The sequence below is a fragment of the Drosophila miranda genome, chromosome XR (assembly GCF_003369915.1).
Source record: "Drosophila miranda strain MSH22 chromosome XR, D.miranda_PacBio2.1, whole genome shotgun sequence".
In the NCBI taxonomy this organism is placed as follows: domain Eukaryota; kingdom Metazoa; phylum Arthropoda; class Insecta; order Diptera; family Drosophilidae; genus Drosophila; species Drosophila miranda.
Window position 1 is genome coordinate 29,333,696 of NC_046674.1, and position 140,895 is coordinate 29,474,590.

Sequence of the window (140,895 nt, forward strand, 5' to 3'; positions counted from 1 at the left end):
ATTTTGTTTGAAACCTGGCTCAATTCAAACTTTTTCGACAACGAATACTTCGATCCTAACCTTTTCCAGGTGTTTCGTAAGGACAGAGATTGTGCCAAGACGAAGCGCTGCAGAGAAGGTGGGGTCATTGTGGCCGTCAGACACACCCTACTGGATGGTGGCTCTGTTCTGGATCAGATTGGTGTGGCGGTGGCTGGCCAGTCGGAGACGCTATTAGCGCATCGTACATTCCACCGAATAGCTGTCACACACTCAAAACATTGCTAAAATGTATGTTATGGTATTCTGCGAGACCGTCAGCACCTCTGCGTTGCTGGCGACTTCAATTTGGGTTCGTTGATATGGTCCGGCGATCCGCAGTCGTCGGCTATGATACCAAGCAATGTACATTTGCCGCACGAGATTCTCTTGCTAGATGATTTTTTTAGTATGGGCTTAACCAAAGTAAATAGTTTTTCTTAGTTTGGATATAGATTGCCATGTTACATCTTGCGAACTGCCTTGGACGGCTACGTGTCCGACGAGAGCGACCTAGCCAAGGGTCTTAGCCACATCGATGTCGGGGAGGAGCTGGAGTCCCCCGACAGCGACCTGGAAACAACAATGGTGGAGGTGAGCCTCAGGAATGTCACTGACGCTCCTGCAGATAAACCTCCACCATTGTAAGGCAGCATCCGCTGCTCTACTGCTCCATCTAGCCAAGGGTGGAGCCTAAAAAGTCATCATTTAGGATCCTCGGAAACAGGGTCTTCGGTCTGAGGACTCCAAACTATAAGCTATACGTAGCTGAAACCGCAGGTTAAATTCGTACCTGCATTCTTGCAAAAAGAGAGTGGCACTTATTTTTGCTCCCAAATTTCAGCAATGAAGACCACACCGAAGTGAGCCTCGAAGGCTAGGAGCGCTCACTGAGGATCTGCTCCGTATACATGGGTCATAACCAACCTGACCCAACCACTGCCAGTGGTTAAGCACTGACGCAAACGAAGGGGGTGAGTACCTCTTTTTAATTACTTACTGACCACTCAGATGTTCTTATTAAACCGGAAGTTATCCCACCTCTATTATTAAAAACCACAAGGAGGTCCTGGACCACACGCTTGCCTCTCATGAGATACAGAGGAACATTGTAACCTGGAGGGTCCTGGAAAAACACTCCTTCTCGGACCACAGTAACATGGAAACTGTATTCTCCTTTTCATTACCGAAACCAGTTCAATTCCGGACCCGCAGGCGGACAAATTGGACTCGGTACTCTGACTGCCTTTGTCGTGTTCTCCCTGAGTCCCCACCTGAGGAGGAGAGCTTCACTGACGCCTGCATTAAAGCGCTCGATAAATCCTGCCCCTCTGGCAACAACAGAGGCCGGAAGAAACCTGAATGGTAGACTCCGAAACTGGGCGAACTCCGGAAAGCCTCCCGGAGACTCTTCAATAAAGCTAAGGCTGAAAACGTTGAGCAAAACTGGGCCGATTACAAGGCCAGTCTGTCAACCTACAACAAAGAACTTAGGAAAGCCAAACGCGCCTCTTGGCGTAAATTCTTTCGAAGACTACACCCACCCTACTTGAAGAATGTCGACCAGTCTTGGACCACGTCCAGCGATGAGTCGCTAAATCTGCTACTTAATACTCACTACCCTGGCTATGATAAAAACAGACCCATATACTGTCGGCTCAAATGCCATCCTGAACCTGCTAAGCGAGGAGAACATTTTCTGGGCGATCAAAAGCTTCAAACCATACAAGTCTGCGGGGACAGATGGCATTATCCCTGCCCAACTGATTCACGTGGGACCAAAAACCATTAATTGGCTAAAAATTAACGAGGGAGTATTCTCCCACGGGTGCATCCTGGCATGCCTTTCGGAAGAAAGATCCACCAAAACGGCCCTAGACTCGATAATCGAAGCGCCCCTTAACTTTATGGAGTACACCCTGTTAGCCTTCCTCGACATAGAAGGCCCCTTTAATAACATCCTTCCGACCTCCATCACGGGCGCACTGGCAGCCCTGGGGGTTGACTCCTGGACGGTGATCGTCCATCCTAATCGATCAGATGCTACAAAGCAAGACTGTTGAGGCATCACTGAGGACGTCAACAACTACCAGATTTGTCAGCAGGTGAAGACCACAGAGCGGAGTCCTCTCGCCCCTCTTATGGAACGTGGCAGTGAACGAACTGTGAGTGCATGACAAGTAATCGCACGACGATGTCGAGATGGGCAGACAAATGCAGGCCGTCAAATGTCAACCCATCTAAAACGGATAGAGGATAGAGTAAAGAATGCACAGTGCACAGTGGACCTCTATACATGCAGGAAAGCAATCGGACTACAATGGGGAATGGCCCCGTATATAGTTCGGAATCTTTACACCGCCATCATACGACCAATCATGCTCTATGGAATGGTAGTATGGTGGCCAGCCCTAGACAAAAGAACTTGTCTCAACAGACTCAGTATAGTTCAACGCATGGCAGAGCTATGCATAACTGGCGGGCTACGCACTACTCCAGGGAAAGCCCTGGATACCGTGCTGGACCTACTGTAACGAGCTGTTTTTATCCCCCCTCCCCGGCTACCGCCTTAACCTAACATAAAAAATATTTTGGGCAGTCTTTACTACTGGTAGCACTAGTAGCGCACTGTATGCGAGAGCAAGGGGTTGTGTCATGGGGAGGAAGGCCACTCGAGTCGCATATTGTTTTACCTTTACAGTATTTTGCAGTATGACCAATATTTTTGAAATTTTTGCATCTCGTAGGGTAATGGATACATTATTTGACACAAGCGGTGTGCCATGTAATCTGAATTTTTCCTGGTAAGTTATAGAGGTAAACGAGGGGGAACGTTGTGAGTTGCTGCGGACACCGCAACTGTACAGTTATACCCGATACTTAGTCAGTATGGCTCTCCTCCGGCAGACGCCGCTAATATTGAACGACACGACAAAGAGTGCGTGCGAGAGAGACAGAAAATCAGTCTGAGCGTGACGTCGCAAATTGATTTCTTGCTTTTGGCTACAAAAATGATCCGATCTGATCCAGGTTCAGCAATCTGATAGATGTGGTCGTTATCTATGATTCTGCGTTTTTAGTTTTCTCGAATCTGCAATATTGTGGATGAAACAGATTTTCGTTCTTTGTGGGGGCGGAAGGAGGGGGGGCGAAATTCTGAGATATACGTTTTATAGTGAGATCTAACAGAAGTGCGGATAACAAATTTGGTTACTCTAGCCTTAATAGTCTCTGAGATTTGTGGATGCCCCAGATTTTCGTCCTTTGGGGGGCGGAAGGGGGTGTGGCGAAATTTGGACACGAAACGGTCAAGGTCCGATATCACAGGAGTGTGGATACCAAATTTGGTTGCTCTGGCTCTTATAGGTTCTGAGATCCTTGAACTCATATTTTGCAATTGACAAAACCGACCATGAAACCTGTGTGTTAGAGAGAGACAGAGCGAGAAAGAATTAAATTGTTTTCTTGCTTCTGGCTATAATCATTATACGATCTGGTTCAGATTTTGCAGTCTAGAAGATATAGTCATTCTCTACGATTCTGCATTTTCTGTTTTCTCGTATCTTTGAATTTGTGGATGCCACAGATTTTCGCTCTTTGTGGGGGCGGAAGTGGGCGGGGCGACGTTTTGAAATATTTTTGTAGCAGTGACATATCACAGAAGTCTGGATCCAAAACATCGTTGCTCTAGATCTTATAGTCTTTGAGCACTAGGCGCTGAAGGGGACGGTCAGACGGACGGACGGACGGACGGACGGACGGACGGACGGACGGACGGACGGACGGACGGACGGACGGACAGACGGACAGACGGACAGACAGACAGGCCTCAATCGACTCGGCTATTGATGCTGATCAAGAATATATATACTTTATGGGTTCGGAAACGATTTCTTCTGGACGTTACACATATCCACTTTTACCACAAATCTAATATACCCCAATACTCATTTTGAGTATCGGGTATAAAAATAAGCTGGATTTCTCCAGTGGGTGTAGCTTTGCCATCGACTTGGCCAGTGTATTTGAAAATCTCGACTGCTCTTTGGGCTTAAAGTTCTTTTAGAATCTCGTCGTTTGAAATATAATTGTGTGATGGACCTATGTCCGGCTGAGGTAAGCTCAGTTACGTCCAAGGTCAATCCACAAGAATTTTATAGATGGATGGAACCATAACGGAGGCGTTGTGGTTGGCCTGTGGCAGAGAGGATGGAGCGGAGCCTGTTCGAGAGTCACTTGTGGTGTGCGTCGAACTGTGCTTAGGGACGTAGAGTGGAATAGTGCCAGAGCCTCGACCCTTTGTAATGACCTACGCTGTTCATATTATTTAAATACTTGGTTTGGCTTTTATTCGTTTCTTCGTTTCTTATTATGTTTTTGGTGAGTCCGAGTTACTCTGCGGGGTAACGTCTAGACTCGGAGCCGGGCTCGCATTTCGCCAATTTGGCAGTTGTGGGTTGACCTGGCTTATTCCTCTCCGACTTGGGGTCCGTATTTTGGCAACTCGGCGGGTTTGCCATTGGTGCTCGTCGTGGTCTTCCTTGGTGTGTCATCGTTTTCGCGGTTGATGAACCTGGAAGACTGCACCTGATCGGTTGCTCGGACCGAAGTGGAGTATCCGCGTGACCGGGTATGATTAGTCGTCACTTTATGGGGTATTCTCTTGGCGGCGAGTGAAAAAGTGGATGAGGTGTCTTAAATGTTGTTAGTCGGAATTCGCGTTGGGGTCGGTGTTGTAGACCCGTTTAGGTTCGTTACAATTGAGGTTTGGAGCATAAACAGAAGATACGAGAAAACTAACTAGCCAGAATAATCTGGAAGTCTGGATCAAATCGGATAATGATTATTATAACGCCGGAATGAAAATATTAATTTTCAATGGCTACGCAACGCCGTTCACGCGCTTACTCATTTTCATTATCTCTCTCTATCTATCTCACTCTCACACACACTCTTCATCGTGCAGTATGCACTGACTTATTGTAGGGCATGATGAAATTATACACGGCGGTCTCGTCAAAAGCCGAAGCTCGTTCGTGTTGTCCCTTATCGTCAGTGCATGCTTGCTTGTTGATGCGGATAGTGTTGGGTAAACATTACTCATGAGCAACACAACACTATTCACGGACGAATTTTTTGATATGTGCTTAACCCTTTTGTTCCAACCTCAAAAAAATGACATATTGCATATTAGATTACATAAATAGCATATACAAAAAAACTCAAAGAATTATAAGTAATATTTATATATTATGTAAAAGAACATTTTAATATTCCTAAAAATTTTGAAGCAAAATTATTAATGGCTGCACAAAATTTAAATATTACTGTATCAGTAAAATCATTTTATTTTAAAATTTTAAACCCCACGAGCCTGTTGAGGGTTAATCAACATCAACATATGTCGTCTCACTCACACTTACTATACTATGTGTTTTTCAGTCGCACTAATTGCTAGGGTATAAATTTAAAATCGCGGCCGTAGCTGCGACTCACAACGTTCCTTTTCGTAAAAGGCACTAAACTTTGCTTTTCACTGCGCTTTATTTACCGACTGACAATTGTACTACAAAGTCGCATTTTATTAAAAATCGATAGATATCGAATAAATTCACAAATCCCAATGATAGGTCAAAAGTTATCGTTACTCAGCAAAAACTGCAAGCACTGTCAAAAAAACGGCAGCATATTACATTACAAAGAAAAAGAATTCAATTGGAATTGCACAAACACAGTCGGCCTTCATAAAAGTGTACATAGCAACTGGGCTAATACATCAGAGAATATTCCTGAAAGGAGCTCGTCCAGATCCAGTTAACGAAACAGAATTCACGCAAATCCAAGCAGTTGACAATGCATCCTTTTACTTATGCCATATCCGTGAACTTCGTGGTCACCTGCTGGGAAAATCAACCGGCTCAACAATTTAGATTGTCGGAGATAATTGAGTTCCCAGCCATTTTGGTCAATCTGAAAACGGGTATGGTCGAGGCGGAGTTTCACAAGTACGTGATGCCCGTGGAGTCGCCGCAACTGAGCGAATACTGTACCAGTCTGACGGGCATTCAGCAGAAGACTGTGGAGGCGGGAGTGCCACTGCAGACGGCACTCAATTCCTTTATCGAGTGGCTGAAGAAGGAATTGAGCGCCCGCAACCTGGTGCTACCAAAGATGAGTATGACCAATCCACAGGGAAACTGTTTCTTCGTCACCTGGGCGAACTGGGACTTTGGAATCTGTCTTGCCAAGGAGTGCGCACGCAAGAATATACGTAAACCAACCTGCTTCAATCAGTGGATAGACGCGAGGGCCATCTACAAGAAGTGGTACAAGTATCGTCCCTTCAGCTTCGACAATGCCCTGGCCCATGTGAGGCTGACCTTCCAGGGACGTGCTCACTCCGGCATCGATGATGCCAAGAATCTGGGCAATCTCATTTGCAAGATGTCTCGTGATGGAGCCCCCTTTTCGATCACCAAGGATCTGACACCACATAAGGAGCTCAACGAGAACCGTGGCTTCTGAGCTTAAGCGGTCAGCCATCAGCCATCAGCCATTAGCCATCCCAGCCAGAGCCAGAGCCCCCCAGCCAGAGCATAATAATCCATTTGTTTGTTGGATTATGTTTAATATTCAACGCCACAGTAACCCAAGGACACTAATGCTGACTAAAAGATGGGCCCAATTTAAACACAAATGTAAACGCCAAATAAGATTATTGTTTTTTTATTATCTACATAATTTCTTTTGACAGAAATAACGACTTGACATTTGAAGTGCGTCGCCATCGCAGCAAAGCCCCAGCACCTGCATCTGGATATCAAAAGCCAGCAAGAAAACCACAACACTAAAAATCCACTCATTTATCCTATTGGGTGTAGAGAATGATTATGAGTTTTGCATAATCTGAACACAAATGTAATAGCAAAATAATTATCTTGTTTTCTTTTTATATTTTATCTAACATAAATTAAATTGATGTGCATCGCAATGACAGCCGATCGCCTGCCAGAAGCCATTAGCCATCCCACCAAAGCAGAATGAGCCAGAACACAAAAAAAGCCATTTATTTATTTGATTATATTTAATACACTTAATACGCTGCGTAGCCACTGCAAATTGATTTGTTCGGTTATAATAATGATCCGATCCGATTCAGATTCGGCAATCTGGTAGATATGGTTATTCTCCATGATTGTTCAAAATTGTGGATGCCACAGATCTTCGTCCTTTGTGATGGCGAAAGAGGGTGGGGTGAAATTTTGAAATACATATCACTAGGCGCTCATAGGGACGGACAAACGGACGGGCGGACAGACAGACATGGCTCTATCGACCCTCGACTATAGATGCTGATCAAGAATATACATACATATATACTTTATAGGTTCCTTATGAAAGGGGGGGTATACAAATTGTTCTTTTTTTTTTTGTTATGTATTTTATCTAATTTCTTTTGACAGCAATTGATATGAATTTAAATTTGATGTGCATCGCAATCGCAGCTACCACATCTACAATCTAAACACCTACGTACGAGTACATCTAATCATAGCAATAAATATGGCCTTATAGCAAACACATTTTGCTACTATTCATACTTACTTGGTAATGATTAGCCATAGTCTTCAATATGGACTTATTTTTTCATCGATTTTCATCGCCTACACTAGGTGATACGGTATAAAAATAAGATTAAAACATCCAGGAACAGGAGGTTGGGAAGATCCTACCGCCCAACGTTTTGGCACAATGTTTGTATATTTGCTGATCACTTTCCTCTGGGACCCCTCCAAGCACTCAAGTAGTCGAATTCCCAAATGGGAAAGCAAGAATAGCTCGATATTTTGTCGAAACTAAATTAGAGAAATTAAGAAAAACGAGACATCCAAATTGTCATAGAATTGGAGTTTAGATATAGCCCAATGCGAATATTGAATATATGTACATATATCTCAGTAGGATAATATTAGTGGAGTTTTTAGTGGGAACAATTGAGAGACTTGACTTATCTCCTTCGAAATGTTCTGTGCCGCAATTTCCAGTCTGGCCTTGAATCTAATCCCCTATTCAAGTCGGAGCATCTACAGAAGAATGCGGATTCAAGATGGAATTTGCTTGCATCCCTTAGCCAAGTTGTGAAGTGTCACTTAGAGGAAGTGTTGGAAACAGACAGACTTGCTCCATACCCTGGGCCATACCATGTGGCCTCTGTTCGGTTTGTGACCGACTCCTGCGGTTCCTGTAGGCTTCTACGAGTATTCATATTCCAAAGAATCCGAAGTGCCTGAAAAGAAAAAGAATTTTTCGGTGGTAAATGGTAAAGATGATGAGAAGAATGCCTGTAATGACCTAGTGACCGCCGCAAAAGTTCTGTCGGCTGTACAGGACTCAATAGGCTCGTTGGAACCCAACGTACACTATGTTGAGCAAGCAGCAACCATTTGAAGACTCTTGCGAAGGGTGCCTCAAAAGATACATGAAATTAAGTGCAGCTGAGTGGGGTGATTTGAATAGGCTTGTTACTACCCTGGAACCGATGTACCTTGCCACAGAAAAGTTGCAATTGTTCACCAATTGACTTCTATAAGCTATGGCTGGAGGTCAATAAGTCTAATGCATTTGCAGCTATTTCATTTAAATGAGCCCTTTAGTATTTATTGTAGTGTATTGACACTCAGACTTAAGCACGCGTTGTCTTCAAGATTCTCTTTTTTTCTATCTCCCTTGGATGGTGTGACCGTATATAGATATTAATATAATACCTAACACGCCTCTCCTTAGATGTTTAATATACATGTCATTTACAAATCTATTTTCTTATAACAATTTGATTTGTGTACTTAATCTAATTAGCGTATATAAAATGTATGTGATTTCGTATTTTTCTTTCTTCTTAATCTGTTTAGTATTTGTTTCAGTGTTTAATTTGTACATAATTTGATTTCATAATTCCTTTCTTTATATTATTTTATTGTTAAATACGCTTTACTACCTTCCCTGCCTCACGTGGTCTCAACTCTCTCCTGGTGGGTGTTGGTTGAGAAACTATTTGTTCATTGTTGGTTTTGGAATTGTCATCTACTGAACAATTGCTTTCGACATCAGGTGTTTTCGCATTAGGCGATGTATGATTGTTAGTGCTTTGGTTTCTAATTTGATCCAGGTGACGTTTTATTTCTCTGTTATTGTTCGCCAAAATACAACAATACGAACGCGGGCCCAGTTGTTGTTTTACAGTTGCCTGAGTCCAGCTTGCTTTGTTAGGATTTTTGTAGTCCCTAACCATAACTTTTTGACCCTTTAAAAATTCTGTGCTTCGTCTACCTTTGTGATTTACAACACACTCAGTCTGTTTTTTATTTATTATGCTTTCGACCGTAGGTGGTTTTAACAACGAAAATCTTGTTTTTAGTGTACGACCAAAAAATAATTTAGCAGGAGATTCGCCCGTAGTACAATGAATCGTATTTCGGTAATCGATCAAAAATCTATTTAAAATTGTATTAAAATCTTGTCTTTCATTAGCCTTTATGTTTGCATATAGTGATTTCTTAACAGTCTTTACAAAATTTTCTGCTTGACCATTAGTCGCTGGATGTCCTGGAGCAGTAAAAATGTGATTAACACCATTGTTTTTCATAAACGTTTTAAAATCATCAGAAGTAAACTGTCGTCCATTGTCACTAACTAACACGTCTGGTAAACCATATCGACAAAATACTTCTCTAAGCTTGTTGATAGTAAACAATGAAGTTATTTCCTTCGTTTTGAATACTTCTGCCCATTTTGTATAAGAATCTATAATAACCAATAAATGAAAACCTCTAATTGGTCCTGCAAAGTCTATGTGTACTCGACTCCAAGCCTTTCCTGTGGATTTCCACGGTATTAACAGACTCTTTTCTGGACTTGATTGTAGTTCCTGACAAGGAATACAATCTCGAATTAATTTCTCAATTTCAGAATCCATGCAAGGCCACCACACTTAAGAACGTGCTAACATTTTGGTTTTTACTATTCCCAAATGCGATGCATGAAATTCTGCTAAAATAGCTTGTCTCAGTTTGGTTGGAATTACTACTCTGTGTCCCCATAAGATACAATCATATTCCACTGAAAGTTCATTTGTTTTAGAGATGTAGGCAGAAAACTCGCTGCCTTTTAATCTTGTCTTCGAACCAGTGTTAATTGCCTCACAAACTTTTGATAATATTGGGTCACGTCGTGTTTCACGAGCTATTTCTTTGAAGCTAATTTTGAACACCTTTCCGGACTGTATAAAATGTATGTAATTATAGTCTTCGTTTGGTACAGCCGTTTCCCATTGAGGCATTCTTGAGAGTCCATCTGCTATATTTAAGGTCCCCTTTATGTGTTCAACTGTATATTGAAAACCTGACAAAGTCAGTGCCCATCTTTGCATTCGTGCAGAGGCCATCAATGGAAGTCCTTTCAGGTCTCCAAATATGCTTAGTAATGGTTTGTGATCTGTTCGAAGGATGAACTTGTTTCCTAAAAGATACTGTCTTAATTTACTCACACAGAACACTATAGCCAGGGCCTCTTTCTCGATTGTACTGTAATTATGCTCGCTTTTGGATAATGCTCTTGATACAAATGCTATTGGTTTGATATCTTCATTGCATTTATGTGATAAAACACCTGAAACTGCATGACTGCTAGCATCAGTCGTTAATACTAACGGTTGATCTGGGTTGTAGTGAACTAAAACTTGTTCAGAAGTTACTTCTTTCTTTACCTCTTCATATGCACTCTGACATTCGCGTGTCCAATTAAATTTTGTATTTTTCTTTAATAATGCATATAAAGGACTCATTATCTGAGCGAAATTATTGATAAACTTTGAATAATAATTTACCATGCCTATGAAAGCTCTAAGCTGTGATACGTTTTCCGGAGCCGGTGCAAACAATACACTCGCAACTCTATCATTGTTTTTGCTCAGTCCTATCCTGTCAATTGAAAATCCTAGGTAACAAATTTTGGATTTAAAGAACTCACATTTCTTGTCATTTAATTTAAGTCCAACTGATTTCAGTTTTCTGAGTACAGCTTTTAGGTTTGAAATATGTTCTTGAAGATCTCGTCCTGTAACTGTTATGTCATCTTGATAAACCACAACTCCTCGCATACCCTGAAACAACCCTTCCATTGTTTTTTGAAAAATAGCTGCTGCAGTTTTTATACCAAATGGTAAGCGTTTAACTTTCAATAGTCCAATATGTGTGCTCCAAGTACACAAATTTTGAGATTGCTCATCTAAATTTAGCTGATTGTAAGCATTTGACAGGTCAAGTTTTGAATACAGTGTACCCCCTTCAAGCGCTGCAAAAATGTCGTCTATTCGAGGTAGTGGATACTTTACGTCGACTAAAGACCGGTTTAATGTAACCTTATAGTCACCACAAATTCGTATGTCACCGTTTGGTTTTAAAATCGGTACCAAAGGTGTTGCCCATTCAGAACTAACAACTTGCTCTAAAATTCCATCATCTATGAATTTTCGTAACTGCACTTCAATCTTTTCTTTCCATGCTAATGGTACTGACCTAGGCTTGAAAAATATTGGTTTTGCATCTTCTTTTAATAGTAACGATATCGTATTCGTAGTATATGAACCTAAACGAGGCTCAAAAACTTCAGCAAACTCCGATTTAATCTGTTCTGTAATTACAGAATTTGGTTCATTTACGTACACATTGTTCACCTGCATTAACTCAAAATTAAAAGCTCTCAAAAATGTTCTACCTAGCAAAGGTGGACTCACTGCATTGGTTACAACAACAACAATTTGTTTTTTTAGACCTCGATATTCGATCGTTGCATCGTACTCACCAATAACTTTGATTGAATCTCCATTGTAATCTACATATGGAACTAGACATTTTCTAAGTGGTCTGCTGGTATTTAAGCTTTCGTAAAATGTTTTTGGAACCAATGTGCACGGTGCACCAGTGTCGCAAGCAATTTTCGTTATGTTTCCATCAATTTTTACAGGTAAATAATATACTCCATTAGTTGAGGTTGTATCAACGCTATAGATAGAAAAGTTATAATTATCATTATCAAAATTATTATCAGAATAGGTGTCATGTTTTGTTTGAGATACATAATTTACGGATTTTTTTGATTTATTTTTACAAATGCTCGCCAAGTGACCTATTTTTCCACAGCTGTGACATTTGCATGCCTTATACTTGCAATTGTTTGAGTTATGATTTCGCCAGCCACAGTGTGTGCATGGCTGCTGCTTCTTTTCTCTGCCAGCGTCGCAGTCGTTTTCGCCGTCGCCGTCACCGTCGCTTCTGCCGCCTCTGTAACTCACGTTTCGGTTGCCCTTGAAATGACTTCTGCCGTTGCTCTTTGCTTGATCTCTGTTCTCGCCTCTTTGCCTCTGCCATTGACTAGTCCCGTTCCTTTGATGCATGTAGTTGACGTTGTGTTCTGTCTTCCTTGTGCTGATCTTCGTCTCCATGATCATCGCCTTCTTGAGTGCATCAGCCAGAGTTAGATTTTCGTCTTCTTCACATATTCTTTCATATATAGGGTTGGGAAGGCTCATCACAAATTGGTTTAATACAAACGCTTCCAGATTTGAGCCAAATTTGCATTCCAATGCCAATTGTTTAACTCGAGCATACCACTCCGCTACAGTCTCATCTTCACTTTTTGTGGACATGTGAAATTTTTTTCTTTCTCTGAATATGAGTGTAGGTGGTGTGTAGTGTGTTTTTAAAATTTCACATAATTCTTTGTATGCTTTTGATACGGGTGATACCGGATTGCACAAACTATGTAGTACAGTGTAAGCCGCTGTACCGATCGACTTCAACAAAGCTGCCTTTTTTGTGTTTTCCTCTTTCACATTCAATTCGCACAAATGTATGTCGAATTTTTCCTTCCAAATGCAGAACGTTTCTTGGTGTGGCGAAAACTCAGCCATTTGATAGAATGTTGGTGCTTCATTTTTCGTCATGTTGCTATTCATATATTATATGCACTTTTAACATGTGTATGTATATTAATACGTTTTATTTTATGCTCGTCGCCAATTATGTAGTGTATTGACACTCAGACTTAAGCACGCGTTGTCTTCAAGATTCTCTTTTTTTCTATCTCCCTTGGATGGTGTGACCGTATATAGATATTAATATAATACCTAACATTTATCATTATAGATATATGTAAGCGACGCATACTTAACCATAAGCATAAGCATAGCCCTCATACACGCCCTATCACTGCGGCCAGATCGACGATTGATTCCGTTGGTAGAGTGGTGGAATAGCCAGCACTAGATGGAAACGTGGCGGTAAGGAGCACTGCATAATGGTCACGCTGGACATTAAGAACGTGTTTAACACGGCGATGTGGAGCTGCATCCTAAGGGCGCTAGAGACTTTCGACACACCCAGGTACCGAGGCCGGCACGGAGCAATAGGAGGTATTTGCAGGCGTCCAGCAGGGGTCGGTGCTGGGCCCCACACTGTGGAACGCAATGAACGACGGCATATTGCGACTCAGCCTCCCCCACGTAGTGCATATGGTGGGTTTTTCAGACGATGTGGCTGTTCTAGTGGTGGGAAAACTCTTGGCCGGAGACTTGGAGAAGACCTGCAACCAGACAATAGCGCGTATTCAACAGTGGCTGGAGAGGGTCGGGCTCGAACTCGCTCCCCACAAGACCGAGGCAGTGTTGGTGTCCAGCCGAAAGAAAGCTGAGACAGTCCTGCCACGGTCATATCTCTGCCATGGATGCTGGCTAATGGTAGTCGGGCGGAGTAAAGAAAACTCTCAATGAAATTACCCCAATCTATAGTGACACTGTTACATGCCGAGGGATGCATGGCCGAGGGGTTGCTCGGTTGCTAATATACGGACTCTGGATACCTGCCGACCTCCAGTATAAAAAAAAAATTTAATTTAAATTAAGTAGTCGTTAGTCAGCTCTCGCTGCGTTCGGCTGTGTTTTCGCTATGTCGCTTTATTACTGCTCAGAATGCAATTCGTCACCTTGAGGCTGTCCGCTGTTCTTCTTTATGCCGCCGAGCGTTTCATCTGACGTGCATCGATTGGCATGCAAGTGCAGTTAAACTCTTGAGAAATCTGCTAATTTGTTATGGCATACCTGCATATTGGTAAATTTGCTACCGCGACGGGGCCAGAAGCGGTGGTGAAATTTGTTGCCAATAAACTCAAGGTGCCGGAGGGGGAAATTTCTTGCGTGAAATTGGTTAAGCGAGATGCTGATCTATCTGCGTTATCTGGTGCTCCCCGTGGTCTTTGATGATAGATTCTGGCCAGTATCGGTAAGGGTTTCGCGCATAGACAGAGGCCGGAAGCTGATTTGACGGCAGTTAATCTGTGTGCAGCTGTGCCACTGCGGACGTCCACGCTGACTCAGAAAGCTCCAGGTTCATCCACTTCAAAAAAAACCCCAGTGAAACCCCTTTGGTTTTATGATCGCCGCTTCTCCACAAAATATTCAGCTTGCACTTTTTTGACGAAGAGTCAGCAGCTCGTCGTGCACTCTTATGTGGAACACTCTTCAGCATCATCACCTAGATTGGCTCTCCCTGTCCAATCTTCTGGACGAGGATGGTGTGCTGCTATTTCGGACTCCGGCACATAAGCAGGTTTCAAGCATGGGTCTCGGCCCTTTGGTTCAGTGGGATATGCCTGAACCTCCTCTGGATCCATCTTCCGTGGCCGCTAACAGGACGGCACCGCCACTTTCTGGGACCGTGCCGATGGACGGTGCCAAGACTCAGGCTGTCAGCTTGGCTACCCCTACGTGTGACTTCGACGTTGTCATTTTGTTTGAAACCTGGCTCAATTCAAACTTTTTCGACAACGAATACTTCGATCCTAACCTTTTCCAGGTGTTTCGTAAGGACAGAGATTGTGCCAAGACGAAGCGCTGCAGAGAAGGTGGGGTCATTGTGGCCGTCAGACACACCCTACTGGATGGTGACTCTGTTCTGGATCAGATTGGTGTGGCGGTGGCTGGCCAGTCGGAGACGCTATTAGCGCATCGTACATTCCACCGAATAGCTGTCACACACTCAAAACATTGCTAAAATATATGTTATGGTATTCTGCGAGACCGTCAGCACCTCTGCGTTGCTGGCGACTTCAATTTGGGTTCGTTGATATGGTCCGGCGATCCGCAGTCGTCGGCTATGATACCAAGCAATGTACATTTGCCGCACGAGATTCTCTTGCTAGATGATTTTTTTAGTATGGGCTTAACCAAAGTAAATAGTTTTTGTTAGTTTGGATATAGATTGCCATGTTACATCTTGCGAACTGCCTTGGACGGCTACGTGTCCGACGAGAGCGACCTAGCCAAGGGTCTTAGCCACATCGATGTCGGGGAGGAGCTGGAGTCCCCCGACAGCGACCTGGAAACAACAATGGTGGAGGTGAGCCTCAGGAATGTCACTGACGCTCCTGCAGATAAACCTCCACCATTGTAAGGCAGCATCCGCTGCTCTACTGCTCCATCTAGCCAAGGGTGGAGCCTAAAAAGTCATCATTTAGGATCCTCGGAAACAGGGTCTTCGGTCTGAGGACTCCAAACTATAAGCTATACGTAGCTGAAACCGCAGGTTAAATTCGTACCTGCATTCTTGCAAAAAGAGAGTGGCACTTATTTTTGCTCCCAAATTTGAGCAATGAAGACCACACCGAAGTGAGCCTCGAAGGCTAGGAGCGCTCACTGAGGATCTGCTCCGTATACATGGGTCATAACCAACCTGACCCAACCACTGCCAGTGGTTAAGCACTGACGCAAACGAAGGGGGTGAGTACCTCTTTTTAATTACTTACTGACCACTCAGATGTTCTTATTAAACCGGAAGTTATCCCACCTCTATTATTAAAAACCACAAGGAGGTCCTGGACCACACGCTTGCCTCTCATGAGATACAGAGGAACATTGTAACCTGGAGGGTCCTGGAAAAACACTCCTTCTCGGACCACAGTAACATGGAAACTGTATTCTCCTTTTCATTACCGAAACCAGTTCAATTCCGGACCCGCAGGCGGACAAATTGGACTCGGTACTCTGACTGCCTTTGTCGTGTTCTCCCTGAGTCCCCACCTGAGGAGGAGAGCTTCACCGACGCCTGCATTAAAGCGCTCGATAAATCCTGCCCCTCTGGCAAGAACAGAGGCCGGAAGAAACCTGAATGGTAGACTCCGAAACTGGGCGAACTCCGGAAAGCCTCCCGGAGACTCTTCAATAAAGCTAAGTCTGAAAACGTTGAGCAAAACTGGGCCGATTACAAGGCCAGTCTGTCAACCTACAACAAAGAACTTAGGAAAGCCAAACGCGCCTCTTGGCGTAAATTCTTTCGAAGACTACACCCACCCTACTTGAAGAATGTCGACCAGTCTTGGACCACGTCCAGCGATGAGTCGCTAAATCTGCTACTTAATACTCACTACCCTGGCTATGATAAAAACAGACCCATATACTGTCGGCTCAAATGCCATCCTGAACCTGCTAAGCGAGGAGAACATTTTCTGGGCGATCAAAAGCTTCAAACCATACAAGTCTGCGGGGACAGATGGCATTATCCCTGCCCAACTGATTCACGTGGGACCAAAAACCATTAATTGGCTAAAAATTAACGAGGGAGTATTCTCCCACGGGTGCATCCTGGCATGCCTTTCGGAAGAAAGATCCACCGAAACGGCCCTAGACTCGAAAATCGAAGCGCCCCTTAACTTTATGGAGTACACCCTGTTAGCCTTCCTCGACATAGAAGGCCCCTTTAATAACATCCTTCCGACCTCCATCACGGGCGCACTGGCAGCCCTGGGGGTTGACTCCTGGACGGTGATCGTCCATCCTAATCGATCAGATGCTACAAAGCAAGACTGTTGAGGCATCACTGAGGACGTCAACAACTACCAGATTTTTCAGCAGGTGAAGACCACAGAGCGGAGTCCTCTCGCCCCTCTTATGGAACGTGGCAGTGAACGAACTGTGAGTGCATGACAAGTAATCGCACGACGATGTCGAGATGGGCAGACAAATGCAGGCCGTCAAATGTCAACCCATCTAAAACGGATAGAGGATAGAGTAAAGAATGCACAGTGCACAGTGGACCTCTATACATGCAGGAAAGCAATCGGACTACAATGGGGAATGGCCCCGTATATAGTTCGGAATCTATACACCGCCATCATACGACCAATCATCATGCTCTATGGAATGGTAGTATGGTGGCCAGCCCTAGACAAAAGAACTTGTCTCAACAGACTCAGTATAGTTAAACGCATGGCAGAGCTATGCATACCTGGCGGGCTACGCACTACTCCAGGGAAAGCCCTGGATACCGTGCTGGACCTACTGTAACGAGCTGTTTTTATCCCCCCTCCCCGGCTACCGCCTTAACCTAACCTAAAAAATATTTTGGGCAGTCTTTACTACTGGTAGCACTAGTAGCGCACTGTATGCGAGAGCAAGGGGTTGTGTCATGGGGAGGAAGGCCACTCGAGTCGCATATTGTTTTACCTTTACAGTATTTTGCAGTATGACCAATATTTTTGAAATTTTTGCATCTCATAGGGTAATGGATACATTATTTGACACAAGCGGTGTGCCATGTAATCTGAATTTTTCCTGGTAAGTTATAGAGGTAAACGAGGGGGAACGTTGTGAGTTGCTGCGGACACCGCAACTGTACAGTTATACCCGATACTTAGTCAGTATGGCTCTCCTCCGGCAGACGCCGCTAATATTGAACGACACGACAAAGAGTGCGTGCGAGAGAGACAGAAAATCAGTCTAAGCGTGACGTCGGGGGCTGCGTAGCCAGTGCAAATTGATTTCTTGCTTTTGGCTAAAAAAATGATTCGATCTGATCCAGGTTCAGCAATCTGATAGATGTGGTCGTTATCTATGATTCTGCGTTTTTAGTTTTCTCGAATCTGCAATATTGTGGATGAAACAGATTTTCGTCCTTTGTGGGGGCGGAAGGAGGGGGGGCGAAATTCTGAGATATACGTTTTATAGTGAGATCTAACAGAAGTGCGGATAACAAATTTGGTTACTCTAGCCTTAATAGTCTCTGAGATTTGTGGATGCCCCAGATTTTCGTCCTTTGGGGGGTCGGAAGGGGGTGTGGCGAAGGTTAGGTTAGGTTAAGGCGGTAGCCGGGAGGGGGGGGGGGGGGGGGGGGGGGGGGGGGGGATAAGAGCCTCCCGCCCCCAAGCTCACTTGGACCTATAAAAGGTCCGTTGTGTTGCCGCATGGGCATGTGCCCCTTCGCGTTGCCCGAACCGTGAGAGCATACTACTGCAGGTTAAGGGCAGTCCCATCCGGTGGCTTGGATGTATTTGGACAAGGTCCCTGGTTTGATTACGGACAGGTCCGAAATGTCCGTGAGGAAAGCGGCCTCGAGAATACGAAGACGACGATTTCCAAGGGCTGGGCAGTGGCAGAAGAAGTGGGGGACCGATTCCTCCTCCTCCTCGTCGCGACAACTCCTGCAGAAGTCGTTATGAGGGATTGACAGTCTAGAGGCGTGAGTGCCGATCTGCCAGTGTCCCGTAATGGCTCTAGTAACTGCAGAGCACTGTGCTCTGCTGAGTTTATACAGCTCTGCTGAGCGCTTCTTCGATCGATATGGCCATATCAATCTTGAGACTTTACAGGAAACGGTTTGCTGCCATCTCCTATTGGCATTTTGCTCGAACAATTCGTGCGTTAGGAGCCTGCACGTAGCCAAGGGCATCGCTACTTGCTCCCTCTCTGGTAGGAGAGGAATCGTAGTACCCTGCCTGGCTAGCTCGTCGGCGGCGTCATTCCCCTCGATGTCCCTGTGGCCGGGGACCCATATAAGGAAGAGATCTAACTGCTCTGCGATCTCGTGCAGAGACCTGCGGCAGTCATTTACAGTCGCTGAGTTCGACGATATTGAGCCTAGAGCTTTGATAGCTGCTTGGCTGTCCGAGAAGACGCACACTAAGTGCGTATCTAGAAGTAATTTGGAGACGATCGAAATGGCCTCCTTGATGGCTTCAACCTCCGCTTGGAACACACTACAGTGATCCGGGAGCCTGAAGCAATGACTGATGTTCAGCTCGCTGCAGTAGACTCCGCCTCCCACGCGGCCGTCTAGCTTTGAGCCATCAGTGTAGAAGTGGACCGCATTTGCAGGTCCTGGTTCGCCCATCTCCCAGTCCTCCCTAGATGGGATTGATACCGGGAAGGGCGTCGAGAGGTGATCACTGGGGATACAGTAATCTGTCCTCTCTGGTAATTGCGGGAGTCTCATCAGGATTCCCGAGTGCCCAACCGCGGATGATTTCCACAGTCTGGCCTCTCTCATTCTGAGGGCGGAAAGTGTTGCCACCTTCTTTCCCATGAGATCCACAGGGAGGAGGTCCAGCACAGTATCCAGGGCTTCCCCTGGAGTAGTGCGTAGCCCGCCAGTTATGCATAGCTCTGCCATGCGTTGAACTCTGCTGAGTTTATTGAGGCATGTCCTTCTGTCCAAGGCTGGCCACCATACCACCACTCCATAGAGCATGATTGGTCGTATGATGGCGGTGTAGAGCCACCGAACTATATAGGGGGTCATTCCCCATTTTAGTCCGATGGCTTTCCTGCAAGTATAGAGGGCCACTGTGGCCTTCTTTACTCTATCCTCTATGCTCAATTTCCAATCGAGCTTTCTATCGAGGATTAGGCCAAGATACTTGGCGTTGTTGCTGAAGACTAGTGTTTCCCCACATAGTCTTGGGGGAATCAGTACCGGAACTTTGTACTTCCTAGTGAAAAGCACCAGTTCCGTTTTAGACGGGTTGACGCCTAACCCGCATTTGTCTGCCCATTTCGACATTTTCGTGAGAGTACTTGTCATGCACTCACACAATGTCTGCGGAAATTTTCCGGAGAATGCTATGGCAACATCGTCCGCGTACGCCACCACACGGCAGCCACCCCCCTCTATCTCCCGCAGCAGTGTGTTCACTGCCACGTTCCATAGGAGGGGCGAGAGGACTCCGCCCTGCGGTGTGCCTCTGCTGACAAATCTGGTACACGTTGACGTCCCCAGTGATGCCTCAACCGTCCTGCATTGTAGCATCTGATCGATCAGGCTCACCGTCCTGGAGTCAACGCCCAGATCCGTCAGTGCGCCCGTGATGGCGGTCGGAAGGATGTTGTTAAAGGCGCCTTCTATGTCGAGGAAGGCTACTAGGGTGTACTCCTTAAAATTAAGGGATGCTTCGATGATCGATGTGATCGAGTGTAGGGCCGTTTCGGTGGATCTTCCCTTCCGATAGGCATTCTGGGAGTCTGAGATCAGACTGGACGGAATGCACGCCGTTAGATGCAGCCCCAGGAGCCGCTCCATCGCCTTTAGAAGAAAAGACGATAGACTTATGGGTCTGAAATCTTTTGGGGCAGTGTGCGAGGGCTTGCCTGCCTTGGGTATGAATACGACTTTGGTCTGAAGCCAGGTGTCAGGAATGCACCCGTGGGAGAAGATTCCCTCGTAAATTATCTTGGCTTTATGTCCCGCGTGAATCAGTTGGGCAGGGAAAATGCCGTCTGGCCCCGCGGACTTGTAGGGTTTAAAGCTTCTGATCGCCCCGGAAATGTTCTCCTGGCTTAGCAGTCCCAAGATGGCATTTGAGGCGACAGAAGGAGGCGCGAGGTAGTTGGGTCTGTTTTCATCGCAGCCAGGGAAGTGGGTATTTAGGAGAAGATTTAGCGACTCCTCGCTGGACGTAGTCCACGACTGGTCGGTGTTCTTCAAGTAGCCCAGGGTGGGTGTTGTCTTCGAGAGAACTCTGCGCAAGCGTGAGGCTTCTGAGTTACTCTCGATTTCGCTGCAGAACTTACGCCAGGAGGCGCGTTTGGCTTTTCTAAGTTCTTTGTTGTAGGTTGACAGACTGGCCTTGTATTCGGCCCAGTTTTGCTCAACGATTTCAGCCTTAGCTTTATTGAAGAGTCTCCGGGAGGCTTTCCGGAGTTCACCCAGTTTCGGATTCCACCATTCAGGTTTCTTCCGGCCTCTGTTCTTGCCAGAGGGGCATGCTTTGTCGAGCGCCTTATTGCAGGCGTCGGTAAAGATCTTAAGAAGACGAGTCGTGGCCTCCGTGGAGAACTCCTCCTCAGATGGGGGCTCAGGGAGAACACGACAGAGGTAATCAGAGTACCGAGTCCAGTTTGTCCGCCTGATGTTTCGGAATCGGACTGGCTTCGGTACTGAGAAGGAGAAGACAGTTTCCACGTACCTGTGGTCCGAGAAGGAGTGCTCTTCCAGGACCCTCCAGGATACAATGTTACGCTGTATCTCATGAGAGGCAAGCGTGAGGTCCAGGACCTCCTTGCGGTTTTTAATGATAAAGGTGGGATCACTACCCCGGTTTAGTAAGACCATCTGAGTGGTCAGTAAGTAACTGAAAAGGTACTCACCCCTTTCGTTTGTGTCAGTGCTTCCCCACTGACAGTGATGTGCATTGGCATCGCACCCCACAATTAGGCCGATGTCCTTGGCCGAGCAGTCTGCGATTAGAGCCCGGAGAGGCGCGTGTGGAGGGGGGTCTGGTTGTTCATGCCCCATGTATGCGGAGCAGATCCTCAGTGAGCGCTCCTGGCCTTCGAGGCTCACTGCGGTGTGGTCTTCATTGCTGAAATTTGGGAGCAAAAATAAGTGCAACTCTCTTTTTGCAAGAATGCAGGTACGAATTTCACCTGCGGTTTCAGCTACATATAGCTTGTAGTCAGAAGTCCTCAGACCGGAGACCCTATTTCCGAGGATCCAGGGCTCCTGAATGAGGACTATGTCGGCTCCACCCTTGGCCAGGTGGAGCAGTAGAGCAGCGCATGCTGCCTTACAATGGTGGAGGTTTATCTGCAGGAGCGTCAACGACATTCCTGAGGCTCGCCTCCACCATTGTTTCTTCTAGATCGCTGTCAGGGGACTCCAGCTCCTCCCCGACAACGATGTGGCTGAGACCTCTGGCTAGGTCGCTCTCGTCGAACGCGTAGTCGTCCAAGATATCGTCCGACATCATGGACGCCGCATCCGACGCCGGGTTGTCTTCCTCGCACGAGGCCCCCTCTTTCGGGATCTCCGGCAGCTCCGGGTCTGGCTCGACCTCCGCTTGCCTGCCCTTGCGATCGGACTTGTAAGTGGATATGGTGACCTTCTTGTAGCCATAATCCACTACACCGTCCAACTTTGCGAGGAGATCAATGGATTCCTCATTTAGGACGAGGATAATCTGGCGCCTCTGCCCTTGAATATCCTCCACCTTTGCCACCTTCCAATCGGCTGTAGGAAGGTGGGGGTTGCAGACCTGCAGTAACCTGAGGATCTTCTCAGGCTCTGCAGGCTTAGCCGAGACCCACGCTCTGGCTCTCGGGCGACTAGGGACATCTTCCCACTTTACGGCCTCCAGTTTCGCCCCTGGATAGACCTCTTTTAGGGCCGCCACCGCCTTCATGTAGAGGGCCGCAGAGCGAGCGTCTTGGCAGGCGATGGCTTTCACCTTGCCTTGATGCCACCCTGCGTCCTCACACTTTGGCGGTGGTCCGCCGTTCTCCTCCAGTTCCAGTAGGAACCGGTCCTGGAGCTCGTTCTCCACCAGGTGCCACTTATCGCGAGGGACATGGCCGTCCTCGGCGCCCCTGTCCAGGACACCGATCAGGGTCCTGCCCCTCGCCACCTCAGCGAACGACCGGTTCGTGAGGTGGGTCTTCACCCGCTTGGCTTGCTGGGCTTGGCCTGGCTGATTTGCGGGGTCCTCCGCTGAGCGTTGCCGCTTGTTGGCGGCCTTGGCTGCGCCCTTTCCGGCTTTGGCTGGCTGGAACAGTGGAAGGATTGAGCAGGCCCACAGCCTCTGCTCCTTTCCTTCGGCTGACGCCTTGAAGTTCGGGTCTTCGTTGGACAGGATGAAAGCCGCTCGTCTCCTGTCCTGGTACGACGGCTTTCCACCCCGTGGTGCAGAGACGCTGCCCGCCGGGGCTCCCATGGGTTCTTCGGTCCCGGTGCGCTTACCAGCCGCGATTACGCTGTGCTTGGCAGCCACCCCGGTATCCGCTTCGCCCTTGGAGCCACCCGACTTGGAAGGACCCGACTGGCTTTTCGGGCCCCCCCCTCGCTGCGGCTGCTGCCTAAAGACGGTGGACCGACTCAGTCTCCTTCCCCGTCTTCTTTGGACCCGGTTTCCCAGGCGCTGGTGCAGAGGGATTGGCTTGTCCCTCCGGTACTTTAAGAGGAGTACCGAGCTCCTTTGCGGCTTTGTTGGTTTTTATATGTTTATTATTTGGCATAGTAGCTCCCACGAGTAGGCGGGAAGGGGATGGTCACCCGAGGCATAGCCCGCTTGCCCCGGGAAGCCTGATTTAAACTGGAGGTCGGCAGGTATCCAGAGTCCGCATATTAGCGACCGGGCACCCCCCCGGCCATGCATCCCTCGGCATATAACAGTGTCACCTTGGATTGGGGTAATTTCACTGAGAGTTTTCTTCTCTCCGCCCGACTACCATTCGCCAGCATCCTAGCAGAGACATGACCGTGCTAGGACCTGTTTCCAGCCGCCCTCACGGGAAGAGTATAGTCGCACTTCCACCGGTGTGCACAGTTACGGCGGGTGACGGCTCGCTCGCAACCCTCTGTGTCCTAGGGGGGGGGTGTGAGACGCAGACCGCACCGGGTATTACTAACCGGAGCGGCTGCGCCTCAGTTCCGAGTTCACAGTTGTGCGAGCCGACCCGTCATCCGTTTGTCCCCCTGTAGCACCCGATGGCTGACGGCCGGGTGTGGCGAAATTTGGACACGAAACGGTCAAGGTCCGATATCACAGTAGTGTGGATACCAAATTTGGTTGCTCTGGCTCTTATAGGTTCTAAGATCCTTGAACTCATATTTTGCAATTGGCAAAACCGACCATGAAACCTGTGTGTTAGAGAGAGACAGAGCGAGAAAGAATGAAATTGTTTTCTTGATTCTGGCTATAATAATTATACGATCTGGTTCAGATTTTGCAGTCTAGAAGATATAGTCATCCTCTACGATTCTGCATTTTCTGTTTTCTCGTATCTTTGAATTTGTGGATGCCACAGATTTTCGCTCTTTGTGGGGGCGGAAGTGGGCGGGGCGACGTTTTGAAATATTTTTGTAGCAGTGACATATCACAGAAGTCTGGATCCAAAACATCGTTACTCTAGATCTTATAGTCTTTGAGCACTAGGCGCTGAAGGGGACGGACAGACGGACGGACGGACGGACGGACGGACAGACGGACAGACAGACAGGCCTCAATCGACTCGACTATTGATGCTGATCAAGAATATATATACTTTATGGGTTCGGAAACGATTCCTTCTGGACGTTACACACATCCACTTTTACCACAAATCTAATATACCCCAATACTCATTTTGAGTATCGGGTATAAAAATAAGCTGGATTTCTCCAGTGGGTGTAGCTTTGCCATCGACTTGGCGAGTGTATTTGAAAATCTCGACTGCTCTTTGGGCTTAAAGTTCTTTTAGAATCTCGTCGTTTGAAATATAATTGTGTGATGGACCTATTTCCGGCTGAGGTAAGCTCAGTTACGTCCAAGGTCAATCCACAAGAATTTTATAGATGGATGGAACCTTAACGGAGGCGTTGTGGTTGGCCTGTGGCAGAGAGGATGGAGCGGAGCCTGGTCGAGAGTCACTTGTGGTGTGCGTCGAACGGTGCTTAGGGACGTAGAGTGGAATAGTGCCAGAGCCTCGACCCTTTGTAATGACCTACGCTGTTCATATTATTTAAATACTTGGTTTGGCTTTTATTCGTTTCTTCGTTTCTTATTATGTTTTTGGTGAGTCCGAGTTACTCTGCGGGGTAACGTCTAGACTCGGAGCCGGGCTCGCATTTCGCCAATTTGGCAGTTGTGGGTTGACCTGGCTTATTCCTCTCCGACTTGGGGTCCGTATTTTGGCAACTCGGCGGGTTTGCCATTGGTGCTCGTCGTGGTCTTCCTTGGTGTGTCATCGTTTTCGCGGTTGATGAACCTGGAAGACTGCACCTGATCGGTTGCTCGGACCGAAGTGGAGGATCCGCGTGACCGGGTATGATTAGTCGTCACTTTATGGGGTATTCTCTTGGCGGCGAGTGAAAAAGTGGGTGATGAGGTGTCTTAAATGTTGTTAGTCGGAATTCGCGTTGGGGTCGGTGTTGTAGACCCGTTTAGGTTCGTTACAATTGAGGTTTGGAGCATAAACAGAAGATACGAGAATACTAACTAGCCAGAATAATCTGGAAGTCTGGATCAAATCGGATAATGATTATTATAACGCCGGAATGAAAATATTAATTTTCAATGGCTACGCAACGCCGTTCACGCGCTTCATCGTGCAGTATGCACTGACTTATAGTAGGGCATGATGAAATTATACACGGCGGTCTCGTCAAGAGCCGAAGCTCGTTCGTGTTGTCCCTTATCGTCAGTGCATGCTTGCTTGTTGATGCGGATAGTGTTGGGTAAACATTACTCATGAGCAACACAACACTATTCACGGACGAATTTTTTGATATGTGCTTAACCCTTTTGTTCCAACCTCAAAAAAATTTCATATTGCATATTAGATTATATAAATAGCATATACAAAAAAACTCAAAGAATTATAAGTAATATTTATATATTATGTAAAAGAACATTTTAATATTACTAAAAATTTTGAAGCAAAATTATTAATGGCTGGACAAAATTTAAATATTACTGTATCAGTAAAATCATTTTATTTTAAAATTTTAAACCCCACGAGCCTGTTGAGGGTTAATCAACATCAACATATGTCGTCTCACTCACACTTACTATACTATGTGTTTTTCACTCGCACTAATTGCTAGGGTATAAATTTAAAATCGCGGCCGTAGCTGCGACTCACAACGTTCCTTTTCGTAAAAGGCACTAAACTTTGCTTTTCACTGCGCTTTATTTACCGACTGACAATTGTACTACAAAGTCGCATTTTATTAAAAATCGATAGATATCACAAATCCCAATGATAGGTCAAAAGTTATCGTTACTCAGCAAAAACTGCAAGCACTGTCAAAAAACGACAGCATATTACATTACAAAGAAAAAGAATTCAATTGGAATTGCACAAACAAAGTCGGCCTTCATAAAAGTGTAAAAAGCAACTGGGCTAATACATCAGAGAATATTCCTGAAAGGAGCTCGTCCAGATCCAGTTAACGAAACAGAATTCACGCAAATCCAAGCAGTTGACAATGCATCCTTTTACTTATGCCATATCCGTGAACTTCGTGGCCACCTGCTGGGAAAATCAACCGGCTCAACAATTTAGATTGTCGGAGATAATTGAGTTCCCAGCCATTTTGGTCAATCTGAAAACGGGTATGGTCGAGGCGGAGTTTCACAAGTACGTGATGCCCGTGGAGTCGCCGCAACTGAGCGAATACTGTACCAGTCTGACGGGCATTCAGCAGAAGACTGTGGAGGCGGGAGTGCCACTGCAGACGGCACTCAATTCCTTTATCGAGTGGCTGAAGAAGGAATTGAGCGCCCGCAACCTGGTGCTACCAAAGATGAGTATGACCAATCCACAGGGAAACTGTTTCTTCGTCACCTGGGCGAACTGGGACTTTGGAATCTGTCTTGCCAAGGAGTGCGCACGCAAGAATATACGTAAACCAACCTGCTTCAATCAGTGGATAGACGCGAGGGCCATCTACAAGAAGTGGTACAAGTATCGTCCCTTCAGCTTCGACAATGCCCTGGCCCATCTGAGGCTGACCTTCCAGGGACGTGCTCACTCCGGCATCGATGATGCCAAGAATCTGGGCAATCTCATTTGCAAGATGTCTCGTGATGGAGCCCCCTTTTCGATCACCAAGGATCTGACACCACATAAGGAGCTCAACGAGAACCGTGGCTTCTGAGCTTAAGCGGTCAGCCATCAGCCATCAGCCATTAGCCATCCCAGCCAGAGCCAGAGCCCCCCAGCCAGAGCATAATAATCCATTTGTTTGTTGGATTATGTTTAATATTCAACGCCACAGTAACCCAAGGACACTAATGCTGACTAAGAGATGGGCCCAATTTAAACACAAATGTAAACGCCAAATAAGATTATTGTTTTTTTATTATCTACATAATTTCTTTTGACAGAAAAAACGACTTGACATTTGAAGTGCGTCGCCATCGCAGCAAAGCCCCAGCACCTGCATCTGGATATCAAAAGCCAGCAAGAAAACCACAACACTAAAAATCCACTCATTTATCCTATTGGGTGTAGAGAATGATTATGAGTTTTGCATAATCTGAACACAAATGTAATAGCAAAATAATTATCTTGTTTTCTTTTTATATTTTATCTAACATAAATTAAATTGATGTGCATCGCAATGACAGCCGATCGCCTGCCAGAAGCCATTAGCCATCCCACCAAAGCAGAATGAGCCAGAACACAAAAAAAGCCATTTATTTATTTGATTATATTTAATACACTTAATACGCTGCGTAGCCACTGCAAATTGATTTGTTCGGTTATAATAATGATCCGATCCGATTCAGATTCGGCAATCTGGTAGATATGGTTATTCTCTATGATTGTTCAAAATTGTGGATGCCACAGATCTTCGTCCTTTGTGATGGCGAAAGAGGGTGGGGTGAAATTTTGAAATACATATCACTAGGCGCTCATAGGGACGGACAAACGGACGGGCGGACAGACAGACATGGCTCTATCGACCCTCGACTATAGATGCTGATCAAGAATATACATACATATATACTGTATAGGTTCCTTATGAAAGGGGGGGTATACAAATTGTTCTTTTTTTTTTGTTATGTATTTTATCTAATTTCTTTTGACAGCAATTGATATGAATTTAAATTTGATGTGCATCGCAATCGCAGCTACCACATCTACAATCTAAACACCTACGTACGAGTACATCTAATCATAGCAATAAATATGGCCTTATAGCAAATACATTTTGCTACTATTCATACTTACTTGGTAATGATTAGCCATAGTCTTCAATATGGACTTATTTTTTCATCGATTTTCATCGCCTACACTAGGTGATACGGTATAAAAATAAGATTAAAACATCCAGGAACAGGAGGTTGGGAAGATCCTACCGCCCAACGTTTTGGCACAATGTTTGTATATTTGCTGATCACTTTCCTCTGGGACCCCTCCAAGCACTCAAGTAGTCGAATTCCCAAATGGGAAAGCTAAAATAGCTCGATATTTTGTCGAAACTAAATTAGAGAAATTAAGAAAAACGAGACATCCAAATTGTCATAGAATTGGAGTTTAGATATAGCCCAATGCGAATATTGAATATATGTACATATATCTCAGTAGGATAATATTAGTGGAGTTTTTAGTGGGAACAATTGAGAGACTTGACTTATCTCCTTCGAAATGTTCTGTGCCGCAATTTCCAGTCTGGCCTTGAATCTAATCCCCTATTCAAGTCGGAGCATCTACAGAAGAATGCGGATTCAAGATGGAATTTGCTTGCATCCCTTAGCCAAGTTGTGAAGTGTCACTTAGAGGAAGTGTTGGAAACAGACAGACTTGCTCCATACCCTGGGCCATACCATGTGGCCTCTGTTCGGTTTGTGACCGACTCCTGCGGTTCCTGTAGGCTTCTACGAGTATTCATATTCCAAAGAATCCGAAGTGCCTGAAAAGAAAAAGAATTTTTCGGTGGTAAATGGTAAAGATGATGAGAAGAATGCCTGTAATGACCTAGTGACCGCCGCAAAAGTTCTGTCGGCTGTACAGGACTCAATAGGCTCGTTGGAACCCAACGTACACTATGTTGAGCAAGCAGCAACCATTTGAAGACTCTTGCGAAAGGCGCCTCAAAAGATACATGAAATTAAGTGCAGCTGAGTGGGGTGATTTGAATAGGCTTGTTAATACCCTGGATCCGACGTACCTTGCCACAGAAAAGTTGCAATTGTTCACCAATTGACTTCTATAAGCTATGGCTGGAGGTCAATAAGTCTAATGCATTTGCAGCTATTTCATTTAAATGAGCCCTTTAGTATTTATCATTATACTTATATGTAAGCGACGCATACTTAACCATAAGCATAAGCATAGCCCTCATACACGCCCTATCACTGCGGCCAGATCGACGATTGATTCCGTTGGTAGAGTGGTGGAATAGCCAGCACTAGATGGAAACGTGGCGGTAAGGAGCACTGCATAATGGTCACGCTGGACATTAAGAACGTGTTTAACACGGCGATGTGGAGCTGCATCCTAAGGGCGCTAGAGACTTTCGACACACCCAGGTACCGAGGCCGGCACGGAGCAATAGGAGGTATTTGCAGGCGTCCCGCAGGGGTCGGTGCTGGGCCCCACACTGTGGAACGCAATGAACGACGGCATATTGCGACTCAGCCTCCCCCACGTAGTGCATATGGTGGGTTTTTCAGACGATGTGGCTGTGCTAGTGGTGGGAAAACTCTTGGCCGGAGACTTGGAGAAGACCTGCAACCAGACAATAGCGCGTATTCAACAGTGGCTGGAGAGGGTCGGGCTCGAACTCGCTCCCCACAAGACCGAGGCAGTGTTGGTGTCCAGCCGAAAGAAAGCTGAGACAGTCCTGCCACGGTCATATCTCTGCCATGGATGCTGGCTAATGGTAGTCGGGCGGAGTAAAGAAAACTATCAATGAAATTACCCCAATCTATGGTGACACTGTTACATGCCGAGGGATGCATGGCCGAGGGGTTGCTCGGTTGCTAATATACGGACTCTGGATACCTGCCGACCTCCAGTATAAAAAAAAAATTTAATTTAAATTAAGTAGTCATTAGTCAGCTCTCACTGCGTTCGGTTGTGTTTTCGCTATGTCGCTTTATTACTGCTCAGAATGCAATTCGTCACCTTGAGGCTGTCCGCTGTTCTTCTTTATGCCGCCGAGCGTTTCATCTGACGTGCATCGATTGGCATGCAAGTGCAGTTAAACTCTTGAGAAATCTGCTAATTTGTTATGGCATACCTGCATATTGGTAAATTTGCTACCGCGACGGGGCCAGAAGCGGTGGTGAAATTTGTTGCCAATAAACTCAAGGTGCCGGAGGGGGAAATTTCTTGCGTGAAATTGGTTAAGCGAGATGCTGATCTATCTGCGTTATCTGGTGTTCCCGTGGTCTTTGATGATAGATTCTGGCCAGTATCGGTAAGGGTTTCGCGCATAGACAGAGGCCGGAAGCTGATTTGACGGCAGTTAATCTGTGTGCAGCTGTGCCACTGCGGACGTCCACGCTGACTCAGAAAGCTCCAGGTTCATCCACTTCAAAAAAAACCCCAGTGAAACCCCTTTGGTTTTATGATCGCCGCTTCTCCACAAAATATTCTGCTTGCACTTTTTTGACGAAGAGTCAGCAGCTCGTCGTGCACTCTTATGTGGAACACTCTTCAGCATCATCACCTAGATTGGCTCTCCCTGCCCAATCTTCTGGACGAGGATGGTGTGCTGCTATTTCGGACTCCGGCACATAAGCAGGTTTCAAGCATGGGTCTCGGCCCTTTGGTTCAGTGGGATATGCCTGAACCTCCTCTGGATCCATCTTCCGTGGCCGCTAACAGGACGGCACCGCCACTTTCTGGGACCGTGCCGATGGACGGTGCCAAGACTCAGGCTGTCAGCTTGGCTACCTCTTCGTGTGACTTCGACGCTGTCATTTTGTTTGAAACCTGGCTCAATTCAAACTTTTTCGACAACGAATACTTCGATCCTAACCTTTTCCAGGTGTTTCGTATGGACAGAGATTGTGCCAAGACGAAGCGCTGCAGAGAAGGTGGGGTCATTGTGGCCGTCAGACACACCCTACTGGATGGTGGCTCTGTTCTGGATCAGATTGGTGTGGCGGTGGCTGGCCAGTCGGAGACGCTATTAGCGCATCGTACATTCCACCGAATAGCTGTCACACACTCAAAACATTGCTAAAATGTATGTTATGGTATTCTGCGAGACCGTCAGCACCTCTGCGTTGCTGGCGACTTCAATTTGGGTTCGTTGATATGGTCCGGCGATCCGCAGTCGTCGGCTATGATACCAAGCAATGTACATTTGCCGCACGAGATTCTCTTGCTAGATGATTTTTTTAGTATGGGCTTAACCAAAGTAAATAGTTTTTCTTAGTTTGGATATAGATTGCCATGTTACATCTTGCGAACTGCCTTGGACGGCTACGTGTCCGACGAGAGCGACCTAGCCAAGGGTCTTAGCCACATCGATGTCGGGGAGGAGCTGGAGTCCCCCGACAGCGACCTGGAAACAACAATGGTGGAGGTGAGCCTCAGGAATGTCACTGACGCTCCTGCAGATAAACCTCCACCATTGTAAGGCAGCATCCGCTGCTCTACTGCTCCATCTAGCCAAGGGTGGAGCCTAAAAAGTCCTCATTTAGGATCCTCGGAAACAGGGTCCTCGGTCTGAGGACTCCAAACTATAAGCTATACGTAGCTGAAACCGCAGGTTAAATTCGTACCTGCATTCTTGCAAAAAGAGAGTGGCACTTATTTTTGCTCCCAAATTTCAGCAATGAAGACCACACCGAAGTGAGCCTCGAAGGCTAGGAGCGCTCACTGAGGATCTGCTCCGTATACATGGGTCATAACCAACCTGACCCAACCACTGCCAGTGGTTAAGCACTGACGCAAACGAAGGGGGTGAGTACCTCTTTTTAATTACTTACTGACCACTCAGATGTTCTTATTAAACCGGAAGTTATCCCACCTCTATTATTAAAAACCACAAGGAGGTCCTGGACCACACGCTTGCCTCTCATGAGATACAGAGGAACATTGTAACCTGGAGGGTCCTGGAAAAACACTCCTTCTCGGACCACAGTAACATGGAAACTCTATTCTCCTTTTCATTTACGAAGCCAGTTCAATTCCGGACCCGCAGGCGGACAAATTGGACTCGGTACTCTGACTGCCTTTGTCGTGTTCTCCCTGAGTCCCCACCTGAGGAGGAGAGCTTCACCGACGCCTGCATTAAAGCGCTCGATAAATCCTGCCCCTCTGGCAAGAACAGAGGCCGGAAGAAACCTGAATGGTAGACTCCGAAACTGGGCGAACTCCGGAAAGCCTCCCGGAGACTCTTCAATAAAGCTAAGGCTGAAAACGTTGAGCAAAACTGGGCCGATTACAAGGCCAGTCTGTCAACCTACAACAAAGAACTTAGGAAAGCCAAACGCGCCTCTTGGCGTAAATTCTTTCGAAGACTACACCCACCCTACTTGAAGAATGTCGACCAGTCTTGGACCACGTCCAGCGATGAGTCGCTAAATCTGCTACTTAATACTCACTACCCTGGCTATGATAAAAACAGACCCATATACTGTCGGCTCAAATGCCATCCTGAACCTGCTAAGCGAGGAGAACATTTTCTGGGCGATCAAAAGCTTCAAACCATACAAGTCTGCGGGGACAGATGGCATTATCCCTGCCCAACTGATTCACGTGGGACCAAAAACCATTAATTGGCTAAAAATTAACGAGGGAGTATTCTCCCACGGGTGCATCCTGGCATGCCTTTCGGAAGAAAGATCCACCGAAACGGCCCTAGACTCGATAATCGAAGCGCCCCTTAACTTTATGGAGTACACCCTGTTAGCCTTCCTCGACATAGAAGGCCCCTTTAATAACATCCTTCCGACCTCCATCACGGGCGCACTGGCAGCCCTGGGGGTTGACTCCTGGACGGTGATCGTCCATCCTAATCGATCAGATGCTACAAAGCAAGACTGTTGAGGCATCACTGGGGACGTCAACAACTACCAGATTTTTCAGCAGGTGAAGACCACAGAGCGGAGTCCTCTCGCCCCTCTTATGGAACGTGGCAGTGAACGAACTGTGAGTGCATGACAAGTAATCGCACGACGATGTCGAGATGGGCAGACAAATGCAGGCCGTCAAATGTCAACCCATCTAAAACGGATAGAGGATAGAGTAAAGAATGCACAGTGCACAGTGGACCTCTATACATGCAGGAAAGCAATCGGACTACAATGGGGAATGGCCCCGTATATAGTTCGGAATCTATACACCGCCATCATACGACCAATCATGCTCTATGGAGTGGTAGTATGGTGGCCAGCCCTAGACAAAAGAACTTGTCTCAACAGACTCAGTATAGTTCAACGCATGGCAGAGCTATGCATAACTGGCGGGCTACGCACTACTCCAGGGGAAGCCCTGGATACTGGAGCTACTATAACGAGCTGTTTTTATCCCCCCTCCCCGGCTACCGCCTTAACCTAACCTTAAAAATATTTTGGGCAGTCTTTACTACTGGTAGCACTAGTAGCGCACTGTATGCGAGAGCAAGGGGTTGTGTCATGGTGAGGAAGTCCACTCGAGTCGCATATTGTTTTACCTTTACAGTATTTTGCAGTATGACCAATATTTTTTAAATTTTTGCATCTCATAGGGTAATGGATACATTATTTGACACAAGCGGTGTGCCATGTAATCTGAATTTTTCCTGGTAAGTTATAGAGGTAAACGAGGGGGAACGTTGTGAGTTGCTGCGGACACCGCAACTGTACAGTTATACCCGATACTTAGTCAGTATGGCTCTCCTCCGGCAGACGCCGCTAATATTGAACGACACGACAAAGAGTGCGTGCGAGAGAGACAGAAAATCAGTCTGAGCGTGACGTCGGGGGCTGCGTAGCCAGTGCAAATTGATTTCTTGCTTTTGGCTACAAAAATGATCCGATCTGATCCAGGTTCAGCAATCTGATAGATGTGGTCGTTATCTATGATTCTGCGTTTTTAGTTTTCTCGAATCTGCAATATTGTAGATGAAACAGATTTTCGTCCTTTGTGGGGGCGGAAGGAGGGGGGGCGAAATTCTGAGATATACGTTTTATAGTGAGATCTAACAGAAGTGCGGATAACAAATTTGGTTACTCTAGCCTTAATAGTCTCTGAGATTTGTGGATGCCCCAGATTTTCGTCCTTTGCGGGGAGTGTGGCGAAATTTGGACACGAAACGGTCAAGGTCCGATATCACAGGAGTGTGGATACCAAATTTGGTTGCTCTGGCTCTTATAGGTTCTGAGATCCTTGAACTCATATTTTGCAATTGGCAAAACCGACCATGAAACCTGTGTGTTAGAGAGAGACAGAGCGAGAAAGAATGAAATTGTTTTCTTGATTCTGGCTATAATAATTATACGATCTGGTTCAGATTTTGCAGTCTAGAAGATATAGTCATCCTCTACGATTCTGCATTTTCTGTTTTCTCGTATCTTTGAATTTGTGGATGCCACAGATTTTCGCTCTTTGTGGGGGCGGAAGTGGGCTGGGCGACGTTTTGAAATATTTTTGTAGCAGTGACATATCACAGAAGTCTGGATCCAAAACATCGTTGCTCTAGATCTTATAGTCTTTGAGCACTAGGCGCTGTAGGGGACGGACAGACGGACGGACGGACGGACGGACGGACGGACAGACGGACAGACGGACAGACAGACAGGCCTCAATCGACTCGGCTATTGATGCTGATCAAGAATATATATACTTTATGGGTTCGGAAACGATTCCTTCTGGACGTTACACACATCCACTTTTACCACAAATCTAATATACCCCAATACTCATTTTGAGTATCGGGTATAAAAATAAGCTGGATTTCTCCAGTGGGTGTAGCTTTGCCATCGACTTGGCCAGTGTATTTGAAAATCTCGACTGCTCTTTGGGCTTAAAGTTCTTTTAGAATCTCGTCGTTTGAAATATAATTGTGTGATGGACCTATTTCCGGCTGAGGTAAGCTCAGTTACGTCCAAGGTCAATCCACAAGAATTTTATAGATGGATGGAACCTTAACGGAGGCGTTGTGGTTGGCCTGTGGCAGAGAGGATGGAGCGGAGCCTGGTCGAGAGTCACTTGTGGTGTGCGTCTAACGGTGCTTAGGGACGTAGAGTGGATTAGTGCCAGAGCCTCGACCCTTTGTAATGACCTACGCTGTTCATATTATTTAAATACTTGGTTTGGCTTTTATTCGTTTCTTCGTTTCTTATTATGTTTTTGGTGAGTCCGAGTTACTCTGCGGGGTAACGTCTAGACTCGGAGCCGGGCTCGCATTTCGCCAATTTGGCAGTTGTGGGTTGACCTGGCTTATTCCTCTCCGACTTGGGGTCCGTATTTTGGCAACTTGGCGGGTTTATCATTGGTGCTCGTCGTGGTCTTCCTTGGTGTGTCATCGTTTTCGCGGTTGATGAACCTGGAAGACTGCACCTGATCGGTTGCTCGGACCGAAGTGGAGGATCCGCGTGACCGGGTATGATTAGTCGTCACTTTATGGGGTATTCTCTTGGCGGCGAGTGAAAAAGTGGGTGATGAGGTGTCTTAAATGTTGTTAGTCGGAATTCGCGTTGGGGTCGGTGTTGTAGACCCGTTTAGGTTCGTTACAATTGAGGTTTGGAGCATAAACAGAAGATACGAGAATACTAACTAGCCAGAATAATCTGGAAGTCTGGATCAAATCGGATAATGATTATTATAACGCCGGAATGAAAATATTAATTTTCAATGGCTACGCAACGCCGTTCACGCGCTTCATCGTGCAGTATGCACTGACTTATAGTAGGGCATGATGAAATTATACACGGCGGTCTCGTCAAGAGCCGAAGCTCGTTCGTGTTGTCCCTTATCGTCAGTGCATGCTTGCTTGTTGATGCGGATAGTGTTGGGTAAACATTACTCATGAGCAACACAACACTATTCACGGACGAATTTTTTGATATGTGCTTAACCCTTTTGTTCCAACCTCAAAAAAATTTCATATGGCATATTAGATTATATAAATAGCATATACAAAAAAACTCAAAGAGTTATAAGTAATATTTATATATTATGTAAAAGAACATTTTAATATTACTAAAAATTTTGAAGCAAAATTATTAATGGCTGGACAAAATTTAAATATTACTGTATCAGTAAAATCATTTTATTTTAAAATTTTAAACCCCACGAGCCTGTTGAGGGTTAATCAACATCAACATATGTCGTCTCACTCACACTTACTATACTATGTGTTTTTCACTCGCTCTAATTGCTAGGGTATAAATTTAAAATCGCGGCCGTAGCTGCGACTCACAACGTTCCTTTTCGTAAAAGGCACTAAACTTTGCTTTTCAATGCGCTTTATTTACCGACTGACAATTGTACTACAAAGTCGCATTTTATTAAAAATCGATAGATATCGAATAAATCCACAAATCCCAATGATAGGTCAAAAGTTATCGTTACTCAGCAAAAACTGCAAGCACTGGCAAAAAAACGACAGCATATTACATTACAAAGAAAAAGAATTCAATTGGAATTGCACAAACACAGTCGGCCTTCATAAAAGTGTACAAAGCAACTGGGCTAATACATCAGAGAATATTCCTGAAAGGAGCTCGTCCAGATCCAGTTAACGAAACAGAATTCACGCAAATCCAAGCAGTTGACAATGCATCCTTTTACTTATGCCATATCCGTGAACTTCGTGGCCACCTGCTGGGAAAATCAACCGGCTCAACAATTTAGATTGTCGGAGATAATTGAGTTCCCAGCCATTTTGGTCAATCTGAAAACGGGTATGGTCGAGGCGGAGTTTCACAAGTACGTGATGCCCGTGGAGTCGCCGCAACTGAGCGAATACTGTACCAGTCTGACGGGCATTCAGCAGAAGACTGTGGAGGCGGGAGTGCCACTGCAGACGGCACTCAATTCCTTTATCGAGTGGCTGAAGAAGGAATTGAGCGCCCGAAACCTGGTGCTACCAAAGATGAGTATGACCAATCCACAGGGAAACTGTTTCTTCGTCACCTGGACGAACTGGGACTTTGGAATCTGTCTTGCCAAGGAGTGCGCACGCAAGAATATACGTAAACCAACCTGCTTCAATCAGTGGATAGACGCGAGGGCCATCTACACGAAGTGGTACAAGTATCGTCCCTTCAGCTTCGACAATGCCCTGGCCCATGTGAGGCTGACCTTCCAGGGACGTGCTCACTCCGGCATCGATGATGCCAAGAATCTGGGCAATCTCATGTGCAAGATGTCTCGTGATGGAGCCCCCTTTTCGATCACCAAGGATCTGACACCACATAAGGAGCTCAACGAGAACCGTGGCTTCTGAGCTTAAGCGGTCAGCCATCAGCCATTAGCCATCCCAGCCAGAGCCAGAGCCCCCCAGCCAGAGCATAATAATCCATTTGTTTGTTGGATTATGTTTAATATTCAACGCCACAGTAACCCAAGGACACTAATGCTGACTAAGAGATGGGCCCAATTTAAACACAAATGTAAACGCCAAATAAGATTATTGTTTTTTTATTATCTACATAATTTCTTTTGACAGAAATAACGACTTGACATTTGAAGTGCGTCGCCATCGCAGCAAAGCCCCAGCACCTGCATCTGGATATCAAAAGCCAGCAAGAAAACCACAACATTAAAAATCCACTCATTTATCCTATTGGGTGTAGAGAATGATTATGAGTTTTGCATAATCTGAGCACAAATGTAATAGCAAAATAATTATCTTGTTTTCTTTTTATATTTTATCTAACATAAATTAAATTGATGTGCATCGCAATGACAGCCGATCGCCTGCCAGCAGCCATTAGCCATCCCACCAAAGCAGAATGAGCCAGAACACAAAAAAAGCCATTTATTTATTTGATTATATTTAATACACTTAATACGCTGCGTAGCCACTGCAAATTGATTTGTTCGGTTATAATAATGATCCGATCCGATTCAGATTCGGCAATCTGGTAGATATGGTTATTCTCTATGATTGTTCAAAATTGTGGATGCCACAGATCTTCGTCCTTTGTGATGGCGAAAGAGGGTGGGGTGAAATTTTGAAATACATATCACTAGGCGCTCATAGGGACGGACAAACGGACGGGCGGACAGACAGACATGGCTCTATCGACCCTCGACTATAGATGCTGATCAAGAATATACATATATACTTTATAGGTTCCTTATGAAAGGGGGGGTATACAAAATGTTCTTTTTTTTTTGTTATGTATTTTATCTAATTTCTTTTGACAGCAATTGATATGAATTTAAATTTGATGTGCATCGCAATCGCAGCTACCACATCTACAATCTAAACACCTACGTACGAGTACATCTAATCATAGCAATAAATATGGCCTTATAGCAAATACATTTTGCTACTATTCATACTTACTTGGTAATGATTAGCCATAGTCTTCAATATGGACTTATTTTTTCATCGATTTTCATCGCCTACACTAGGTGATACGGTATAAAAATAAGATTAAAACATCCAGGAACAGGAGGTTGGGAAGATCCTACCGCCCAACGTTTTGGCACAATGTTTGTATATTTGCTGATCACTTTCCTCTGGGACCCCTCCAAGCACTCAAGTAGTCGAATTCCCAAATGGGAAAGCTAAAATAGATCGATATTTTGTCGAAACTAAATTAGAGAAATTAAGAAAAACGAGACATCCAAATTGTCATAGAATTGGAGTTTAGATATAGCCCAATGCGAATATTGAATATATGTACATATGTATGTAAGATTAATAATAATGTATCGTTTATTTTCGAAAAAGAGTACAAAGTGTATGATTTAAGATGTGCAATTAATGAGTCTGTTCTTCCGACTTTTTGTTCAACTTTCTGCTTCTACTTCCAACAACCGACTCCCGTATCGATAACCCCTTATCGGTTAGGTCTTTTAAACATCGGTTAAGTCTGGTTATATCGGTTAGGTCTTATCGATGGTATCTTAAGTTCAAATGTTAATTTAGATGGGATAGTGCTAACTGCTTGATACACTGTCCTTTACATTCGGCCCTCCTGCTCATCTTCATCTGTCCCAGATGATAATATATCATCGTTCTCTGAGACCAAACGCCATAGCTTCATATTGTCACTGCTCGTTGCTGTGATATTTGGCCCCTCGACTTGAGCAACCTTTCTGACGTCGTAGCGACCGTTCCGCTTTACCTTGGTGACTTCATATGGGCCTAGATACTCGCTGGCCAACTTGCGTCCTGCAACGAACTGCGTCCTCTTGATCGCGACCATGTCTCCTAGTCTGTAGCCGTGCTCAGGTCGTCGTTTTTTATCATAATAGCGCTTGTACACCTCTTGCGCCTTCTCAATGTTTTGTTTCGCTTGGTCACGCAGTTCTTGGCGCTCGTTGTTAAACTGCGTAACCAACTCCTCGTTGAGCACCTCCAATAGTCGACTTTCAGCTTGTCTGTGCATCTTTGTCCCAAACATGACCTCGAATGGCGACGACTTCAACGTAGAATGCACATGCGAATTAATCGCCATCTGGACCTGTGGCACATGCTTGTACCACTTCGTTGACTCCTGAGCTGAGAGCATTGCGATGATACCCAAAACTGAACGGTTCACACGCTCAATCTGACCGTTGCCTCTCGCCACACCTGTCGTTGTACACACATGTTCGACTTTGTTCTCGTTGAGAAACTCGCTGAATGCGTTGGATGTAAACGCTGCTCCTCTGTCGCTGACTATGCGCTTGGGAAAACCAAACACAAATGACCAATCTCTCAGCCTCTTCACAACTTCTTCGTGACCTGTTGACTTAGTTGGGAACAGCCACACAAACTTGGAGAATGCATCTACCACAGCAAAAATGTACTTGTATTGCTTGGCTGTCGCATCCATTGGTCCCAAATGATCAACGTGCAGCGTGTATAGTGGTGTGTCACCCTTGTCAATGCAATGAAGATAGCCTTCTTGTTTGCCCAACTTTTTGCTGAAAATTATACAACTGATACAATTAGTAATCAACATATTTACTTTCCGTTCAAGGTGCGGAATCCAGTATTGCTGCTGAACTGAGTGCATTGTCTTCGCTGTGGAGAAATGACCAACTTCATGCGATCCTTGAATGATTTCCCTTTCCATCAGCCTTGGAACCACCAATACGCCATTGCCATTTACAGATTTGAAGAGAAGACCTCCTTTAAGCTTGTAGTCTTGATATGGGTGCTGCTTCAGGATCTCAACTGTGGCTTTGATGAAATCTTCATCCTGCTGTGCTTTCTTTATCCGAGCTGTTAGCTCCGTCGTCACGAACATGCATGTCTGCGGAAAACGACTGAGACAGTCCACGTGTCTCATTCTGTCCCCTGGGCGGTGTACTGCTTTGAATGTAAAGTCCTCCATATACAGAATCCACTGGGAAACTTCTCTGGGTATATCTACTTTCGTTGTTGTCTGCTTAAACGCCGCACAGTCAGTGGCAAGATCAAATTTGATCCCCAACAGGTAGTGACGAAACTTCTTGAGTGCGAGGTATGCAGCTTTGACCTCCAAATAGTAACTGTGACGTTTGGACTCGGCTTCTGTAGTCTTTTTACTCCAATAGTAAATCGGGCGGAAATTGCCATCAGACTGCTGCAACAGAACTGCTCCGAAACCTTCTTTGGATGCATCCGTGTGGAGTTCCGTTGGCGCTTCTCGTGAGTATAAATGTAATACAGGTGCGATTACATGCAGATTCTTTAAGGTTTGTAGCGACTGTTGCTCTGCTTCGCCAATGTTGAAAACTGCTTCCTTCCTGAGTAGATTCGTGAGCGGCCGGGCAACTTGTGCATAGCCAGGGATGAACTTTTTGAAAAAGCCTGTGAGTCCCAGAAATGCTTGAGCTGCTTTAATGTCTTTGGGCGTAGCAAACCGACTGACAGCTGCTGTCTTCTCTTTGCCGGGCCAGATTCTCCCGTCCTCAATGATATGGCCCAGAAAGCTAATGCGTGGCTGCATGAAGCTACATTTCTTCCACTTGATCTTTAGGCCAAACTGCGCAGCTGTCTCCAGGACCAACTTTGTCTTCCTCATGCATACCTCGGGCGACGCGGCGTAAACAATTATGTCGTCCATATAAAGCTGCATAATGTCAGAGTTGATTAATTCTTGAAAAATATAGCTTACGAACCGAATGAACGCAGCTGGCGAGTTCTTGAATCCGAAAGGCGCTTTATTAAACTCGAATAATCCCTCCTTTGTAACAAAGGCCGTATACGACTTGCTTTGCTCTTCCATAGGCACATGGAAAAATCCGTTTTCAAGGTCCATTATGGTAAACCACTTAGCCGACTGCAGCTTTTCCAAGACTTCCTCCATGATCGGGACTGGGAAGCAGTCCAGCAATACCATGCTGTTTAACTTCCTGTAGTCTACGCAAACTCTAAGTGTACCATCTTTTTTCTTCACGACGACAACTCTGCTCGCTACATTTGAAGACGACTTGCGCACGATTCCTTGCTCGATCCACTCTTCGACTTGCTTCTTTACGGCACTGGCTTCGTCTGTTGATAAACGACTCGGTGAGTGATGAAACGGCTTGATTACTCCGTCGGGAACTATCTTCAGTTGGATTGGAGACTGCTTTGCAACTTCTGTGGGCATTTGGTAACTGTTTCTTATCATCTGTTCAACGTCTTTTCGATATTGCGGCGGAGCTACAAAGGATGACTCTTCAGTTACATTATATATAAGAGCATGCTCATCTGTTGGCACAGGATCTGTGCACATATCAGCGACGAAACGGAACTTTTTAATGAAATCATGCCCCAAAAGTGCGTCGAAATCAATCTGGCTACTGGGGACTACTAAAAACTTCTGTGTGGTCTGCAACTTATCCACGGTAACTTCTGCATTAAAGTATCCAACAGGCTTTGTTGATATCTGACCCAGACCGCGCAACATAGTTGTGCACTTCAAAAGTTTAACGTTTTTCATGGTCTTCACTATACTCTCTTTGATTATGGTTACATCTGACCCTGTATCCACAAGACAGTCAACAACAATGCCGTTTATTTGAATTTTTTTCATGCGACTGCGATCCAAAATGACGCGAACTTTATCAACTTTATCAGCTTCATAAGGACAGTTACGCGAAATGTGACCATTCTGATTGCACTTAAAACACTTTGTTTCGGCTTTGCAGTCTTTGCGTTTGTGTTCTCCTGATCCACAGTTATAGCAATATTCTTTTTTACCGCTTTGCCCACTTTGCTGCTTGAAACTCGTTTTATGCTGTTCGTTATTGCCCTTCTTCTCCGATATGTTCAAACGATCATAGATATCGAACTCTTCTTTCAAGGCCCTGAAGGTCTTACAGCGATACATGGCATACTTATACTCGTTTCTTATGTCCAGACCGTTCACAATATGGCTTATAACAGCCGCGTGTTCAACATGTCCGACTGCTGCTATTTTTCTCATCTGCAGCAAGTACTCGTGCATCGACTCACTACTCTTCCTCTTTCTTTCTTGCAGCAGCTTATGAATGTCTGCACTGTTATAGCTACATGTGAATTCATCCAATAATACGTTCTTGAGTTCCTCATAGGTGCACACGCATTCAGCTTCAAGGAAAAGCTTAGCTGCACCGGTCATTTTTCCTCTGGCCTGCACATACTTTTGCTTTTCAGTAAGCTCATATGCGTCGGCATTTTTTTCGAATATCTCAAACCATTTTTCTATGGGACCGATTTTCCATCACAATCGCTCACAACTTTTGTAAAATTATCTGGAGCGATCTTCATTTCTCGTTGCTCATCGCAAAGCAGTTTCAAACTTAGCAACTTTATCATTTGATCAATCTTCTCATCAGTATTGTTTTCTGCATTTTCTAAATCTTCCATCTCGTTTGCACTCGGGCGCGACGTTCCTGGTACAGCTTCTTCCTTCTCTCTCTCTTTCCAGTGCAACGGCGGCGGTGTTTGCATCATTTTGCGGCTCTTTTCGACTTGTGTCTGTGTACCCGACGAGTGCTTGTCTTTTCTGTTTATAAGTGTGTATCACACACAACGTGTCTGTGCGTGTTTTTTATGCTTGTGTACGTACTGCGCACGGACAAGGCGACGCTGCGGCGCGACAATGAATTTCACAATTTTCCAACCGAATTAAACGACCGATCTTTTATTAAACTCCGTGTCTACTGTTAGGCTCACAGAATTTGGATTGTTCAACTTAATGTTTATAGCCACCAACAACAACTTTACAACTTTATGTAGCTACAAACAACAACTTTAACAACTTTTCAACAATCCTCTTCTTGCATCAGCTTCTGCTTTCTTCTGTTTTTCTTTTTCACACACTCCGAGCTCTGTATTCGACGCGGACGAGCCCCCAAATGTAAGATTAATAATAATTTATCGTTTATTAATAGTGTTTTTCGAAAAAGAGTACAAAGTGTATGATTTAAGATGTGCAATTAATGAGTCTGTTCTTCCGACTTTTTGTTCAACTTTCTGCTTCTACTTCCAACAACCGACTCCCGTATCGATAACCCCTTATCGGTTAGGTCTTTTAAACATCGGTTAAGTCTGGTTATATCGGTTAGGTCTTATCGATGGTATCTTAAGTTCAAATGTTAATTTAGATGGGATAGTGCTAACTGCTTGATACACTGTCGTTTACATGTATATCTCAGTAGGATAATATTAGTGGAGTTTTTAGTGGGAACAATTGAGAGACTTGACTTATCTCCTTCGAAATGTTCTGTGCCGCAATTTCCAGTCTGGCCTTGAATCTAATCCCCTATTCAAGTCGGAGCATCTACAGAAGAATGCGGATTCAAGATGGAATTTGCTTGCATCCCTTAGCCAAGTTGTGAAGTGTCACTTAGAGGAAGTGTTGGAAACAGACAGACTTGCTCCATACCCTGGGCCATACCATGTGGCCTCTGTTCGGTTTGTGACCGACTCCTGCGGTTCCTGTAGGCTTCTACGAGTATTCATGTAGTAGTTTAAGTTGCTTGATGGCAACGAGTAACATTTATTTGATAAGTATGTTGGACTTAAAATTATAACAGCTCCAAGTTTTACAAGTATGTTTGTGAATAATTATATGCGTGTACGTCTGATGCGTGGCTGAACTGACAACTGACTATCTCTCTCTCTTGCTATCGGCTCTCTCAGAGCCGATTACTGCTCTATCCCGACGACACGACGAAAACACGACCGCTTCGTGTCTCTCTCTTTCCTTCGTTTCCTACATTCGGCTGTCCTGACGGACCATTCGCCTCGGATGGGTCTAGCCAAGGTTTCATATATTCTGAAACTGTAGAGGTCTTATAGGGACCCTCAGTATCCCCAATCTTCTCGACTTCGTACCTTCCATGATTCTTTACCCTAACCACCTTATTCGGCCCTAGATACTTTCCTTTTAGCTTTAATCCAGTACTATACTGAGTACGCTTGATAGCTACTAGCTCATTAACCTCATACTGTCTATCTAGTTTCCTTTTTAAGTCAAAACTCTTCTTGTTTTCCTGCTGTAACCGTGCAATGTTTTCAACTACTTCCTTTCTAATTTTTTCGCGGTCCTTGTTCAACTCTTCGATAAGTGATTCTTCCAATATTTCTTTTATTTTTGGATCCATTCCTATACGCATGTCTAGCCCAGTCAATATCTTGAAAGGTGTTACCTTGGTACTTCGCGGCTCAACACTGTTGATCATTTGCTGTACTTTTCCTAGATGCTTATACCAACTACCGGAATTACCCTGACACAATTTCGACAACATAGGCACCACTATCTTGTGCATCCTTTCGACTTGACCATTCCCACGTGGAACGCCTGTGGCAATCATTAAATGCTGTATTTTCTCTCTCTCACAATATTCACGAAACAAATTGGACATAAACGCTGCACCCCTATCCGTCACTATTCTGTTCGGATTACCAAAACTAGTCCCCTGAATTTCCAAACACTTAACGACCTCTTCAACACCTGTACTACGTGTAGAATATAACCAAACAAACTTAGAAAATCCATCAACGACAACCAGTATATAATTGTACTGTTTTTTAGTCATTTCCATTGGTCCAACGTGATCAATGTGATACGTTTGTAACGGCCTATCACCCTTATCTATTGGTTGCAAATAACCCTCACGTTTTCCTGTCTTTTCATTGACAATGATACACTCGACACAACTATTTATTACGCGCCATACTTTGTCTTTTAACTTCGGAATATAATACGACTTTTCAATGATATCTTGTGTCTTTTTAACTGAAAAATGTCCTTGCTTATGTGCTATTGATATAATCTCATTTTCCAACTGAGCTGGTACTACGATGAGCTCCTTATCCGGATCCTTAAACAAAATCTGATTCTGAATATAATAATCCTCATATTCCTTGTCCTCCACAATACTTTTAACAGCCTTAACCCAATCGTCGGTTAGCTGAGCTTCTTTCAAACGATGAGCTATACTTTCGGTCACCATAAAACAAGATACACGACTCAACGCGTCAACGTGCCTCATCTTCGTTCCTGAGCGATGTTCTATAACATAATTAAAATCTTGTAGGTACATGGCCCAACGTGCTACTCTCAAAGGAACGTCTTTCTTTTTGATCGTCATTGTAAATGCATTACAATCTGTGACAATTTTGAACTTTATACCCAAAACGTATACACGCCATTTCGCTAAAGCTTCGATAATTGCCAGAACCTCAAGGTCATAAGCAGGATATTTCTCTTCACATGGCTTAGTCCTACGGCTCATATATTGAACTGGATGGAATTGGCTGTCTTCCAAACTCTTTTGCAGTAACACGGCTCCATACCCCCATTTTGATGCATCAGTATGGATTTCTGTCTCCAACTTCGGGTTGTACATTTCTAAAACAGGTCTACTAATCAATGCTACCTTTAGTTGTTCAAACGCAACCTGATGTATCTCCTTAAATTCAAATTTAACATCCTTCCGCAGCAGATCTGTCAATGGTTTTGCAATAACAGCATAACCCTCAATAAACTTTCGGAAATAAGAAGTCAATCCTATGAAACGCTGAACTGTTTTTTTATCAACTGGCACTGGGAACTTTTCGACTGCCCTCGTCTTCTCATCACTTGGTCTTATCGTGTTCTTTTCTATTATATACCCCAGAAAATTAACCTTTTGTCGTAACAGCTGACACTTTCTCCAATTTATACGTAGCCCATTCATTTCCGCTATCTTCAGTACTTTTCTCAACTTTAACAAACCCTCTTCTATATCTTGACTACAAATAATAACGTCATCCATATAGACTGCTGCTTCATTATTCTTTACCAAATCTCTCAACACAGCCGTTATAAATCTGGTAAACACCGCTGGAGAATTTGAAATTCCAAATGGTACATATAAAAATTCGAACTGACCATTCTGAGTCACAAAAGACGTATATTTTTGAAACTCGACTTCTACAGGCACATGGAAAAAACCATTCGTTAAATCCAACGTGGTGAAATACTTTGCACCCTGCAGTTTCTCCAACACTGTATCCATATGTGACATTGGAAAGTTATCGCGAACTATTTTCTCATTCAGCTTTCGGTAATCACAGCATAGTCTCTTGCTACCGTTCTTTTTGGGTACCAACACTACTGGTGATGCATACTCCGATGTACTTGGCTTTATAATCTTCTGAGCCAGCCACTCTTTCACTTGCTTGTCCACGATTTCCTGTTCACACAACGGTAATCGTCTCGGATGCTGGAAAACTGGTATCTCATCCACTAACACAATTTTCATTTTTATCGGCGCATCTACATTTCTCTGAGGTTGGTACTTTCCTACCATACCCCTAACCTCTCTAGCATGTGCTTCACTGAGATGACCAACATCAATTGAAAACTCCTTCTCAACTTCGTCAATACTTGACATGCAAATGCCTTTATATTCATTAAACAATTCCACGCATGAGGACGATGCTACCTGATCAAGTTTCTTATCTTTATCCTCGCCACAAACTCTACGAACAAATCTTGTTCCTATCTTAGAAACTTGCATGTCCACATGATCCAGAATAGTCCTTCCTAAAATGGCTTCAAAACCAATATCCTCGTCTGGAATGACATGAAATTCTACCTCCATTTCAATCTCATCGATTTTCACTGGTATCGAAAAGCTACCAAAAGTTACAACTTGACTATCTCCAATACCTGTTAAACATTTCTCCTGGCCGATCAGTTCAAGATTTCCAAATTTCAAAAATACCCTCCTGCGAATTAAACACAAATCTGCTCCAGTATCAATCAAACCTTGGAATACCAAATTCGCGTACTTAATATCCTTTAATTCCAAACCTGATGGAGTGAAAATACCTGACGGCTTATTGACGACTTTCTTATCTCGAATAATGTTCGTATTCGATCTCTTTTCTTGTCTGGTTTCGACCTTGACATTACAGCTTGCAGCACGGTGTCCTGGTTGGCCACATTTGAAACAACAAAAATCATTTTTGGGACAATCTTTCCTCAAATGCGATTTGTCTCCACACTTAAAACATTTCCTAAAATTCTCTGCCATCGACCCTTTCACCGAACTCTCACTTTTATTACTCAGCGGCCAATTCTTACTCATCGGCTTGGATCCGCCTCTAGCTTTCTGGTAAACATCGATCTGAAATTTAAGCTCCTTTAAGTTTCTAGCTTGGTACAGCATTGCCTTACTTGCCCTAGCGTCTGGTATACCATCCACAAAATATTCGATTAAACTCTCATCATCTAGTTTAATTGGCTTGGCTATCTCCATTAACGCATACAAAAACTCATGCAACGACTCTCCTTTTTTCTGCTGGCGCTTTTGCAACATTCTATGTACTTCTACGGACGACAGTTTAACACTAAACTCATCCAACAGAGTTGCCTTCAACGAATTCCAGTTACGAATATCACGCAAACTACGAACGAAAGATTTTGCTGCACCAACTAACAACTGCTTGGCATAAATGAATAATTGTAATTGACTCCATTGAACAGTAGCTGCGCATTCTTCTAATTCCTCTATCCATTGATTGATGTCGGGGTTATTAGAACCAGAAAATTGTGACACACTACCTTCCACGTCTTTTAGCGTAAACCAAGATTTATACTCTGCCTGTCGCGTACCTGGTTGAACTGCTACGGTATCATCCACTGCTGTTACTACGGACTCATTCTCTGACTCTTCTTCATCCTCAACTGGAAAGCCGTGATGTATTAATAGTCTATCTTGCAAATCGCGCTTTCGTCCCGTCGTCTGCAACGCAAGCTCTCTTAACTTCTCTCGCAAATCTGCGACTCTCAGTGTCATTATCTCTTCAACTTGCATCGTGACGATTTAAATACAAAATAATTGATATTAGCTTATATCTAAGAAAATGTAATTAAATCAACTTAAACAACCTTATTACTGCTGGCCTGTTAACAATTTTCCAGTTAACATCGATTTCGAAAACGCCTTTAAAGTCGTCACTGTTAACGATCGCTTCTCTGTTAACGCTCACCTTACTATGGGTTTACCCTTGTTAACTCTCGCTTCTGCGCAGAACTTTCCAGACTCCAAATTTGACGCACACACACCACCACATCCAGATCTCGCTTGCCTGTCGATGTCGCTGTTGCCGTCCTCTCTTTGTTGCCTTGCCTTGCTCTCGCCGTTCGCCGATAACTCGTTGTCGCTTCCCGAATCGTCGCTGCTTCTGCTGTTACAAAATGAACTGCTGCTTGTCTTTTCTTGTAGTTGTAGTCTCCGTCCGACGCAGTGCAACACAACAACAATCAATGTTCTTTGATTCTTGCTGTTTGCTGCCGTCGTTTTGTCGCTTCTGCTTCCTTTGGAACGAACGCACTCAGATTGTCGTCTCTGTGCCGCTTGTCTCCTTGTAGCTCTAGCCTCTCAGACGCAATGCACAACAACAACAACGAAGGTTTTGATTCTTGCTGTGTTTGCTGCCGTCTGCCGTCGTTTTGTCGCTTCTGCTCTCTTTGGAACGAACGCGCTCAGATTGTCGTCTCTGTGCCGCTTGTCTCCTTGTAGCTCTAGCCTCTCAGACGCAATGCACAACAACAACAACGAAGGTTTTGATTCTTGCTGTGTTTGCTGCCGTCTGCCGTCGTTTTGTCGCTTCTGCTCTCTTTGGAACGAACGCGCTCAGATTGTCGTCTCTGTGCCGCTTGTCTCCTTGTAGCTCTAGCCTCTCAGACGCAATGCACAACAACAACAACGAAGGTTTTCATTCTTGCTGTGTTTGCTGCCGTCTGCCGTAGTTTTGTCGCTTCTGCTCTCTTTGGAACGAACGCGCTCAGATTGTCGTCTCTGTGCCGCTTGTCTCCTTGTAGCTCTAGCCTCGTGTTCGCCAAAATTTCCAAATACACGCACAAATCTCACTTGCAAATGTTGTTGTCTTGGGCTTATTTTCGGACGAGCCCCCAATTTGTAGTAGTTTAAGTTGCTTGATGGCAACGAGTAACATTTATATGATAAGTATGTTGGACTTAAAATTATAACAGCTCCAAGTTTTACAAGTATGTTTGTGAATAATTATATGCGTGTACGTCTGATGCGTGGCTGAACTGACAACTGACTATCTCTCTCTCTTGCTATCGGCTCTCTCAGAGCCGATTACTGCTCTATCCCGACGACACGACGAAAACACGACCGCTTCGTGTCTCTCTCTTTCCTTCGTTTCCTACATTCATATTCCAAAGAATCCGAAGTGCCTGAAAAGAAAAAGAATTTTTCGGTGGTAAATGGTAAAGATGATGAGAAGAATGCCTGTAATGACCTAGTGACCGCCGCAAAAGTTCTGTCGGCTGTACAGGACTCAATAGGCTCGTTGGAACCCAACGTACACTATGTTGAGCAAGCAGCAACCATTTGAAGACTCTTGCGAAAGGCGCCTCAAAAGATACATGAAATTAAGTGCAGCTGAGTGGGGTGATTTGAATAGGCTTGTTAATACCCTGGATCCGACGTACCTTGCCACAGAAAAGTTGCAATTGTTCACCAATTGACTTCTATAAGCTATGGCTGGAGGTCAATAAGTCTAATGCATTTGCAGCTATTTCATTTAAATGAGCCCTTTAGTATTTATCATTATACATATATGTAAGCGACGCATACTTAACCATAAGCATAAGCATAGCCCTCATACACGCCCTATCACTGCGGCCAGATCGACGATTGATTCCGTTGGTAGAGTGGTGGAATAGCCAGCACTAGATGGAAACGTGGCGGTAAGGAGCACTGCATAATGGTCACGCTGGACATTAAGAACGTGTTTAACACGGCGATGTGGAGCTGCATCCTAAGGGCGCTAGAGACTTTCGACACACCCAGGTACCGAGGCCGGCACGGAGCAATAGGAGGTATTTGCAGGCGTCCCGCAGGGGTCGGTGCTGGGCCCCACACTGTGGAACGCAATGAACGACGGCATATTGCGACTCAGCCTCCCCCACGTAGTGCATATGGTGGGTTTTTCAGACGATGTGGCTGTTCTAGTGGTGGGAAAACTCTTGGCCGGAGACTTGGAGAAGACCTGCAACCAGACAATAGCGCGTATTCAACAGTGGCTGGAGAAGGTCGGGCTCGAACTCGCTCCCCACAAGACCGAGGCAGTGTTGGTGTCCAGCCGAAAGAAAGCTGAGACAGTCCTGCCACGGTCATATCTCTGCCATGGATGCTGGCTAATGGTAGTCGGGCGGAGTAAAGAAAACTATCAATGAAATTACCCCAATCTATGGTGACACTGTTACATGCCGAGGGATGCATGGCCGAGGGGTTGCTCGGTTGCTAATATACAGACTCTGGATACCTGCCGACCTCCAGTATAAAAAAAAAATTTAATTTAAATTAAGTAGTCATTAGTCAGCTCTCACTGCGTTCGGTTGTGCTTTCGCTATGTCGCTTTATTACTGCTCAGAATGCAATTCGTCACCTTGAGGCTGTCCGCTGTTCTTCTTTATGCCGCCGAGCGTGCATCGATTGGCATGCAAGTGCAGTTAAACTCTTGAGAAATCTGCTAATTTGTTATGGCATACCTGCATATTGGTAAATTTTCTACCGCGACGGGGCCAGAAGCGGTGGTGAAATTTGTTGCCAATAAACTCAAGGTGCCGGAGGGGGAAATTTCTTGCGTGAAATTGGTTAAGCGAGATGCTGATCTATCTGCGTTATCTGGTGTTCCCGTGGTCTTTGATGATAGATTCTGGCCAGTATCGGTAAGGGTTTCGCGCATAGACAGAGGCCGGAAGCTGATTTGACGGCAGTTAATCTGTGTGCAGCTGTGCCACTGCGGACGTCCACGCTGACTCAGAAAGCTCCAGGTTCATCCACTTCAAAAAAAACCCCAGTGAAACCCCTTTGGTTTTATGATCGCCGCTTCTCCACAAAATATTCAGCTTGCACTTTTTTGACGAAGAGTCAGCAGCTCGTCGTGCACTCTTATGTGGAACACTCTTCAGCATCATCACCTAGATTGGCTCTCCCTGCCCAATCTTCTGGACGAGGATGGTGTGCTGCTATTTCGGACTCCGGCACATAAGCAGGTTTCAAGCATGGGTCTCGGCCCTTTGGTTCAGTGGGATATGCCTGAACCTCCTCTGGATCCATCTTCCGTGGCCGCTAACAGGACGGCACCGCCACTTTCTGGGACCGTGCCGATGGACGGTGCCAAGACTCAGGCTGTCAGCTTGGCTACCCCTACGTGTGACTTCGACGTTGTCATTTTGTTTGAAACCTGGCTCAATTCAAACTTTTTCGACAACGAATACTTCGATCCTAACCTTTTCCAGGTGTTTCGTAAGGACAGAGATTGTGCCAAGACGAAGCGCTGCAGAGAAGGTGGGGTCATTGTGGCCGTCAGACACACCCTACTGGATGGTGGCTCTGTTCTGGATCAGATTGGTGTGGCGGTGGCTGGCCAGTCGGAGACGCTATTAGCGCATCGTACATTCCACCGAATAGCTGTCACACACTCAAAACATTGCTAAAATATATGTTATGGTATTCTGCGAGACCGTCAGCACCTCTGCGTTGCTGGCGACTTCAATTTGGGTTCGTTGATATGGTCCGGCGATCCGCAGTCGTCGGCTATGATACCAAGCAATGTACATTTGCCGCACGAGATTCTCTTGCTAGATGATTTTTTAGTATGGGCTTAACCAAAGTAAATAGTTTTTGTTAGTTTGGATATAGATTGCCATGTTACATCTTGCGAACTGCCTTGGACGGCTACGTGTCCGACGAGAGCGACCTAGCCAAGGGTCTTAGCCACATCGATGTCGGGGAGGAGCTGGAGTCCCCCGACAGCGACCTGGAAACAACAATGGTGGAGGTGAGCCTCAGGAATGTCACTGACGCTCCTGCAGATAAACCTCCACCATTGTAAGGCAGCATCCGCTGCTCTACTGCTCCATCTAGCCAAGGGTGGAGCCTAAAAAGTCATCATTTAGGATCCTCGGAAACAGGGTCTTCGGTCTGAGGACTCCAAACTATAAGCTATACGTAGCTGAAACCGCAGGTTAAATTCGTACCTGCATTCTTGCAAAAAGAGAGTGGCACTTATTTTTGCTCCCAAATTTGAGCAATGAAGACCACACCGAAGTGAGCCTCGAAGGCTAGGAGCGCTCACTGAGGATCTGCTCCGTATACATGGGTCATAACCAACCTGACCCAACCACTGCCAGTGGTTAAGCACTGACGCAAACGAAGGGGGTGAGTACCTCTTTTTAATTACTTACTGACCACTCAGATGTTCTTATTAAACCGGAAGTTATCCCACCTCTATTATTAAAAACCACAAGGAGGTCCTGGACCACACGCTTGCCTCTCATGAGATACAGAGGAACATTGTAACCTGGAGGGTCCTGGAAAAACACTCCTTCTCGGACCACAGTAACATGGAAACTGTATTCTCCTTTTCATTTACGAAGCCAGTTCAATTCCGGACCCGCAGGCGGACAAATTGGACTCGGTACTCTGACTGCCTTTGTCGTGTTCTCCCTGAGTCCCCACCTGAGGAGGAGAGCTTCACCGACGCCTGCATTAAAGCGCTCGATAAATCCTGCCCCTCTGGCAAGAACAGAGGCCGGAAGAAACCTGAATGGTAGACTCCGAAACTGGGCGAACTCCGGAAAGCCTCCCGGAGACTCTTCAATAAAGCTAAGGCTGAAAAAGTTGAGCAAAACTGGGCCGATTACAAGGCCAGTCTGTCAACCTACAACAAAGAACTTAGGAAAGCCAAACGCGCCTCTTGGCGTAAATTCTTTCGAAGACTACACCCACCCTACTTGAAGAATGTCGACCAGTCTTGGACCACGTCCAGCGATGAGTCGCTAAATCTGCTTCTTAATACTCACTACCCTGGCTACGATAAAAACAGACCCATATACTGTCGGCTAAAATGCCATCCTGAACCTGCTAGGCCAGGAAAAAATTTTCTGGGCGATCAAAAGCTCCCAACCATACAAGTCTGCGGGGACAGATGGCATTATCCCTGCCCAACTGATTCACGTGGGACCAAAAACCATTAATTGGCTCAAAATAATTAACGAGGGAGTATTCTCCCACGCGTGCATCCCGGCATGCCTTTTGGAAGGGAAGATCCACCGAAACGGCCCTTAACTTTATGGAGTACACCCTGTTAGCCTTCCTCGACATAGAAGGCGCCTTTAATAACATTCTTCCGACCTCCATCACGGGCGCACTGGCAGCCCTGGGGGTTGACTCCTGGACGGTGATCGTCCATCCTAATCGATCAGATGCTACAAAGCAAGACTGTTGAGGCATCACTGAGGACGTCAACAACTACCAGATTTTTCAGCAGGTGAAGACCACAGAGCGGAGTCCTCTCGCCCCTCTTATGGAACGTGGCAGTGAACGAACTGTGAGTGCATGACAAGTAATCGCACGACGATGTCGAGATGGGCAGACAAATGCAGGCCGTCAAATGTCAACCCATCTAAAACGGATAGAGGATAGAGTAAAGAATGCACAGTGCACAGTGGACCTCTATACATGCAGGAAAGCAATCGGACTACAATGGGGAATGGCCCCGTATATAGTTCGGAATCTATACACCGCCATCATACGACCAATCATGCTCTATGGAGTGGTAGTATGGTGGCCAGCCCTAGACAAAAGAACTTGTCTCAACAGACTCAGTATAGTTCAACGCATGGCAGAGCTATGCATACCTATCGGGCTACGCACTACTCCAGGGAAAGCCCTGGATACCGTGCTGGACCTACTGTAACGAGCTGTTTTTATCCCCCCTCCCCGGCTACCGCCTTAACCTAACCTTAAAAATATTTTGGGCAGTCTTTACTACTGGTAGCACTAGTAGCGCACTGTATGCGAGAGCAAGGGGTTGTGTCATGGGGAGGAAGGCCACTCGAGTCGCATATTGTTTTACCTTTACAGTATTTTGCAGTATGACCAATATTTTTTAAATTTTTGCATCTCATAGGGTAATGGATACATTATTTGACACAAGCGGTGTGCCATGTAATCTGAATTTTTCCTGGTAAGTTATAGAGGTAAACGAGGGGGAACGTTGTGAGTTGCTGCGGACACCGCAACTGTACAGTTATACCCGATACTTAGTCAGTATGGCTCTCCTCCGGCAGACGCCGCTAATATTGAACGACACGACAAAGAGTGCGTGCGAGAGAGACAGAAAATCAGTCTGAGCGTGACGTCGGGGGCTGCGTAGCCAGTGCAAATTGATTTCTTGCTTTTGGCTACAAAAATGATCCGATCTGATCCAGGTTCAGCAATCTGATAGATGTGGTCGTTATCTATGATTCTGCGTTTTTAGTTTTCTCGAATCTGCAATATTGTGGATGAAACAGATTTTCGTCCTTTGTGGGGGCGGAAGGAGGGGGGGGCGAAATTCTGAGATATACGTTTTATAGTGAGATCTAACAGAAGTGCGGATAACAAATTTGGTTACTCTAGCCTTAATAGTCTCTGAGATTTGTGGATGCCCCAGATTTTCGTCCTTTGCGGGGGGTGTGGCGAAATTTGGACACGAAACGGTCAAGGTCCGATATCACAGGAGTGTGGATACCAAATTTGGTTGCTCTGGCTCTTATAGGTTCTGAGATCCTTGAACTCATATTTTGCAATTGGCAAAACCGACCATGAAACCTGTGTGTTAGAGAGAGACAGAGCGAGAAAGAATGAAATTGTTTTCTTGATTCTGGCTATAATAATTATACGATCTGGTTCAGATTTTGCAGTCTAGAAGATATAGTCATCCTCTACGATTCTGCATTTTCTGTTTTCTCGTATCTTTGAATTTGTGGATGCCACAGATTTTCGCCTTTTGTGGGGGCGGAAGTGGGCGGGGCGACGTTTTGAAATATTTTTGTAGCAGTGACATATCACAGAAGTCTGGATCCAAAACATCGTTGCTCTAGATCTTATAGTCTTTGAGCACTAGGCGCTGAAGGGGACGGACAGACGGACGGACGGACGGACGGACAGACGGACAGACGGACAGACAGACAGGCCTCAATCGACTCGGCTATTGATGCTGATCAAGAATATATGTACTTTATGGGTTCGGAAACGATTCCTTCTGGACGTTACACACATCCACTTTTACCACAAATCTAATATACCCCAATAATCATTTTGAGTAACGGGTATAAAAATAAGCTGGATTTCTCCAGTGGGTGTAGCTTTGCCATCGACTTGTCCAGTGTATTTGAAAATCTCGACTGCTCTTTGGGCTTAAAGTTCTTTTAGAATCTCGTCGTTTGAAATATAATTGTGTGATGGACCTATTTCCGGCTGAGGTAAGCTCAGTTACGTCCAAGGTCAATCCACAAGAATTTTATAGATGGATGGAACCTTAACGGAGGCGTTGTTGTTGGCCTGTGGCAGAGAGGATGGAGCGGAGCCTGGTCGAGAGTCATTTGTAGTGTGCGTCGAAGGGTGCTTAGGGGCGTAGAGTGGAATAGTGCCAGAGCCTCGACCCTTTGTAATGACCTACGCTGTTCATATTATTTAAATACTTGGTTTGGCTTTTATTCGTTTCTTCGTTTCATATTATGTTTTTGGTGAGTCCGAGTTACTCTGCGGGGTAACGTCTAGACTCGGAGCCGGGCTCGCATTTCGCCAATTTGGCAGTTGTGGGTTGACCTGGCTTATTCCTCTCCGACTTGGGGTCCGTATTTTGGCAACTCGGCGGGTTTGTCATTGGTGCTCGTCGTGGTCTTCCTTGGTGTGTCATCGTTTTCGCGGTTGATGAACCTGGAAGACTGCACCTGATCGGTTGCTCGGACCGAAGTGAAGGATCCGCGTGACCGGGTATGATTAGTCGTCACTTTATGGGGTATTCTCTTGGCGGCGAGTGAAAAAGTGGGTGATGAGGTGTCTTAAATGTTCTTATTCGGAATTCGCGTTGGGGTCGGTGTTGTAGACCCGTTTAGGTTCGTTACAATTGAGGTTTGGAGCTTAAACAGAAGATACGAGAAAACTAACTAGCCAGAATAATCTGGAAGTCTGGATCAAATCGGATAATGATTATTATAACGCCGGAATGAAAATATTAATTTTCAATGGCTACGCAACGCCGTTCACCTGCTTACTCATTTTCATTATCTCTCTCTATCTATCTCACTCTCACACACACTCTTCATCGTGCAGTATGCACTGACTTATTGTAGGGCATGATGAAATTATACACGGCGGTCTCGTCAAGAGCCAAAGCTCGTTCGTGTTGTCCCTTATCGTCAGTGCATGCTTGCTTGTTGATGCGGATAGTGTTGGGTAAACATTACTCATGAGCAACACAACACTATTCACGGACGAATTTTTTGATATGTGCTTAACCCTTTTGTTCCAACCTCAAAAAAATTACATATTGGATATTAGATTATATAAATAGCATATACAAAAAAACTCAAAGAATTATAAGTAATATTTATATATTATGTAAAAGAACATTTTAATATTACTAAAAATTTTGAAGCAAAATTATTAATGGCTGCACCAAATTTAAATATTACTGTATCAGTAAAATCATTTTATTTTAAAATTTTAAACCCCACGAGCCTGGTGAGGGTTAATCAACATCAACATATGTCGTCTCACTCACACTTACTATACTATGTGTTTTTCACTCGCACTAATTGCTAGGGTATAAATTTAAAATCGCGGCCGTAGCTGCGACTCACAACGTTCCTTTTCGTAAAAGGCACTAAACTTTGCTTTTCACTGCGCTTTATTTACCGACTGTCAATTGTACTACAAAGTCGCATTTTATTAAAAATCGATAGATATCGAATAAATCCACAAATTCCAATGATAGGTCAAAAGTTATCGTTACTCAGCAAAAACTGCAAGCACTGGCAAAAAAACAACAGCATATTACATACATTACAAAGAAAAAGAATTCAATTGGAATTGCACAAACACAGTCGGCCTTCATAAAAGTGTACAAAGCAACTGGGCTAATACATCAGAGAATATTCCTGAAAGGAGCTCGTCCAGATCCAGTTAACGAAACAGAATTCACGCAAATCCAAGCAGTTGACAATGCATCCTTTTACTTATGCCATATCCGTGAACTTCGTGGCCACCTGCTGGGAAAATCAACCAGCTCAACAATTTAGATTGTCGGAGATAATTGAGTTCCCAGCCATTTTGGTCAATCTGAAAACGGGTATGGTCGAGGCGGAGTTTCACAAGTACGTGATGCCCGTGGAGTCGCCGCAACTGAGCGAATACTGTACCAGTCTGACGGGCATTCAGCAGAAGACTGTGGAGGCGGGAGTGCCACTGCAGACGGCACTCAATTCCTTTATCGAGTGGCTGAAGAAGGAATTGAGCGCCCGCAACCTGGTGCTACCAAAGATGAGTATGACCAATCCACAGGGAAACTGTTTCTTCGTCACCTGGACGAACTGGGACTTTGGAATCTGTCTTGCCAAGGAGTGCGCACGCAAGAATATACGTAAACCAACCTGCTTCAATCAGTGGATAGACGCGAGGGCCATCTACAAGAAGTGGTACAAGTATCGTCCCTTCAGCTTCGACAATGCCCTGGCCCATGTGAGGCTGACCTTCCAGGGACGTGCTCACTCCGGCATCGATGATGCCAAGAATCTGGGCAGTCTCATTTGCAAGATGTCTCGTGATGGAGCCCCCTTTTCGATCACCAAGGATCTGACACCACATAAGGAGCTCAACGAGAACCGTGGCTTCTGAGCTTAAGCGGTCAGCCATCAGCCATTAGCCATCCCAGCCAGAGCCAGAGCCCCCCAGCCAGAGCATAATAATCCATTTGTTTGTTGGATTATGTTTAATATTCAACGCCACAGTAACCCAAGGACACTAATGCTGACTAAGAGATGGGCCCAATTTAAACAAAAATGTAAACGCCAAATAAGATTATTGTTTTTTTATTATCTACATAATTTCTTTTGACAGAAATAACGACTTGACATTTGAAGTGCGTCGCCATCGCAGCAAAGCCCCAGCACCTGCATCTGGATATCAAAAGCCAGCAAGAAAACCACAACACTAAAAATCCACTCATTTATCCTATTGGGTGTAGAGAATGATTATGAGTTTTGCATAATCTGAACACAAATGTAAACGCAAAATAATTATCTTGTTTTCTTGTTATATTTTATCTAACATAAATTAAATTGATGTGCATCGCAATGACAGCCGATCGCCTGCCAGCAGCCATTAGCCATCCCACCAAAGCAGAATGAGCCAGAACACAAAAAAAGCCATTTATTTATTTGATTATATTTAATACACTACAATTCTGGAACCACACCAAATAACATGAAAGATGGCTAAGAGTTTTGCCTTATGTGAACACAAAGGTAAACACTACTGAGGGGGAACGTTGTGAGTTGCTGCTGCGACCGCAACTCTACATTTAAGCCCGAAGCATATGCAGTATGGCTCTCCTCCGCCAGACCGAACGACACGACAAAGAGTGCGTGCGAGAGAGACAGAAAATCACTGCAAATTGATTTGTTCTGTTATAATAATGATCCGATCGGATTCAGATTCGGCAATCTGGTATATATGGTTATTTTCTATGTTTGTTGAAAATTGTGGATGCCACAGATCTTCGTCCTTTGTGATGGCGGAAGAGGGTGGGTGAAATTTTGAAATACATATCACTAGGTGCTCATAGAGACGGACAAACGGACGGACGGACAGACAGACATGACTCTATCGACCCTCGACTATTGATGCTGATCAAGAATATACATATATCCTTTATAGGGTAGAAAAAAATGTTCTCGTTTTTGTTATGTATTTTATCTAATTTCTTTTGACAGCAATTGATATGAATTTAAATTTGATGTGCATCGCAATCGCAGGTACCACATCTACATCGGAATCTAAACACCTACAAATGTACGAGTACATCTAATCATAGCAATAAATATGGCCTTATAGCATATACATTTTGCTACTATTTATACTTACTTGGTAATGATTAGCCATAATCTTCAATATGGACTTATTTACGGTATAAAAATAAGATTAAAACATCCAGGAACAGGAGGTTGGGAAGATCCTACCGCCCAACGTTTTTGGCACAATGTTTGTATATTTGCTGATCACATTCCTCTGGGATCCCTCCAAGTACTCAAGCAGTCGAATTCCCAAATGGGAAAGCTAGAGAAATTAGAGAAATTAAGAAAAACGAGGCAACCAAATTGTCATAGAATTTGAGTTTAGATATAGCCCAATGCGAATATTGAATATATGTACATATATCAAAGTAGGATTATATTAGTGGAGTTTTTAGTGAAAACAATTGAGAGACAGACTTGACTAGCTTTTGAAAAGTTAAGGACGCCCTTGAAGGTTATCTCGTTCGAAATTTTCTGTGCCGCAATTTCCAGCCTGGCTTCGAACCTCATCTCCTATTCAAGTCGGAGCAAATACAGAAGAATGCGGATTCAAGATGGAATTTGCTTTAGCGTCATCCCTTCCCTTCCCATCTCCGGCATCCCTTAGCCAAGTTGTGAAGTGTCACTTAGAGGAAGTGTTGGAAGCAGACAGACTTTCCCCATCCCCTGGGCAGCAGCATCCATGCAGAACGTTATGGAATTTCCTTTGTTCTTCTTTCCAATCAGGAAGAGTGAAATGTTCCCCGAGGTGTGAGGGAATGTATAGCAAAAAGAAATGCGAATGCAACACCTTGTTGCAAATGCAGCCCAGCACGTACTCCCTCTATTGCCACTGGTGTTTGCTTAACCAAATTGAAGTTTTCGGGGCAAAACTTGTGGCCTCTGTTCGGTTTCGTCGGACTCCTGCGGTTCCTATGGGCTCTTACGAGTATTCATATTCACCCCCAGCATCCTGGCATCCTTCTGACTAATTAGTTGTAAGCGAATTTGTATTCAATTTGCTCGTCTGGCATTGGTATGCCCCATTCCCCTACTTCCTGATTCTCTTCCAGGAATTTCCTCCTTAGACTCTCTTGTTGCTCCTTGCAGCTCCCGAAGGCTACTAAGGCTTACTCTAAGGCCAGGGCCAAAGTGTTTCATAACTCGGTATGGCAGGCCATAAATTATGTTGCCTACGACTTGGCAATTAAGCCCCGAAAATGAGCGTGAGAATGAGACCGGAAATGGAGAAGGATGGGGCAAAGGATGGCGAGGCGTGCCGACCAATATAGTTGGTCTGGATCTCTCTTTTCGCTCTCTCTCTCTCTGTCTGTCTTAGGCCTCGACCCCATCAAATTTACACCTAACAAACTTCATAACAGAGTCATAAAACCCTCCACAGACACACTTGCACACATGCCCCCCGACTGGGGGGCATAACCATGGACCGGCTGTGTAGGCCATAAAAATGTTAAGGCAAAGAGAAAACAGGCCAAAACCAAGAGGATGGCTCTGCCACAAGGCTACCCTCTGCGATGCTAAAGCGGGGGATCCAATCGACAGCCTGTGTTGCCGATGCCCTGCACATGCAAACACCCAACAGGAGACAGGAAATAAGAAGCTAATACCCTTGCAAATCGAAGCAAGAATTCAATCTGAAAGTTATCTTGCACCATATCCACCAATGCATACTACCTTGACACGTCTATGATATAATGATCCAATCTGAACAACTCCGATTACAGCAAAAGATATATCGATGACGGGTTTCTTCTCTTTAAAAAGCAGTATACCTTTTGCTTGGGTATCAAAAGATGAGCACAACACCAGGCAAAACAGCACAAGGAGGCAGAGCAGTGTGTGGCGGAACAAGGGTGGTGGCCGGAGGCACTTAAAGTACTTGGAAAGCTCTTTAAACAACACCCGTAACCCTGGCCCCAGAATTGCTCTCTTTTAACCTCTGCTAAAAATATGCATATGAATATGAAACTACTCGGACAGGATGTGGCGTTGTGGCTATGTGGTGTGGCAGGACTCAAAGTTTTGCTGCTCTTAGTCGAAACCCCAGACCTACCCTTAGCCCCAGCCCCAGCCCCAGCACCATTCACATACCCATAGACACACACCATACCTCAGGCACAGGGCAGACAATTTGTGTTTGCATGTCACTGAGCCTGTAATGTATTCTAATTGAATGTTGAACTTGACCATCTTCACATATGCGACTAACTAAAACAGGAAAGGACCAGGACCTCCCCTTACAGAGTCACAGGCCGGAAGTGCATGAGCAGCAGTCGAAAACAGAGAGGAAGGAATCCGCAAGCCAACACATGAGGCTTTGATAAGTGTTCTTATGCATAGAATGTGTAATTCAGCAGGATATGGTGTAGTGTAGTTATTTGAGTAAAAGAAACGTAGATAATTTGCATGGAAAACTGTTGGAGCACACCATGAAACAGTTCCACTCTTGGCATAAATGTAGCTTGATTAGTACTTTCGATCTAATTTGATGCCTCATTGCATCCTTACTTGTTCCAGCATAAATGACCAGTATCAAATGTGGGTAAGGAATTTCATCCAGCGTAAACTTCTTTGGAGACTATTCGAATGGTAAAGTTGGCCCAAACTCGAAGTACAAGTCAGTAAGTTTTCATTTGGTAGAAACAATGCAGAAAAGTGCCCCATTAGAAGGGTTTTAATGCGCATCGAGTGGGGGAAGTGTGCTTTCGCCCAGCAAGTGTACATTTCCAATTGAAAATCAAGAATCCTTTGCATTCAAACAAATTCCAAGTTTCTGTCTCTGGTTCCATTCCTGGATTCTCCTGCTGCTGATGCTGCCTCTCTGTAATTTTATTAAAAATCATTGACTAGACCATGCCTCCTTCTACGTACATACAAATACCGTATGTATGTACATTTTACATACTTATACCCATATCTAGGTACATACATACAAATTGCTTATATATATGTATGTACAAATGTATTTCCCCTACGACCGTAGCCACATATTCATTGATTGCATTCGTTCGAAGTGCGAGCGAGGAGGAGTCCAACAAAACCATAAAAAGCAACAATCAAACAGAGATAGAAATACAGACAGGAAGTCTGAAAATCTGACAGGAAAACAATTTCCCAAAAAGATATATAAATAAATATGCTCATGTGTAGGAGTGTATTTGTTCAACGCCAAATGCAATTTCCATAACAAATCAAATATTTTATGGCCCCGAATACCAAATGTTTTCGGCTTTAAAGCCAACCACAAAAAATTATATTCTTTTCATTCTTCCTGCTTTTTGCTTCAGCTCTTCTGCTGCTCTTCTTGGACAGATCCTGTCCCAAGTCCCTAAACCACTAAATGGGTCACAATATGCATACATATGTATGTCTGCGCGTGTTCCCCACTAGAGAATCGAGAACCGAGAAAAGCCAACAATTAGTCGAGCATTTGCTGAAAATAATATTTGTTAAATGTCCCATGCAGAAGTAAAAACATAAATAAACTCGAAATATGAACAAAAAGCGAACACCGAATCTGTGGATACCCTCCAGAGGCTATTTCATCTGCTCATAACTCAGTCGAGCATAAACATTGATGCGGGTGGTGGTTCTGGTTTTCTGATCATTTAAAATGTTTCAAGTATTTCATAATTTCAATTGCAGAAACATCCGTTTCCAGAACCAGAAACTTCAAAGTTTGGTAAGCTATTAATCGTATGAAATAATTAAAGAAAATAAGTGTTAAATAAAAAAATCAATGCGAATGGAACTGGGGATATGGGAAAGTTTTTATCTAAAAAAATCGATATTGTGTTTAAAATCTGGCAACATGTAGAATGTGTAAACTGTGACTAAGTTTTGAATGCTTAAATATTCCTAACAAACGGGAGGGAAAATGCTTGAATAAATGCAGGATATGCATCGCATGGGATGCACGCATAAAATACAATAGAAAAGGACGGCACTGTACCTAAACCATCACTGAAACGAGTTTAAAGGAAAACAAGGGGGAACGTTGTGAGTTGCTGCGGAGACCGCAACTCTACATTTATACCCGATACTAAGTCAGTATGGCTCTCCTCCGGCAGACGCCGCTAATATTAAACGACACGACAAGGAGTGCGTGCGAGAGAGACAGAAAATCAGTCTGAGCGTGACGTCGGGCGCTGCGTAGCCACTGCAAATTGATTTGTTCCTATTGGCTATAAAAATGATCTGATCTGATCCAGATTCAGCAATCTGATAGATATGGTCATTATCTATTATTCTGCGTTTTTAGTTTTCTCGAATCTGCAATATTGTGGATGCAACAGATTTTCGTCCTTTGTGTGGGCGGAAGGAGGTGGGGCGAAATTTTGAGATATACGTTTTATAGTGAGATCTAACAGGAGTGCGGATACTAAATTTGGTTACTCTAGCCTTAATAGCCTTTGTGGGGGCGGAAGGGGGTGTGGCGAAATTTTGACACAAAACGGTCAAGGTCCGATATCACAGGAGTGTGGATACCAGATTTGGTTGCTCTGGCTTTTATAGGTTCTGAGATCCTTGAACTCATATTTTGCAATTGGCAAAACCGACCATGAAACCTGTGTGTTAGAGAGAGACAGAGCGAGAAAGAATGAAATTGTTTTCTTGATTCTGGCTATAATAATTATACGATCTGGTTCAGATTTTGCACTCTAAAAGATATAGTCATCTTCTACGATTGCGTCTTTGGTTTTCTCGTATCGTCGAAATTGTGGATGCCACAGATTTTCGCCCTTTGTGGGGGCGGAAGTGGGCGGGGCAAAGTTTTGAAATTTTCTTGTAGCAGTGACATATCACAGAAGTCTGGATCCAAAACATCGTTGCTCTAGCTCTTATAGTCTTTGAGCACTAGGCGCTGAAGGGGACGGACAGACGGACGGACGGACAGACGGACAGACGGACGGACGGACAGACGGACAGACAGACATGGCTCAATCGACTCGGCTATTGATGCTGATCAAGAATATATATACTTTATGGGGTCGGAAACGATTCCTTCTGGACGTTACACACATCCACTTTTACCACAAATCTAATATACCCCAATACTCATTTTGAGTATCGGGTATAAAAAGTGGAACGTACCTACATATATGTACATCCGAGTATGTATCTGCAAATTAAAAAAGATACTCGATGCTCCTCCTGCTGCTCTCTGATTGTATCTTTGTATCTCTGTACCTATTATCCTTCAAAGTCTCTCTGATTATATCGTTTCTTTGAGTGTAGGTTCGTCTTTAATCCATTATCCCTTGAGTTTCCCCACGTGTATTGTATTATCTAACTTTTGCCATCTCTTAAACTTGTTTGCCTTTAATCTGTTATACGTAGAGATAAAGCTTTCTCTCTAGCTGTATCTGTTTTATTTATTCTTGCTGATTGTATCTGTGAATCTAAGCATTATCCTTTCCAGCACCTCTGATTTTATCTAACTATTATCTAACGTCTTTCGGTCGTTTGTTTTTCCCCGGTTGTTTTTGTGTTATTTGTTTTGCATTTTCACAGCGAGGGCTTTTCATGCTACGCTTAACTTTAAAACACACACAGACACATAATGCACTTGACACTAGTGTGTGTGTCAGGCTGGGAATTGGAGCTGTTTGTGTACGTAAGTGTGGGAGTGGCACAATGGAAAATGTGGCTAGAACATTTACACAAAGCCCAGCGGCGACGGCTGCGGCAGCTGCCACACAAGCCCAAAAAAAGCTTCACTAAAGCTGCAGCAATTAACTGTTGCAGAAAGGTAATCAGAGGGTGGTGCCACAGAAAGGCGGTTGCAGCAGGGTTGCGGAGGGGTTTTAGGCTCGACAAATCAGCCGTGGCTAAAACTTTGATGTACTTGTTTAAAACATTCAAAGAAGCGAAAAATCGTTTAACTAAGCCGGATTGCAAATACCACAAAACGCTGCCTTCACAGGGGGTTAGAGGGTAGGAACCTGGGACCGGGAGTCGAAAGTTCTTTTTAAGCCTACGCAATCTGGCAACCCTGGTTGGGGCACCCCGAACCACCCGAGAGGGAGAGCATGTTGTGGCAGCGCGTTAAGCGTTAGATGGTCACTCTTTCTTTCCAACTGTCCCTGTGCTTTTTTATACCCTGTATACGCGAAAAAACAAGGGTTTGATGTAATCGAAGATGAAACATGATTATTTCATGATTGAAAATAGAGCGAAAGTCGAGACTAACGTCATTAGCATTATGTCGGTATTGAAACCTGTGAGAAGAGGGTATCCCATAGTTGCATTCTGGACAATGGTCTACTCCGCTCTTAGCCTGTTTGTCTGTCTGTGTGTCTTTTTCTCCTCTTCTTGCGGGAAACGCAGCAAAAACAAAACGCTAAACCACCAAATGCTGTCGCTGTCAGTCGGAGAGGGTGGCTGAAGAGGTGGAATGGGAGTAAGAGTGGGAGAGAGCGGCAGCGCCATAACATAACGTTTCATTAGAGATGAGCTGATAAACATGCAGGCTGCGCAGCGGTAATGACTCCCACACTACCGACAAAAGCGTCACTGACAGTCTGCATAATTCACAGAAATACTCCTTCTAAGCAGACTATAAAGAATATAGACTATAAATATATACATTTTCACCATCTACTCAATTCCAGCTCCAAAACAAACTAAAAATCGTTTGTATTTGGTACATATGTATGTAACTACAACATGGGCGCAACATACATGGGGCCTACAGAAGGAAAACCACATCGACACTTTTGTCGCCTATCAGCACACACATGCTTCCTCTCTTCCTCCCACTCTCTGGGTGCTTGTGTGGGTGTCGTTATTGTTGCTGGCATTTGCCTTTTGTTTTTCGGTGGTCCTAAAAAATTTCACAGTTTCTTGTTGTAACGTTAGAGCGGATAGCCGGTGGGTGTTGGGTGTTGGGTGTTGGGTGTTGGGTGTACTGGGCGAGGGTTAGCGCCCGGAGAATGATCCCCCTCGCTTGTGGTCGGTCGCACGACAACAACAGCGTTCATATTTGAGTGGTCACGGATGTTGTGCAGGGAAAAGGAGGGAGTGCGAAGGGAGATAGTGGGTGTGTGTTGGGAAGAGACCAATAGAGTGGAGGGGTCGGTGAGCGTCAGTGTGCGAGAAGCGGGAGCTTTGGCACGCCAATACAATAACAAATTAAAGGCACAAAGGATTTAGCATGTGGCACGGCTTACACTCTTCTCTGCGGTGCTCAGCCCTCAAGCACCCATTGCTCTCTCTCTCTCTCTTAGACTCACTCTTTCTCCCTTTCCCTTTTTCTCTCTGCGAATTTTTGTGCGTGCAAATTTCGTTGCTGGGTGGCTCCAGGGCGGAGGGAAATGGCATGCAAATGGAGCAGAGGCAGAAGCAGAAGCAGCAGCGGCAACAGAGGAGCGGAGCAGTGGCGTTAAGCTTTCAGCGAACATTACCAGCGATTACCCCGTTACCGTAACCGTTACCGTTAGTTGCTGCTCAAAACAAGCTGAAGCAGCAGAGGCAGGAGCACTGACAGCGGTAGTGGCAGCGGGTGAGCTGCCATGCGAACATCCTCCTAAGCTCATCAAAGTAGCGACCCGAGCATCGGAGGAGAGAGCAACAAGAATTTCCGCTGTAAAAGACGAAGCTTTTGATACTCTTGCAGATCGATTTTTCCCGTTTGAAAGCTCGATGACATTGACATTCGATAAACAAGGGTGTTTTATCCTTCAATAGATCCCAAATAATAGATCTTTCAATTTATGAGCAGAAAACATCTGGTCAATATCATACTGCCATCTGCAAGGGTATGCAAAAGCGATGACAGCGTCGTTCAACGACAGAGATGCGATTGCGATTCCAAAAGACGATGAGCGGGATGAAGGGGCGTAAGGAACAGGAGCCGGAGCAGAAGCAGGAGCAGGAGCGGCATGAAGAAGATCAACGGAAGAGCCAGAGAAGCGTACAGAAAATTGCCTCGCACCGGGGGAAGAGGGATAAAGTTTGATTATTCGACTTCGATAAAGTTATCAATTGGCGGCACACAATGCAGCGCCAACAAGCAAACAGTCGGCAGCAACTCTTAAGTGATTAAATGCCAGTTTCTCTCAAGTATCCAATTACGCTATCCAGCCAGCCGCTTGATTGGGACTGATAGATTGATATCCACGCTGAAGGATGCAACCCAGAAGCCCGCAACAGGTATTGGCAGCAAGGTACCACTAGATGGTAAATGAAAAATGACAAAAGGTAAAAACTTACTGGTTAAAGTTGCGATGCAATTTGCAGAAAGCTCCTATGCTAATAGCCAGCACATTAATTCGTCCTTCGCCTCCCGACTATGACTGGGGACGGTGTTTTTCCAGCTGCTGGAGCACAGAGTCTCAATCAACCGCACTTGCACCTGCACCCCAGACCCGGTACCATCCCCAGCTTTGTTACAAAGCGTTGAATGCAATAAATTGCATAAAACTCTGGACGTCTCTAGAGATGGGAACGTGCCACGAACAATAATATTTTCTTTGGGTACTCATCTACATGTACCTCCTTTTGTGTCTCGTCAGAACGACAATCTTCTTTCGCCACTCGCTCATGACTAAGGTACTGGCTATTCTCGTTGCTCGTCACACAATATGATAGATCCTCTCGTCACTCGTCATTCGCTCACGACGCACACACATCTCCAGCGGCCATCTCCACCCAGAGATGCAGGTAACGAGCAACGAAAAGAGGGGTTCCAGTACCATTTCCGGAGAGGGAGGGGTATACATACATAAACTTAAAGCGCCAATGAGGGACATTACATTATTGAGTTGGCGATGGCCGTCGATAGCTTGCGGTAGTATAGGGGAATGGGGGAATGTGGGGCCAATGTGGCACGGATCGGGACAGTGTGGTGCGGTGGCAGTGGCGGTAGAGTTGGGCTCGTGGCCTGGCATCCTGGCTCCTGCGGTGTGGAGCTTGGGCATTAGTTTGACATTTACTTGGGCACGTCGTTAGCAGCTGAGTGCCACAAGCATTCACGCATGAGAGTGTGTGCTGCTGTTTCCAGTGCACCGCGAGAAAATATGTACGAGTGCACATCTTTTTCCCAGTTGGCTATTAAACCTTTCGTTGAAGGGAAAAAGCTGCATCGCTTGTGGGGCCACTAGAGAGATGTCTGCACCGAAAAGGTGTCGATCTGGAGAGCTGTTCGGGACATACCAATTTTTTATATCCATTTTCATCTGGATGTAGGCTCGTGCTGTGAAAAGGTCCACCCTGTAGGACAAATTGGCTTCGATTATCGCTCAGTGCAGCCCTGTGCATTCCCCCGTGTGTGTCTGTGTGGCACTCTAATGCTCTCGCCAATGCTCGGCAATTCAAATAGTTGAAATTGTTTGAGCTTGATTTAGGCAGACACACACACACCTTGGCCGCAGACACACCCACCAACGGGCCGAGGCAGCGTCAAGTTATTCAGAGCAATTTACCCATAGCCACCACCCCAAAACACCCACCATCGTGTTCCACAGCACACTCTCTCATAATGTTTCTCCGGCCAGACCGAAAGCACAACAAATTAAGCCTTTTAACAAACACAAACAAAAGTCCAATTTGTTGCCAAGTTGTGACGCTGGCCAAAATGCAAAGCCGTTAACTACAGCCACCCACATAGCCACACAGACACTCGACAGTTTCCGCCCTCCAGATTGTCCGAGGTGCAAAAACTTTGGCGTCCATCCGTCCGCCGTCTTCTAGGCCCCCGCTTCTAGCTACTGTTTGTCTAAGATAATAGCGCAAAGAATATTTGCCATTTGCCACGGCCTCCGTCACTCCCTGAACGTGAACCTGTGTCTGATTCTGTGTCTGACTCGTTCTGTTACTGTTACTGTTTCTCTGTATCTCTAGCTGAAGGAATTAAACAAATTGTAGCTATAGCGTGGAAAAATTTCAGTCTTGCCATGGTTTCGTCATGCCTTTTATGACATGCCACTGGGCATGGGCATGGCAATTGCCCCATTCAGGCACAGTGGAGCGAAGTCCATGGGGAGAAAAGGGTAAAGGACTTGCGAAGATAAAAGTATGGAGGAAAAGGACCAAAGAATACATTAAATGAATTAAGCAGCAGTCTCGTCTTCTACATCATTATACAATGATATTAAACACTAGTTTTTTCTATAGATCTCTTCCCATTGCTAAACTCAGATCAGTACTTTCATCCCTAAAGCGAGTACTCAGATCGACGAATATTTTCACCGGTCAAATCAGTGATGACATTCGTATGAAAAGGACAAGAAATCATGCCTAGGTATCGGCGAACAGGCAGGGCTGACATAACAATCAAAAAGACAAACCAATTGTAGTTAAGACAGTCAAATGAATGTGGATTAGGTCTCATTTAAATATGTTATATTGAGATTAAAACCATGTTGATTGAATTTCTTTCTCGCATGTATAGATTTACCAATCTTGGCAACTCTTTCTTCGTTCATAGTCCTACCTTAGCGCACAAAACGCCCACAAATAATACGTTACTGCTTGCTTTCATAAAAATTTCAATTGAACAGCTAGTATTGGCTAACAGTCCCCATTCTTCATTCCATTCCTGAGCAATTATATTCTTTAACACTGTACCGCAATATAAAAGACAAATTTCTTATGGTTTATTTCATTACTCAACACTGATCAGCGCACTGTCATCCCTTAAGCTGTCGCACAAATTCCCTGTTCTTCCCCTACCGTTAGCCGCTTTCCAGCTAAGCTCCCTCTAATTATTTCCGATTGTCCAGCTCTGAATCCGCTTAATTACTATTAAATCGTGATCTAGCAGGCTTAGTTCTGGTTCTGGTTCTGGTTCTGGTGGCACACGTTGCTCATGACCACAGTGCCAGAGAACTGGTGAAAACAAATCACAGCACACGCCAGAACCAACACCAGTACCACCCGTTCCGAACAGACCACAGCGCACTAAGCTTCTACATGAGTAATCGTAATCCCGAAAAGTTTTGCAGGGAAACCAACTCATAACCCGTAATCATCGCAATTAGTTTGCCCCGATGACGACGACGACGACAACTGTTGGCCGAAATGGTACGGCTGGTAACAGTAACAGCCAAACCCCTATCCGCCATCTACCATCCGCCAGAGGCGTAGATCTGGGGAGATGAGACCCCGGCAGCAGACGTAAATCAGTTGCGCGGTGCCATGTCGTCATCGTAACCGTAATGAAAGCGGGACGGGAATGATATGTTATATATTTCGACTCCTAGGATGCCCGTGGCAGCGTGTGGAGCTATCCCAACAGCAAGATATGGCCTCAGCCTTTTACAACTTGTTAATGGCGTTGGATAATGGCCACTTTGAGGATTAGTTGAAATTAGAGGAGTATAAAGTGAAAACTGAAGCTTACAACTATGGGTCCCTCTGTCTCTGAAAGTAGACCCATTCGCCAATGCAGGACTTATCCATGAATAGAGCATGGCCATAGAATGGATGAGTCCGGGGGTAACACAAATCAGTAACCAAATCACGGTGCCCATAAAGCACCAGTTAGCGTCCTCCCATTCGTGTGCACAGTCGCAGGCTGAGTGATCATATACGATGTGTGGCCTGATACAGACACAGATACTGATGATGCTGATGCTGCTGAGTAGGTGAAGGGGTATGATGCGGCGCTGAATAAACCGCTAGAACAGGAGATTCATGTCGCATATTTGTTTCTATAGCTTATGCAGGTGGGCTGCCAAATATCCAACAATAGCCTACAGGGTAAGCGGCCAGTCGCCAGTTGCTTGCAGCGATTTCAGTCAACAGACTTGATGGTTGTTCCCACAGGGCGTGATTTAGGGGACTAGTTGCTTCTAGCAGATATAACCTAACCACCGCACGACTCCGATTCAGTAAGCAGCCGCGAGTCAAGGCAGAAGCACCACACGATGAGCCAACAATTGGCGGAGAATCTACCCAAGCAGCTCCCCCGCCGCGATGCCAAGGAGCAGAGCGAGGAGGAGGCTCCCCCCACCCCCGGGATAGCAGCGGACTTTGAGACGGCCATCGATGCGGCGGGCTTTGGGATGTTCAACATTCTGCTGCTGGTGGCCGCTGTGCCCGCGGCCATGGGCACTGTGTACGAGACCTCGACAATGTCCTATATCCTTCCCAGCGCAGAGTGTGACCTCAAGCTGAGCCTGCTGGACAAGGGCATCCTGAATGCCATCACCTATGCGGGCATGATCAGCTCGGCCGTCTTTTGGGGCTACTTTGCAGACACCAAGGGCAGGCGCAAGCTCCTGATTTTTGGCTATGCCGCGGACACCATATGTGTTCTGGGCGGTGCCTTCAGTCAAAGTGTTGTCCAGCTAATGGTCTTCAAGTATTTCGGAGGATTTTGGTGAGCAAAAGCAGCCCTGAAGCTTGATTAAATGGCCCCTAACCAATATCCATTCACAGCATGAGTGGTCCCTTTGCCGTGCTTATGACTTACCTGACGGAGCTTCATGGACGCCAGCATCGTCAGCGCATCATGATGATCGTGGGCATTATGTTCTCCATAGCCACCCTCACGCTGCCCGGCCTGGCCATGATCATTCTGCCCCAAAACTGGAATATCAACATCTGGAGTTTTAAGAGTAAGTAAGAGTCTCGCACTGTCCCGAGTGTCGTGTGGCGAGGGCGTGTTACGTATTTTTATACCCGATACTCAAAATGAGTATTGGGGTATATTAGATTTGTGGTAAAAGTGGATGTGTGTAACGTCCAGAAGGAATCGTTTCCGACCCCATAAAGTATATATATTCTTGATCAGCATCAATAGCCGAGTCGATTGAGCCATGTCTGTCTGTCCGTCTGTCCGTCCGTCCGTCTGTCCGTCTGTCCGTCCGTCCGTCTGTCCGTCTGTCCGTCCCCTTCAGCGCCTAGTGCTCAAAGACTATAAGAGCTAGAGCAACGATGTTCTGGATCCAGACTTCTGTGATATGTCACTGCTGCAAAAATATTTCAAAACGTCGCCCCGCCCACTTCCGCCCCCACAAAGGGCGAAAATCTGTGGCATCCACAAATTCAAAGATACGAGAAAACAGAAAATGCAGAATCGTAGAAGATGACTATATCTTCTAGACTGCAAAATCTGAACCAGATCGTATAATTATTATAGCCAGAATCAAGAAAACAATTTCATTCTTTCTCGCTCTGTCTCTCTCTAACACACAGGTTTCATGGTCGGTTTTGCCAATTGCAAAATATGAGTTCAAGGATCTCAGAACCTATAAGAGCCATAGCAACCAAATTTGGTATCCACACTCCTGTGGTATCGGACCTTGACCGTTTCGTGTCCAAATTTCGCCACACCCCCTTCCGCCCCCGCAAAGGACGAAAATCTGGGGCATCCACAAATCTCAGAGACTATTAAGGCTAGAGTAACCAAATTTGGTATCCGCACTTCTGTTAGATCCCACTATACAACGTATATCTCAGAATTTCGCCCCACCCCCTTCCGCCCCCACAAAGGACGAAAATCTGTTGCATCCACAATATTGCACATTCGAGAAAACTAAAAACGCAAAATCATAGATAATGACCATATCTATCAGATTCCTGAATCTGGATCAGATCAGATAATTTTTATAGCCAAAAGCAAGAAATCAATTTGCACTGGCTACGCAGCCCCCGACGTCACGCTTAGACTGATTTTCTGTCTCTCTCGCACGCACTCCTTGTCGTGTCGTTTAATATTAGCGGCGTCTGCCGGAGGAGAGCCATACTGACTAAGTATCGGGTATCAATGTAGAGTTGCGGTCTCCGCAGCAACTCACAACGTTCCCCCTCGTTTTACGATAAGGTCACGATAAGAACTATCTTAGAGATAGACAGACTCCCACAAACAGCTGATGATACAGTTACAGATTGTAGGCCCCTTCCTCCAACCGACTTCATACCTTTATGATTCGGACATATGGAATACAATCCCAATCTAATCAACGTTTTACCATCCCTTTTACAGTGACTGCATGGCAGATGTTTGTGGGCGTAACGGCGCTGCCCAGCCTCCTCAGCTCCATGCTGTTCCCCTTGTTCCCCGAGAGCCCCAAGTTCCTCATGTCCAGGGGTCGCAATCAAGAAGCACTGGAAGCCTTCCAATTCATGTATGCCCTGAACACCAGAAAACCCAAGGATTCATTTCCAGTAACAATATTTATACAATACTATCCAGTCCTATGTCCTCTAAAAAGTGTTATTTGCGCAGTTTAAGGCTCTGGCCAATGAAGTACCCGAGCAGGTCAACAAACACAAGACTCACACGGAGGTAAAGCTGCCCATCGAGAGCTCTGAGGCTGTCACCGCCGCTCCAGTGGACCCCGAGCTGGCAGCCGTGGCCAAGAGCGGGCTAAGTGCGGGCCTCTCCCAGCTGCGTCCGCTCTTCACCAAACCGTACCTGGGCCTCTCGCTCTGGGTCTATCTGCTCAACTTTTGCGTGCTCCTGGGGTGAGTCGGGTTCGGGGTCACCAAAAAACGCAGAACAGAACGGGTCTAAGGGCGCCTTCTCTTTCTCTTCTACAGTCAGAACACCATGCGTTTGTGGCTGCCACAGCTGTTTGCCTCCATTAACGAGTACGAGCTCCAGGTGGGCGGCCAGTCAGGCCAGACGAGCATCTGCAGAATACTAGAGTTCAGCGTGAACCGCACCCAGAGCCAGCTGATGGCCGTCAAGGACCCCAATGCCGAGTGTACGGTGAATGTGACGGCGGCCACGTACACAAACAATCTGATTGTGGCAGCCGCCGGACTGGTGGCCTACATGCTGGCCGGCTTCCTGGTCAACCTGGTGGGTGTCAAACGAATAATGAGTGAGTGCACCCATGCATCCAAGAACTACCCCCATTCTTAAACGCAATATTAAATTCTTCTTTCAGCTGTGGGCCTATTTTGTGCCGCTTGCTGCTCGATTGGCATGTACTGGTCCAGCTCCGCTGCATCCACGGTGGCCATTGCCTCGTTGTTCGTGACTATGGGGAGCATCTCGGCCACATCGGTGATCAGTGCATCGGTGAGTCTGTTTCCCACATCGCTGAGGACAATGATTGTCTCCCTGGAGATGATGTTTGGGCGCCTGGGCTCACTCTTGGGCAACATCTTCTTTCCGGCTCTGATGAACTTGGGCTGTGTGCCACCCTTCTTTATGATCAGCTTCTTTATGTTGGGTAGGTTCGCGAAAGACATTCCAGATTCAACCCTTAATCCTTAATCCTTAATCCTGCTTTTTTCAGCTGGCTGTCTGATGGCTGCCTTCCTGCCGCTCAAGAACAAGGCTGCACTGAAGTAAGGCCGCACTCCAAATCCAATTGCCATTTCCCATTCCCACTCCAAGGGATTGTGTCCCACTTTTGTACATAGCATTTATCTCTAAGTTTAGTTATTCCGTTTGCTTTTTCTATACCCTTGCAGAGGGGTAAAAACTCTTAGTTTGTCCCCTCGTGTCCTTTCATAGATTCATGGATTCTATGACTATTTCCGTCGAGAGTCACTCCATGCAAGGGTATTCAATGCTTCGGCCTGCCGAATCACATTTTTTTTTGTTATTTCTCTCCTTTTTTTGGTGTGTCTCTTCCTTTGCTTTTATTAAAAGTTAATTTATTTAAGAATGAAAATTTCTAGGATTAAGCTATTTGTATGCAACTTCGTCTCGCCTGTCAATTACATGAATTCCTCTTCATCAATTTCCATAAACCGACGGCCCTTGTGAATGCATTCCTCGGTAGGTTCTGGGTGGGCAGGAGCGTGAAAATGAGTGCACACAAATCAGAGACCGAATCAGAGGATAGGATGCCAAATTGATGTGGAGTTATCGAGAGAGTGTGGCTGAAGCACTCTTCAGGCTGATGGAAACTAATGACTTCCCCAAAACACTGCCTAATAGTTAGCACTTGATTCGTTCCATCGCATCATGGCCCCCAGCTGCTAGTTCCATCTCCGGCACCAGCGCCAGGCCTTATCTTCTCGACCAACTGGCGGGGGCGTTGATATACGAGCGCGCACTCAAGCCAAATGGAAATGCTAATTATCTGAAAATGGAGAAATGGAGAGACGAAGACGCTCCTCAGCCTCAACTTAAACGGAAAAGAACTTCAGATTTGCTCCAGTCTGACGACTGTGGGATACCCATTCCTGATACTTGGGCATTATCTTAAGAAGTGAAAAAATTGCTCGGAATTTGTTTAGTTGGGGCTATTTTTTTGCGTATTAACATTAGAGCTCTATATATTCTAAACAGTTCAAAATGTTTGGAGTTGCGAAGGAGATATCAATTATTATCAATTATTAAGCTTTTTCGATTATATTGTAGCTTAAAAATTCCCAGTGCCACACAACGATAAGGTAAGATAAGATAAGATAATAAAATACTTGTATTTTGTTTAAGTATTAACTTAGAATAGCTGATAGAAGGAGCGACAAGTTAACTTTTTTTAAATATAAATTCAGTCGAATAAATTTAATTTTTTAACGAATATTGTGTTGTTTTAAACAGATGTTTTCTTTCACCTAAATTGAAAATGTTCAGTCACACGTAAAGGTTTTACACCGATTCGCGAATGTCATAGATGGTACAAACCTCTCCACAGATCCAATATACCCCTGATACTCCACGAGTAGTGGATATGATTAAACACGCGTTGGGGAGGTGCGCGCGCCCCCATTTAGGAGGCCCGTCTTCATTGGGCGATAAATATATGTGGGGCAGAAAGCTCTTGGCCAGCTCTTAGCGTGATTTCACAAATGTTTGAAATCAGACAAACACAAAACTTTTAATTAAAAACTTTTTGGCTCTAATGCGATGCTAGATGCTAGAGCATCGATAGCACCGGAAAGCCCGTCTCCAAAAGAACAGTTGTGGGGACTCTCCCCAGAGCGGACCCCAACAGGTGGTTAAGCGATTGGAGTGAGAGCGGTTTCAGGGCTGTAATCTAATCAGGAAACGGCCCAGAGAGAGAGAGAGAGAGAGAGAGCCCTGCCCATAAATAGCCGGGTAGGGCCGGTCGTTTCTCCAGTCGTTCAAGATGAGTCTCAGCGAAAAGGTGGTGATCGTGACGGGCGCAAGCAGCGGTATTGGTGCAGCCATTGCCCAGGTTTTGGCCCGCGAGGGAGCCCTTCTGGCGCTGGTGGGTCGCAACGTAGCCAACCTGGAGGCCACCCGGAAGACCCTACAGCAGCAGGTGAAGGGCATTCGAGCGGAGATCATAGCCGCAGACGTGACCAAGGATGCAGCGGCCATTGTCCAGCAGACGATCGCTCAGTTCGGCCGCATCGATGTGCTGGTGAACAACGCCGGAATCCTGGGCAAGGGCGGCCTCATTGACCTGGACATCGAGGAGTTCGACTCGGTGCTAAACACGAACCTGCGCGGCGTCGTCCTCCTCACCAAGGCGGTGCTGCCACATCTTCTGCAGACCAAGGGAGCCGTGGTCAATGTGAGCAGCTGTGCCGGTCTGCGACCCTTTGCGGGCGCTCTCAGTTACGGTGTATCAAAGGCGGCCCTCGACCAGTTCACCCGGATCGTGGCCCTCGAGATGGCCCCACAGGGAGTGCGCGTCAACTCGGTGAATCCCGGCTTTGTGGTGACCAACATCCACCAGCGCATTGGCATCGTCGATGAGGAATATAACGCCATGCTGCAGCGGGCCATCGTCTCCCATCCCATGGGCCGTGTTGGGGACGTGTTCGAGGTGGCCGAGGCCGTAGCCTTCCTGGCCAGCTCCAAGGCCAGCTTCACCACCGGCGCTCTCTTCCCCATCGACGGCGGCAAGCACAATCTGACGCCTCGTTAATCATCCGCCGCCTCCGACCCTAATTATACTCCCTCTTATATTTTCCATTTCCTCTCCCTTTTTTTTCAATAAATAAATAATAAGCAACCGTCTTTGAGGAGGAGTCATCTCTGGGTCTATCGAGGGGCTGGGACTGAGGGTGACCCCGAAATGACCGTCATGGGTTTGCTGTGTCAGACACTTGACAGACTCGTTATCTATCCATCAGCCGAGACTGATAAGATGCACTGTCAGCAACAGCAGCAGCAGCAGCAGCAGCAGCAGGGGAACATGTTTGCTTTTTGGGGTAATCTCCGGTAGAGGAGCCTTATCAGAGACACTCCAAAATAAAAACAGTCGGAGGGGGGCTGGTACATGGGGAGCGTGTTGGACGCGTGTTCGACCAATGTTTTGTGCCGCCTCCGTGCGGTGGTAGTGTAGGTCATAATTTTCATCGTATCCCCTAGTCACAAATAAAACAGGTAAATATGCGTGGGCTTTGGGACAGCTTTAGCAATCGTGGTGGAAAGCTCAGAGCATGTTTTAAAGCTTTTAACTTTGACTTAAACAGCCATAAGATTGATTTTCAAATGTAAAAATATTTCAAGTCAGAGGCCGTGAGCTTTTAACTAGTAAAAGCCTACCGAAGGTCCAAAGAATGCGCTTGAGGTTTCACTTGATACCGTCGGCTAATGACTGATAATGAAGACATTGTAAGCTTCCAATTCAATGAGAGATTTCATAGAAGGATCAAAGGTATCAAAATATACATATGTAGCAGGGACTGTAACCGTAATCATTATTGGTTATATTTTTTAAATCACACAATAAAAACGAGGGGGAACGTTGTGAGTTGCTGCGGACACCGCAACTCTACAGTTATACCCGATACTAAGTCAGTATGGCTCCCCTCCGGCAGACGCCGCTAATATTAAACGACACGACAAAGAGTGCGTGCGAGAGAGACAGAAAATCAGTCTGAGCGTGACGTCGGGCGCTGCGTAGCCAGAGCAAATTGATTTGTTCCTTTTGGGTATAAAAATGATCCGATCTGATCCAGATTCAGCAGTCTGATAGATATGGTTATTATCTATGATTCTGCGTTTTTAGTTTTCTCGAATCTGCAATATTGTGGATGCAACAGATTTTCGTCCTTTGTGGGGGCGGAAGGGGGTGGGGCGAAATTCTGAGATATACGTTGTATAGTGGGATCTAACAGAAGTGCGGATACCAAATTTGGTTACTCTAGCCTTAATAGTCTCTGAGATTTGTGGATGCCCCAGATTTTCGTCCTTTGCGGGGGCGGAAGGGGGTGTGGCGAAATTTGGACACGAAACGGTCAAGGTCCGATATCACAGGAGTGTGGATACCAAATTTGGTTGCTCTGGCTCTTATAGGTTCTGAGATCCTTGAACTCATATTTTGCAATTGGCAAAGCCGACCATAAAACCTGTGTGTTAGAGAGAGACAGAGCGAGAAAGAATGAAATTATTTTCTTGATTCTGGCTATAATAATTATACGATCTGGTTGAGATTTTACACTCTAGAACATATAGTCATCCTCTACGATTCTGCGTTTTTGGTTTTATCGTTTTATTTTATCGCAAACGGGAAACGCGGAAAAGTAAACGATACGTAAACAGAACGCAGAGTCTAAGCCTGCGATTCCATTTAGAAATGGAGGAGGCACTGCAGTTGACCGAGGCGGAGGCCACGGAATCAATGGAATCATCACCGGTTGAAGGCCAGCAGCCTGTGCATGAGGCGAACAGCTGCCACGACAAAGCTGCCACATATCCAGAGGAAACCGAGACCGAGACGGACCCCGAGCACGATCCAGAGCCAGAGCAGATGCTTAGCGAGAGGTGGTCCCCGCTAGGAGCCAACTACGATGACGCCAATAGCGCCAGCTCCGGGGTGGACTGCGAGCTGGAGCCCACTTTGCTGGGCCTAAGTCTGGAGAAGAGCAGCCCCGGCAATGAGACGGAGAATGCCAGCGAACTGGCTCGCCTCCGCAGCATCGAGGAGGAGCAGGAGCTGCTCACCAGCTCCCTGCTGGCCCTAACCTCGCACTTTGCCCATGTCCAGCTGCGGGTGCGACAGATTGTCGAGGCTCCCGCGGAGGAGCGGGACCAGTTACTGCGGGATCTGGATGACTTTGCCTTCCAGGGCATTCCCGATGCCGGCCTCGGCCAGAAGAAGGGCTCCGACGCGGAGCCAGAGCGGGAGACGGAGTCCGATGGCCAGCTGATTGAGCAGCTCAAGTCGCAGCTGACGGAGCTGGAGCAGTTGGCATATGAGGCCGGGGAACCGGGCATCCTGCCGCAGCATGTCCTCCTCGAGAATCAGAAGTTCAACCTGGACGAGCTACGGGCCAAGCTCAACCTGCAGGTGGAGCAGCAGGATCTGCCATCGCTCAGCACGGATCAGCTGCGGCACCAGGTGGACAACGCCATCGGGGAGTTTGTGGGGCCGCTGAAAATGAAGGAGCAGCTGGTGGCCCAGCTGAAGACACAGATCACCGACCTGGAGCGCTTCATTGCCTTCCTGCAGTGCGATGCGGCGGGCTCCGGTTCGGGCTCCTCTGCCAGCGGCAGCGACAGGCTGAAGCTCCTCTCCGGAGCCTACAACAGCTATGCGGCCAAGCAGACAGCCCGTTCCCAGGTCTCTTTGCCCGCTCCGGCGGAAACTTCTCCTCCATCTCGTTCCTATTCCCATTCGTCAGCCCTGCCCGTGGCCCAGGCGGGCGAGAGCCTGCATAGCAAGGCACACGGATTGCTGGACAAGGCCTCCATCCTTATGCAGATGTTCGCCAGCACGCACCTGGCCAAGCCGCGCGAGGACTTCCAGCAGAACACCCTGAAGAAGACGCACAAGGGTAATCACTGGGGGTAGGTGTGTCCTCTCGTTTGTGCTCTCAAAATCTGAAGCTTCCTTATATTCCAGGGATCTTCGTGCCCAGCTGGAGGTGGATATCCAGGAGGTGGCCGCCTTGGCCGCCACGCTCAGCTGCGACCGCGAGAAGTTGGCCAATATCAAGCGGGCCCTGCGACAACAGCAGCATCAGCAACAGCAGCAGGCGGGATCCTCGAGTACATGCCTCAATCCCCAGAACGTTTTATCGTATCTTTAAAAATGTGGATGCCACAGATTTTCGTCCTTTGTGGGGGCGGAAGTGGGCGGGGCGAAGTTTTGAAATATTTTTGTAGCAGTGACATATCACAGAAGTCTGGATCCAAAACATCGTTGCTCCAGCTCTTATAGTCTTTGAGCACTAGGCGCTGAAGGGGACGGACAGACGGACGGACGGACAGACGGACAGACGGACGGACGGACAGACGGACAGACGGACAGACAGACATGGCTCAATCGACTCGGCTATTGATGCTGATCAAGAATATATATACTTTATGGGGTCGGAAACGATTCCTTCTGGACGTTACACACATCCACTTTTACCACAAATCTAATATACCCCAATACTCATTTTGAGTATCGGGTATAATTATAAATACATAGAGTATAAAAATAGAAGGGGGCAAGCCCCCTGCGCATTTGTTTCGCTTGTGCGCCAATATGCTGGCCGCTTCGGCATACCCATGCTATTTCGTATGGGACCCAAACACTGACTTGTAACTCAAATGCCAATGCTGTAGTAGTAATTAATTCTAAAAACATTACACCTTATACAGTGGCGGACCGTGAAATGTGGACACTTATGTTAAATAACTTTCAACTGATCGCTCGTATTCAAAATCCTTAAAGTCAGTCGGGAAACATTTTTATTGTGTAGATAAATCCAATAGCTGTTAATTAGCATCTCTTTTTCAAATTTTAAAATTACGGAAGCTGATATGACAGGCATCAAACAGCACCACACTTACGATCAGTAAGTCATCTTGAAACCATTTTATGAACAATTTAGAAAAGTGCGGTTCGTTAAAATAACCACCCACCACAGGAAGTAAGAGGAAGACCACCCAAAAAGACCATCAAGGGTAATCAGTTCATAGTGTCATGAGATATTAGAATGGGATTTATTACGTCGGTAGGTTATTATAGTCGGTTAACCAGACGGCCACGTCTGGACACTAAAAATGCTACAGAAAGAGCGCCAATGGGCCAAACTCAACAAAACTTGGACTGTAAATGATTGCAGAAACGATATGTTTTTAATAAACTTAAGATAAACCCGTTTGGTTGGTAAATATGACAAATGTCCGCCAGAACGGAATATCACAATAAACAAGAGTAAATCCGTCAATGTACATTTTACTATCAGAAGTAAACATCCACCAGAGCTAGCCTTCAATGGAAGTTTTATCCCGTGCAAGAGTAGTCACTGCCAGCTAGGAGTCGACTTCGACTGTTCCGGTCAAGGAACAGCTCCGTAAGCTCCACTGATCCAGGAGAAAGCTTTCAACGAAAGCCACAATCACCCCCAGGTTGCGGACAGTTTTAAGCTCCCATTTCCATCCATCTGTATGAAAACTGCCTGGAAAGCTAACTTTCTAACTAAATCCACGAATGCCACAGCTTACTGATGTTCTAATCTTCAGAGCTTATATCAAAAGATTTGATTCAAATCATACAAAATATCTACTGGTGGGATGTAAACTTCAATAAAAAGCTCGTACGAAAACCACCCACGCTTCGTTTGTATCTCTTTCCGCTGACAAAACCCTTAAATACGCAATGGTTTGGTCATGGAAAGCTCCGTAAGCTCCACTGATCCAGGATCAAGCTTTCAACGAAAAGCACACACCCCCGATGGCGGGCGGGAAGCTTTAAGCTTCCATTGCAACCCCTCTGGACGAAAGCTAGCAGTGACTTTCCATGGCTACTTCATGTCAGTCAGTGCGTCAGAAACTGTCGCAGGGCGTTCATCGTGTGGCCCAAATCCTCCCCCGGGCTGCCAAAGTGGCACAGACACACACACAAAGCGAGACAGAGCGAGCGAAAGCGTACGACATACAAAGAGGGTTAGAGAGAGCGAACAAGAGTGGGAAGCAGCAGACGCTGGGCCAGCTGGCATAGAAAGCGGAACTGGCCACCGATTGATTTTTCTTTGCAAACGGGAAACGCGGAAAAGTAAACGATACGTAAACAGAACGCAGAGTCTAAGCCTGCGATTCCATTTAGAAATGGAGGAGGCACTGCAGTTGACCGAGGCGGAGGCCACGGAATCAATGGAATCATCACCGGTTGAAGGCCAGCAGCCTGTGCATGAGGCGAACAGCTGCCACGACAAAGCTGCCACATATCCAGAGGAAACCGAGACCGAGACGGACCCCGAGCACGATCCAGAGCCAGAGCAGATGCTTAGCGAGAGGTGGTCCCCGCTAGGAGCCAACTACGATGACGCCAATAGCGCCAGCTCCGGGGTGGACTGCGAGCTGGAGCCCACTTTGCTGGGCCTAAGTCTGGAGAAGAGCAGCCCCGGCAATGAGACGGAGAATGCCAGCGAACTGGCCCGCCTCCGCAGCATCGAGGAGGAGCAGGAGCTGCTCACCAGCTCCCTGCTGGCCCTAACCTCGCACTTTGCCCACGTCCAGCTGCGGGTGCGACAGATTGTCGAGGCTCCCGCGGAGGAGCGGGACCAGTTACTGCGGGATCTGGATGACTTTGCCTTCCAGGGCATTCCCGATGCCGGCCTCGGCCAGAAGAAGGGCTCCGACGCGGAGCCAGAGCGGGAGACGGAGTCCGATGGCCAGCTGATTGAGCAGCTCAAGTCGCAGCTGACGGAGCTGGAGCAGTTGGCATATGAGGCCGGGGAACCGGGCATCCTGCCGCAGCATGTCCTCCTCGAGAAGCAGAAGTTCATCCTGGACGAGCTACGGGCCAAGCTCAACCTGCAGGTGGAGCAGCAGGATCTGCCATCGCTCAGCACGGATCAGCTGCGGCACCAGGTGGACAACGCCATCGGGGAGTTTGTGGGGCCGCTGAAAATGAAGGAGCAGCTGGTGGCCCAGCTGAAGACACAGATCACCGACCTGGAGCGCTTCATTGCCTTCCTGCAGTGCGATGCGGCGGGCTCCGGGTCGGGCTCCTCTGCCAGCGGCAGCGACAGGCTGAAGCTCCTCTCCGGAGCCTACAACAGCTATGCGGCCAAGCAGACAGCCCGTTCCCAGGTCTCTTTGCCCGCTCCGGCGGAAACTTCTCCTCCATCTCGTTTCTATTCCCATTCGTCAGCCCTGCCCGTGGCCCAGGCGGGCGAGAGCCTGCATAGCAAGGCACACGGATTGCTGGACAAGGCCTCCATCCTTATGCAGATGTTCGCCAGCACGCACCTGGCCAAGCCGCGCGAGGACTTCCAGCAGAACACCTTGAAGAAGACGCACAAGGGTAATCACTGGGGGTAGGTGTGTCCTCTCGTTTGTGCTCTCAAAATCTGAAGCTTCCTTATATTCCAGGGATCTTCGTGCCCAGCTGGAGGTGGATATCCAGGAGGTGGCCGCCTTGGCCGCCACGCTCAGCTGCGACCGCGAGAAGTTGGCCAATATCAAGCGGGCCCTGCGACAACAGCAGCATCAGCAACAGCAGCAGGCGGGATCCTCGAGTACATGCCTCAATCCCCAGAACGGAGCGTTGATTACCTTGCCACCGCGCTGCAGACGGGCCGTGGCCGCAGGCCATGAGCTGGCACCATATTCCGCGGCTGCTGCGTCGGCAGCCACCTCCTCCGACTCAGAAGAGGAAGCCAGCTACGACCGCTTCGAGTGGGAGAAGGAGATCAAGGGTCTGAGCCTAGGAAGGCGTATCGTTCACATGCGCGGCGACTCCATAGCCACTATCGGACGCGAGCTGACGACCGTGGTGCGCAAGAACTTTGCCCGCACTGTGCAGCAGCTGATCCAGCATGGCCTGAGGATTCCCGCCGAGTCGGCGGCCTCCAGCCTGATGGTGCCCTTCATGCGATGCCTGCATCCAGGGACGCAGCGCATGGCAGCACCGTCTGCCCAAGAGTCGCAGTTCCTGGGTCTGGGCCGGGGGATGCACGCCTGGGAGCTGATCCTCGAGTACTACCAGCTGAAGCATGGCGAGGAGTACAACAACACACCAGCGAGGAAGCTCTCGCTGAGCTTCCAACTGGACATTGTCGATGCCCAGGCTGTGACGGCCAAACAGAGCCTGCTCAGCACAGTGGGCATGATCCTGGCCATGCACAAGCCGTACAAGCGCAGCCACAATGCCCACTTCAAGGCCTTTGTCTGTGCGGGACTGAAGTGAGTATTCCTCCAGCTCGATTTTCCATTGAATTCAATCCTTTCCTTTAATTTTGACAGCTCCCATCTGCTGGTGGAGTGGCTGAATCTGATCCTCAGCTGCAACGAGCTGATTGATACCTACTACTCGTCCACCAGCTATGTGGCCCGCACTGGCTTCCGCGACTCGTTGCGCTCCATCGACGCCCTGTCCAAGTTTGACTTTGATCTGCCAGTGGACCTGGCCATCCGGCACTTCCGCAACATCTAAAGAGGAAGGAAAGATCTAGACGCTAACTGAGAACTCTTATTCATGTGTATGATATATTTTTGACCAGGATAGGGAGCCAGGATCCTGGAAACTAGTCCAAATCGTACTCTCGTAGTATTCTCTCACTTATGTATAAATTCGTGTATATAACCTTAGATATGTCCCATTAAATCAATTGCTAATCCTACCTAAACTCGCTGCCGTAAAAGTCATACAGGCACTGGCTCAGCTTTTCTCCCAGCGGTCGCTCCAAAGCCCCGCATGTGATTCCCGCCAGCAGCCGCCTGGCTTGGTCCACCTCGTCACACGCCTTGTACGCATCCAGGAGGAGACGCGGCGTGGGATAAAGCTCCACAATGGCCAGGGCTCGCTCCATTGAGAGAGAATGCAGTTGAAGCAGCTGCTGGACGAATACCTCGCGCACCGTCAGCTGGGCATTCTTGGCCGAGTCCTCGTACAGGGCCCGGAACTTCAACAGACCAACACGGCGGTCGGTCAGACAGCTGGACGAACCCAATGCGGCTCGATCCACGCTGTGGAGGCTCTTGCTGAGAAAAAGTTGCCGCAGCGCTCGGCTCATCCCCGCCAAGTAGCACATGCTACGGTAATGGTTCTCTGTCCGCACCACCTGGATGCCTGACTGGATGCGTGTGTTGGCCAGCGCCTGGAGCAGCGAGTCCAGGGGCAGGCCAAGCTGCTCGTTGTCCCCATAGTCCTCGATCAAGTAGATCACGTTTGGCAAGCCGCACTGCCGGAGACGGTGCTTTTGCTCGTGAAAGCGGCCGTCGCGGATGCTCGAAGCCAGGTCGTCCATGCGCTTGCGCTCCACAATGTAAGGCAGGACAAGCTCGCTGCCGTCCGCATCGCGGGCTATCCATAGAAAGTCGCCGACGGTGAGGCGACGCACCTCGTGGTCGGCGCCCAGGGACTGCAGGTAGCTGCGCGTTTGGTCGAGGACGCGCTTGTTCTTGCCACTCGTCTCCTGGGTGTCAACCAGGAGCAGTACCTCAAAGCTGTCCGGCAGCATCTCCACCACTCGCTCACGTTCTTCGGCTGCAGCCTGCTCCAGCTGGGCTTTCTTGGTCGGCTTCTTGGCGGGGTCCTTCTTTGTCTTCTGTTGCTTCTCCTGCATCGCCTTGACCACCTGTTGCACCTGCTCTTCGTACTGGGCTGTGGTTGTCTGCGGCTGTGGCTGGCTGGCTGCCCGGTGCTGACGTAGCTCTTCATCGATCAGCTGGCACAAGGTGCCACCGAATCCACGCAGCACGGAGCAGTCGCGCCCACTGTACAGCGGCAGCGGATAGCTCTTCAGAGCCTCCAGGGCCTGTCGCAGCTTGTGCTGGGACCTCTGCTGTCGTCGTTCCGCCTCACGAAGCCAACGCTCCAGCCAGCGGGTGAACAGCGGATTGGGCTCTCGCAGACGCACCTCCAGTCGTGTCTCCATTTGGGATTTATACAAATTAAATTGCGATTGTGAAATGATTTGTTCACAATTTGCTAGATTTGCGCCTTCTTTTGACTGCATGTCTGGTGATGGTAGTTCGGCACTCTGCATGCTTATCGATAGTTGCGGCACTAGAATCCGTGAACTTGATTCGACATTTGACGGTATTTAATACTAAAAGATTGTTCCAATTTGTACATGATCCAAGTCACTGAGGGAATAAATTAGAATAATAATAATTAATAAAAATAAATAATAAATTTGCAACGCATATTATTGAATAATGGAAAAATATGCATGTTTGCTTGGTACGCACCAAAGAGATCACTCTATCGATAGTCAGTATCTAATTCGCAGTTTTATAGTCGATTGCCCGCGCATCTCTACACCGTGCAGTTTTGTTTCTGTTTTTTATTTGTTTTGTTTTATTTCACGACATTCGCAATACGGTCAACTGTAAAATGTGACAAAGCAGTGTCACCTAGGTACCAACGGCGGCATTATGATGGCCCTGAACATATTCACTACCAAGATGACTGAGTTGGACCAGCCACGCCGTTTCAGATTGAGGTTTTCTCCATTTCTGAATTGACCAGTAGTTTCCCATAATCAATGTGTACTTGACGGATTTAGTGAGCTAGCCCTGTGCCAAAACTTTGATGTCGTACATGCTCTACGCATACTCCATCCTCTCCGCAGAGACAGCTGCTCTTCCTCATGCTCTACCTGTATTCCTGTTGTCTCTTTCAGATTGACTGGAAGGACTGCGGATTTTTTTTTACTAGATCTAGAGCAGGATCAAGGCGCCTTACGCTGGACACCTGTTAGAACCTGGTCACCTGTGGTGTTTCGCCCAAGATGGGCCTAAATGAAGCTTCTCCTCAAGCATGTCCTTCCCTTTGTGTTAGAACAGGAGAGAAACTACAAGCTCTTGTATTTCCTATATTATATACATAAATAGAAATTGTATGTAAAGAAAACCTTGGGCAATCCAAAGTGGATGATACTATCAGGCAGGCTCCGTTTTTCACTTGCTCTTGCGGATTACGTTTTCAGCCAAAACGTTTCGTTTTAGGGTCTTGTTGTTGTTGCCCTGGCCATTTTTTCCGAGCCAAAAAGAGGTTGGGTTAAAATAAAATTATTTATAAAGAAAGAAAAAGTTATATTACCCCCGATATAGATATCAAGTTTATGTTAATGCATCAATAAGTCATCTATATTTTTCCATTTGACATTAAGGTTCGTTTTGTTGTATAAAAAGCCGTTTACTTTTCATTTCGTCAACGAAAATGTTTTCGTTTTGAAAGCGAATAAATCTTGCGGAATTCGAAAACGGGAGCCCCAATAAATGTGTATTCAAAAGTAAATCGAAAAACTTTTGTAAATGTGAAAAAAGGAGCCTGGCTGTACATATATATTTCAGAGATTTTGTTCCGACTTGTTAGTCTGAAATTTAATTCCTTCCATTTGGTTTTTTTTTTAGGGAATGTATTACCCATTGGACCAGTCTCTAAGTGAACTGAAATAAACGTAAGATTTGATTAAACAAAATGTCTGCCCAAACTCTAAAAAAGTCAACCCAAAGGTTTTAGTATATTCATGTAATTAGTTTTCTTTTTTATTATTCACTTTAACAAGCAAAAACATTCAATATAGTGTGTGTTTTGTGTATACATATACATACATGTACATACATATATATATAGGTTCATAATCGTATATACGAGTATATCTAATGTCACGCTTTTGGGCCATGGCAACATTTGTGTGCTGTATGTATGCGTATTCTGGTTGGATCTGGATTGGATTGCTGCCTTTTGTATATAGTATATGGACTTAACTGTTTAGCTTCGCAAATTAGTGATAACATATACATATGGAGGATATATCCTGCTTCTTCTATATCGTCGTCTTATGTAAATGCAAGCCTTATACTTTTGCGTTACATAATACATACATATATATTGTATATACATATATATGGTATATATATAATTTGTATAGAGGTGTGTGGGGGTGTGTGTCTGTATATATATGTAAATATGTTGAGCAAATCAATATTTTGTGTTCTTCAGCGCGAGTGCCGCCCCCGAAAAATCTTATGCTAAATAGTTGCTTCTTTGGATTTTCTCATTTTGTTATTGGATTTGTTCTTGCTCTAAATATTACGCTTACAAAAATACAGATCATCTCAAATACTTGTCAATGCTTCACAGTTGTACACAGTTATACATACATATATAGAGCCACATATAGAGTTATACGGCGTGTTGCATACACACATACATATACATACATGGTTATACTCTCCCGATCCGATCTCTCCCATCTACTAATACTTGGATCGCCTCTGCTTCCGCTTCCTTTGCATTTTATTTAGCAACTGTGTCTTTTTTTTTGGGTGCTCGGCTTTAAGCGGTGCTCCAAAACATGAATCCTTTGGAGATTCGATTGCAGGCTGGATCTAATCCTCCGCTCTAGAGGATCGGTCACTGCTTTCGGATAATGGTAAATGCATTTAGAAGCTTTTCGTCTGCTCGTAGTACAATATTTGTGCTATAATTTAAGTACAGTCCAGGCCCGATAACTAGAAGCACCTTTTAACTAGACCGACAAAAAAAAGTATTTCTCATTTCTGGACGTTTTCATTTGATTTGAATTCTTTGGTTTCAAGAGTACACACGAATTATAAGTTAAGGGGGAGACGACGTTAGCATTTTGAGATGCCTGGGGACATCACGTTATTTTGTATAGTTTTTTCCATCAATTAACTACGGTGTGCGGTGCGTCTCAGAACTGTATGACATGTGGAATTGGGAGAGTTTTTGCGATCATTAAATACGGCGAGTATACACATTATTGAGTATCTTCCACTTGAATTTAGTTCTTTTATACACTATCAATTTTGAAGTTATTCGAGAACATACCAATACATGTTATCAAATAGACAGATCTTAAACTCTAAATCTATGTTATCGAATTGATTCAGAATTGAAGGTGTATATGGATAGCTCCACACCTAATACTGCTATATATACCTGTCCGTACAGTAGCGAACTGCACTGCACCATTTCACTTGAAAGAGCTCTTTTGATAATGGGAATATTTGAGCCACAATTTTTCAGAGCATCGAATTCTAATCATCATCGAGCATCCTCCGTGCGTATAGTATATAAATACATATATGTATATATCTTTATAGATTATGGAAATAAGCTCTCTCTCTCACACACACGCATATCTATACATACTTACACGTACACACTCTCTCACACACACGGAAAGACATAGGCACAACCTAAGCAACATTTTTGGAAAGAGTTTCAAAACGAGTTTTCAAGACATTTTTGTGGGAAAATTAACCTTTTAGCTCATTTTTGTGTGTTCAAGCTTTCAAGAAACAGTCTTCATCTTCAGCTTCAGCTTTGTCTTTTTTTTGTTTTTGGTTTTTTTTTCGGGGTTTCTTCCGGGAGAGAAACATAACAGTGAAAGTTGCTTGGGGATGGGTATAAGGGGCCTTTGGGCGTTCGCGAAAGGGCTATTGAAAGGTTCCGAATGCTTCCGAAGCACGTGTCCCATTCTATGCACGCGTTTGCGTCCATATAGAAGGACCAAACGAAGGATCGTTAGATAAGCAGGCGAAAAAGAAGAGATACTCGGAGATCCTTGTGACACGGGAGTTCCCTTAGTCGTCATCCGACAGATTCGTGGTGGTAAGCAGCGTGGCATTATCTTCGGCTCCCTGCTCCTCAATGTCCTGTAAAGAAGAGGCAGAGAGAAGTCTTTCAGTTACATATGTTCTTAAATGTGTACATCCCCTCCCCCACATCTATCAGTCAGAGCATTCTTCAGTTTTTCTTATATAAAATATATATATTTATACATATATTTAGCAATTGTTTTTTTTTGTCTGCTTCGTTTACAATCTTCGTCTGCTGCTCTGGTTCTTTTATCTTAAACATTCTTCAGATTTAATTTCTTTTAAGTGGTTTTTCGTTTTTGTTTTATAAAAAATAGTTTTACATGCAAATAGGACGATTGGAAATTGTTGTTATTGAAATAATTTTGTAGGAATCGCACGATTACTTATTACAAAGAGATTGGAACCAAAAAACACACCACGCACACATGCAGGTTTTTTTTTGTGTATATTATATAAAAATAAAAAAAATTTATTAAAAAAAAAATTATATAAAACTTAAAATGAAAACAAAACATTTAGGCTACAAAAAATTAGGTTTCAAAAATAGTGTCATCGCGTGCCGGAAAGTGGATCTGTTCTGGTTCTGTGTACTGCTCTGAGAAATTGGTAAATGCAGCGGAAATGTGCCTCGGTAGCGTAGTGTAGTTGTTGCAGGTTGCATCTGGAGCTGGAGCTGGGATCTGGAGCCGGGCCTTGGCCTTGGCCTTGGCCGGGCCTTGGCCGAGAATTACATTTACATTTACATTGGGGTCTGTCAGTGGTGCTGCTCTCTCGCTCTGGCTATCTGTCTCCTCTCGGATTTTGATTGGATTGGTTAAGACTGATTTTGGATTGGATTGGAAGTGCGGAAGATTTTGTTGCTAGGTGGAGAGAGTCGTCGATGGCTTGGCCGCCGGTCCCTCTCACTTGAGCTTCTGCTTGACGGGACTGGGCGACGGCTGGTCCGCCTCGGGCAGGTCGCTCTCCTTCTTTCGCTTCACCTTGTCCTTTGGTGCCTTGATGGCCTTCTTTGAGGACTGGGCCGCCAGTAGTTTGGCCTCGCGCTTCGCTTCACGCTTGGCTTCACGCTTGGCGCGCAGCTGTTCGGTGATGAAGGAGAACACGAGGTAGCCCTGCAGGGCGATCAAACCGCCGAGGGCCAGCAGGGAGCGCAAGCCCCCGATGCCGTAGTAAAGGGTGAGCACACCAATCACCGAGGTGGCGAAGCGTACCAGGAAGAAGCAGGCACTGTTCACCACGCGCAGACGGGCCAGACGCTCCTCGCGATCGAAAACGCCGATCAGCTGGAAAACGTGCGAGAGCAGCTCGCTGAAGTAGTGCAGCGTGAGCAGGACGAGGGCCAGCCGCTGGAAGCTCAGGGTGTAGGCGATCACGATGAGGCTGAATCCGCTGATGGAATGTACGATCTTCGGCTGCTGCTCCTCCCTGGTGCGGATCTTCTGGAAGTACAGCTCCGGTAGCATGTGCAGGTAGTACGACAGCTGGATGATGAAGTAGAACTTGTGCAGGAAGCTCATCGGATGGCTGGGGAAGCCCTCCCACAGCAGTGCCACCTGGCCCAGGTAGCCCTCGCGCAGAACGACGTGTGCGCCCCACACGAACGAGAGCAGGTAGAAGGCCACTAGTTGCCCGGATTCGTTGAAGCGGGCCAGCTTGAACTTGGAGAGGTGCAGTTTCTTGCTGATCTTATCCAGAACGAATTCTTGGATGATCGCGTGCATGATGATGCAGGTCAGGGTGTAGAAGAAGATCGAGCAGTAGTCCTTGATGCCGGCCACATAGGTGTAGGCCTTGCCGTAGGGCTGCTCCCTACTGGGGTCCTCCCCGCTGACGTTGTGGTGCAGCGAGATGAAAGCGCTGGCGAAGGAGGCCGTCGACTCATTCATCAGGCCCACCACGAAGACCATTGCCACACAGGAGATGATGTCCGCATGGTTTTGTATCACGAACTCGTGGCTCAGGATCGGCGGGTTTTTGTTGCTGGGCTTGCGTCCCAGACCGGGTTTAATGGCCATCTTCCTGGAGGAGTTTGGAGTTGGGGGATTGTCACTGCAATGGGTTGTACACGTTAGCGATGAGAGATTCTCACTGGGAACTGTTAGCTTGAAACTGGATTCTGGCCATGCCGTGCGCTCCTCCGAGTCTGTGTATGCCGTGAGCTCTCTCTCCCTTCCGCAGCAAAATCACAATTTGCCTTGTTGGCACTCGGCTCGCACTCGCACACCAATAAGGGGACTGGCTCCCAGAGCCACACATGCAACACCGCCACACTATCGCTCAACACACACACGTACACACTTATGCGAGAGAGAGGGGAGGCGTGAAGCACACACACACATACGTTTGCGGAGGCACAGCACAGACACGCAGGCAAAAGTTTGGGTTTGAAATGCTTACAGGATTCTCGTGTTTTTCGCGTTTTGCTGACGTAGGCGTTGGGGGCTATCTCCACTCTGGCCGCTTCTGTTGCAGCTCCGGCTCGACTCGGGCTAGGCTCACTTCTGGTACTGACCAACACACGTAGCAGTCGCTGTCGCTGCTTGCTCCTCTGCTCCAGCCGCGCTGCTGCCTTTTACTTTTGCTTCTCACCTGTGTGACTGACTGACTGTTGGACGGCAACGGCAACGGCAAACGGCAACGGCAAACGGCAACGTCAACGTCAACGTCAACGTCGATGCTGCCAGCCCGATGTGTGTGGGTGTGCGTGTGTGTGTGTACGCTGCTACGTTTCACCGAATCCAGGGCTGGAAGCACACACACGATTCAGTTGTTCAAAGATTTCTTTCATTTACAGCACACTTTATTTCACACTGCAATATTGACACTCTACTGCTTTGTATGAAAATTCATCCATCGGAAAATTCTTCCCCTGGTTCCGCTGGCTGTGCAGCCCTGCCAAAAAACCTTAATGCGCTATACAGCAGCAACAACAACAAAATTGCCACGCAGCGCCTCCTATCCAACAACAGCAGCAGCGCTGCGTTGTTCTCACTACCACTTGTTCACATGCCTGCCTGCCAACTCACTCGCTCTCACGTGGTGCGCCGACAGCCGGCTAAAGTCATGCGCTCTCTCGCTCTCCCAAGCGCCACAAGTTTATGCTTGGTGTGAGCGCGACCGTGTGTGACGTGGAACGACGACGATGTGTACACCAACACAAAGAAAACTGGTTTGTTGTTGCCATGCTCCAGTTTCCAGTTCACGATTGCCGAGGGCTGCATAGAAACTTAGTTCAGTTCCGGAACTGATTCAACGGCGAAATTCTATCTTTTTTTATAATATTTGATCACAATTTGTTCACACTCACAAACACGTCTCACCAGTCTTTTATTATTAATTTAAATTGTTATTGTAAAACGCCAAAAATTACACTTGTTTGAACAATTTTAGTTTCCGAGTTCGGGACTGGTCTCAGTGGCAGCAGGGCTGCCCACATGCCAGGGCTGGAGACAAGCTCCCTGCTGCCCGCGCATGTTTAAGCTTCTCGTTAAAGGTCGAGGTCATCTGGAGTTTGCCCATTATAATGCCCCGTAACCTATGTACGTTAGTTACAAAGGAGATTTCAAACAATTTTCGTCCTTGCTCCTGGTCCTGGCCCTCGTGCCAGTGGTCGCCCCCTGCTCAGGCTAAGGCTTAGCAGCGTCTATGTTCTGTTCTGTCAGTGTGGGGGACCACGCGAGCCTTGCTGCCGTACGGGCATCTGGGAGCCAGTGACAGCCTGGCTGTCAATATAAGTCCAGCCAGGGAGCATATCAGTTCCTCCGCTTCCGTCAAACTGCACGGATCTCCCCCTGGAATAACCGCCTTTCCGATTGATGTGTCTTAGACTTTTGTTCTGTTCCTCCAGGCAATAGTCACTCCGTTCCAATCTTTTACACCCATTCAAATCCACGATTTCGTGGTCGTGCCTCATTTTATGGTCCTTGGTGCACCACTCATGTTACACAAGAGCGACCCCTAAACGGACCGTCCCGCCCCCCCCCAAAGGGTAATTAAATGCAATTTCCTACTCACATTACGATTCCGCTTGCGCACCGAGGATACGATGGTGCGCTTGTTGCGTGCCACCAGGCAGACCGTGATGATCAAAATCATGCCAATGAGTGCGAATCCCAGTAGGGCAGGCAGCAGCACGCTATCCTCGTCCTTGTAGCCCTGAAAGGCAAGAGAGGGATGGGGAGAGAGGAGATGAAACACCACACGCCACTAGGACGGAGGACATGCTATGCTTACGGTCCACTGGAAGTAGGTCGAGGGATCTATGTAGGCCCAGTGCGTCTTTATCCAGTCGCTGTTACTCTTGTTCTGGCCCTTCTCCATTTTTGCGGCCTGCTGGTGCTGCTCTGCAGGGCCCTGCGTCTTGGCCAGGACCGGGGGCATGATTGGCTTCTTGGCGGCCGACTTTAGCAGCGGCACCTGTATGATTCGTGTGGTGATCATGGTGGCCGGCAGATGGCGCTGCTGGCCTTGCGGTGGGACCACGGCAGCATATTCGGAAGTGCTGACTGGAACGAGCAGCTGAGGCGGCGGTGGCTGCTCTCTGGTTGTGGTTGTGGGTGCAGTTGTAGTACTGGTTCTGCTGCTGGTCTGTGGCGCCATGGTAGTGGTAGTTGTAGTGGTGCTTGTTGTTGTGGTTGTACTGCTGCCGGGGGTCAGCGGCTGCTGCCGCTCCTCTGTTCCTGTGGTGGACGCCAGGACCGTTTTGTTCACCTTCAGTACAAACTGTTCGATTCCATTCCGGTTCACAATCTTAACTGTTTTTCCCACGCTCTGACCTAGCTGTAGCATCGGCGACCCGGTGGGCGGTGTCCCCGGCAAAGCCTTTCCAGATCCAGCTCCAACTCCAGCTCCAGTGGGTGGCCGGCTATGGGTGAGGGCCGCCTTGGTCTTGAGAAACCATTCCGTGGGATTGGGCAGACACTCGGCGGAGACCAGGAAGGGGATGAGGACAGCGCCAATGATCACGGTGCAGACGAAGATCAGGCCCAGGTAGGCGAAGAAAGAGCGCCGTCGTCGCTGTCCCGCCGCCGAGCTGCGCTTGGACGTGGCGGTGGATGACGACGAGGAGGACGAGGAGGCAGCCGACAGTTTACCATCGATGCGGAAGTCATCGTTTTGCGGTAGAATCGTGTATTGCAGGCTGTTCTCGCCGTGACGTATTGTTTTATACATCGTGATCTCTCTCTCTGATTGCACTCTCTCTATTTCTCTCTACTCCGTCGGTTCTTCTGTTCAGTCGCTGCCTCTGCTCTAAACTACAAAAATTACGTTGGCTGTGTTTCTCTGTTGCTGTTGCTGTTGCGTTCACTAGCTAACGGTGAATCTTTCAGAAATCCCTCTGCTTCAGCTGCTGCTCCTTCTTCTTTTGCTCCTGGTATTCTCTAGTGTGTGTGTGTGTGTGTGTGTGTGTATGCGTCTGTGTGCTGTTGTGTGTTCCGTTTTTGTTGTTCCTCTTCCTGCTCTTTCTACACTCCCCGCTACTGATGCTTCTGCTGTCGACAGGCGACCAGGAAACAGCTAATTCTTCGTCAATTCCCCTTCTTTCCTTTCGTTATTTCTCTGCTGATTATATTGTTCCTGGTGCAGCTTTTGATTCTGCTGCTCTCTGCCTACGCGTGGGACTATTGTTGTTGCGCCTCGGTCTGGTTCCTGTTCCTGCTGCTGCTGCTGCATTCTCCTTGCGCACTAAATTTTATGTTTTTATTGATTTACCGTTTTTTGTTTTTTCGCACATGCGCGTTTCTTGTACTGACTCTTCGCTCCAGTGCTGCCAATCACTAGAAGTCTATTTATTATGGAATGTTGGGTGTTGTATAATGGAATGTGATGAACATCGATGTTTTTTTCAAATTTTCGCGGCTCTCTGACAAAACTTTTCAGCAAATGGAAGAAGCAGGATAAAACCCCACCAAATGGAAGAAGAAGAAGAACAACATAACGGGACTGGAGGAGGGGCTGTTCGGCTGACGACACCCAAACACGCAGCGGACAAAAGGAAAACCCTTTTCACCGTGGAGTACACCGCGTGGAACCGCTGGCACTGACGTGGTCCGATTGCGCGAGTCCCTTGGCCCTATGCCGCGTCCTGCTGCTGCAGAAATACGATCTTAGGCAGAGGTCACAGGTCGCCCGGTTTTTTATCCGCAAAAACACTTGGGCTTCTGACTAAAAATCCAACTACGATATTTTTTCCATTTATCTCTGAGAATTAGGCATTAAAAACGAATAAATAAATGTCTATACATACTCCTTTTAGGATGTTTCCTTCAAAGTACGGTCTGGTGGTTCCCAGATATTAGATCTTCCCATTTAATTAAATTGTATTTTACTGTATCCCCTACCCATACACTGGATCTTATAACTAAAACAAAAAAAGCATGTATCACACGGATAATAGTATAGTTGGGGGGAGTGGTTGGGTTAGAAGACAAATTCCCCCTTGTCGGCAGATGGGTCCAAGTTGCTCAGGCAGCGCTCGAAGTGCTTGATGCGCTGGTACCAGGGTGGATCCCGGCTAGAGACTGCCTCGGGTCGGCCGCCCTGGTGACGGTAGAGGAACTCGGCGTGACCTTGGCCGGCAATGCCATTGACTGTGCAGGAGACGAATTGGTTGTAGACCTTGGACTCCCAGTCACCGCCCACATAGCGCAGGGCGGACTCCTCGACACGGATCTGAACCAGATAGTCCCGCTCCTCGGTGCAGACGATGAAGTTCTGATGCTGGGGCGGTGTGCCCCTCTCCCCGTAGGAGTACAGCTCAAAGTTGCTGCTTTTTATGGGCTCGTAGACGCCCGCGGGGCTGCACACGTAGCCCACCTTCAGCGAGGAGAGGAAGAAGGAGGGCTGGCTGAGATTGCCCACGACCATGCTGCTGCCGTCGTCCAGGAAGAGAGCAAAGTATACGTAGCGATTGATGGAGCTCAGGCAGCGCTCGGTGCCAAAGCTGTGGTCCCGGAATCCACGCAGCTGGAGATCCATCTTCTTTCCGTCGAGCTCTAGTGACCCGGAGAGCTCGCCGTTCTGCTCGTAGTGGGTGCGTTTCTCCATGATGTGGGTCACTGACCGAAGCATCCCGTAGAAGCGCTCGTTCCAGGCCTCCCTGGCTATCGAGTCGGCTATCAGGTTGGAGCTCAGGTCCCGGCTGTAGTCAAAATGAGCCGCGCTGGGGCTTTCGAACCGTAGATTGATTTGCACCGGCACCTGCTCCTCCTTTCTGGAGAGCACGCCGTCGTACTTGATCCACCAGACGCGCATGGACTCCTCTGGATAGATGTGGAAACCCTCGCCACGGAACTCGCTGCTCTCCTCGCTGCCATCCGTCGTGAAGTGGGCCATGTCCGGCAGCCGTAGGGAGCTGAGCAGACCCTCGGAGGGCAGCCACAGATAGAGCGCCGCCTTGAGCACTCCTCGGCGGCGCCGCTCAAGGGTGACCATCAGCTTCTGGCCCTCGGCATTGGCCGCCATAAAGCTGACCACGTCGTAGCTCTTCGGGTCATCGCTCAGCTGCTGCGGCCTGTCCACCTTCGCCAGATGCTCTGCGGAGCCCAACTCCTCCTCGTTCCGGCGGTAGATGCGGTACCGCAGCTGTCGCAACACCAGCAGAGCGATCCCGTACTTGACGCGGTAGAAGAGGCCCTTCAGGGGGTACTTTCCGAAGACAAGCGGCGGTTTCAGGCCCAGCAGCTTGGTGGCTAGCCCGAGCAGGGCCCCCGCTATGCCCAAGGCCAGGCAGATGCCCGTCAATAGCAGCATGGTAGTGCAGGTATTTCGATCGATCGATAGTAATGGCAAGGGTGGGGTATGCTTCGCGTGTCGCTGGCTTGGCTGCCTTTACGTGACTGAGAAACGCAGCCGGAGATTACCTGAACAAATGCCCGGACGGGGGCCAGCTATCTTCAATCCCCGATAAGGCCCCACCTTCCTGCAGCACCTTATCGGGCTTATCGGACCGGACCGCCCGACCGCTACCCGCTCGAGCTTTATGGGACGGGCCCGGCAATCGGCCAATTCTCAATTAATGACTCGCTTGTAAATCTGAATCTGTCTGCGATTACTCGGTTTATTGGCACCATTAGCTTACTTTCTTTTTAAAGGAAGTCAGGCTTGGAAATTACATTTTATTAAGCATTGAAGAGAATGGATTGATAGGATATATCCTAGATACTCACTAGACATAAAATCGTTCCGTCTGTGCGTAATATCAATGGTAATTCCTTCTAAACTATTAGAAAGAAGGTGTATTCCTTGAAAACTGAGAACAGAACTATGCCCCTATGGGATATAGGATGGAAATGTTGTGCATTAAAAATTAATATTCTATAAAATGATCATCGGCTTACGCTCATTTCAATCTGCAATCTTTCAATCTATAGTTCCCAAATTGTATTCCTTCTGAAACAGAAGGAATGAAAGCGAAGGTCATCATGTGGAGCTGGAATCGAGTACGAGTATTATCTAACAGACTTTCTGTACGACAAGAGCGATTGTAAATCTATAGCCCGAATCCGAGTCCCAATCCGAGACCACTCGGACCCCCCATGGTAGAGCATGGAGAGCAACAAGGAGGAGGAACACTCGGGGCATAAAGGTGAGCGGTGAGGAGAAATTATTTATAAATAAATTAGCATGTGGCCATCGAGAGCGGAATCGAATGGATTTGGCTATGAGTCCCCATAAACAAAACGAGGATAAGATTACCAAAGTATGTGGATTTTCTATCAATAAATTAAGTATCCGCAGGCCTCGCGCTTCAGTTTTCACAGTACGCGGAGACAATGACGGCAGTGGGGCTGGACTTATCGCCGGCGACGTTATAAAAAGCTTACTCCTCAGCTTGGCCAAGTGTTTCATGTGCCAGATAGCTAGTGCCTGATCAAGTGAAGTGGCCAACGGCCAAGATAGTGGCGAAGGGCGTTTCCATGGTACCGGTACCACCATAGAGACCCAATTATGCTGATGCCTCCGCCTCCGCCGCAGATTTCTCTGCCCAAATTCCGACCTGCCGCAACAACGATTTATGGCTCTAGATACGAGAAAGTTATGCGAATTATGCCTAAACCGAAACTATACCGCAGATTGTAAAGATCTATCCACTTGAGGCCACAGAAAGCGAAAGATATAGTCCACAGATTTCACTGGAATTTGGCAATATACAAAAATGATATTATTTGAAAGATTTTCTGGAAATTGTATTATCAATATTAAAGTGTTTTTATTATTTAAAAGTACACAATAATCGACTTTGCTGTGCTCGGTTTATCAGAGATTAAGTCTTTCCAGAATTGTTGAATCATTTGGATTTACAAAACAAAGCTAATATATGCGAATCATATGTAAGCCAATTCTTAGTGGGTTTTGTATTTCCTGCATGTCCGCCATCAGTTCTGTCATGAAGCAGTGCCCCTCGGTTGGTCTACTGTACTGCCGGGGATACGCGCCAAATATATTTGTTGTACTTCCCTATCATCCATATTACAATAGTCCGATTTCTATTTGTCAGTTATAGAATTATTTTAGATCGAAGTCCCCAAGTCCTGTACGTTACATTCAAAATTCCAAGTACCATGTACGCCATTGAGAGAGATCCGGAGCTTAAGCAGCAACAGGACAAAGGCAGTGAGTCGCTGGAGGAAGGTGCTTCTTCCGCCACGATGTGCCCGGAAAAGAGCAGCGAGTCGCTGGAGGAATGTGGTTCATTCGACTCGATGCTGTGTCCGGCGGACATGTCAGCGCGAAGCAGGAAGGCCTACCTGCAGCACATGATGGACGAACTACCCAGGCCAGTGCACAACCGAATTTTGGCAATGAAGCACAGTCAGATGGAGCAGATCAAGATTTCGGAGCAGTTCTATCGGGAGGTGTACGAGCTGGAGAAGCGCTACTATTTGCAGTGCGCTGAGCTGTTCGATTCGCGGCGCGACGTCGTTGACGGGTCTGTGGAGCCAGAACCAATGGAGCCCAGCTGGAGTGAGCAGCACGACGATCTGGTCGCCGAACTCCAGGCCAGCAAGGAGTTCCACCAGCTGACCGAACTCATGCCCAAGATGCCGGCTAATGCAGTGGGCGTGCCCCGCTTCTGGCTGAGCATCTTCCGGAATGTGTCCCTGCTGTCGGACATGGTGCAGCACCATGACGAGCCGCTCCTCGAGTGCCTGATGGACGTGCGCATCAGCTACGAGCCGGAGAGCTACACCCTCAAGTTCCTGTTCCGGCCCAACAGCTACCTCGACGACTGCTCGCTGATGCTTACCAAGAAGTACTTACTGCAGCACCAGGCCGACCAGGAATATCCGTTTATGTTCGAGGGACCCGAGATCGTGAGCTGCGAGGGCTGCCACATTCATTGGCGCGATGACTCCAATCTCACGATGCAGAAAGTCGGTAGCGGCTACTGTGTGGAAAATGCAATTCAGCGCGAATCCTTCTTTAATTTCTTTTCACCGCCACAACCACAGGACTTGTCGCTGGCCGACGAGAAGACCAAGATGCTGCTGGGAAACGACTTTGAGGTGGGCTTCCTGCTGCGCACCCAGATCGTGCCCAAGGCCGTTCTGTTTTACACTGGCGACCTTGTGGATAGCACGAACGAGGGACTCAGCGACAGCGATTCCTCAGAGACATCGGATACCGACGCCGACACAGATACAACTGCCCCTGCACCCACACACACGCCGGAGCAGCTGAGCGATTGATAATGTGTTGGGTCTGGAAGCTGTTGTATTGAATAGATAATTGGCTTACAGTAACCCGGATCTCTACTTGAATATGCTCGTGTAGTACTCCTCTTCGAGGTCGTACAAGTCCATTGCCATTTCGTCCCTCAGCTTCATGAGCTTCTTGTCGCACTCGATTTGGGTGGCCCTAAACAACTGTGAATTGTTTGTGATAGCCTCGTTGACAGAATGGAAATCGTTCAGTATTAAGTACTGCTTAAGATCGGCCACCAGTTTCATCAGCGACTCGCCCGCCCGCACTGTAGATGGAATAACAATGGAAGGAGTAGTAACAGTGGGTACATTCTACACTGATTTGCTTACCCATGTTGGAGGCGCGTATTTGCATTTCGAGGGAATCCTGCTCGCATTGCGTCGTTCGCGATATTTGGCTGTGGCTCTCTCTGCGCGCCAGCTTGAGGGTCTCTGCAAAAAGAGCCGATACATTAAACAAATTTGATTTAAGCATAAACAATTTTGAGCTGAGCTCAGCTTTGGGCCGAAAACCGGCGACCCTCTTGGACATGAGCGGCCAGTCACGGGTGCGTTCCCTGTGGCGCTGCTAAAGCAGCAACACGATTGGCATCCTGTTTGTGGTGGATGCAGTGGTGGCCTGCGGCGTGCTGTATTGCCTGATGAGCTTCAACGAGCTGTCCCAGTGCGTGGTCATGGTGCTTGCCAACAAGCAGGACCTGTACGGTGCCGCCACCGTTGACGAGCTGCCCGACGCCCTGAACCTGGTCGCGGTCAGAACTGGCAAATCCAAGGGGTTTCGGCCCACACAGGCCTCGGTCTCTCCAAGGGCTTAAAGAAGCTATACAGCATGATCCTGTCCAATCCCACTTTATAAAATGGACAATCATCTCACCCTCAAAGTTCTCGAGCATGCTGCGTACATCCTCTTTGAGGCGTGCATTGTAAGACTTGAGCAGCGCCTCTTTGGACTGCGGCAGTGTGGGAATCCGAGAGCCGCTGGCCATATTATTAGCAATAAATAAAATAGTCGCTGATATATACAGTTATGGAATGCGGCTATCGGTTTGGTGTATCGATATGGTGTAAAGTATACCGTTTGAACCTCAGAAATATACCGAAAATACCATCTCATTATTAAAACATACCGTAAATCTATTTTTTACTTGACACATTTTTTAATTCTTGTGTCCCTCTTTCTTGTCCGATTAGATCTTGGTTTACCAAATAGTTATCCAGTCTAAAAAACTTGAAATCAAGACTTTTAAAAAAATGTCAAGTTGGTTCTCCTACTTTACCCTCTCGCTATGTAATATCTCTGTCAAACTTTGCAGATCTTAATGCTCAATGCTATAAGAACTACACATTCCGATGTAGGATACGTTTTTCTCCGGACCCCAAACAGTTTTACAACTTCGTAAACAATAAGCGTAGAACGTCAGCAAACCCATCCTCGCTATCATTTCTTAATACGTCGGCAAATAATGATCAGGCAATCGATGATCTTTTTGCCTAATTTTTCAAACCACCTTTTCTGAGGAAAGCTATTCTGTTTACGTACCCGTAACAAAGACTATACCTCGCTAGTTCGTCCGACCTCAGTACAAAGTACACCAGGACCGTATAGAATCAGTCTGAAAAAACTTTTTACTCTTTGATCTGCGGGGCCTTAACTGGGATGCAGGTTTCAGAATGCCATCTTACTCTAGTAGATTGCTATTAGTAAACCCCCCATCCTAAGTCAACCGTAGAAAAAAGCTTGGTGCGATTTTTATGCACAACTTGATCGAGGGTGACGTAGATAGCCTTGATCTGTTGAGCCGCATAAACTTCACGATTCCTATTAAATTCACTAGAAACTATGTACCGTTGTTCTCTCCGTTTTGTAGATCGAATTATTCGTTACATGAACCGTATCGGATTGAAAATTGAATCATCAATCGGATAAAACATGTTCAGGGCTGAGGGTCCTGTTAGTAATATTTAATCGGAATTGATCGATTTGCGATCATGGAGAACGATTAACGCACTGTATACCAGTGGGTATTAAAATACACTCCATGATAATGATAATGACCTTAGCGCAGTTCATGTTTTTTAAGTAAAAAGGAAGGGTCAGAAAGTTATTTGATCGAAAATATTGGACAATGGACTTTTTTATACTTTATATATATATATTTGAGTGTTTTCTAATATTTCTAGTATTTTCTAGTATTTTTCAATCAAAGTACATAGCTCCTCGCCAGGTGTCTCTGTCGATAACTACATAAATTGTGTAGTTAGAGTGTGGTGACCATGTAAACTAATTAATATAGTGGAAATTGTTGTTGACCATTTTTGTTTAAACCTTATTTTGGAAACAACCTATTAACAAGGAGTTCTTACAAAAAAACCAATCTTGTAAGAAATTGATTCATCAATCGGATAAAATTATGTGTTCATGACTGAGGGTCTTCGCTACTTAGTGATATTCAATCCAATATCAAAATCGAGGAAAATGATTTCTGATCATGGATAGAGAACGATTAGCCCATTGTCGACCAATTTTTATTTATATACACACACGAAAATTATGAAACTTAAAGAATTTTACCGTAGTTCAGGTAAAAGATATCCTGGTTTTTTTGTTAGTAGAGAGGAAGGATAGGATGGATGTGGAAGAAGAATTTACATACAGTGTTATTTTCCGCTGCTTAATTCAAGTGAATTCGATTCAAGTCACCTGTTTAAATTAAGGGGAGTCAAGTGGGTTAAGTTCATTTTTTCTGAGGGCCGGTCGTCAAAGACAACAAATTTTCGACACTGCAGCTGTGGATAATAGAAAAACCTGAAAATAAGCGAGCGAAGTCGATTCTACGCCTGTAATGCTTTGATGCTAAAATCTATCAGCGGAGGCGTTGGCGTTGGCGTGGCCGGGGCAGGAGCAGGTGCGGCTGCCAGTGGCGGCGGTGGTGGTGGAACTGCAGTGGGGAGCGGGACAGGTAGGAGTGGGAGTGCCACTGCGAGCGGAAGTGGAAGCGCGGGTGGTAGTGGAGGGGCGAGTGGAAGTGCCAACACTGTTGGGAGTGGCCGTGCCAGTTGTGGAATCGGCTCAAATTCGATTTCCAGCGGTCTGAGCGCCGTGTGCGGATTGGTCACTGGCAGCGGTAGTGGCAGTGGCAGTGCCAGCGGGAGCGGAGGTAGCACCCCCGCCGGTGTCAACATCTACTGTCCAGCTTGTGTGGCCAGCAGCTCGCAGCAGCAGCCGCCCCCGCCCCAGGCGGCACCCCACTCCGAGTCTTTCTTTTCGCGCTCAAAGTCGAGCAAGCGGCACAAGGCCAGAAAGAGCGCCTCCACCGCCGGTTGTCTGGACGCCCAGCACATTCGTAACAACCTGAGGATGTCCACCTCCAGTTCGCTGCGCAGCACGCGGGCCGTCCAGTCGAGCCACTGCAGCAGCAGCAGCCAGGCCTACGATGCGACCAGCAATGCTAGCAACGCCAGCAACGGCAGCAGCGGCAGTGGCACGGCCGCTTCTCCGGGCAGCTACAGCTGCAACGCGCTTAACGTGGACTTCAGCTCGTACACAGCCACCCACCAGTGGACCAGGATGCTCGAGTGCGCCGAGTTCGTAGGAGCCAAGTGAGTAATGAGACAAGTGCATGAGAGATGTGCCCACCAATCATTAATCCCTCCGTTCTACAGGCGGAGCAAGCACACGGTGGTGGCCTACAAGGATGCCATGTTCGTGTTTGGCGGCGACAATGGCAAGAACATGCTAAACGACCTCATCCGCTTTGGGGTAAAGGACAAGTCATGGGGCAGGGCCTGCGCCACTGGGACACCGCCTGCGCCGCGATACCATCACTCGGCGGTGGTGGCCGGCGCTTCAATGTTCATCTTTGGTGGCTACACGGGGGACATCCACTCCAATTCGAATCTGACCAACAAGAACGACCTTTTCGAGTACAAGTTCAAGAGCGCCATGTGGGTGGAGTGGAAGTTCTCGGGCCGCCAACCAGTGCCGCGTTCGGCCCATGGGGCCGCCGTCTACGACAACAAGATGTGGATCTATGCAGGATACGATGGTAATGCCCGGCTGAATGATATGTGGACGCTTAACCTGACCGACGACCATCACCAGTGGGAGGAGGTGGAACAGAAAGGCGATAGGCCGCCCACCTGCTGCAACTTCCCCGTGGCCGTGGCCCGGGATGCCATGTATGTCTTCTCCGGGCAGAGCGGCCTGCAGATCACCAATTCGCTGTTTGAATTCCACTTCAAGACGCGCACCTGGCGTCGCATCTCCAACGAACCAGTGCTAAGGGGTGCCACATCGGCGCCACCCTCCCGCCGCTACGGCCACACAATGGTGCACCACGATCGGTTCCTGTACGTGTTTGGGGGCTCGGCAGACTCGACGCTGCCCAACGATCTGCATTGCTACGACCTGGACTCGCAGATCTGGTCCGCTGTGCTGCCGGAACAGAACTCGGACGTGCCCTCGGGTAGGGTGTTCCATGCCTCGGCCGTCATCGGCGACGCCATGTATATCTTCGGCGGGACCGTGGACAACAGCGTGCGCCGCGGCGACACTTACCGCTTTCAGTTCTCCAGCTATCCGAAGTGCACGCTGCGTGACGACTTTGGCAAGTTCTTTCTGGACAAACAGTTTTGCGACATCCAGTTCGTGGTGGGTGTGGAGGAGGTGCGTATTCTGGCGCACATTGCCTTTGTGGCGGCCCGCTCAAAGTACTTGCGCAACAAGATCCTGGCGGCACGCGAGGCACGCCAACAGCAGATGGAGAAGGTGTACGGGGTGGGACAAGTGGATGCGCAGGCGCTGAACACGGGCGTAGGCGGGGACCGGGCCCCTATGCTGGAGGTGCGACTGGTGCATGCCTCGCCGGAGGCCTTTGACATTATCCTCAACTACATATACACTGATCGCATCGACCTAAAGGATCCTTACAACAAGAACATTATCATTCTAATCACTGACATTTACCAGTTGGCTGGGCTCTTTACCATGCCGCGGCTGGCCCACGGCTGCATTCAATATCTGGATTTTAAGATCAACAAAATCAATGTCCTAGAGGCCCTCTACAATGCGGACAAGAGCAAGTAAGTGCGGGAATCGCCCGGATAACCGGATAATCTTCTAAGCCGCCCTAACCGCCCTCTCTCTTTTGTCAGCATCAAAATTATCAAGGATCACTGCATGCAGTTTATCATCAAGGAGGAGAACTTCACCGAGGTGGTCATGTCCAGCGAGTTCAGTGACCTGGACAAGCCCCTGCTCGTGGAGATCATCCGCAAGCGCCTCCATCCAAGCAAGCTGGTAATGGACACTAGCTTCGAAGCAAGCAACGGTAGGGGGGCAATCGAGACTCATTAAAGTTCCATTACTAACCAACCAATCCACATACCGGTAGGCACCACATTGGAGATTGATCTGTGCACATTCTTGAAGTCGACCGGAAATGATTTCTGCGACATCAGCCTTATATTGGAGGATCATGTGATACCGGCCCACAAGTCTGTGTTGTCGTCACGCTGTACCTATTTCCAGGGCATGTTCCGCTCGTTCATGCCGCCGGATAACACCGTCAATGTGAGTACCAATACCAATCGCCCGAGCTGGGCTCCGACCAGAACTAATACCCGTTGTTCTGTTTCAGATACAAATTGGAGAAATTTCACCCTCACTGGAGGCGTTTCATTCGCTGCTCCGCTACATCTATTACGGGGAGACGAAGATGCCACCGCAGGATGCCCTGTACCTGTTTCAGGCACCGTGCTTCTACGGTCTGTCCAATAATCGGCTGCACGCCTTCTGCAAGTACTCGCTGGAGCATAACATTACGTACGAGAATGTCTTGCAGACGCTGGAGGCGTCGGACATAACAAAAATCTATGACATCAAGGAGTATGCCCTGAAACTGATTGTGAAAGATTTTGCCAAGGTGGCGAGGCTGCCGAAGATCTCGGGTTTGTCGCGCGAACTGTTGCTGGAGATAATACGCGCTGTGGCCGATTCGCAAGGCGAGTTTCTGACCAGCATTAATATCAATACAGATATCTGAAAACTAGTGCTGCTACAGCCGGCCTTGCAGTTGTTGCTCGCCTGGTTGCAAATCGGACGTAGCACGTAAAGCGGCAGTAGCGGTTGGCAGCGAAACACGAACCACGAAACTAGGCCTCATTTAAATCAATGAAACAATGATCCTTGATCCCACCCATCCAACCATCAACGATCGATCGTTCCATTTAACCATAAATACATCGAATCCTGAAGTCTACTCCTACTACTTCACAAGAAGATGGCAAAGAGAATGTCGGACAGAAAGAGAAGGAGCGAAGATCCATCCGACCATACTTACATATATATATACTTATATACTTACTTACCTATTATGTACACTTACTTATAATATCCCCCCCTACCCTATATTGTGCAACCACTATTTTGAATACCCCCACGCACCATCACCAGAGCTAATCTCAAGCTATGCTTATACACACCTTTTTGCCCTATATATGTATATTTGTAAGTTCAAGCCTAATGTCCAGGCTCAAAGCAGACAGAACAAAGAGGTCGGAGCCGCCGTATATATGTCCAGGCTCAAAACTACAAGCAGATGTCTGTCTAAGCAGTTGTCAATCTCATTATTTGTATGCCCTTGCAAAGGTAAATCTTATTCCCCCACCCCCACTGTGTCCGTGCCCCCTCCGTTTTCGTGGTAACCGAGTATTAGATGAGAGTGTCGTGTCCCCATGTTTCCATGTCACATATAAGAACATATCCTCATGAGAGGTAGCTCCTAACCGAGGCCTTAGATAGATTGAAGCTTTTTTATATCTGAATGTTTTTGCACTGCTAAACAAATAAGGAAACATTTTATATGAATCGGTAAACTAAACGAAGAAAAAACGAAAAAACGTAACAATTGACGTGTCATGGGATGCTGCAGAGTTGTGCGTCCCAAAAAGTAGGCTTTAGATAACAAAATATGTAACTGGTTTGATACCAAAAACAAACAAAAAAAACCGATGTACTGCACTTGTATGTTGTTTGTGATTACGAGGACCCATTCGATTGACCATGACATATAGCTGCCATAAGAATAGAGCATAGAAAGTCTAACCAAAATTAGTTAGTTGTATGTCGACAACACACTTGTTTGTAACGAATTCCACATAACGAAGTCCACAGAATGAAATCAAATTCGATATAGTGGATAAACCACACTTTTATATATATAGCACACACACCCAAACACAAACACACACACACACACACACACACACTCACACGGAGAATGATCTGAATGCAAGGGAACCTTTGCACCTTTGCAAGGGTATGCGTCTGTCTGGCCTACTACCACCTACTCCCCTACTTGTTATCCTATACTCCCCACTATACTCTTACCCAAGTACAACTTACTCGTTTATAAGGATCTTAAGCTAATTGTATGCACTCGTATATATACAGATATATTGTATATATATCGTATAAAGGACGCAACCTGTCATCATCCCAACCCCGCCACAGAGTCACCGTCACCGCCAGACTTTCCCTCCGGCCAACACATACCATCGTCCGGCTAAAAGGAAGAGAGAGGAAGGAACAGGAGGTGACACAGTGTTAATGTTTTTTGCCAAAAAGTTCTTATGTCAATTGCATAAGCCCCCCCACGAATTCTTGCCCTCTCGAATTTTTTGTTTCTCCCCTGAGTTAAATTTTTTAGGTTTACATTTTTTGCGTAATTCAACGAGACCAAAATTGTGATAAATCTCTTTGCGTTCTACGTTCGGATTGTCTGCGTAAACTCTATTGTTAAGCAATATTTGTATAGAATTTTTTGATTTTAATTTAATTTTGGAATATTTGTGTAAGCTAAAAATCCATCCCTATCCTCTTTATTCCCTCATTCCTTTATTACCTTATTACTTTCCCAACCATATACATACATACATATGTAAAATGTATGATGATTTTGCTCCGCCCCAGAGTTTTTTTGTTTTGTTTAAGGTTGGTACGAACAAAGTTTAAGTATAAACAATATTATAGTATGAATATATACACTGGAAATATACAGAAAAGGTGAAATGATGTATGCTAAATGGGAAATTACATCCTCTGGGGCAGGAGACGGAAGACAAAATGAAATTTAAGACAAACAAACTGGGTCTGCGTTTTCTCGTTTTTCGTTTCAGACTTTCCCCAGATGCTTGGTATAGATAAATTAATTTTCAATGGAATTAAAACAAAACAAAAGCTGCAGCAAAAGCTGTAGAGGAAATTGAGATGGGTAGTAGGAAGAGATTTTAAACAGAGCCTGGAGCTGGAGGTGGGCAGCAGGAAGAGACCCAGACCCAGTGTCGCCTGAAGCTGGAGATGAGTAGTAGAGATGAGAAACTGGAGATATTCTCTTGGATGAAGTACAAGGAGGCGCTACAGAAGCGGGGGATGTACGCGACAATAAAAGCTTTATGTGGACAACCATGGACAGGACCTGGGTTAAGACAAATCGAGTTGTGATGCCTCATTCCGAGTAAGAGTTCAAAGTGCTTGTCCCAACGCAAATTATACAATTAATGAGCAGGATTGATGTGAGTAGCAGCTAAGGCCGCGATTCTACATTTATACCCGGTACTCAGTCCTCCGCCAGAGGGCGCACACTGAAAGAGAAGAATGTGCGAGGGAGAGAGAGAGAGAGTGAGAATGAATAAGCGTATGGAAGGCGTTGCGTAGCCACTGCGGTTTAATGTGTGCCTTCTGGCTATAATAGTATCTTCAAATTTCTTAATGTCACCGATTTTCATCTTTTCTGGAGGTGGAAGCTGGCATGGTCAAATTTTGAAACAAACTTGATTCAGTGTGATATCACCGGAGTCTGGATACAAAATTTGGTTGCTTTAGCTCTTATAGTCCCTGAGATCTGGGTGCTCATCGGGACGCACAGACAGACAGACGGACAGACAGATGTGGCTATATCGACTCGGCTATTGATGCTGATCAAGAAAATGTGTACTTTATGTGGTCGGAAACGCTTTCTTCTGGGTGTTCGCCATCTAATATACCCCTACAATCTTCGAGTAGCGGGCAAAAAAAGGGTCGAGTAGGTATATGAAAATTCCACTTGCAGATACACAAATACAGTAAGCCTCCTGGCAGCGACAATTTAATTGAATTGGCCTCGAAACAGTGTCAATTATTTGGGAACTATTGTCAAGGTAAGGCCTTGGTCCTTGCTCATCCTTGTTCAAGCAGAAAATGTCAATTATCTGAGCTTTCGATAAGGAAACTGAAACCACTTGAAAACCCTTTTGGCCCAGCTTCGATACTACATCTACCCTTAAGCATCGTTCTCCAGCAGCCTCCAACCCTCTTTCTAAGCCAAACAAAACGAAACAATTCTAGCCTGAAGGAATACCAGGACAATGATTGAGATGGGGAATGCTTGCTGTCAATTTATAAGTTCATAATTTAGGCCAACACAGCCCAACAACAACAACGAACGCCGATACGAGTCAATCAGCTATATTATACATAGGCCCCATATCCATGGAGCGGATCAGGATACAGAGAGTGGGGTCGATTGGCTCGTTTCATGCCTTTTAATATCCGTTTCATCTAGATTTATGCGCATCAAGTTCCCGCTGAGCGACGGCACATAAATTTCCTAGCAATTGAAGCGGCTCCATGCCCACACACACAAACAAGAAACAAGCAAAAGAAAAACAGCATCAGAAATGGGAAACTAAAAGGCTACCCCCATCCTATATCCTGTATCAAACATCCCAAAGCCCTCTCCCATCCAATCCAAATAAAAGGGTTAACAGAAAGGGGTTCCCGGGTTAGCCCCAAAATTGACTTTTGGCATTTTTCAAAGTTTTCTCTCTCGGCCACTTATTGATGCTGACCGTTCGATTAATTTATAGCGATACGAGTATGTATTCCGCCCTTCTCATAAAGTGTCATTACAGTGGCCGATGCCTGATTAAAGTCATCAATTTTGGATTGGGGAGAGAAGTAGCAGAGTGCTAGCAGGCTGGCTGCTGCTGCTCCTGATCCTCCATGCTCATACCCAGATTGGGGCACGACCTGCACCGAAGTTTAATTAAAAAACTGCACCCCATTCTGGCCCTCTTGCATGTGCACCTGTGTGCCGCCTGGCAATTGAGGTTTAATTGACGCCCAGACAGACAAAGCTGGAAATGGAATGAAATGAAATCAAATAAAGTATGAAAATAAGAGAAGGGGTATATGAAGTGGTGTGCTCAGGAATGAAAAGCTTGGTTTTACACAGATAACTTAATGAAAACATTGTTTATCGCTAGGAAAATGGCAAGGAAAATGGAAGAGTTCTTATATATCCACTATGTACATATATCTATATATATTCAGGGGGAAATCTTCCTTGGGCGAAAGACTGGAACTCTGGTACTACTCTATGAAGAGTTTTAATTCGACGAAAACAGAGCTGCTTGCTCGAAAAAAAACGTCGAAGCCTCATTTACCACTTCTTTAAACCTTTAAAATTTCAGATTAGTTATCATTTTTCTTGTTAATGAAACAAATCCCCCACCCGTTACACGTCGCGCGTCATACAGCAGCACCCTTCGATCGATTGGGATTCCACCGCTTGTACTTTATCATATCAATCCTTCTGTCATTGCAACTGCACTGCTTGCTTATACCGCTTTGAATCCATCACTGCTCTCGACTCTGTTCCACTGCTTGTTAAACCTACTGAGACCACTGTACATGCGTCTAATTGTTTGTCTTCCAACAATTGCTCACTCGATATCTCTAAATGGTAGGGAGGGGGCAAAGCCATTCCACATTGACATCCAAAGGAGTACAGTCAGCGCCGAATCATTTAAAAGCTCATTTGCAAGCGAGAAATACCCACCAGCCACGCCTACGCTCACCAGTAACGGCCCACGGAGGCACACAGAGGGCCTGGCTGGGCTGCCTGTGACATTCGCTGAAGGACACGAACAGTATAGAAGCTTTTCAGCTTCTCTGCTTCCCCGCTATCTCTTTCTGGTTTTATCTGCTTTATGGGACAGTGACAGTTTTCATTTAACTCCCAGCTACTCGTATGTATGTACATAGGTGTATCTGGTTTGTGTTTGCGTGAAAAGGTTAAAGTTCAATGCAAATGCTACGTCAGTTGTGATTAGGCCAGCTTTGGCCTCGGCTTAGCCGTCAGCCTCCGTTCCGTTTCGTTTCTTTCCTTCCCAGCCCTTGCATGTGTGCGTTCATTTTCAACTTTGATTTGCTCCTGTGATGTCAACGCTTTACTTTTTCATATATGCCCTCCCATACACGTACAAATCCCATTGCATTGCGAGAAATGAAGAGGTGTTGAAATCTAACAGAAAGAAATTTTAGTGTGGTCAAAGGTTGTCTTCGCGAGTCTCTTAGATTGATTCGAATTCAATCGATTTCGCATTAAAATCTACTCTTTTATTTTAAACTTGAGCGCCTCAAATGACTTTACTAGCTACTGGTATATGGTATTATAATCACTAAAATATCTTTTAAATATGCTATAGAGTCTATGGCATCGCAGATGAGTTCCTCTTCTCGTCTTTGAGAGTATTATCCATTCATAAAAGGATAGTTAGGAATTTTTTTGAATTCCGTTGGCAATAAATATACATACGAGTATATAGTAAAAAAGTGCTTCAGCAGGTAATCGAGCACTTTCAGCTGGTTTTTGGGAGAGTACATACTCCATTTGTCTTTTTTTCTCCAGTGTAGTAAACGAGCATCTCCCTCGTCCTGTCATTGCTATGTGGAATGACTTGGCTCACGTGTAACACGAAACCCGTCTGCACTTGGCATCGTGTGCTTTATGGACCAGATGATTGCGTGCTCAGCGTAGGCTCAAATCCGATTCGGCATGGCAGACACGACTCCGCACTGGATCCATGAGGGATCCATAGATGGGACGGGGGGATGAAAGCACGCTGTGAATCAATATGGATGGAAGCCACCTCGTGAGGCAATCACCTTGTGCCTGTGCCTGGCATTGTCACAATCAAAGGATATTCCTCCGATGTGTGTCACAGGAGCCACCGCAGTGCTTGCAGTGCGTCCCAATCTTTTAGTCCTTTCCCCATTCAGGATGGTAAAACAAACTTTTCAATCACCGCCAACGTCATTGCCAAGGCATTAAATGAGAAATGTAGCAGAGTAAACATGCAGCAAATGCACAGAACAGCACAGCACCAAGGAATTCCTGGTACACGTAAATGGGGGAAATTTACGGGGGTTTCCCCCAATGCAATGGCAGTCAATCAGCGAGCATTCAGCGGGAAAAAAATATAGTAAAACTGCAGAGCAAAAGAGAAATGGAATCGGAGAGCTACAAAGAGACATTGGAGACAAGTAAGATGAAATGCCCTTTTAAGAATGCTCCCGATGTATGGACATCGAACAGAATTAGTGAAGGAACATCATTATGATTTGAGGAAGCTGTATGTCCTTAAAGATCTTCCCAGAGATAAAATTTCCTGCCAGACTTGTAGGTATGAGGTTACCTGTCTTCAAATTCCTCTCCCGAACAGGTATACCCAAAGCCGAAGGAAGGGCAGCAGATCAGGCGAAGCGTGGAGCGTGGTGCTGCTGGGTCTGCTGGTGCACAAGATGCAGACATGTCGGCAAACGCTTTGTGGGGCAGCTAGTCGGCGCCAAAGGGAATGCAACGAAGGACCAGAACAGAACCAGACCGAGACGTATATGGAGTCAAATAGGGGATGGATGGAAACCAGGGAGCAGTTGAAAAGTGTGTGACAAATACAAATCACTTTAGATTTATTTGATGAAATTGTTTGATGATGTAGAAAAGGATTAACGCCAATGATATTTGTGTAACGGCGCAACGGAGCAACGGAGCAACAACCGGTGGCAATGCCAGTGCGCTGCTGCTGGCAACCAGCTGGCAACCTGCTGGCAGCTGTAAAAATTGATTCACCATGGAGATGCGCGATGGCAATGGGCAATGGCATTGGAGACGAAGATGGAGCATGACAGAGCGCTTAATGATGAATGGAGTCGCCCGTTCAGTGTTTCGAAGGGGAGCCAAGTGCAGGAGAGAGTGACTTTATGAAGAGGTCGCGCCAAAGTGAACCCAAGGTGGGACTAGTAAAGTTGCGATATGATGCGGTGATATGAGGTGATGCTTAAGGGAAAATTAGGGCTCAATAGCCAGTTTATGATGAGATATGAAGATGCGAGTAATTGAATTGTGATAACAAATTTGTTAAATGAGATGAAACAAGTGGGTAGTTAGCTTTAATATATATTTGAGGGTATTGGAGGGTTAAGTATATATAGAATAATAGATAGAAATGATAGCTGAGTGGTTGCCAGATAGTTGCAGATATGATGGTAGAACTACTGAATCTATAAAGATCCTTTAATATGAAACCGTAATTCTACACTTATTCAAAGTGACTCTAATACGACAAGAGAAATGGGATCTGTAAGAGTAATTTGTAGAGGATTCTATTCCTATAATTTCGCTGTCCCAAATCGCAAAGTATCAATGCGTTCAAGTCTCAATTCTAAGAACATATAGTGTCGCAAAAAACTGGGAATAGCCATGAGTGCTGGGCCTGTAAGCACTGCTGTGTGAATATGACTCTATGAATATTCGGTCTGAATGATTGGTCTCCAGCACAAGTTAATATCTAAAGCTTGTAATATTAGTACAACCAAAAATCTTTGTGCATCCTCACTATTTACATGTAATGTCAGTTTAATTTTAGAATAGTTAAAAAAGGTCATATATCTCCCCCCTTTTGGGAATAGGAATCAACTCATATTTTGGTCACACACCCACAACCACACCCGCATCCAACCCGAAGCCCCAGCATCATCCTCCCGCTCAACCCCTTCAAGGAGAGCCCTGCCTTATGCAACGGCTTTTAAACGATGTGAGAAATCGCTAGAAAACGCTGACTGGAAGGCAGGCGTATGGCCCGCACCTCTTTATGCCAGCGCCGTGCCCCGCTTTCTCTCATTCCCTTTTGATATAATCGTCGACGCATAAATCTCAAGACCTGCCCGGAGGCTGCAATTTACGGCACGGCCGTAAATTTTTATAAATGTCCTTGTAAATAAACTCGCAAATATGCTGATTTAGCATATTTCTGATTTATATATATATATATATATATATACAGATACATCCATACATATGCTTGTGTGTGTGTGAGTGGGGGGGTGTGGCCCACGTCTGTGGTTTATGCCATATGCCATGTGTGTGGCCGTTTTATTGCGAGAGTTTTTTTTTGTTTTTGCGCCTGCTGGGTGCCTGATGGAGTATATTGGGCCGGAGATAATGGATATCAAAGATTGAGTTGGATACGTGAAGAAAAACTCCATTCCACAGATAGCCGGTCTAGCAGCATTGCAGCTACATATACGTAACAATGGGAATGTTGAGACGCCTCAGAGTACTTTTTATAGTAGATCTTTGTATAAAGCAAATATCTTGTTAAATATAGTTCAAGGGCTAGGACGACTAGCCGCGACTCTACATTTATACCCGGTACTCAGTCAGTAGTCTCAGTCTCCACTCCGCCAAAGGGCGTACACTGCAAGAGGAAGAATTTGCGAGTTAGAGACAGAATGAGGATGCGCGTGTCAATAACCATGATCCGATCGGATTTTCTCGAATCCTTGAGATTGGGGATGCCCATACTTACATATGTACTTATGTACTTTATTGGGTCGGAAACGCCTCCTTATGGGTGTTATACACATACACTTTTACCACTTTCACCAAATCTATCATACCCCTATACTTTTTGAGTATCGGGTATAATGACCCTTTAATTAAATAATTTGATTGTGATGCGCATAAACACCATTGATTTCTCTTCTACAAAACGGTCAGATGGTCAGCTGTCCTACAGGACGTACACCAGTTTGTAGTTTGGCCTTTCTAGGCCATCAACTAGTCGACTGGTGATTTCGCGACTCTCGCGCTTTTTGTTTCTTGTTGGTTTTATATTGTATTTTATTCTCCTTTGGTTTTGTTGTTTGCCCTCAGGGGAGTACCGGGGAAAAAACAACAGAAAAAAGGAAGAGTAGCGAAAACCAAACACAAAAACAGACACACACAAAGGCCAAAAAAAAAGAGATGAGAAAAATTTCGTGATAAATAAAAAATGAAAATTTTATGTTGCATTAACTTTTGTGTTGTTGCCATTGCTCTCAGGCGCATAAACAAAAGCATATGTGTAATAAAATTTATGCATATAAACGATGGGAGCAAAAAACCCACAGAAACCAGCGACAGAGACAATGAAAAGCGAGTTAAATATTTGATAAAGCAGCCGTGAAGACCCCGACCCTCCCATGTAGATTTATTTGTTGTTTTACATTTCTGTCAAAATTTGTTATACGACTCCAGCTCTCGTAGCCACAGAGCGAGGGGATGGTTTCATTTGAGGGTCCCCTTGGGCGACGGCGGGATGTAACTTTTTAAGCCCCAATCGTGGTAGAACTCTTCAAACTATCATAATGCAACGTATACGCAATAAAAGATAGTCCAAAGGATATAAACAAATTAAAGCTGTAAGAGATGTATAGTTCCTGGTTTTACAATGGCTTGAAGCTAAAACCGATGCAGGATTCCTGCTAGAAAGGCTTATGTGCTTTTCTCCCAATGCATCCGGACATTGTACATTGCAATGTACTTTTCCGGTACGACTCTCCCATAGAGACCCATTCGGGCCCAATTTCGGTAATAAATATATTTCTGCTTAGATATGGGACCGCATGACATTGAGAGATGATTAAATTTGATTGGGAATGTTTCTACTGGTACTACAGGTAATCCATAGGTATAAGCCGAACCTCGTCTAAAAAATAAGGAAGGAGATTACCGAAGAATAGGGACAGATGAAGTCTTAGATGTTGAATAAACACTCTTCAATCATCAAGGAAATGGAGTAGGAAATGTTGTAAATCGTATGAGATAAAATAGCCCACTGATTAGATCAAAACTGAATAAAAAATATGTAATACAGTACAGAATAATGCTCGTATATATTAATGATTATTTGTTATGGTTCGCTGGTTCAAAGCAGCAGTCAAAGGACTCGGAATGAAGGATAATATATCCTAAACAGCTATCGATAGATGATTACCGATTAAAAGCCACTTTAAGTGCAGCCACCATCGAGAAATGATAGCAAAGTGTGGGCTGTATCTGCTGTTGCCGTTGCCGATGCCGTTGCCATTGCCATTGCCCCTTTCCCATTTACGATGCGTGTGCCTGCACCTGACATTTTCAATTTGCCGGCAATCAAGCGGCAAAATATGGATTACAATGTTAACGCTTTTGGACTCCCCTTGCGTCAGGCCAAATTAAGTTGTTTGCCTTTCCTTGCTGGCCCTGGCCCTGGCGCGGGCTCTGGTTCTTGACTTGGTCATTTGTCAGAAGCTCTCCGGGCAGGGGTTTATTAATGGTGCTGCCTGTTTGAAGGAGGTTCCTCATCGGCACAGTTGCTCCCATCCCAAGCCTCCTTCTGCTGAACAAAAGCCGAAAAACTGATGCAGGGATGCAGCAGCAGCGAGAACTGCAAAGATGCAGCGAAAAGCCAATAACCAACAAATAGTTGTGTGGCTTTTTTGTTGCTGGCTGATGCTGATGCCGCGTTGCATATTCATGCGGCGCTAACAACTATGCAACACACAGACACATGCACGAAAATGTGTGCAAAAAACAAAACTTGAAAACTACGTATAAAAATAAATAAATAAACTAAGCCAAAGAGAAACAGAAACACGGCAAAGAAACAGGAGAGCAGGAAAATGGGAACCACAGGATATACCCTGTTACAGAGTGGCAGATGCTTGTGACATCCTTTATTGCGAAAAGCTGAGTTCAACGTAGTGTCCAAGTTACCTTAAATTTTAGGGTATCAAAAATATAAATTTCTGCACTGTTAACTGGGCGTATGCGTAATATTTTTGTTTTTGAGTTTGTTTTTTGTTCAGCGGCTGTGGACAGTGTAAGAGAGTAAGGAAGGAATGGGGTTTAAGTTTTTCGTTGCCACAACATGTGGCAAAGTTGCAGGCAGTTCCATACACACCCACCCCCGCTCTTTGTTGCGGCATCTCTTTTGCTCTCGTTGGCACTTTACGATTTTGTGCATAAAAATTTCGACGTGGCCGATTTGCAATTGTTACTGTTACCACCGAACTGGCTGCCTCACAGCCCCACCCCCTTAGGGAAACTGCATTTTCATGCTCTCGTTGTTGCTGCTGCTGCTGTCATTCTCCTGGTTATTGCAGCTTAAAGTGCAAGACGTGCCAGGAGTTTTCTCCTTTTCAGCACAAATTCCCATTAGCGTTTCCGACTGCGCCGTACCGCCCACACAAAGAGAGAGAGAGAGAGAGGGAGAGGGGTGGGAGAGAGAAAGTACAACATGCCACTCAACCGTCTATCCCCACCCACTGCAGTGGCAGAACTCTTTTTTCCGAATGCTTTGTGGGATAAAGTTCGGCGGCGAACATATGGCCGATTTCGACTTTGACTATTCATATTTTCACAGACTTGCCACCACCACCCACCACCACCTCCCGCAGAGTGGGTGTGTGTTTGCATAACAAAACTAACATTTAACAATAACATTGCCAACATTACGATGTCGACGCCCGAAACTAGAAGGATAAACATTTCGCGCTCACAGAGTGCAGAGGATTCCAAATCTAAGATGGGGGGAATAGTCTGCAGCTGCATGCTGGATTTGCATGTGGAAGAGGCTCGACCCAGAGAGACGGTTTCACAAACGCACGAAGGAGAATAGTCTGCTGGAAGGGTTGCCAGGAAATGGCGTAAGCTTTTCGTTGGATTCTTTTCCTTTTATGGAGTCATCTTTAAATTTGAAATGCAAGCCATAGGTCCTTCCCTGGCCACCGCTTTTGGGGACTGAGTCCTTTCCAAGCACCTCTTCATGTGGAGCCATTGACCTTACTCCTGGCTGCTCTCCTACTACTTTAGAATCCAAAGACCACAATCTATGGTATCTTTGTCCTTTGTGGCAATTCGATTTTTCCATCGTACGGTTGCTCATTCTTCCTTAGTCATATTCGAAAACTGTTCTCTCGACTCAAATTTGTAAACCAGATCCTCAAAAAGAGTTTACTCTTAGATTAGACTTGTGGTGACAGTGAATGTGTGGGGCTCTTGCAGATTCCAGTGGAGTAGAGCGGGCCCTCCTCTTCGTCAGAAACTTTATCTGCACACAACTGAATCAGAAAAATCAGAAAAATCTGTGGACACGCAAGCAATCGGTGCAGTTGCTCGAGGAGATCTGCCAGCAGCGGAAACTGGGAGAGGTGGAGCCCCGCCTGCTGGGGGACTGTGCCAATAACACAGTTCTGGCTGCCTACCAATCGCCAACTGCTGGGAAGGGGCTTTGGCGAAGATGTACCGACAGCCACAGAGACGGCGCCATTGGATGCCTTGAAAAGCCTCTTCGATATCTACGACAACCGAAGGCCCTTCGACTTTGGCCTTCAGGTGGAGACCAAGAATGTAAGACTGGGCGACTGAAAAGACCTGCTGCAGGGTTATTGCCTCTTTGTTGATTAATATAATTTGCCCCACATGCACTTTCAGAATTAGCGTCGATATAGCCATGTCTATCTGTCCGTCGTCCATTGTATTCAGACTCCTGTAATATCACATTGAATAAAGTTCGTTTCAAAATTTGTTCACGCCAGCTTCCGCCTCCACGAAGGACCATAATCTGCGGCATCCACAATTTTGAAGATACGTCAACACAAAAAACGTAGAATCATAGAAAATGACAATATCTATCAGAATGCCTAATCTAGATCTTAGACCGGATCATGAATATAGCCAGAATGAACATATGAAATTGCAGTGACTACGCAACTCCCGGACACGCGCTTACTGATTCTCTCTCTCTCACACACTCTCTTCCTCGTGCAGTGTGCGCCCTCTGGCGGAGGGGAGCCATATTGACTGAGTATCGGTTTAGAGTGTAGAGTCGCGGGCCTAGTTGCGACACACAACGTTCCTGCCTGTGTTTATATTATCACATGTATGATATTCTCAGTTCGCCATTCGATAGCCGTAAGCCCATATCTCAGGGCTAAGAGTCTTTCGTTTCATTCTTTAAATTTATCATTCAACAACCAATATAAGAGGAAGGGCGTTAGAAGTGCAGTAGAGGCCGCGCGAGAGGCGGCGTTGCTGTTGATCGGTGAGCGAAGGCCGAGTCTCGGGAACGTAAAGCTGTGATCTCGAGTTATCGATATAGAGACCAGATGGAGAATAATGTGAAACGTTAAAATGAGCCGTTGAACCACAAATGCCGCTGTTGTTTCCTTTGTGATACGAGCTGGGAGCATTGTTGACCGTTGGTACGGGGCCACTTTCTACCGGCCCCGCCCTGACGAATCCCCCTTGGGGATTGCGTCGTATGTACAGTGTACACCCATATATCTTGTATCGGCCATGTTTTTAGGCTCCCTAGGGCTGTGTTGTATCCCGATTACCCATTTCGTTTTCAGTTCAGTTTCATTAAAACATTCAAACAAACGATACAATTATAGTTCGGTTATTGCGAAGTTCAGATGACAGAGCAGCTCTTCCGTCCGTCTGCATACGCTTATGTATGAAACACTTGAAAAGCGGTCCCCAAACAGACATTGGATCATTCATTGCTTGGTTTTTTAAATTCTGACGGGACCCGCCAGGTGGTGCACCTGCTGAACGTGTGTGTCTTGTCATTCCAGGAAACATTAATAACAACTAGAATTATCCCTGCTACACATCGATGCTCGGTTTCAGTCTTTTATCTGTTTCAAGTTTTCCAATTTGTCCAGAAATCATGAAGATAGTGACAAGTTAAGAATCTTAACTTAAGATAGGTATAGTAAAAGGCGCGAGGAGATTCTTGAGTGATATTTATTTGGCCGCAGGGCTGTATTTATAGCTAGGGTTTAAATGGGTTCTTATGGCTAGGTAAGCTTTGCATGAGAGAGAAGAGACGGCCCGGTTGTGCAAAGCTGAGCAGATAGGGATCTATATACTGTAGCGCAGTTCTTGGTCTTTTTAGTTTTATTAATTTCTTTATTTCACGTCTGTCCCTTCTTTTTGGTCAGGATCGGGACATCGGTAAGGGTATTATGGGATTGATTAGGGTACTTATGTGTTCCCATACAACTCGGCCATCCTTACAAATGGAGCGCCCTCGATCCTCACAATTGGGTACTTTTGTTATTTAACGGGCTAAAATTATATAATACAGATTAGTAGGAGATGTATGATTCACTAAGTCAAATAGCTCACAGTGGTCTAACAGTGTTAAGAAAGTTGCCCAGATCGTTTCAATATATTCCACCATATCCGGTTTAGCACTTATACAACCTTTTTTTCGAAACTCCGACTGCTTTTGGCTTCATATCGAGTTGTTAGTCAGAAAGGTCTCAATCTGTGAAGTCATTCGATTTTCTACTACTTTTGAAGGGAAAGAATGCATTGAAATAGGCCCAAAAATGATTTTTCGTATTTCCATACGGTCGGAAACGAGGACGTAGCTATTGCCGTGTTTAAAATATAGGTAACATGAAACAGACTCATGGGAAGATGTCGCACTAATATTACCGAGGCCTTATGTGCACACATTGACTGACAGACACGAGGCTAAAACTATTATCACAGAGTGGGATGGTTTTAAGGTACGTATTACTTGTTGCTTCAGTTATATTAACTAGCGAACGTAGATTACCCTATTACTAAACTATTTATTTCATCTTTGTTCATTGGTGGAACAATTTTGCAACTTAGATTTATTGTAATCACGCTTAGCAGGTCTTATTCCGTTGTTAACACTGGACACAGTTTGGGTCAGAGCAAATCTCCGACTGAATAATGTATGACGGATATTAATATGTATGTCGCCCGAAGATATGCCGCTATGCCCGAGCCACACAGAAGGAAAGCACACTGCTTCATTAGCAAGGCTCGTAAATATGTTCTATGTATGATACACACGAGTATTTATGGTTTCTAATGGTAATTTGATTGATTTGAACTCCAGCTCAGTCGTCTTACTGGTTACATTTCAAATATTTCGGTTTCATTCTGTTCAAATTTTGAAATAACGTTAAATTTCAACAACAAATGGGAATAGTCTGGAAAGCGCTGCCGTCCACACACACGAAGTTCGGTGTCCCCTGAGCACGAAGACCCCATCATTCCTGCTCCTAGGAGTTTCCCTTGCCTTTGGCGATGGCCATGGAGTTTCAGGGCCAAGAACCCGCTTCCGTTTGGTGTAATTAACAACATTCCAATGCGTCTGGCCGGCTGCGCTACCTCTGACGGGAAATTTCAAAAATTTCAATTCACAAAAATGCACAGGAATGTGTCGTTGGCCGCTCACATGTGTGTCTGTGTGCAGAATTCGTTTAGATTCATGTCTGCCCGCCAGCTGCCTGACACCTTTGAGCACTGAAAGTGGACAGTGGTCGAGAACATTTGCAATCAAGGAAACAGTCAACGAAAAGGAATTCCTTGAATTTTTAAATAATTTTTGACAGAATATTTAATGAAATAATACGATCTGTTTTCCAAGAGAAACAATGAAGGTGGCCCTAGATCACAGATACAAAAATATCTCACTGATGCGAGTGTATCCTACAGATGCAAGTGACCGACACCTTAATTCCTAATAGATCGCATTCCATCGAGGGTATTTGTTTTGTTGATTATATATTACTATGAGGAGTACTTTCCCAGCTGGTAAGTGCTCCTCGAGTATTTGGTAATCTGTTAATGGGATCAGAAAGGAAGAAAATGGAAATGGGACCCGTCGGGTCTAAGAAGATAATTCCCAGAAAACCGAGATCTAATCGGATGATTCTATTAGCAGAGAGCAGACTCCATACTCCTCACGGACTCGTGATAATCAATCCTTCTCAGACACGAACAGAACAAAGGGATTGAGATGGAAAAACGGACATGGAGGGGTCGCCTTCATCCGTATCCTCATCATCGCAGGGAAGCTCTGTTAGATTTATGGCCTGGACTTCAGTTTTAATTTAGCCAAATGCCAAATTATTAAGACAGGTGGTCTGCTCCATCTTCGTACTTCCATCTTCCACTAAGACACTCTCGAGAAGAACTACTTTCAGTGGCTTTGTCGGGCAGCAGAGGACAACGACAAGGACAAGAACAGTGGCAGCCGCAGCCGAACCCCCAGCGACAAAGTCAATAAATTTTGCGGCACTGGGAGGGGTTCCACCGCCAGCTGCAGTTACTTCGCCCAGGAGCTGCACCTGGATCTGGGCTCCAAGACCGTGTCCCAGGTGTCTATTTTAGTTGCTTTTAACTTGGCTATGGCTCTGGCTTTGCTATGCCATGTCCTGCCAGCTTTCAACGATAATAAGAGCAGACAGAGCACAACGACAGCGTCAGAGCGGGAGGCAGAGTGGATATACATAGATATAGGGCTACACAGATTTCAGCAATTAGATCTCAGGCGTTACCCAAAGTAGTAGTAACACTTCCCAGAGGGCTCAGGTCCTCGGGTAGGAGTCTCATTCTTAGCTGGGACAACCACCATTGCGGAATGGCGCCCATTAAATCCACGAGAGTTACGAGCACGGCTGCTTACATCAGCAAGAACCAAAACAGGAACAGGACCAGGACCAAGAGGAGCACACGGAACCCGCAACTAAATGTGATCACGGAAAGCGCATAAACAGGACCCGGGCCCAAGCACGGACAGGGGGCTCTGATAGGGAGCAGATGGAGCACCAGCCAAACTACAATAAAGCATCCAGGGCTAGGACGTGCAAAGTGATAATCGTACACCAAAAGGTGCCTGAAGTACCCAAGCCGAAGGCCTAAGCACACTTGCAGGCCGAATTTGGGAAAGTTCTTGAATCTTCTGTAAAGTAACTGTATTAACAATTAACATTTCACTATAAAATAACGCTTTTAAAGTGGTTCTTAAGCTTCTTTGAATGCTACGTCATGCCTTTCTCAATCTTTCCCATATCTTCCATCATTATCTGAATAAACACACTGGAAAAAGATTTATTCGCGCAAATATTCGATAGAAATCAGCTGCAGATCAATAGCCATAAGATCCAGCAAGTTTTCTCTATCTTAAAGAGGATCTAAACCTTAGAGGTTTTATTTTTCAACATTATGCTGAAGAGGATCTCTAATACTCTCAAGATGTTTCGTAGAATTTATATGCCCAGGGCAATGCCCTATCCAGAGCATATGACAGATTGTTCCCAACGCATGCGAATGAATCTACCTACAGTTCCGCATCTGTATATCCGTATCCGCCTCCTCACCCCCCCCCCCCCCCCCCCCCCCCTCTCTCAGGGTGTAACCAATGCGGCGTACGTGTGCCCAGCACTCATTACAAATGAAAGCCGAAAGCGAATGGGCGCACCTGAGCCCAGGTGTTGACAACATCAGCTGCAGAGCACACAAACAACACACCACACCCATTATCCACACATCGGGAGCGAAGAACATTAAGGGTTGGGGGTGGGAAGAAGACCCGACCGTACCATAGGGGAACGTGAATGGAACGTGCGATGGATGGCGCGTCCCCACTCCGGCTGCTAAAATTAATCAGAGTTTCAATCAAACATAAAATAAACGCCGAGATTTGGCGGACAAAAACTCCTGCAGACGGACAGACGAACAGACAGACGGAGAGGTGAGTGGAAAATGTGCTAAATGCGATGCTGGAAAAGCTGTTGAACGAATAAAGGGGACAGGATATGAAGAAATCAAAGACATTTAATGGAACAAGATTCTATATTCAGGATCTGTTTGATAAAAGGATAGTCGAAATTCTAGTAAAGAATAGTAAAGAAGAATCGATGAAGCTATCGATGCAGTTTGGAATTAATTCGATTTGTTACGGAAAAATTTTGATCTGATAAAAAGTCAAGCAGAAAAGGGTGTGTTCTGAAAAGGAGCAATAGTAAGCTCTACCCTCTTGTAAAGTTTGGGACAGCAGCTATCGTAGGTCATTCCTCAGATCCTTATTAACGATTGCTCAATAAAGTGTGTTCAGAGAACTCTCAAGAAACTCAAGAAACTCGTCAAAGTTTCTGGCGTTCCTTTTTAGAAAATTTGTTATTTTTTTTATTGTATTTAGTGAGTAGAATGTTTCAAACACCGTTTCTGTTTTAGAAAAGAAGCATCAAGAAAAGAAACACACACACCTTCCCAATGTTATTTAATGACGGCGCGTGCATGTCATGTAGACATGGTAATTTTTCAGACAATTACACCGACTTTCGAAAAAAACCCCACCACCCCCAACACACACCCATCCAGTACGCCTTTCGCACATGATGCATAACCACCTGCAAGTGAAATATTATTCAAAAATCTGTTACGACCCCCCTCTGCCCATTCCAGTTCCAGCCCAAAAGACGGAACTCAAGACATACATAGTCCTCGGCGTAGTGAAAATTTATTACATCAAGAGCACCCATTACATTCCCCCTCCCCAGTGGAGCACTTAAGAAACTCTTTGTCCCCCGTCAGCTGTGCCGCTTTTGCTGCTTTTCCTGCGTTTCTACTTTTCCTTAGCCAGTTTTCAGTTTTCTTTGAACTACATTAAGAAAATCACTCGAAACTGAAATCAACTGCAGCTGCTGGTCGAATTTAATGGAATTTATGAACCCCAGGAAGCATCCAACCTTTTCAACCAACCCCCTTCCTCTGCGAGTAAGTCTCATATGTGTGGGAGTAACGGTGTGGTGTGCTGGGGGGAGTGTGTGTGTGGTGGGCGTGTCATTAGCAAAGAGCAAGCAAGATGGAAGATTGAAAATGTTTTATTGCCTCGTGTTTCGGCCTGAGTTATGTGCGGGTCTCTAACACGAGATTTACATTATGCTTTCCCAAGAAGAAATTACTCTGCCACACTGCCACACGCCCACTGCTGCCTCATGAAAGAGCTGCCGTTCGCCCACTGGTTGCCCCATCAAATAACTGCTTCCAGATATCCTTTGCTACCCCACGAAAGCGTTTCCCCCGTCCCACGACTTAACGGACCCTACGCACAACTGCACCCCCCTGATGGATCATCGCCTCTATTCAGGTGATGTGTAATCCATTTCAATGAATGAACAGCCAACCACTCAGACTGGGTCCCTTCTCTTTTCCGCCAGAAAGAAATTTTCAATTACCATTCGTTTTCTATTCTCTCTAATCAGACAAAAAGTCAAGACACACTGACCTTTTCCGGTGAAGGTTACTTATGCATATTGTAAGCAGCTGGAGTTACATATAATACAAACCAGAGTCTATTAGAAAGAATATAATGCTTACAGCGGTTCAGAGATGACATCATTTTTATAGCAGCATTTTGTATATCAAAATATTAAACATATCGATTGTCTGGTTTAAGTAAAAGCGGACGATCCGATGAAGATGATCGATGGAACTCAGGGTGAGATTTTAATTCTCAAAGGAAAGTATATATTATCATATATTTCCCTGGATCTGAGAAGCAGTCAAGCCACAGTTGCAAATTTAAGGTCTAACAGGAAAGGACTTTGGATTCCAGAAGAAAAAATATGTAGTCTGGAAAATAGCCAGCCATCAAAGGTTTCCACTAAGCTCCTGATTGAAGATTCTTCTATAACGCTTTCGATTTGTTTAGCTTGTTCCCTTGGTATATCGCCATTTCACCATTTCCTTAGAGAATGGTTGTCTAAGAACACTGAGAAATATCCTTATATTCCCGTCTATAGCGCACCAGACATTCAACTGAATATGAAAGCACATTTTGCAGCATTTTCATCCTTTAAGAATCGAAAAATTGTATCTTTAGGATACAAATAAATAACTTCTATAGGTGGAAATGCTCATGAAAAGTGGGTAATACTTATAATTTCTTCCAATAACACTACTCAACACGACATTTTCTCAGCGAACCAAACCGACTTTTTCTAATAGATTTAGGGCTTAAAAAAAATAAAAAAAAACATTTTGTTTTTTATAGTTTAGTCTTTTAAAATTTTTTTAATCTATTTTTTTGATTTAATTTTTTTTATAGGTTGTGATTTTTTTTCACATAACTTAAGTATCTTACATCTGGTTGAACTTTGCGATTCTCTAAAGCTGATGAATGCAGCTATATACATATGCTACCCAAACACTTTATAGGTTTATCTTATCGTTTAGAAAATATTAAGCTTTAAAATTCAAAATTGTTATTTTTTTGTGGGATATTTGCTCAAAATTTTGAAATTGAAAACTCGAAAAAAGTCGAAATAAATTTATTCCTTAGGGTTTTGTATTTTTCTGTTATAGGTTCATTAACTAGGCGTCGTTTAAGTTATAGTCTGTAAATATCGATGGATAAACGGTTAAGGTGCAGCTGTCTGATTAATATAGCCAGATGTAAAACACTTATTTTATCTGAAAAAAAGAAGCACAACATCTGAAAAAGTACATAAAAATACCCCATTTCAGGAACTTTCCATTAAGATATCCTTATATTTGATTCAATTTTCCAGTGTATTTGAAGTACCGTGTGCTGGGGGTTTGTTTTCTCCCCAACTATTCCCCAGTTTCTTACTCTCTTCGTTTCGGCCCTAGTCTTGGAGCTAGGGGATAGCCGTTTTTTATGCCGACTGACTTTATCAAATTAGATTGATTTTCCTTCTCCTTTCTAAGCGGTGCACAGTGCACGGACTTTCTGATCCAATATTAACATTCCTTTTTCTTTAAATTTACAATTTTCAAACTAACAAAGTCGAGAAAAAACCAGCTCTTAGCTGACTTTGAAAAGATTCAAACCTTTCGGAGCAACATTGCACTATGACAACGTTTAATTTGAAAAAACCTTTTTTTCAATACCATTTTAGAATTTATGACAAATACCGGCCGTCTGGCCCAATGTGCAGTGGTCGCTCAGCCTCATTTTCATGATATGTATGTCGCCCTCGCCTGCCCTTCAGTGGTCCATCTGATTTCCACTGATTTCTATTCTCCATGGATGCTCTTTGCTTTCGTTCAGGTTTCGGTATTGTTTTTATGGCTACTTATTTATCAAGTCAAGTTGAACTACTGACTATACAATTTAATTTTTTTGCGTGTTGTAAAAATAAATTTTTGATAGATGTTACCATCCAGCAGGTCCCTGGATTTTACGACCCAGGCACCTGCTTTACGACTCTTGATTTCTGATTCCTTCATCCTGGCATCCGAATTTACTCACCATGGGAATCCCATGGAATTAAAGTCGCTTGCACTTAACAATCGAGCACTCGAGCGGAGTTATCAGGCTTTATTAACCTCCCGAACCGTTCTCCGGGCCATAAATCTGTCCCCTCCACACACGGGAGCTTCAGCCAATTGGTACTCGTAGATGGTGGATGGCAGTCAAGGGTAAAATATGGCCAGCAGACTGCAGGTTGGAGGAAGTACTGCAGTAGCAGGAGAGTCGGCAGTGGCAGGAAGGAGTAGATGCAGGCCCCGAAACTCTTATAGGACCAGCTGAAGGCAGGAGGAGCAGGTTTCTTATATCACGGCTCCACTAGCAGCACATTCACACACTCTCTGATGATCTTGACGTGAACACCAATTCGTGAATGCCAATTCGCCATTCAACTCACATAAAACAGAAAATGTTCTTGTTTGCCTACAAAAATATTCTTTAATATAAGGTAAAAGATGCCATAATGTTTATTTCTCAAAGATATTTTAGCAAACCAAAATTCCTAGTTTTATATAGTTTTAAGATCTAATAACTATATAATATAGCCAGAAGAAACCCTTTACAGAATAGGAAACATATACATATGTAGATGTGGACATTAAATCGTGTCTTTGATCCGCCTTAAAAATTTTCTCTTATATATACCACCCTAATACTTAACTGTACTTGCCAGAGTCATGAACCCAGCATCTGTATAATTAAAAGTATAAAGAATTGGTGGGAAGGAAAAAGCTTGAACTCAAGAGGTGCCTGAAGTCCAATAATTTGTGTAATTTAAACTCAGTTGCTCTTCTGTTCTGCTGCTCTTGCTCTCTATTGCATTGCCCCACACAACTGTGCCGGCCAGAGTTGTCACCCCTCACACAAAAACTTTCTTTATTTCGCTCTGTAAAAACTCCTCGCTGGCTTGTCCTTGCCTTTTGCCATCGTTTCTACCCATGTAAGGGCCATAAATTTGCACATTACACGAAAAGTTAACACGAATTACCGCTGTAAGTGTGCAGAAATTGCAATTGCAACAAAACGCTGCAAGAGCCAGGGTCCCGTGGAGCCAGCCCATGGCTCCATGGCGGTAGGGCAGAGCCCATAAATTTGGCAATTTAAGCAGCCCTCAGGACCCCACTGGACTCAGCTTCAGAGCCGAAGCTGGTGACAATCGGAGCGGACCGGTCTCCTATCGATAAAGTCATCGAGGCGTGACTGTACCTCATAATGAAAGCGTTATTTTTGTCTTTCTTTTGTCACTCGCGAGGAGTATGGGAATGTGGAGCCCTGAGCCTGGGGCTCCGTCCTCTGGGATTTATGATCGCAGGCATGACTGATTCCCAGACTCCAAGTGAAGTTCCAGAGTTCCAGACTCAGAGCCACTCACATAAAATGGAGCTCAGCGGGGAATTAACATAATTTCGTTTGGCAACGTCCATGTCCATGGCTTTGGCTCAATCATGGAGAGCTTTTCTGCCATACGAATGCCGGCTGATGCAGGATGCAGGATGTTCCTGCATTTGGCATTCTGAGGTCACTTTGTGGCATTTGGAATACATTTAGCTGGATTGCAAATCGCTTTTTGGGTTGCACTGTCTGCCATCCAATTGTGGCTGGCTAATGGCTGTGGGAGGGGGGCCTCATTTTTCGGCCCGTTTGCGGTTGCTAGCCAGCAAATAATGACCCCAACTGTGAATTGTTTTGCACTTTAAATGTTTTAGTGGTATTTTACTGGATTTTGGAAGTTACGACTAATATATATTAAATACTAGCTGTTGCCTACCACGTTTCGCTGTGGCGCACATTGAGGCGGCACGGAAAAGAAATTAGGAACAAAAGCACAACTTTTATATAAGTTTAATTGTGGGTCTACAATATTTTGTTCTTCAGTCGATTTTCGTCCGCTCTCTGTTTCTCACTCGTATGGATGCCAATTCCCACTCGCGCCATCTTCAGTTGATCTTCTCACGCTCACGGCGCAGCTGAATCACGACATTTATAATAATATTTATAATATAATAACGGAATATCAGATCCAGAATCTGGATCAGTATTATAACCAAAAGGAAAAAATCCATTTACAGTGGCTACGCCAGAGACTAAGAAGAATAAAGCAGAAAGTAAGGTTAAAGCCAGCTTCAATGGGCTTACATTTGTATTTTCGAGTAAACTTTTACTGGTTAAAAAATCAAACAATAAAAGAAAAAATCACATTGACAAATGAAACGAAATAATAGATCATCGAGATCTCTATACATATATTTGTTGCACATTAACTAAAGATTTGGGGTCTTCAATATTTAAATATTGCAGCTAGAGCTCTGGCTGGAAACGATGTTGGACCTAAAGGCGGAGCAGAAACCGGAAAACTTCTGATATCAATAAGAGAAGGAGAAGAAGAATATTTCTTATAAAGCTTGTAATGGGAGTGTTGTACCACGGGAAATCTTCCGAAACATCTTTAAAATACTATACATATATGTACATGCATATATGGATAACAAGCCCCATTTTGCTCTGTTGTATGTGAGTAGTAAGGGAATACAGCTGCTCATACAAGTCTCTTTTTATCACCATTTTATCGAATAAATATTGGATAGACTTGCGGCATTCAGAGTAGAGCTGCAAAAATATCGGTGTTTGCGTACCTCAATGTTTATTCCTGTTTTGCAAAAAGCATCGTTTATCACCTATAATATATCCAGTTTTTCTGAACATGCGTTCGCTTTCTGTTGATGCTGCTGGAATGGTGGGATTCGTTTTGTCGAAATTTCGGAAGGAAAAATCAACGGAGGAGGTTCTGGAGGCCCTGCAAGTACAGATCAAAGACCTGGAGAAATACATGATAAATACTCAAGAGAGGAAGCGGAGCTTCGTCACGAACTTTCTAGGAATCACAATTGGCGCATACATCGTTGGTTTTGGATTATGGTGTTGCTTTTACTTTCCACCGACGTGGAAAGAGCGCATCGTGTACTTGGTACCGCTGCTCCTGTTCCCCGTTATCATCGTCTTCATGCGGCAGATGTTTACGTGGTACTTTCAGCGCAAGCTCAACAAAAATGGCGATAAGCTGGCCCAGCTGAAGGAGAAGAAGAAAAAGATATTAGAGCAGGTCATGGACAAAGAGATCTACAAGGTGGCAGTGAATCTCCTGGAACGCTTCGGGGACAGGAAGTTAAACAAGCCGTTTAGTCGTTCCACCGCAATGAAGCCTCGACAAACGCCACAACCTGCAGCAAGACTGCCAGGAGCCAGTACGCAGCAGAGATTGTTGACTCCGTATAGCAGCGTCTACCGCACCGTCAACAACAACAATCTAAACAGCTCGACACAGTCGATGACGTCAGCATCTCTGAATGTGGGCGCAGTGCAGGAACTGCGTCGGCGTACGCATTTTCCAGTGGTAGATCAGAACCGGTCACGCAGCGCAGTGGACCGTATTGTAGACTTCATTGTAGGAGACACTCCGATTCGCTACGGCATGATCTGCAAAGAGTGCGATGGCCATAACGGTATGCTGCCGGAGGATGAATATGTTTTCACTTCATTTCGTTGTGCCTTTTGCAATGCTTTGAACCCAGCGCGCAAGAAGCGACCAGTGGCTCCTCGACTCTCACTAAATCAGCAAACACCACCTTCAAACAATCGCATCGATAAGGAGGATGTTGAGGCCAATCCCAAAGTCCAAAGTGCAGCAACTGTGACCGAAATAGGAGCAATGGAGACTGAAACTACTGAGGCTGTAGCTGAGGAAGCTGCTGGAGTGGTCGAGGTCGACAGCAAAGCCGAAGCTGAAGAAGCTGCTGGAGCTGGCGACAGCAAAGCTGAAGAAGCATCAAGCTCCTAAACGATCGCCCTCATCAGCTTTAGGCGCGAGTTGAGCAAAGTTTTTACATGGTTTGCTTAATAGTTTACTAATTTAACACTTTGTTGGTAAGAAAAATGGAAAGATTTACTTCTGTTAGCCTGAATTAAAAAATTAAATTAAAATACCAAACTATAATAATATCACCTTCTGAAATTCCAAGGCATCTGATCTTGAGTCTATATTCCTTGTTTCAATATATTCCCTAAAAATGACCACAGCACTTTTGGTTGGTTTTCGGTTGTTTCGTACTTTTTCCATTTTATTTCTTTCGAGAAAGAGCAGTTTGATGGTTTTTAGTTATGGTGTTGACGGTTGCGAAAAAAGGATCAGTCTCCATTCCGAATAGATACACTTCGGTGAGCTCGTCCTGGATAATCTTTGACGCTTCTGTTGCATTTGAAGGAGAGCGGAATCCTTCCTTCTAAAAGCGAGGAGCTACCAAGGTTGCTACTTTGGTGACAGCACGGGTACGGGACTTTTCTTTGAATCTTTTCTGCAAGAAAATTACACGGTTTCATTCCGATGACACTTTTTACCGTTTTTTGTATGCTTTCAAGATTTTGCAAAAGTGCACCACTGTCGGAATTTTATGTGTTATTGTCAAAGCGAAACAAACAGATATCTGCACAGTAGCCTCATCAAACTGAGATTATACCTCAACAAGTTCTTTCAGTTCTTCTGAAGAGCGAAACAATTCTCTTGCACTTTGAATTAATTTAATTTCTTCTTGAGCCAAACAATCCCGAATAACCGAATACAAAGAGTGTGAGAAGCATGGAGGTTTGTCTTTTTAATGTTTTGAGACGCTTTAAGTATAGTATAGATATTTGAGAGAATGCCAACTAAAGCAATGAAATCTGATGACCGATCAAACAAAAACGAAAAAATTGTTTTTGGGCATGACATAAGAATCATAGTAAGAGGCTGAAGTCCCGAAATTAAACCTCAATCTTCCATGCATGTAATTATAGAACACAAACAGCTATTGTACAATATTTAATCAAGTGTACACCTTGCACAATTGTCTTCCTGAATCTTCCTACATCCTTCTGAATGCATTCACGCGTCCCTTTGTTTGTTCAAGTCTTTTGAATACTCTCTCTCTCCCTCTGAATGGTTATTCATGTTGCGGCTAAGTAGCACAAATATTTACTTAGGCACATTATGTTTGTTGATTGATTTGAAATTAATTTTGCAACCATAACAATGTTAATCCCCACAAATAAATAGTTTAGCAGAGAGCAGCCCCCCGGCACGGGCATGACATGAGAAGCATAGTAGAAGACAAAAGTCTCGAAATTAAACCTCAATCTTCAATGCATGTAATTATAGAACACACACACACAGGCATTGAGGGGGTCGGGTCTTTTTTTGGGGTGTTTCCGTCCAAGATGGCTGCCAGGAAGTGAGAGACTTAGGAGTCAGCCCCTGCTCTAGTGCCAGTTTGACAGCCGTTTAAACCCTGTCCCTCTCTCAGCCAGGCACTGTGTGTCTCTGTACTTGTATGTGTGTTTGTGTTTGCGGCTAATAAGATTACAAATTATTTCGGCTAATTGCCACTGACATAACTAATAACAACTGCAGCAACGGTGCCAGAGCAAAGCTCTGGGATGAGCTCTGGGTGTGTCTGGAGTGTGGAGTCGTCTCACGTAGAAGGCGCATGTGGCTTGGGGGCATTTGCATTTACACACAGGACTCTGCCTCTGTCCTACGCCTAATTGTATGCCATAAAATATTAAATTACATTGCATGCATACGGATATGCAGTGCCACTCCCCCTGCCCCTTCAGAGCTTAAGCCTCTTCAGGTCTCCCTTTGTGAAACATCTCAAAGGATGTGGGGATGTACATTTATCACGGATTAAATTAAGGACCTTGGAAGGTGAACGCCGTATTCGGTTGGCATTTGGCTGCAAATACCATCTGGAGGCGAAACGGATGTGGCTCCTCCATCAGGGCAGTTGAATAAGTAATTATTGAGCTAGAGGCAAATGGATTTAATTTAAAATTTTTGATTGGTATATCGGATTGAATTCCCGAAAAAAGTATTCATCTTACAATATATTGCAAGTTTATTTTAAAGATATTAAAATCAATTAAAGTCCAATGAAATCTTGCTTTAGAAACTAAGTATTATAACATCTTAAAATCAGATTCAAGTTGTCTTTGGACTCTGATGGAATATGCTTGCAATTGATCGTAAACTGTTGGCTTCCGTCGGTGAAAACACTGGCTAGACCATGAAAAATTGAGTCCCTTCCACTATGGGACTTTCGTTGACTGCTGTACGAATCTGCAGTTACTTTTACGATAACATACTAAAGAATTATAGAACAACAATCTCACATAGCACTATCTCTCTGTTATTATATCTATTATATCTCCATCTCCATCTATATATCTATATCTGTCTCTTTGTCTGTATTTGGAAATTTGTGTTTCGTCTTTATGTTTTTCTCTGTCCATCTCTATCAATGCCTTACAATTTATGTATCTCAATGTAAACAATCAACATATATGCATCGTTTCATCATCATCTCTATCCATCTCGGACTTATATATATCCTGGCCTGCCTCATTTTGGTTCTCCATTCATTGTGGCCCTTCATCAGCTGTGAACATTGTCTTGCGGGACGCTCTCTTTCGCTCTCTCCCTCTACCTCTACCTCTCTGTGGTAGCCCAGCTCTCTTATATCGATGCATGTAGCAGTTAATTTATGTTAAGAGAAGTAGAGAGAGTGGGAGAGGGAAGGGGAGGGGAGGGCTTCAAGGACTCTCAAGATGGCGGCTCACGTCGAACGGTAAATGTTTATGACGCACTCGAAATTGTCTATCAAGTTCAGCTGACGTCGCTGCCATAAAATGTCACTCTCGAGGAGAGCTCGAGTTCAAGCTCTCTGCCCCTTGCTGACGCAGGTCCTGCTGTTCCTAGAAACTTTTGCCATGACTCCTGACTTTCTCCCTGGATCCCCCCTGGCTGCTTTGCTTTCGCTTCTTATGATTGAATATTTAATTCAATATGTCGCGAGGCCATTTCGTTCCGACTTCTTTACGATGCCAGGGTCCATGGCCAGAACGCAGGTTATCCTACCCCAAGTCCTTCTTCCTTTTTCCACTCCTGGTACTTCTCCTAGTCATAGTCGTATTCCCACACCTGCCTACCATGTCTGGTGCGTTCCTAATTAGAAGCCAAACCATAAACATTTTATGCCGGGGCCTCTCCTGCCCTTGAAACCCAATCCAGTCGAAACTTTTCCAAAGAAAATACGATGGAAATTCTGCAAATTGTGTCGCATATGGTTCAAGAATTTTCCATCTAAGCGAAGTAGGAAAATGGAAGTTCAGACTTGGCTGAAGAGAATTACTCTCTTATGTGTAGAGGCGTTTGTGGGTGTAGCATAGCTAATGGTCAAATAATATATATAGAACATAATGTCTATAAAATCATCCTGCGGCTAGCTTACAGTCCATTCTGTAATTTGTCAACCCATCCATGTTTTGTACACAAAAAAAGTGTAGGGGTATATTCGATTTGTGCGGAAAATAGATGTGTGTAACGCCCATAAGGACGCGTTCCCGACCCCAAAAACTATATATATATATTCTTGATCAGCGGCAATAGCCTTTTCGATAGAGCTATGTCTGGCTGTCCGTCTGCCCGTCTGTCCGTCCGCCCCGTTCTTTAAGACTAAAAGAGCTAGAGCAACGAATCCGAACTCCTGTAATATCACACTGAATCAAGTTTGTTTCCAAGCAGAATGACCATATCTTCCAGACTGCAGACTGCAGAATCTGAATCAGATCGGATCATCATTATAGCTAGACGGAACAATTAAAATGTTAGTGGCTACGCAGCGTGGCCACTCTGCTTACTCATTTTCTGCCTCTCTCTGACACACTCTTTGCCGTTTATTATGTGCGCCCTATGGCGGAGGGGCTATGACTGAGTATCGGGTATAAGTGTAAAGTCGCGGCCGTAGCAGCGACTCACAACTTTCCCCCTCGTTAACTCTAGAAAAGTTCCAGGTTAATTTCTCTCTGATCTGAACGTACTCGTAGATAAGTGAATACATATATAAATACATATAAGAAATATGTACATATAGTCCAGAAAGATCTATCAGACAGTCAGAATTATCATATATTGTAGAATGTCCCATTGAAACTGTTCAAACATATTTCATGAGCCAACTCAAAAGAAGCAAACCCAAAAAAGGAGGCTCTGCTTCCCAAGAGGGCCGTGGAAGAGCTGAAAGGCCGCCCCCACTTAAAACTGAGCATCTGGCAAATTATGGCCATAAGACGTGGAAGGTCCAGCGGCCATCATAAAAACAAATGGAGAAACGACGAGAAAATACACACAAAGACAGCACTGTTCCGGTTTACCATTTACCAATAATTCCGACTGGGGAATTTTTCCTATAGAAATATGTTTTCCGAGAGTACAAAGGATTTCAAGAGTATAGAAATGGTGTGTTCAAAAATAACTTAAGAAAAAACTCACTCGTATGATATTCGGATATATACATATATATTTAATTTGGATAGCAAATCTATTTATTAATTTCTATCGTTCCTGAATTCGTAAAAGATGCGAAAACCAGAACTACGCCGAGAAGAACCAAATTGTTTCATTTCCTGTACTGCCACAAGTACCATTGCACCGCGCTTCCTACTTCCACATTCCCATGCAGGGAGCTCTGGATGGTACTCTCCGTCCAGAGCCCCCTCTGAACCCATCCAGAACCACCTTATTACTCCCATCAAGCAGTCGCTTGTCAATAATGTCAACAATGTTGTTTGTTGCTCCATAAATTACAAGCGGCAACAACAATGGACACAAGAGGGGGAGTTTCAACCGTTTTATTATTGCAGCTGGTGACCCTGCCACCACCCCCCTGTTCACCCCAAAAAACCCAGACAGAGAAAGGGAGAGAGGACGTGGGTGGACAGCAGGGAAAAACATACGAAAATTGTACAGTTGACGGGACATTTTATGACTGTCCTGTCCGCCAGACACCCACCCCCACCCCGTTTTTGTTGAGAGCCCTGTGCCATCCCCTGCAGCACCCACCGCAGTCAAATCCCGCTGATCTAGAACCACTGCTGCTGGAAGTTGGAGCTCTGCAAAATATTTGTGGATTCCATTTTTTTTAAGCAAGAAAATTCAGTGCAAGAAGAGAATACCGGAGGTATGAAAGGAGTTCGAGTACAGTGAAGTCTGGTACGAAAGCCTCTCCTTGTGATTTTACAAAGGAACTTCCCTAACCCTTCCCTAACCTCTCGCCTACCCTTTCTGTCTATCTTCTCCATGCCATGGTTTTTGACACCGAATGAAAGGTACAGCATCTCTTTCCCTTCCTGAAGGAACTCCTCTAGTAGCCCTCGATTATTATCCAATCAAACATGGATCTACCCCCCCAAACAAGCAATCAATAAACAGAGAGGGAAGTCAGTCAAACGCCAACAGCTACAAAGGTTGATCCTGCTCAAGGAGCTTTTGGCCTTGTCTTGTCTCTCGTCTGGGCCCCACTAAGCCGTATGCTCTTCCTCTTTATTAAACAACGAACTTCTCCACTCACCCACCTTGACATCAGTCGACAGATTACACAGACAGCAAACAGCAGACAGGGAAAAAATGCTTTACACTATTCAAAGCCAATCAAAATCACATTTCGCATACGCCGCCATCCCCCGAAGGTCCAAAGCTGCCACAGGAGTTCCCACAAGAGCTGCTAAGATGAGAGAGGGGCAACATGTAAAGACAGGGCGAAAGACAGACATCAAAATGCATCGAAATGTTACGCCAAACTTGATTCAGAGGCAGCCACAAGCCCCGCTGGACAAATGAGTGCAAAAAATTCATTTAAAAAAAATTCACAAGCAAAATGAAAACAAAGAAATGGAAAAAATAGTGAAAATAAAGAAAATGACTGAGTAACTAGGAGAGCACGGAGTCAAGGAAAGGACATCCATGCAGTATTTCTGTCGGCCAACAGAATTCAGAAGCGCGAAAGGAAATATGATAATATTGTAAAAGCGAAAAAACAGAGGAAAAAAGTAGAACAGAGAAGAGAAGAAGTCAGTGAGAAAGATTAGGAGAGTAAAGTGGAGAGGAAGCTGGAGCCTCGAATATAGTATAGAGAAAACGAGATCCAAAAACCACAATCTAACGAGGAGGAACATCAGCCGTTTTATCGCGCAAGAGGGCGCACACATTGAACGACGAAGAGTGTGTGAGAGAGAGACAGAAAATGAGTAAACGCGAGACGAGTTGCGTAGCCACTGCAGTTTGATTTCTTCATATACCGCCATGCTTCACTGTTGGGATGAGGTCTTTCTCTTTCATGGCTTGATTATCCTTTCTCCATACTTTGGATGGTCCATCATGTCCGAATATATTATATTTAGACTCCTCACTAAATATAACATTCTCCCAAAAAGAATCTGGCTTATTTAAGTGAAGTTTTGCGAACTCCAATCTTTTTTTTTTGTTCACATCGGAAATGAAGTGAAGCATGGCGGTGGAAAAGTAATGGTTTGGGGGTGTAAGCAGCAGCTGGACCTGGGCAAATGGTGTTTATTGAGACCAAGATGGACAAACACATCTACAAGAAAATTTTGACTGACAATTCAATGGCGAGTGTCGAAAAATTGGGTCTTGAAGCGATGAATTTCTTGTTTCAACAAGACGATGACCCCAAAAATACCTCGTTTTGGTTCAAGAATGGCTGTTGTATCAGTGCAAGCAGTTAAAAACGCCGCCGCAGTCACCAGATCTGAACCCCATAAAGCATGTTTGGGATTTGCTAGCAAAAAAAATTAGGAAACATAAAATTTCCTCCAAGGAAATCCTTAAAACGGCTCTGATGACGGAATGGGAGAAAATTAATCCCAATGAAACCAATCATTTGGTAAAAAGCATGCCCCGACGTCTAAAAGCTGTTATTGAAGCTAAGGGCGGCCCCACAAAATATTGAAATCAGAAAAAATTGGGGACAATCAGTTTTTTTCGTACAAAATATAAAGTGTCCGAATAATTGTTGTGCGTAAAAAAGTGGCCTTTTTGATACTTTTAATATTTTTGATATGCCAAAGAAGGTTTTTTATGTTTTTAGATTTGAAATTAGTAGTAGTAATATCCGTGTTCATAATGAAATAAAATTTTATTTTCAAACTTAAATACTTTTCAAGTTATTTATAAAGAAAGTTGATATAGACGAGTGTCCGAATATATGTTGTACTGACTGTATAACGTAATAATCCGATCTAGTTCCGATTCTGTAGTCTGATAGATATGGGAATTTTCTACGGTTCTGGTTGGTTTGGTTTTCGCATATCTTTAAATTGGTGGATGCGACAGATTTTCGTTCTTGGAGGTGGTGAAAGAAATTTTGAAATACAGTTTTAATAGTGTGATATCACAGGAGTCTGGATGCAAAATTTGGTTGTTCTGGCTCGGATAGTCTCTGATATCTATTCGCACAGGTGTTGTCGGGAAGGTGTGGGATTGCAAGATGAGGGAGGTGAGGCGTGGGGTTTCGGCGGAGGACCGTGGGTCGTCGCAAGGACAGGTATACTACGTGTGACGTATGGAGCCATACGTCGTCGCAAAGCAAAGTAAGATACAGGTAAGATATGAAGCAGTGCATCGTCGCAAAGTGTAGTGGCCAGTTGTGACTCTAAAACTGCAGCGAACAGCTTGGGAAGTATTGCCTTCGCATTTAACATTAACTCTTCTTTTTAAAACAAGATAAGAGATTAACTGTAAGAGAAGTAGTTTAAGCTTCCATTGAAGAGCTTAAGGTCTAATTTAGAGAAGCAGCGTGGATCTGTGGGAGTTATGTTTGCGTAAGCTTTACTAGAAATCATACGATTACTACGTTAGTCGTGGAAGCTATGCTTAAGCTTTGTTTAGCATCGTACGATTACTCCGTTACCTAGGGAAGCAAGGTGTAAGCTTTGTCTAAAATCGTACGATTACCCCGTTGGTTGTGGAAGGTAAAGTTCCGATCGTAAGGGCTAATGCTAGTAATAGAACTTCTGGATAGCTCATTGCTATAGTGAAACTGTACGAATTCGGAGGTGTCTTTCTATACAAATATATATATACGCAAGTGAATTTGAAAACGTTGTGAAATCAAAAACGTGCCAAGTATATTGAGGTTCTGGTGGACTATATTATTCGGTTTGATTTACAGAAGATAGAAGGTATTTGGATCTTACAATAGTGAAACAGTTTTAACAGTCTCGTATCATAGGGCTGGAAATCTTACTACGTTCTACATCCGGAAAACCGATTGACCCCTCCGACAACGAGATCGTCAAAGTCCATCGATTTCTTAGTAGCTCTGGGAAAGACCTCGGATTTCCCAGGAACCAGCATCTACATATATCTGCCATCGTCAACCAAATAAACCAGCAAAAACCATCCGAAGATATGCTAAAGTGAAATCCGAAGCTCATGTGGGTGCATACTTAAACTGAAGTACATCTTGGAGTAAGACGAGAAGAATGGTTTTCTTGTGAATTCGGAGAAGCTAATATGCCGCACTCGTCACCCTTCTCGCTTACGAGTTAAGCGCGCGGCTAAAACTTTCGCATGTATTTTCTTCGTAGTGTGTGGAGTGGTTCTCAAACGGTGAAAATATAACATTATTCTGCGGCGATCCACACTGCCGTTTAACAGTCGTCGTATGAAAACGTATCGAAGTATTAGTTTTGAGTCTAGTCATGAGATTTCCATTTATTAAAGATTAGGTTACGCACTAACTATTCATCTTAGTTCTTTATGGTATAGATTTAAAGGGAAAAACAAATAATGTATATAATTACCCATAATTAGAAATTAGCGCAAGTGAAAGCAACATTTTTCTAAGATCAGCCGTTAAGTTGCAAATCGTCGTCGAACTGGTATGGAAATGAGAAAATCGGTGTTTCATCCGAATTAGAAGTGAAGACCTGTATATTCATAATTTTTCTCCTTTCCTCAGAATATGTTTCCACGTCGCCCCTTGAGCTCAACGGACACGCCGGATAAGTCGTATAAAGTATGAGTGAGTTACGAGCTTCCTTAAACGGAGATCTCGAGTATTTTCGAAATAAAACTTCTATACCGGTATATTAAACAACCATATACGTGCCATAATTAAGGCGGATCGGCTAGTAATTTTTCTTTTACGTTTGCCTTTTTGTTATATTATTATCATATTTTTCTATTCTTTCCAATTTAATTTCTTTTACGCCATATTCTCTACACATAAGTCCGAACATATATATAACTATATATAAATTGCTATTATTTTCTCTTTCTTTATTTACTTATTTTATGCTAAGTTTATACATATCCAGAAAATCATGAAGTTCAAACCCGTAAATTTTGAATTATTCTTGGACGTTGACATGCAATGACTGCATCTTTCAAGAGGCGATGCAGTTACTGCACCGTCAAGTGGCCCGAGTGATACCAGCAGA

At 45.4% G+C, this 140,895-nt stretch overlaps 16 protein-coding genes and 1 long non-coding RNA gene across 18 annotated transcripts; 12 read left to right on the forward strand and 5 right to left on the reverse strand.

The window, feature by feature from the left end:
* Positions 1-5,724: 5,724 nt before the first annotated feature.
* LOC117186781 (ERI1 exoribonuclease 2-like) lies at positions 5,725-7,078 on the forward strand. Its single transcript, XM_033388033.1, has 2 exons — positions 5,725-6,716; positions 6,773-7,078. The coding sequence occupies exon 1, from the start codon at positions 5,872-5,874 to the stop codon at positions 6,541-6,543; it is 672 nt and encodes a 223-aa protein (XP_033243924.1). The 5' UTR covers positions 5,725-5,871; the 3' UTR covers positions 6,544-6,716; positions 6,773-7,078.
* Positions 7,079-26,178: 19,100 nt separating this feature from the next.
* LOC117186784 (ERI1 exoribonuclease 2-like) lies at positions 26,179-27,140 on the forward strand. The gene has a single exon (XM_033388042.1). It carries the CDS (start codon positions 26,301-26,303, stop codon positions 26,970-26,972), a length of 672 nt encoding a protein of 223 aa, XP_033243933.1. The 5' UTR covers positions 26,179-26,300; the 3' UTR covers positions 26,973-27,140.
* A 9,219-nt stretch (positions 27,141-36,359) lies between these two features.
* LOC117186798 (ERI1 exoribonuclease 2-like) lies at positions 36,360-37,671 on the forward strand. The gene is made up of 2 exons (XM_033388079.1): positions 36,360-37,380; positions 37,437-37,671. Exon 1 carries the CDS (start codon positions 36,543-36,545, stop codon positions 37,212-37,214), a length of 672 nt encoding a protein of 223 aa, XP_033243970.1. The 5' UTR covers positions 36,360-36,542; the 3' UTR covers positions 37,215-37,380; positions 37,437-37,671.
* A 19,581-nt stretch (positions 37,672-57,252) lies between these two features.
* LOC117186789 (ERI1 exoribonuclease 2-like) lies at positions 57,253-58,253 on the forward strand. Its single transcript, XM_033388056.1, has one exon. It carries the CDS (start codon positions 57,416-57,418, stop codon positions 58,085-58,087), a length of 672 nt encoding a protein of 223 aa, XP_033243947.1. The 5' UTR covers positions 57,253-57,415; the 3' UTR covers positions 58,088-58,253.
* A 12,834-nt stretch (positions 58,254-71,087) lies between these two features.
* Positions 71,088-74,735, forward strand: LOC108153523 (synaptic vesicle glycoprotein 2B). Its single transcript, XM_017283582.2, has 7 exons — positions 71,088-71,590; positions 71,650-71,828; positions 73,199-73,380; positions 73,442-73,680; positions 73,756-74,042; positions 74,109-74,396; positions 74,463-74,735. Exons 1-7 carry the CDS (start codon positions 71,136-71,138, stop codon positions 74,516-74,518), a joined length of 1,686 nt encoding a protein of 561 aa, XP_017139071.2. The 5' UTR covers positions 71,088-71,135; the 3' UTR covers positions 74,519-74,735.
* A 1,488-nt stretch (positions 74,736-76,223) lies between these two features.
* LOC108153524 (3-oxoacyl-[acyl-carrier-protein] reductase FabG) lies at positions 76,224-77,110 on the forward strand. The gene has a single exon (XM_017283583.2). It carries the CDS (start codon positions 76,251-76,253, stop codon positions 77,016-77,018), a length of 768 nt encoding a protein of 255 aa, XP_017139072.1. The 5' UTR covers positions 76,224-76,250; the 3' UTR covers positions 77,019-77,110.
* A 1,496-nt stretch (positions 77,111-78,606) lies between these two features.
* On the forward strand, positions 78,607-80,130 carry LOC117186082 (RUN domain-containing protein 1-like). Its single transcript, XM_033386183.1, has 2 exons — positions 78,607-79,888; positions 79,944-80,130. Exons 1-2 carry the CDS (start codon positions 78,675-78,677, stop codon positions 80,128-80,130), a joined length of 1,401 nt encoding a protein of 466 aa, XP_033242074.1. The 5' UTR covers positions 78,607-78,674.
* A 1,712-nt stretch (positions 80,131-81,842) lies between these two features.
* LOC108153374 (RUN domain-containing protein 1) lies at positions 81,843-84,574 on the forward strand. Its single transcript, XM_017283344.2, has 3 exons — positions 81,843-83,355; positions 83,411-84,223; positions 84,284-84,574. The coding sequence occupies exons 1-3, from the start codon at positions 81,845-81,847 to the stop codon at positions 84,471-84,473; spliced, it is 2,514 nt and encodes an 837-aa protein (XP_017138833.2). The 5' UTR covers positions 81,843-81,844; the 3' UTR covers positions 84,474-84,574.
* LOC108153375 (crossover junction endonuclease MUS81) lies at positions 84,508-86,033 on the reverse strand. Its single transcript, XM_017283345.2, has one exon. It carries the CDS (start codon positions 86,026-86,028, stop codon positions 84,658-84,660), a length of 1,371 nt encoding a protein of 456 aa, XP_017138834.1. The 5' UTR covers positions 86,029-86,033; the 3' UTR covers positions 84,508-84,657.
* Positions 86,034-86,268: 235 nt separating this feature from the next.
* Positions 86,269-90,050, forward strand: LOC117186280. Of its 2 annotated transcripts, XR_004471388.1 has the most exons (3): positions 86,273-86,487; positions 86,668-86,883; positions 87,401-90,050. It is a non-coding gene; the product is annotated as an uncharacterized LOC117186280 (long non-coding RNA). The 2 variants fall into 2 exon arrangements; XR_004471387.1 differs by having other exon boundaries at positions 86,269-86,487; positions 86,668-90,050.
* On the reverse strand, positions 87,514-95,341 carry LOC108152788 (cell wall integrity and stress response component 3). The gene is made up of 3 exons (XM_017282372.2): positions 93,854-95,341; positions 93,635-93,775; positions 87,514-89,674 (listed from the first exon to the last, which is right to left on the reverse strand). Exons 1-3 carry the CDS (start codon positions 94,790-94,792, stop codon positions 89,603-89,605), a joined length of 1,152 nt encoding a protein of 383 aa, XP_017137861.1. The 5' UTR covers positions 94,793-95,341; the 3' UTR covers positions 87,514-89,602.
* Positions 90,404-92,720, reverse strand: LOC108152791 (translocating chain-associated membrane protein 1). The gene is made up of 2 exons (XM_017282373.2): positions 92,018-92,720; positions 90,404-91,669 (listed from the first exon to the last, which is right to left on the reverse strand). Exon 2 carries the CDS (start codon positions 91,633-91,635, stop codon positions 90,523-90,525), a length of 1,113 nt encoding a protein of 370 aa, XP_017137862.1. The 5' UTR covers positions 91,636-91,669; positions 92,018-92,720; the 3' UTR covers positions 90,404-90,522.
* A 529-nt stretch (positions 95,342-95,870) lies between the features above and the next one.
* Positions 95,871-97,466, reverse strand: LOC108152787. The gene has a single exon (XM_017282371.2). It carries the CDS (start codon positions 97,370-97,372, stop codon positions 96,041-96,043), a length of 1,332 nt encoding a protein of 443 aa, XP_017137860.1. The 5' UTR covers positions 97,373-97,466; the 3' UTR covers positions 95,871-96,040.
* Positions 97,467-98,941: 1,475 nt separating this feature from the next.
* On the forward strand, positions 98,942-100,365 carry LOC108153428 (nucleosome assembly protein 1-like 1-A). The gene has a single exon (XM_017283430.2). The coding sequence runs from the start codon at positions 99,184-99,186 to the stop codon at positions 100,309-100,311; it is 1,128 nt and encodes a 375-aa protein (XP_017138919.1). The 5' UTR covers positions 98,942-99,183; the 3' UTR covers positions 100,312-100,365.
* LOC108153429 (mediator of RNA polymerase II transcription subunit 22) lies at positions 100,312-101,312 on the reverse strand. Its single transcript, XM_017283431.1, has 3 exons — positions 101,201-101,312; positions 100,657-100,758; positions 100,312-100,592 (listed from the first exon to the last, which is right to left on the reverse strand). Exons 1-3 carry the CDS (start codon positions 101,310-101,312, stop codon positions 100,375-100,377), a joined length of 432 nt encoding a protein of 143 aa, XP_017138920.1. The 3' UTR covers positions 100,312-100,374.
* Positions 101,313-102,649: 1,337 nt separating this feature from the next.
* On the forward strand, positions 102,650-108,411 carry LOC108152868 (leucine-zipper-like transcriptional regulator 1 homolog). The gene is made up of 5 exons (XM_017282497.2): positions 102,650-103,926; positions 103,990-105,408; positions 105,481-105,656; positions 105,720-105,898; positions 105,966-108,411. Exons 1-5 carry the CDS (start codon positions 103,178-103,180, stop codon positions 106,368-106,370), a joined length of 2,928 nt encoding a protein of 975 aa, XP_017137986.1. The 5' UTR covers positions 102,650-103,177; the 3' UTR covers positions 106,371-108,411.
* A 21,886-nt stretch (positions 108,412-130,297) lies between these two features.
* LOC108153508 (endoplasmic reticulum junction formation protein lunapark-B-like) lies at positions 130,298-131,527 on the forward strand. The gene has a single exon (XM_017283562.2). It carries the CDS (start codon positions 130,298-130,300, stop codon positions 131,399-131,401), a length of 1,104 nt encoding a protein of 367 aa, XP_017139051.2. The 3' UTR covers positions 131,402-131,527.
* Positions 131,528-140,895: the final 9,368 nt, after the last annotated feature.

What these genes read in the sequence shown, in the direction of transcription:
- LOC117186781 (XM_033388033.1), top strand. Translation starts at nt 5,872, where the DNA reads ATGCATCCTTTTACTTATGCCATATCCGTGAACTTCGTGGTCACCTGC.
- LOC117186784 (XM_033388042.1), top strand. Translation starts at nt 26,301, where the DNA reads ATGCATCCTTTTACTTATGCCATATCCGTGAACTTCGTGGCCACCTGC.
- LOC117186798 (XM_033388079.1), top strand. Translation starts at nt 36,543, where the DNA reads ATGCATCCTTTTACTTATGCCATATCCGTGAACTTCGTGGCCACCTGC.
- LOC117186789 (XM_033388056.1), top strand. Translation starts at nt 57,416, where the DNA reads ATGCATCCTTTTACTTATGCCATATCCGTGAACTTCGTGGCCACCTGC.
- LOC108153523 (XM_017283582.2), top strand. Translation starts at nt 71,136, where the DNA reads ATGAGCCAACAATTGGCGGAGAATCTACCCAAGCAGCTCCCCCGCCGC. An exon ending in AAGTATTTCGGAGGATTTTG is followed by an intron (nt 71,591 to 71,649) that starts GTGAGCAAAAGC and finishes ATCCATTCACAG; the next exon opens with CATGAGTGGTCCCTTTGCCG. An exon ending in AACCCAAGGATTCATTTCCA is followed by an intron (nt 73,381 to 73,441) that starts GTAACAATATTT and finishes TTATTTGCGCAG; the next exon opens with TTTAAGGCTCTGGCCAATGA.
- LOC108153524 (XM_017283583.2), top strand. Translation starts at nt 76,251, where the DNA reads ATGAGTCTCAGCGAAAAGGTGGTGATCGTGACGGGCGCAAGCAGCGGT.
- LOC117186082 (XM_033386183.1), top strand. Translation starts at nt 78,675, where the DNA reads ATGGAGGAGGCACTGCAGTTGACCGAGGCGGAGGCCACGGAATCAATG. An exon ending in CACAAGGGTAATCACTGGGG is followed by an intron (nt 79,889 to 79,943) that starts GTAGGTGTGTCC and finishes CTTATATTCCAG; the next exon opens with GGATCTTCGTGCCCAGCTGG.
- LOC108153374 (XM_017283344.2), top strand. Translation starts at nt 81,845, where the DNA reads ATGTCAGTCAGTGCGTCAGAAACTGTCGCAGGGCGTTCATCGTGTGGC. An exon ending in CACAAGGGTAATCACTGGGG is followed by an intron (nt 83,356 to 83,410) that starts GTAGGTGTGTCC and finishes CTTATATTCCAG; the next exon opens with GGATCTTCGTGCCCAGCTGG. An exon ending in TTTGTCTGTGCGGGACTGAA is followed by an intron (nt 84,224 to 84,283) that starts GTGAGTATTCCT and finishes TAATTTTGACAG; the next exon opens with CTCCCATCTGCTGGTGGAGT.
- LOC108153375 (XM_017283345.2), bottom strand. Translation starts at nt 86,028, where the DNA reads ATGCAGAGTGCCGAACTACCATCACCAGACATGCAGTCAAAAGAAGGC.
- LOC108152791 (XM_017282373.2), bottom strand. Translation starts at nt 91,635, where the DNA reads ATGGCCATTAAACCCGGTCTGGGACGCAAGCCCAGCAACAAAAACCCG.
- LOC108152788 (XM_017282372.2), bottom strand. Translation starts at nt 94,792, where the DNA reads ATGTATAAAACAATACGTCACGGCGAGAACAGCCTGCAATACACGATT. An exon ending in CGACCTACTTCCAGTGGACC is followed by an intron (nt 93,776 to 93,853) that starts GTAAGCATAGCA and finishes CTTGCCTTTCAG; the next exon opens with GGCTACAAGGACGAGGATAG. An exon ending in TGCGCAAGCGGAATCGTAAT is followed by an intron (nt 89,675 to 93,634) that starts GTGAGTAGGAAA and finishes TCTTCTTTACAG; the next exon opens with GACATTGAGGAGCAGGGAGC.
- LOC108152787 (XM_017282371.2), bottom strand. Translation starts at nt 97,372, where the DNA reads ATGCTGCTATTGACGGGCATCTGCCTGGCCTTGGGCATAGCGGGGGCC.
- LOC108153428 (XM_017283430.2), top strand. Translation starts at nt 99,184, where the DNA reads ATGTACGCCATTGAGAGAGATCCGGAGCTTAAGCAGCAACAGGACAAA.
- LOC108153429 (XM_017283431.1), bottom strand. Translation starts at nt 101,312, where the DNA reads ATGGCCAGCGGCTCTCGGATTCCCACACTGCCGCAGTCCAAAGAGGCG. An exon ending in CATGCTCGAGAACTTTGAGG is followed by an intron (nt 100,759 to 101,200) that starts GTGAGATGATTG and finishes CTCTTTTTGCAG; the next exon opens with AGACCCTCAAGCTGGCGCGC. An exon ending in AATACGCGCCTCCAACATGG is followed by an intron (nt 100,593 to 100,656) that starts GTAAGCAAATCA and finishes TTCCATCTACAG; the next exon opens with TGCGGGCGGGCGAGTCGCTG.
- LOC108152868 (XM_017282497.2), top strand. Translation starts at nt 103,178, where the DNA reads ATGCTAAAATCTATCAGCGGAGGCGTTGGCGTTGGCGTGGCCGGGGCA. An exon ending in TAGCTTCGAAGCAAGCAACG is followed by an intron (nt 105,657 to 105,719) that starts GTAGGGGGGCAA and finishes ACATACCGGTAG; the next exon opens with GCACCACATTGGAGATTGAT. An exon ending in CGCCGGATAACACCGTCAAT is followed by an intron (nt 105,899 to 105,965) that starts GTGAGTACCAAT and finishes GTTCTGTTTCAG; the next exon opens with ATACAAATTGGAGAAATTTC.
- LOC108153508 (XM_017283562.2), top strand. Translation starts at nt 130,298, where the DNA reads ATGGTGGGATTCGTTTTGTCGAAATTTCGGAAGGAAAAATCAACGGAG.